General features: G+C 59.8%; 10 protein-coding genes across 19 annotated transcripts in view; 5 read left to right on the top strand and 5 right to left on the bottom strand.

Annotated features, from left to right (window-relative positions):
- Positions 1-13,672: 13,672 nt before the first annotated feature.
- On the bottom strand, positions 13,673-21,000 carry LOC111160416 (solute carrier family 25 member 10). Its single transcript, XM_022523518.1, has 11 exons — positions 20,860-21,000; positions 17,923-18,042; positions 17,529-17,643; positions 17,395-17,443; positions 17,123-17,164; positions 16,441-16,484; positions 16,247-16,317; positions 15,861-15,953; positions 15,467-15,544; positions 14,707-14,763; positions 13,673-14,601 (listed from the first exon to the last, which is right to left on the bottom strand). The coding sequence occupies exons 1-11, from the start codon at positions 20,950-20,952 to the stop codon at positions 14,500-14,502; spliced, it is 864 nt and encodes a 287-aa protein (XP_022379226.1). The 5' UTR covers positions 20,953-21,000; the 3' UTR covers positions 13,673-14,499.
- A 2,979-nt stretch (positions 21,001-23,979) lies between these two features.
- LOC111160321 (mitochondrial ribosomal protein L12) lies at positions 23,980-27,453 on the bottom strand. Its single transcript, XM_022523335.1, has 5 exons — positions 27,297-27,453; positions 26,536-26,722; positions 26,288-26,374; positions 24,514-24,648; positions 23,980-24,364 (listed from the first exon to the last, which is right to left on the bottom strand). The coding sequence occupies exons 1-5, from the start codon at positions 27,368-27,370 to the stop codon at positions 24,248-24,250; spliced, it is 600 nt and encodes a 199-aa protein (XP_022379043.1). The 5' UTR covers positions 27,371-27,453; the 3' UTR covers positions 23,980-24,247.
- A 2,116-nt stretch (positions 27,454-29,569) lies between these two features.
- On the bottom strand, positions 29,570-43,380 carry LOC111160349 (hepatocyte growth factor-regulated tyrosine kinase substrate). 2 transcript variants are annotated; one of them, XM_022523400.1, is made up of 22 exons: positions 43,281-43,380; positions 41,796-41,880; positions 41,391-41,466; positions 40,903-40,995; positions 39,172-39,295; positions 37,845-37,897; positions 37,263-37,331; positions 36,465-36,589; positions 35,594-35,672; positions 35,428-35,526; positions 35,200-35,301; positions 34,612-34,650; positions 34,393-34,536; positions 34,234-34,293; positions 33,518-33,731; positions 32,961-33,133; positions 32,749-32,889; positions 32,447-32,624; positions 30,673-30,806; positions 30,479-30,598; positions 30,204-30,293; positions 29,570-29,812 (listed from the first exon to the last, which is right to left on the bottom strand). In XM_022523400.1, the coding sequence occupies exons 1-22, from the start codon at positions 43,315-43,317 to the stop codon at positions 29,702-29,704; spliced, it is 2,346 nt and encodes a 781-aa protein (XP_022379108.1). In that variant the 5' UTR covers positions 43,318-43,380; the 3' UTR covers positions 29,570-29,701. The 2 variants fall into 2 exon arrangements, with proteins under 2 accessions (XP_022379108.1, XP_022379109.1); XM_022523401.1 differs by having other exon boundaries at positions 33,518-33,728.
- A 236-nt stretch (positions 43,381-43,616) lies between these two features.
- Positions 43,617-51,974, top strand: LOC111160253 (ADP ribosylation factor like GTPase 16). 2 transcript variants are annotated; one of them, XM_022523179.1, is made up of 6 exons: positions 43,617-43,677; positions 43,817-43,875; positions 44,324-44,437; positions 44,974-45,089; positions 45,247-45,913; positions 51,230-51,974. In XM_022523179.1, exons 1-5 carry the CDS (start codon positions 43,617-43,619, stop codon positions 45,416-45,418), a joined length of 522 nt encoding a protein of 173 aa, XP_022378887.1. In that variant the 3' UTR covers positions 45,419-45,913; positions 51,230-51,974. The 2 variants fall into 2 exon arrangements, with proteins under 2 accessions (XP_022378887.1, XP_022378888.1); XM_022523180.1 differs by lacking the exon at positions 51,230-51,974 and having other exon boundaries at positions 43,617-43,672; positions 43,812-43,875; positions 45,247-46,083.
- LOC111160251 (coiled-coil domain containing 137) lies at positions 47,529-52,845 on the bottom strand. Its single transcript, XM_022523177.1, has 7 exons — positions 52,561-52,845; positions 52,094-52,227; positions 50,615-50,837; positions 49,192-49,274; positions 49,013-49,092; positions 48,623-48,847; positions 47,529-48,323 (listed from the first exon to the last, which is right to left on the bottom strand). Exons 1-7 carry the CDS (start codon positions 52,758-52,760, stop codon positions 48,318-48,320), a joined length of 951 nt encoding a protein of 316 aa, XP_022378885.1. The 5' UTR covers positions 52,761-52,845; the 3' UTR covers positions 47,529-48,317.
- A 29-nt stretch (positions 52,846-52,874) lies between these two features.
- LOC111160252 (oxidoreductase like domain containing 1) lies at positions 52,875-54,298 on the top strand. Its single transcript, XM_022523178.1, has 2 exons — positions 52,875-52,971; positions 53,711-54,298. The coding sequence occupies exons 1-2, from the start codon at positions 52,912-52,914 to the stop codon at positions 54,128-54,130; spliced, it is 480 nt and encodes a 159-aa protein (XP_022378886.1). The 5' UTR covers positions 52,875-52,911; the 3' UTR covers positions 54,131-54,298.
- A 1,169-nt stretch (positions 54,299-55,467) lies between these two features.
- Positions 55,468-59,764, top strand: LOC111160255 (phosphodiesterase 6G). Its single transcript, XM_022523181.1, has 4 exons — positions 55,468-56,683; positions 58,051-58,344; positions 58,701-58,741; positions 59,175-59,764. Exons 2-4 carry the CDS (start codon positions 58,199-58,201, stop codon positions 59,249-59,251), a joined length of 264 nt encoding a protein of 87 aa, XP_022378889.1. The 5' UTR covers positions 55,468-56,683; positions 58,051-58,198; the 3' UTR covers positions 59,252-59,764.
- A 792-nt stretch (positions 59,765-60,556) lies between these two features.
- Positions 60,557-64,963, bottom strand: LOC111160454 (tetraspanin 10). 2 transcript variants are annotated; one of them, XM_022523595.1, is made up of 4 exons: positions 64,840-64,963; positions 62,573-63,159; positions 62,336-62,407; positions 61,391-61,449 (listed from the first exon to the last, which is right to left on the bottom strand). In XM_022523595.1, exons 1-3 carry the CDS (start codon positions 64,873-64,875, stop codon positions 62,359-62,361), a joined length of 672 nt encoding a protein of 223 aa, XP_022379303.1. In that variant the 5' UTR covers positions 64,876-64,963; the 3' UTR covers positions 61,391-61,449; positions 62,336-62,358. The 2 variants fall into 2 exon arrangements, with proteins under 2 accessions (XP_022379302.1, XP_022379303.1); XM_022523594.1 differs by lacking the exon at positions 62,336-62,407 and having other exon boundaries at positions 60,557-61,449.
- A 4,816-nt stretch (positions 64,964-69,779) lies between these two features.
- Positions 69,780-129,202, top strand: LOC111160312 (NPL4 homolog, ubiquitin recognition factor). Its single transcript, XM_022523306.1, has 17 exons — positions 69,780-69,850; positions 73,779-73,859; positions 83,226-83,338; positions 87,552-87,728; positions 90,195-90,243; positions 90,989-91,083; positions 92,764-92,887; positions 93,720-93,899; positions 97,084-97,170; positions 99,353-99,424; positions 100,014-100,140; positions 105,472-105,632; positions 119,384-119,455; positions 122,134-122,229; positions 123,655-123,771; positions 125,164-125,266; positions 126,910-129,202. The coding sequence occupies exons 1-17, from the start codon at positions 69,836-69,838 to the stop codon at positions 127,065-127,067; spliced, it is 1,827 nt and encodes a 608-aa protein (XP_022379014.1). The 5' UTR covers positions 69,780-69,835; the 3' UTR covers positions 127,068-129,202.
- A 2,349-nt stretch (positions 129,203-131,551) lies between these two features.
- Positions 131,552-132,812, top strand: part of LOC111160399 (Fanconi anemia core complex associated protein 100) — an 11,256-nt gene continuing 9,995 nt past the window's right edge. For all 7 annotated transcript variants that reach the window (XM_022523493.1, XM_022523497.1, XM_022523496.1 and 4 more), the window contains exons 1-2: positions 131,552-131,732; positions 131,897-132,015. In XM_022523493.1, coding sequence (XP_022379201.1) covers positions 131,568-131,732; positions 131,897-132,015 — 284 coding nt within the window. In that variant the 5' untranslated portion in view covers positions 131,552-131,567. The remainder of the gene's footprint in view (positions 131,733-131,896; positions 132,016-132,812) is intronic.

The raw sequence follows: 132,812 nt of genomic DNA, 5'->3' as shown, positions 1-132,812 counted from the left end.
AGGTGGCTCGCAGACTGGCTCCGGTCACCCTCTCTTGTCTCAGAAAGGGGAATCAGTAGAGCCCCAGGACGGGGAAGCTGGGGGCTCTCTGCCACTCCCGTCCCTCCCTCGTGGGCTGCCGACGGCAGGGTGGGGACAGCTGATCATGCGTCGGACTGGCGTGGGCCGCAGGTGGGCAGGGACACACGGGCCACAGCTCTCTGGCTGTGGGGGCTGGGGGGCACGACGGTAATTTTGAGGACGCGAGCCACAGGAAGCCCTGCAGTCACTGAGCGGGAATTCGGGGCAGCAAGACCCAGAGGTGCCCTGTCAGGCCAGCTGAGCCCCCCCAAGTTTGTGCCTTGAAGTCTCAACCTCCAGCACTTCAGGGCGTGACTGTAATGAAGGTAATTAAAGCAAACTGAGGTCACAGGGTGGGCCCTGACCCAGTGAGACCAGGTCCTTCTAGAAAGGGATTAGAACATGGACTCCTGCAGAGGGAGAAGCCCCAGAAGACACCCCACCCTTTACCCTTCTACACCACACCCCCGCCTCCCCTGCCCCGAGCAGAGGCCTGGAGGGAGGAGCCCGGCTCGGCTCCCAGAAGCTGGTGTGGAGGGCCGGGTCCTGCCCGTCCTGCCCCGGGTGGGGACGGGTTATCGCAGGAGTAGCCGCCAGCCGGGGAGCCCACAGGAGAACTGGAAGGGAGTGTGGAGGACGCCGGAGAAGCTGGAGGGACTGGGCGGGCGCGGAGGAGTTTATGCACAGCAGGCGCCTTCCGGACCCGACAGGGCGGGCGGGCGAGGATGTGTTCACAGGCTGCGGGGCGCCGCCCCCGGAAGCCGGTGGTGGCAGGGTGAGCTGCGTGGAGGCTGCGGGAGCTGCCTTGGGAAGAACCGGGGAAGGGCGAGGAGACAGAGGGCGGGAGGGCCGGCCGGGCTCCTTCTGCACGAACAGAGCACCTGCGCCTGCCGAGGTCCCCGGGGAGCCCTCAGGGCAGACGAGCGGCCGCACCAGGCTCTGGGGATGTCGGCAAGTTCTGGATCCTCATTAGGCCAGGGCCAGTGGGGGGGCCCACCAGAGCTGGGGTCCCCATCGTTCCCGTGGGATGCCCGGTCCCCTGATGGCCCAGCAGGCAGCAAGGTGGGTTGGCTCCCAGGGAGCTGTGACCCACGGGAGCCTCGGACACGGTGTCCTAGCAGAGTGCATTAGCTACCGCCTGCTGCGTAACAAATTATCCCAAATCCGGCCACTTACAGCAGCAAACGTGCACCGCCTCACACTTTCTGGGCGTCAGGAATCTTCAGGTCCTCACAGGCTGCCGGCCAGGGACAGCCGTTCCTTCCTCTGTGGACTCTCAGGAGCAAGGAAGACGGCAGCCGGCTCCCTGAGGCGTGCGGGCAGCGAGGGCGGGACCAAAACCTGTCTTTTTGTAACTAATCTCGGAGGGGACATCCTGTCCCCTCGTGTCCACTCGTGTCACCTTCTGTTGGCCGAGACAAGCCAGCGAGTCCAGTCCACGCTCCAAGGGATAGATGGGGACCGCTTGGCCTCTGCACCCCAAAGCCAAGAGTGCATGACCCCCTCAGTATTTCAGACCTGAGCCCGGGGTGTGGCAGCCACTTGGGCCTTTCGAGGATGGTCAGTAAGGGTCTGTGCCGGTCCTGAGGCAGGACACCCGAGGAACCATGGGGCCTCCCTGCGGGGAGGGGGATTGCCGACGCGGAGACTGGTGTCCACCTCGAAGACATAAGGCAGGCCCTTCCAAAAGGCAGCATGGAGTGCCTTGTGGGTGTCCCCAGAAGACGTGAGAGCAGGGGCTTGGACATCCACAGCGGGACGCCTCACGATCGCCAGCAGCTGGAGCAGCCCATGTCCACTGGTGCGTGAACAGATGTAGCAGGTCCGTCCGCACGATGGAATATTAGTCGGTCTTAAAAAGGACATTCTGGCACCCAGTTGCACATGGACGGACCTACAGGACACGCTCGGTGACCTCAGCCCATCACAGAGGAGCAAATACTGCGCCATTCCAGTTACGTGAGCCCCCCCAGAGGACTCGCAGTCGTAGAGACAGAAGGACTGGGGGTGCCAGGGGCTGGGAGGTCAATGTTTATGGGGACAGAGCTCCAGCGTGGGAAGATGAGAAAGCTCTGGAGGTGGATGGCAGTGGCGGTGGCGGCCCAAGAACGTGGACGTGCTCAGCGGCACTGAGCCGTCTGCATGAACACGGCACATTTCGTGGTACGTGTCGTTTACCACGCTGACTTGTTAGGCGATGCAGGGGACTGATACCCGTCAGGCCTGAGCCGGACGCCAGCTGGATCCCAGATCCTGTCCTGGAAGCCTGGGCACAGCCTCTGGTCTCAGGGGTGGACTCGGGGTATGCGCCTCTGTCCTCGTCGCGAGGCAAGATGCCGTGCTCGCTGCAGCAGGACTGCCCTTCAGAAGTACTGCCCGGCCGGCAGGCGGCTCCCACCGTCGCAAGCTAGTCTAGTATTTGGAAATGTGCCACACGACTGAAGGTATTTCTGGTTTTAAGTCATTGAAAACGCAAACTGACTGGAAGAGTAAATGGATCACACCGAATGACAGAGGGGCCGGCTTCAGGAGAAGCTTGCTCAGGGCTGCAGTTCTGTCCCTCGGGGACTGTCTGCTCTGCCCGCCCTCTGTGCTGGCTTCATCCTCAGGCTGCCGCACCGGTCTTGCCATCTGATGCACATGCCTCAGACACACACAGAAAGTGTGGGCACCTTGGTGGAGACCAAGCTGCTCTTCTGGTGCCTGGTCCCACGTGGCCTCAGCTCTGACTCACCCGGGGAAAGGAACAAGCTGAGCTGCCTGGCCAGGGCCCAGATCACCCCGGAACCACTCTTCACCCAGAAGAGCGGAGCTACACCCTGCCGGCACGGGGAGCTCTGAGCCTTCCAGGGGCAGACGGTGGGCCCTGGAGTCCTGTCTGACCCTGACCCCCCAGGCAGGAGTGGCCCACAGAGCCCGCAGAGGCCAGGACTCCAGGGAACACAGGGGTCAGGGGCCAAGCCTGGGCACTGGGACCTGTCATGGGAAGTGGGGCCCCATCGGGCTCCAGGGTCCCCAAGAACGAATTACCTGCCTTGTGTCTACTGCCAGGTGTGGCCCCTCCAGTGTCCTTTGAGGGCAAAGCCATAGTGGCTGGTGCTCCAAGTCCCCTCATGGGAGGGCCTTGGTGTATCGTGCTGGGGGGAGAGCGAGCCCCATGGTGGTCCTAGTCTTTCTGGCGAGGCTCACTGGGAAAAGGAAGCTGCACTCACTTCCCCGAGGGTTGCCCACAGGGTAGGAGGGGTGGTGGAGTGACCCCGGGCCATGCTGGAAACAGGAGGCCCCTCTCTGTGCCCCTGCACTGTACCTGCCCCCAAGGCCTGGGGTTATGTGGTCCTCCGCCCCCTCTCCCCACGGCCCTGCATCCCAATGGAACCCATGACTGCACTCCCCAAACCATTCCCCCAAGGCAGCCAGAGCCTTCCTTCCACACTCTGCCCCAAACTCGGGGATCTCCCTCCTGCTGCAAACTGCCCACTGTCTCCAGCTGGAGTCTGGAGGGAGGGCAGACACACTCCTGGCTGGACAGACCAGCTGCGTGGTCTAGCATGTCCCCCTACCTTCTTCCTCCAGGTGGGCGCAGGACCCTCAAATGTCCTTGGCCGGCCTGCCCGCTTCTCAGGCGGCCCCTCTGTGGTCCGGTGCCGGCAGCTGTGTGGGACCCACAGAGAGGCCCGGGGTCCTGCCCCAGTGCGGGACGCACGTCCCCCTGGGCCCCGCCACCCCTCGGAAGTCCTGGTGGCTCGAACCACCTCTGAGCCCCGGACTTGGTGGGCTTGTATTTCCCAGGTCAGTGTTGTTCCCAGGCGAACCCGGAAATAATTTCTGCCAATTCTTCCTTTGCTGCTCGTCCCCTGGGAGGCGGTGTCCTCAGCAGCTGGTCAGGCACGAGGAACCCCGGCCCAGCCCCGCAGGGCAGCACCCTTCTGGGTCACTACCCACCCCCACCACCCCGACCGCCCTGACCTGCTCCCGCTACGGGTTCTTCCTGGCCACGGGCGCCCCGTGACTGCCACCCAGTGGCCACCCTGGGGATGACAGGCTTTCCCCTAGGCGGCGGCCTGCTGCGTGGTGGACCTGCTCACCCCCAGCTCCTTCTCCCAGCCACTAACACGTCCACCCAGCAAATGACAGTGCGCTCTGCTCAGCCGGCCCCGGTGGGCCGCCTGCCTGGGGGGCACAGCCAGAGGAAGCCCTCGGCCCTACTGCTGGGGGGACCCCGTTCTAGCAGGACATGGACCCGCTGCCTAAAGGAACACCACCGGGCAGCCGGCAGGTGGGTGCAGGGACGGGTTCTACTGCTGCTCTGCCCCGGGCCCATGTTCTCCTCCCTCCGGTGGGGGTGGTGGGCTCCCCAGAGGGGCGGGAAGGGGGTCAGAGCCACAGGGGGATGCAGCTCTCCTCCGGGGGCTCCCGGGCCAGCTGGACCTCTGTCCTTCTCGCAGCCACCTGTGGTGTCCTTCCGCTCTTTTACTTTTTTTCTTTTTTTTGTCCTATATGGCATTTTAAAATCTTTTTTTATTTTTTAAAATATTTTTATTTATTTATTTATTAGAGAGAGAGCGAGAGAGAGAGCATGAGAGGAGAGAAGGTCAGAGAGAGAAGCAGGCTCCCCGCGAAGCTGGGAGCCCGATGCCGGGCTCGATCCTGGGACCCTGAGATCATGACCTGAGCTGAAGGCAGAGGCTTAACCCACTGAGCCCCCCAGACGCCCCTTCTGCCCATTTCTTGCCTGGATTATTTGCTCTTTGGGTGTTGAGTGTCAGAAGTTCTTTATAGATTTTGGATACTAGCACTTTATCTGATAAGAAATATGCGAATTTATCTCCTCCCATTCTGCTAGTTGTCTTTTGGTTTCGTCGACTGCTTCCTTTGCTGGGCAGACGCTTTTTTTTTTTTTTAAGATTTTATTTCTATTTATTCGACAGACAGATCACACGAAGGCCGAGAGGCAGGCAGAGAGAGAGGGGGAAGCAGGCTGCCCACTGAGCAGAGAGCCCGATGCGGGGCTCGATCCCAGGACCCTGCGATCATGACCTGAGCGGAAGACAGAGGGTTTAACCCACTGAGCCCCCAGGCGCCCCTGGGCAGAAGCTTTTTATCTTGATGAAGTCCCAATTGTTCACTTTTTTTTAACAGTTTTATCGGCATGCCATCCCGTCCACGCGTGTGAAGCGCACGGTCGGTGGGTTCAGGACAGCGCTGGGAACGTGCAGCCGCCACACGGTCACGTTCAGAGCCCACCTGCCCGGGCCTGTAGCCCCATCCCTCTTCCCAGCCTCACGTGGCTGCACACGTTCCTTCCCGGACCCCTGTCAGAGGGTGCTGGGTTTGCCCTCCTGCGTCTGACTCTGCTTCCCCAGGCGCGGGGGGATGTCTTCCCTGTCCACCCCTCCTGTCGTGTGTGTCAGGATGTCCTTCCACTGGACAGACAGCCACGTGTGGGTATCCATCTGTCCTCTCAGGGGCCCACGGCACCTGGCCCCGGGGCCCCAGAGCCCCAGCCCTGCCAGCCAGCCCGCCACCTGCCTCAGGGCTCTGCCGGACTCTCCCACTTCCCTTTGCTCCCCCTCGGCCCTGGTCCAGGCCCTCCGAGCTCCTGCCCGAGCCTTTGTGCAACCTGTTGGTTAGTGTCGGGCTGGAGGCATCAGGAGCACGATCGCTCTTTTTGTTGTTGTTTATTTGTGAGAGAGAGGGAGACCGGGTGAGCAGGGGTGGAGGGAGGGGCAGAGGGAGAAGCAGACCCCCCACTGCCTGCGGAGCCTGAGATTCGGACCTCGGCCGAAATCACACGTCCAACCCTTGATCGACAGAGCGCCCCGGTGTCCCCCGATCCCCGCTCTGTGTCCTGAAGCACATCACGGCTGCTCCGCGAGCTCTGTGGGAGAACACATTCTCTGAGGACAGGATCCCGAGCTGTTTTAATTTCTCTCTCTCTCTTTTTTTAAGATTTTACTTATTTATTTGACAGAGATCTCAAGTAGGCAGAGAGGCAGGCGGGGGCGGGGGACGATGCGGGGCTCGATCCCAGGACCCTGAGATCATGACCTGAACCGAAGGCAGAGGCTTAACCCACTGAGCCACCCAGACACCCATTTCTTTTTTTCTTTCTTTTTGTAGTTTCAAGTTTGTTTGTTTGTTTAATCTGGTTATTTAAGTCGGGGTAAGAGCAGTCTGGCGGGTAAGAGGCAGTGACTCAGCACTTCCAGACATGAGCCAGCCGCCGCGGACAAGGATCCTCTGAGTCCCCGTCACCTGCCCCCCCCCGAAACATCAGGGAGCTCTCCAGAGAGAGGAGTCTGTTTCCCCGCTTGTCTTTTTTCCCTTTGCATGTTTGTGTCTTAAACTGCACACTCAAGTGAAAGCGTACGGTGTTTGTCTTTCGCGGACTGACTCCTTTCTCTTGGCGTGACACCCTCCAGCTGCGCGCCCACGTCCAGCAGCGACAGGACCGCATTCTGGGCGGAGGAGTGACACGCCCGTGCTCTTTTGATTTCTAGGTAGGGTTGCGAGGGGCAGAACTTTCGTCTGCGGGACATCGGCCAGTCTTTCTATACTTTTCTGTGAACAGCAGCTTGTTTTCCCTTTGGGGACCCTCTCCCCACTCTTGGGCTACAGGGCCTGGACGCTCAAGCTTGGCTGCTCGGCCAGTCCTGGGACACTGAGTTTGGGGTTGACGCTGGTGGGGTCCAGGAGAGTTCATCTGGATCTGTGCTCTCCCTTCTCCGTGGGGGATCTGAACTGCTGGAATGTGGTCCCCTTTTGAGGAGAGGCTGCCTGACAATGAAGTCATGCAGAGGAAAGCTGGACTGAGGCAGAGGAGGAATGGGTGAAGCACCTGGATCGAGCCATGCCTGAAAGCTAACACCCAGGCTTTTCAGTTATGTAAGCCGAAACATTTTCTTTTGTACGAGTCATTTTGAACCTTGTTTCTATACCATATGATCAGAAGACTCCCAGTTAATGCAAGGTGTATGGCCCACAAAAGATTAACAATCTTAGCCTATTTTTCTCTCAGGTTTCTTAGTATAGTGATTTGTAGGAGCAATTAGTATATTAGGAAGCTTTTATCACATACTTTGCATATGTTGTCTCTGGTTTGTAATTTGTGTGTGTGTGTGTTTGTATATTTTGTTTATGAAATTTTTATCATGCATAATTTAGAAATTGTTAAATAATTGAAGGTTTATCCTTCTAAATTTGTATTTTAATTTTTCTCTATATTTTTAAGGAAATGCCCTTTATCAGATCAAGGAAATGTTTTCTACTCCTGTGTTACTAAGAGATTCTCTCTTTTTTTTAGATTTTATTTATTTATTTGACAGACAGAGACCACAGTAGGCAGAGAGGCAGGCAGAGAGAGGGGGAAGCAGGCAGGGCTTGATCCCGGGACCCTGGGATCGTGACCTGAGCTGAAGGCAGAGGCTTTAAGCCATTGAGCCACCCAGGCGCCCCTTCAGCTTTCCTTTTTCTTTTTTTTCCAGTTTTCCTTGAGATGTCCTCTGCATCCGGAGACGGTTTCCAAGTGTGCAGTAGTTTGCAGGCGTTTGGGGACTTTCTTGTCATCTTTCTGTCATTGACGTCTAGCTTGATCTCATTGCGGCTGTAATTTGTATGGTTTCAAGTCCTTTAAATTTGTTGGGGTTTGTTTCCAGGCTCAGGATATGGTCCACCGTGGTCTCCCTGGGCTCTGCGGCTGTGGGTGGAACACCCCACGGGTGTCGGCCAGGCCCTGTCGGTCGGTGCCGAGGAGTCTTCCGCATCCCCGTGATTTTCTATCCACTTGTGCTGTCATCGAGGGCGGGTGGTCCAGTCTCCAACTATAATAACGGATTTGTCTATTTTTCTAAATAACTCTGTAGTAAAAGAGGAGATCACAAATTTGAAACGATCAGGGTGCCTGGCCAGCTCCGTCGCAAGGCGTGCAACCCTTGATCTGAGGGTCATGAGTTCGAGCCCCACACTGGGTGCGGAGCTCATTTAAAAAAACAGAAGAGTACATGTTATATGGTTTTATTTACATAAAATTACAGAAATCTGCAGTGGGAAAGTAGATCAGTGGTTTCCCAGGATGGGAGGGACAGGAGGAAACCTCTGGGGTGTTGGATGTACCCACCGTCTTGCCTGGGGTGATGGTTTCATGAGTGTATGGACGCGTCCAAACTTGTGAGACCGTGTCCTGCGGAAGTGCGAGCTTCCTCGCGCGTCACACCTCTGTAAGACTGCTCGTGGACCCAAGCGGGGGACGCCGGCCGGCTCGGTCAGAATGGTGAGCGACTCTTGGTCTCGGGCTCATGACCTGGAGCCCCATGTTAGGTGTAGAGATTACTAAAAAAGAAATAAATAAATAAACTTAAAAAAGCAACCTCAAGTGGTCTTCTGGAACACTGGCTTTGGGGATGGTCCCTCTTGGAACCCGGTAGCTGTGTCGTGATAAACCCGAGTCCCAGGAGGCCACTTGCAGGCACTCTGGTCAACAGCTCCAGGGCCTCCCAACCCTCAGAGGCCCATCCGTGGGAGCCACGGTCACAACTGTCACCACTGGCCCAGGTCCAGCGGCGGGAGCACCTTGGCCAGCACTGACGGGTGTGGAAGGGCGGGGAGGCCTCTGCCCTGGGCAGTGGATGTCTAGCTGTCCTCTGTGGAGTGGGGAGGAGCCCAGCAGCTCCCAGCCCTGGGGCACAACCCCAGGACCGGTCACAGAGCAACACCTCCCCACTCCTTATCCACCCTCTCCAGAGAGCTAGGTCCAGAGCGCTGGAGGGAGCACGGCAAGGGCTGGACGGCATGCCCACTTGGAGGGCTGCTCCCTGCTCTGGGCCTCAATGTTGCCCAGAGGGCATCTCACTGGAGAAGGAGGGAGGGAAAGCCCCAGAAAACCAGGGGCAGCCTGCAGGGACAGAGCTGGGGTAGGCACTAAGGGCATTCAAAGGGAATGAGAGAGAATTGCTCCATGGACCCCCTGCTGTCCAAAAGCAGGGGACAAAGCTGTCCAGGATGGGGAGAGAGAGGACAGCCTGTGCAGAGCAGGGAGCCCTTCTGAAGTAGACCACTCACAGCGGGACAGCCCAGGGTGGCCTGGAACCGACAGGGAAGGTGCGGTCGGTCACCCTGGGGACAAGGAAAGACAGCCTCAAGCTGGGAACAGTGGCAGGAGTGGGGCACTGAGACCAGGCAGAGAAGACGCTTCGGAGGGAAGCCCTTTCACCGAGGCACAAGGTGCTCTGGACGGGCTTGCAGCAGAAGGCAAGCTTGGGCCACGGAGCTGCTTGTGCACAGACCCGCCGAGTCTTGCTCCAGGATTTGCGCCAGGAAAGCTGCCAGGCAAGGGACCCTGAGACGGTCGTCTTGTTACTGACATTGGGGTTGAAGGATCATTAGACCTGGAGTCAGAAGAAGCCAGTCTCCCCTCAGGAGGGTCAGGAATGGGATCAGCATTTACAAAGAGGAGGAGGGTGACCCAGCTGTGGTTTGTGCAAAAGGCAAAGAGCAGACCGTCTTGGGCTGAACGACCCCTAGCCGTCCAGCCCCCACCCCTGCCTTTCTCTGAGACACTCCAGCAATGAAACTCCGGCAGGCAGGCGTCCTCCTGGGGGTCCTGGGGCAGAAAGCAGAGCGGGGTCTTCAAAGGCCCGGGGACACCTCCTACCGATGGCCCCCCACTCCCCGGGGCCGCCCCCTGGAGCAGCCCCCCGGGGGCCCCCTGGGAGGCAGCGGATGAGGACCCTGGAGATCCAGGCAGGGTCAAGATGGAGCCCAGCAGGGGCAGCTGGGGAGCCAGGAGCACCCCCTTTGAGGGCAGCACAGGATGGGCAAGGAGAGGGCACCCCCACCCCCACAAAGGGCCTGTCTCATAGTATGGACCTTAGCAGGGGCAGATCCCTCCAGCTTATAGCACAGCAGAATAAGCAGACCCCTGAAGCAAGGTGGTTGGGTGGTCGCGGGTTGGGGGCAGGAGGGGGAGGACAGGGAGGGGAGGGAAGAAGGGGGAGGAGAGGAGGGAGGAAGGAATGGGAAGAAGGGCAGTGGAGGGAGGAGAGGAGAGGAGGAGGGAGGGGGGAGGGAAAGGGAGGGGGAGGAAGAGGGCGAGTGGAGGGGGAGGAGGAGGGGGGAGGGGAGCCCGAGCAGAAAAGATAGGGGAGTGGGGAAGGGAGGAGAAAAAGCCCATGACTCCGCTTTCCCGTTTGCCATCATCTTTCGGGAACTCAAGCTCTTAAGCTAAGTCCTGCGCTGACGAGCAGTTTCCCCACCGCGTCCCCGGGCGCAGTCCAGGGGGAGTACCTGGGTCTGGTGGGCCGGGCTGTCTCCGGGGGAGGGTCTGTTTGGAGGGAGGCACGCTGTTCCCGAGAAGCCTTCCCTACCCTGCGAGTTTGAGTTTGTGCTGTGGTCTGTGGGTTACTTAAAAACAAAACCAAACCAAACCCCAGCTATTTATAAAGAGATGAACTCATCCCATCCTGGCTGGATGGAGTGGGGCGGGGACTGGCGATGACCCAGGGCCAGGAGGTCACTGGCGGGCCCACCGCTCTCCTTGTCCCCAGCAGCCCCAGAGGACCCCAGCCTCTTCAAGGATCCAGAATTCTCACACCACAGGCTACCCTGCCCACGCCCCCTCCCGCCCCCAGCTCCCCCATCCCTCAACATGATCCTGGAATCGGATCCTGCAGGGGTGCCGGCTGGCTTAGGGGAGCGAGCACCCCTCGATCTCGGGGCTGTGGGTTCAAGCCCCGTGTTTGGTGTAGAGAGGACTTAAAATCTTTAAAACAGGGGCACCTGGGTGGCTCAGTGGGTTAAGCCGCTGCCTTCGGCTCAGGTCATGGTCTCAGGGTCCTGGGATCGAGCCCCGCATCGGGCTCTCTGCTCAGCGGGGAGCCTGCTTCCCCCCCTCTCTGCCTGCCTCTCTGCCTACTTGTGATCTCTGTCAAATAAATAAATAAAATCTTTAAAAAAAAATCTTTAAAACAAAATTCTCTTTTCAAAGTTCAACAGAATGATCTCCCTTCTAAGCAAAATATGAAACGGACACTATTTAATGTTTCTCTATACCATTAGGGACGATCGCGTATTGTGGTCCCCTCATAACAAACGACCTCCTTCCCTGGCCAACGGCGGCACCAGCGGCGAAGAGGCCGCGGATCCCTGTGCTGCCGTGGCGGTTTGAGGGGGGCTGGCGGGTGTGGGGTCGGGGGGAGCGAGACCTTGCCGCTCCTCAGATGTGGGGAGCACACCTGCTGCCTTCCAGCCGTCCACTCCTTTCCATGGCTGAGGAATCCCGTGTCGGTAGACAGGCCGCGTGCTGGTGGCCCGGTCGGCGGGTAGTGGACTTGGGGTCATCCCTGCCCAGGTGTCATGGGGACACGCTTCTCACCTGCTGTCACACTCGGCCCAGGTTCAGTCAGTAAAGGCTGCTTCTGTCCTCTGGGGCCCAGCTTCCCCCGCAGGAGCAGCCGGGGACGCCCGCACCGGCCCCACCGCGTCCTGGGCTCTACCTGCCAGGCCTTCCAGTCTCTGCTGAGGAGCCGAGTCCGTGGGGGCGTGAGGGTCCGGCGGCCCAGCACATCCTGTTGCTAGAATGTCCTTTCTCCCGTGAGTGCTCTGGGCCCCCTTGTTGAAATTTGTCCACAAATACCGGGCATGTAGCTTTTTGTCAAGTGTGAAGTGTTTCTTTAAGAAAAAAAGGCCGGGGCAGACTGGTGAGGAGCTCTCCTGTCCCTGTCCCCGTGGGCCAGTAATCGGCTTGGGGCCCCAGGGACTGCAGGAGCAGGCAGTGGTCCCAGGGGGGCTGCTGGCTTTCAGCGTCGCGGAGGGGCAACGTGAGCAACGTGCGGCCCCTGGACCGGCCGGACCTTCCCGCTGCCCTTCCACGCTGAGCGCGGGCCCCGGGAAGTGGGAAACGGTGGCCTGTGGAGGCTCTGCCTGCCGCTCGTCTCCACACCACCTAGGTGCTGGCCGGGCTGTCCCTGCCAAACCAGTCGGGGCACTTTCTCCCCTTGGTCCTGGGAGGGACAGGTTTGGATGCAGGGTAAGAGGACTCCTTGCTCCAAACCGAAGCAGCTCCAAGAAGAGAGGACACGGCACCCCCGCCCCCACACCAGGCTCAAATGGTGCCTTCATAACCTGTCTGGGGCCTGAGCGAAGCAGCGGCCTTTCCCAGGCCCTACCCCCGTTGTACTGCTGGGCTGTGGTTCTAGTCCTCCCAGTGGGGCTTCTGACGCGGAGTCGTATGCAAGTCCCAAACTGGCAGACTTGGGCCTGGCCCTGGGCGCTCTTTGGACGCACCCAGCCGGGCCCTGGTCTGCCGGCCCCACCTGCCGCCCCCACCCCCCGTGCCGTGCCCCACAGGCCCCACCCTTGGCCAGCAACCTGTCATCCCCCCACCCAAGACCACTCTCCCGGAAACCTTATATTGCCTTCTACAACCCCAGGTGCATGGCTGCTTTGTGCCAAGCCCCTAACCTGGCCAGACCCCAAGACCCTTAGCATGGACACAGGAACCACACCCCACACCAGGTCCTTTGCTCAGAAATGGGACCCGGATCCAGATTATTGCCAGTTTTAGGAAACTCAGGGACGAGGGTGCTGAGTTCCAGGACAGGCTGCAGGACTGAGGACAGGCAGAGAAGGGACAGGAGGGACACACGCAGGCCTGGACTGATTTCCAGGAAACCAGCTCTTTCAAAGTGTAACAGGAGATTTGAGGATAAAGACTGACGTTCCTGTTCCTACATGAGTAGGAAGACGGTTACTGGAGTAACGGTCGCATTTTTTGAAACTATTTCTAAGGACTTATTTGAGATGGATTCCCAAGCTGATGCTGTGCCGAGCAGAGCCTGACATGGGGCTCAATCCCACGACCCTGAGATCATGGCCTGAGCCGAGACCAAAAGTCAATTAACCCAAGGAGCCAGGCAGGTGCCCCAAAAGACCATTTTTAGATACAGGCACTGAAGCTTTTATCTATAAATGACTCCGAGTCCAGAATTTGCTTCCAAATAATGCGGGGGGCGCAGGGCCGGTGCGCGCTCCTGCTGCAGCTGGGGGGACGCGGGGCTAGGGGGATGCAGGGCAGGGGCCCTGCCACCACAGTAGCTCTACGGAGATTCCCGCTGACACCGGACGCGCACCCACAGCGCTCCAGAACCAGGAGTCCAAGGTCCCATGTCCCAAGGTTCCGCCAAGGGTGGCATCCGCCTGTCTGCAACTTTGGAAGGCCTCTGGGTGGCCCCCACACCCACTCTGCCCCCCCCCCCCCCCCGGTCTGTCCAAGGGTGTGCCCAGCCTCTGGGGCTCCTCACACAGCCCAGAGCAGGGCTCCCAGGGCAGCTGGCCAGACCCAACGGGGAGCAGGGGGTGTCTTGTAGCACCCAGGTGCTTGCTGAGGAGGCCCGGGGGGTCCGTGGGAACTTGGATCCAACTGAACCCCCAGAGTGCATACCCTGCCCGTCCCCATCCCCCCCAGTTCCTCCACCCACAGCCCTCCCCGATGTACGCGGTCAGGCTGGGGCCTCTTTCTCCCTCTGGGCCCTCAGCCTTGCCCCCCAGAACCGGATAGCCTCTTTGGAGGGGGCAGAACGGGTCTCGCAGGCCAGAGCCCGCACACAGACACGGGGTGTGGAGCACTGCGCGGTCCTTTATTGACACCCTGCAGAGAACCCCTTGCGGGGTGTGGGGACAGGCTGCCTGGTGCCAGAACTCAGGCTGGGGGGTGCTCTGTGGGCAGCCGCTGGCCGCACAGAGTGGGCCCCTGCATGGGGAGCTGGGGGAGGCGCGGACAGCGTGTGGGGCGCTGCCTGCTCCCTGAAGGCGGCAGCAGGCTCCCGGCGCTGAGAGGTTTCCGTGAAATTACTCGTTAAAGCAACCTGGTGCCCATGGGCCATGCGCCCACCCTCCCTCCTGGACTTGGTGGTTCTGCCCAGTGCCGTCTGCCCAGGGGCCCCGGTGCTGGGGGGCACAGCTGCCTTTGAGAATGTCAGAAGAGCTACGGTCCCTCTCCAGAAATAAAAGTGCCTGTGCGCACCCCGAGTCTGCTGAGCTGTGCTGGGGGGTCGGTACCCCCTCCATCGCCACCCATCCCTGGATGGAAGCTGCTGCTGAAGGCCTCAGACTGGAGAACAGCCCACCTCCAGGGTGAGCCGGCTACTGGGGGAGGAGAGAACCAAACCCAGGGCCTGGACACCTCCCCTCTGGGTCATTACTGTGCCTGGGGGAGGACATGGGGGTCCCCCGGAATGCCAGGTAGGGAGAGCCTGGGGAGGGCAGGCAGAAAGTGGAGGGGACGGAGGATTCTGGAAGGATCTCCGGCCCAGGTAGGCTGGGTGCGGCCGGAGCCCATGGGGGAAGGCCAGGGTGGGGGGCCCGGGAGGACGGAGGCCTGGGCACACGGGCAGCGCTCAGCCCACCAACCCTCCTGGGTGCGGGGTCGCCCCTTCCCCCCCCCCATCAGGAAAGCACTTTGATGCCGAAGTGCTTGCGGAGCTGCTCCAGGAACACAAACGTCAGCACTGTGTGCGGCATGAGGCGGATGCCGGCAGGCAGGAGGCCCTGGGGACCAGGAAGCAGGAAGTGAGGGGAACCCCAGGGCCCGCCCCGCCCCGCAGCCCCGCCCCGCAGCCCCGCCCCGCAGCCCCGCCCCCACCAACGGCCCACCTTGTAAAAGGCCAGCGGCCCCAGCTTTGCTGTCTCTACTGCGCAGTGGAGAACACCCTGCAGAAAACACAGAATTAAGCAATAAAAAGAGCTGTTTTTCTCAAGGCGCACATGACAGCCCCTCCCCCAGCACCGGCCAGGGGCCCTGCGCAGTGAGCGGCCGGGCCTCAAAGATCATGACAGCAGGCAGGCAAGGTCACTGCCACCAGCCCCGCTGACACAGCAGAACCGGGCACAGGTGACGCTCTGGGCACCCACAGTGCATGGCGGCCCCACACGGTGGGGGGGCATCTGGCAAGAGGCATAGGGCCCAGTAAGGACACTGATGAGGTCATGCAGGGGCCCCGGGGTCTGGCCGGCCCGCTTGATCGTGGCACCCCACCGACTTTCACTGACTTCAGTGAACCCGCCAGCTCGTGACACAGCAAGGAATCAGATTTAAACACACACAGGGGCCACCCTCCCGGCTGCTGGTACAGCACGCAGCTCTTGATCTCAGGGCCGTGAGTTCAAGCCCCACACTGGACGGGAGCCTACTTAAAAAAATAAAATCTTTAAAAACACACAGGGCCAAGGGCTGCTGCACGGCTGGCTGGAACAGCAGCGGGAGAGAAAGCCTCAGCCACATGCCAGGATGGGGACACAGGTGCACCCAGCCACGGAGGCCGAGGGTGGCAGTGTGGGGACCCCTCCCGGGTCCCCCGTCCCCACCCCCACACCTGTACTGTCGAGGGGAATGGTGCCTGCAGCCGCCACTCACCTGATACTCGCCCTTGGCATTCATGAGACGCGTCTTCAGGACGTCCAGGGGCTGGCACAGGATCGTGGCACACCCACCCTACGGGGGGAGCTTAGCACCAATGGGCCTGCTGGGCGGAGTGTGCCGGCACCCCTCGTCCTCCCCTCAGAAGCCCCGGCCCGGACCCCCGGAGGTACCCTCAGAGCTGCAGGACCCCGGGACACTGGGAGTCACTCAGAGCCATCTCGGCTGGGGCTCCGGAGCCTGGGCGCCCACCGACACATGCGGCCCGAGAGGGACCTCCGCCACGCCTGCCCATAGCCTCCTGCCTCCCGAGCCCCGGCCTCGTCCCAGGCACCCTCAGCTCCCGAGGCTGGTCGGCCCCAGGCCCCCGACGGCCAGGCCCAGCACTCACCGCGATGAAGCTGGCGACAAGGTGAGTGAGGACGCCATCAGGCAGGTGCCCGGTGCTGAGCACCAGCTGCTTGGCCTGATCGTAGCAGGACAGCTGCAGGGGTGGAGCGGTGAGCAGGGCCCGTGGGATGGCTCCCAGCTCCAGGGAGAGCAGACAGGGGCCCACAGGGACGTCACCGGGACTGACCAGGCGCCTGCTCCGCAGCACGTCTCCACGGTCACTGTGACCAGGCAGATGGGGGAGGCCGGACCGGGAGGGGCCTACCCACCTCCCCAGCCCCCGTGTGTGGTCCGAGCCCACGGCCTTCCTCCACCACCTCTCCAGGGGCTGAGGGCGGGTCCCCCAGATGCCGCCCCGAGAGCCCCCCCCACCAGCAGGAGCCCCACCTGGCCCACGGTGACTAGCATCCCTCGACTGGATGCCATGCTGGCGCCCGAGAACAGCTTCTTCAGACCCTCTGCCGGAGAACGAAGGTCAGGCGCCCAGCCCAGTGCCCCCCGGCCTCCCCCAGGTCCTGCACGACACTCCCAGGCCCTTCTGCCTCCTGGGACCCCCCAAACACAGGGCCTGCTCCTCTTACCTTCCCGGGCCACACGGTACAAGCCGTCCACAGCGTGGGCGTAGCTGCCAAGGACAGACCATGGGCCCGTGTGAGGCTTTCCCTGCCCACTGGCCCCCACGGGAGGGCCCTCCATGGGGAGAGCCACGCAGCTCCCACGGGGGCAGGGGACGACCGTGCCTGAAGACCCCCCGAGGCTGGGCCTGGCTGTGGGCTGTTCCTTAGGGTGAGAGGGTGGGGGGGCCAGCCTGGAGCCCCATTTTGCCCCTGGACTGAAGCCCATGCCTACTCTAGCTGGGGTGTCAGTCCGTAACAGCCTTGGAATCAACAGGATCTCAGACTTTATGAAAAATATTTTTACCGTTAAAAAACAAAAAACAAAAAACCCCAGCTCCCAACCTTTTTAAAGGCCCAAAGTCACTTAAATTTGTAAACGGTCCTTCCTGTGAACAAGTACAAGATACCAGAAAGGCAGGGGAATGTAGCCAGCCTCCACCCCAGCGCCCCGGAAAGGAACAGAAGCCCTCCTGACTCAGGGCAGATGTGCGCCGGGTCAGCCGTCTCTGCCGCTCCCAGGGACGCCACACGCAGCAGGGCCTGCTGGGACTCCCAGCTGGGGCCCGGCAGAGCTGCTCAGGTCTCCCTGCCCCGTGCCCCCAGCAGCCCCCCACAAACCAGAGTAGAGCCCGGCCCGGCTACTCACTTGCGACGCTGACTCAGGGGCAGCTTCATGTCGTTCTGCATCCTGAAACCACCACACCGGCTCAGGGGCGGCAGGGGCGAGGCACGCCCCACACAGAGGCCAGCGAGCTGCGGGGCTCGCCCCGCCCCCTGCTCCCACCCCTGGGTCCAGGACCCCAAGGTCCAAGCGCTTGTTCCAAGCTGAACCCACCGCGGACACCAGAGAGTAAGCCCCCCGCCCCGTCAGGAGTCAGGAAAGACCCTGACCTTGGCGGGGGCGGGGCACACACTGACCTGACATTGACCATATCCGCGGGCGTCCCCACGAAGCCGCCAATGCAACCTGGGACGACAGAGCCCAGAGCCCACATGGGACGCTGGGTGATGCCCACGTGCGCCCCCACCCCCCGGCCCGGCTGGCAGCTCACCGCTGATGGCACCCAGCAAAACCTTCTTGTAGAAGGGCAGGGGCCCCTCGCTGCTCTTGCTCACGTGGTCCCGCACGGTCTCATAGATGGCGAACCGGGTCAGGGAGTAGGTCATCTGGGGGAACAGGGTGCTCAGAGGGCACAGGAGGCGCAGCCCGTCCGCCCCCCCGCCCCCCATCATGGGCCACGGGGCAGGGAAGGACCCTCCCAAGGCCCCACGGTCAGCAAGCGACTGGGTCGGCGCGTGACTGAGCGGATGCGCAAACCCGGGCCGGCCGCATCAGGGTTTCCCTCCCCGGGCTCAGTCTCCCCATCTCTCAGGGGAGGTCGTGAGCCAGCTCTGAGAGCCGGGCGCCCTGCCCACCCAGCGTCCCGGGAGGGGAGCCCGAGGCACCTGTCGGCACAGGGAGGCGCTGAGGCCATTGTAGAGCGCCAGCACGCCGTCGGAGCGCACCACCCGCAGCGCCATGCCCGTCATGCGCAGCTTCACCCGCTGCTGCGTCTGCAGGTGCACCTGCGGGGACAGCTGCTCGCCGCCGGCTCCGCGCCCGGCCCTCTCCCGCCACCCACCGCTCTTACAGCCACACGAAGACGCAGTTTAGAGACGGGAAACCGAGGCAAAGAGAGACACAGAGGTCTCCTACGGGTGCCCAGCTGGGACTCCACGCCCACACTGGGCACCAACCTGCATTCCACCCTATGCCGCCTTATGAGTGACAACACCGGGGAGCCCGCCAGGCCTGCGAGAAACAGTCCGCACACGCGTCTGGGTCCTCACGACGCACGGCAGGAGCGGGGTCCTCAGTCCCATGCTGACAAGGACACTGAGGCAGGATGCAGACCCCGGCTAGGGGACTCCAGAGCCCCGTGTCTTTTTCTTTTCAAAATTTATTTATTTATTTATTTATTTGACAGACAGAGACCACAGGCTGGCAGAGAGGCAGGCGGGGGTGGGGGAGAAGCAGGCTCCCTGCTGGGCAGAGAGCCCGATGCGATGCGCGGGGCTCCGTCCTAGGACGCTGAGATCATGACCCGAGCTGAAGGCAGAGGTTTAACCCACTGAGCCACCCAGGCGCCCCTCCAGAGCCCCATTTCTTAGCCATGCCACTTCTCAAGAGGGATCAAAAATTATGGGGACAGGGTGTCTAGGGGGGCTCAGCTGTTAAGCGGCTGCCTTTGGCTCAGGTCGTGATCCCGAGGTCCTGGGATCGAGCCCTTCATCGGGCTCCCGGCTGGGTGGGGAGCCGGGTTCTCCCTCTCCCACTCCCCCTGCTTGTGTTCCCTCTCTCACAGTCTCTCTGTCAAATAAATAAATATAATCGTAAAAAAAAAAGTTAGGCTGAAGAAACATGATGGGCTTGGAAGAGATGCTGGGAGTCCAGTGGGGGAGACAGGAAGGGACGCTCCTGGGAGGGCCAGGGCACGGCCACCCCGGAGTCTGTCCTCGTACGCCCCACTCTGTCCGGCCCCAGTCATGTTCTGGCTGGGCCTGCTCGGGGAGGTTACGGACCCTCCTGCCTCAGTTTCCCTCAGTGTGCTATGAGGATTAAGTAGCTGGTGGGTGTACCTTTCCCTTCCTTCTTCCCTTCCCTTCCCAGGGCCTTGGGTGTGGGCCCCATTTTACCCCTGGACTGGAGCCAATGCCTGCTCTAGCTGGTGGGGCAGCGAAGGTGGGGAGGGATGGCGAGTGCTTTGTGCTCCGCTCAGCCGCAACGGCTAGTTGGACAGGACAGAGGACACTGGGCCTGGGGGCAAGGCGTCCACTCGGAAAGCAGCCCTTGTCCAGGCGAGAAGCAGCTGTGAGACTGAGCCAGGGCATGGGGCAAAGGGATAGTTCAAAGAGCTGTAAAGTCATTTCTCCAGTGGCCTCCAAGGCTGCCACACTGCCTGCTGCCCGCCCCTCCCCCGCAGAGGGCTGCGTCCTCCCCCGGCCAGCAGCAGTCAGAGTCCTGTGGCTGCCTGCCTCCCTTGACCTCCCTCCTGGGGGCATTCTGCAGCAAAACAGCACCAGGGGGCAGGGCATGGGGCAGCGAAGCCCCAAGGAGCCTCGGACAGTGGACAGGGCCCTTGGAAGCTGCGTCCCCCACAGTCAGACACAGAGCCGAACCCTGGGGCGGCGCAGGCCTGCGTGGGCAACGGGAAAGCAAAGCAAAACAGACATGAGGAGGTTTCTCCTTTCTCAAACCAAAAAGCAGTTTTCTGTTCACTGTCACCTCCTCTCTCAGTGATCACTGCATCCCCCGGGGCCTCTCAGGCCTCTCGCAGGACAAGCCAGGTGTCAGGTGCGCCAGTGGGGCCACCACCTCCAGCCCCCATGTCGGCTAGTCCTGCCCTGACTGGTGGTTTGGTTTGTGTTTTCACTGGGGAAGTCCATCCCCTCCATTTAGAACAATGGCTGCTGGAAGAAACAGGTCCTCAGGTGGAGGAGGGCCGCGGCGGGGGCCTGGCAGGAGGCTGAGGTCTGGGTGAACCGGGCCACAGGCGCCAGTCCCTCCCAGGGAGTGAGTATGGGGGTCAGGCTGCTGTGCAGGGGGTGGGGAGGGAATGAGGTGGCCGGGGAGCTGCCCCCTGGCCCCAGGGTCCCCAGGGCAGGGCCTCCTGGGCAGACCAGGCTTTGCATCATTGGCCCTTTCTTCTTTGTAGTGAAAAAGGGACAGAAAACAAACCCCCCTTGGCTGGCCCTGGGAGACAAGAGCAGCTCTGTCTCATACTGCCCCACAAGCACTTTTCCTAAAAAAAGTAAAATGAGTGTGAATGCTTCCTGCCGGCCCCGAGAGCAGGACCTGCGTGGGCAGAGTCTGCGGCTTCCAGGTGCCCTCCCAGCTCAGGAGGAAGCAGCCCGAGGCAGGGACCTGCAGGGACGGGTCCCATCCCGTCATTGTGCGCTGGGTACCCACCGGGCGGGGAGGCCACCTGGCCCATGCGCCGGGTGTGCTAGAGCCACCAAGCGCGCACCCCACAGAACCAACCCCTCCACTCCAAACCCGGGGGACTCCTGTCCTTAGAGCTGCGGGATGGAAACGGACTCAGAAAGGCCAAGCGGACAGCCCAAGGTCACACAGGTGGTATGGGGCACGACCGACACTGGACGCGACCCGCGGTCCCCGACAAGGGGCACCTCCGCCGCGGAGTGGGCAGGGTCTCCGGCGGGGGCAGAGAACCGCAAGGCGGCCCCAGGTCTCAGGCCCTCCTGGGCCGATGCGGGGCTAGACGGGTCAGTGCCCAGGGGCGGGCGGCCCCCCGCGCCTCGCCGCCGCCCCCCGCAGCCCCTCCCGCCCGCCCCCCGCCCCCGCCCCCGCCCCCGCCCCCGCGCGGCCCGCGCCGGCCTCACCTTGAGCAGGTCTAACGGGTGCGTGCAGCAGGCGGCCCCGCAGGAGGCCAGTCCCCCGAAGTACCAGCGCGACACGCGCGCCTCCGCCGCCATGGCCCGCGCCGCGGGCGCCCGGGAGCGCCGGCGGCCCGCTCGCGGCTACTGCTGCCCGCAGCCCGGCCCCGGCCTCCGCCCAGCCGCGACCGGACCCCAACTCCCGCCCCGGACCCCGGCCCGCACCGCCGCCCGCGCCGAGTTCAAAGCGCTACCAGCCACCCGCGCCCCGCGCAGCCAATGCGCCCGCGCGGCCCTGGGGGCGGGGCCAGGGGCGGGGCCGGCGAGACCCCACCTCGGGCCGGGGGCGGGGCGGACCGCCCGCGTCTTAAAGCGGCCGCGTCCCGGCAGCCGAGTCGACTGGGCACCGCAGAGCCGCCTGCAGCTGTGCCGAGGGGGTTGGGCATGGCCAGGCCCCCCCCGCCCCTGCACCAACTCCTGGGAGCCTGCTGGGTGGGCCTGCTCCACTGCCCCCGGGAACCCGGCGTCCCCCCCCGCCCCCGCCTCCGCCCCTGCAGGGTCACCCCCACGCCTAGGGCAGGTCTCCAAAGGTCAACGCGGAGGAGCGGCCTCGGCGCCCGGCCAGTCCCTGACACACCCGAAGGCCGGCCTCCTGCAAACAGCCCGCACCAGCTGCGGCCCTGACCTTGCACCCAGCGTCCCAGCCCCACCACGCAGGCCCTAGGGGTCAGCCCTGGGACACGTGCATGCGGGGGTGGGGGTGGCAAAAAACCTTCCCGGAGCCAGTCTGCGGATTACAGGGAAACTAGGGGCAAAGGACAGTTCGGGAACACTAGCCGACCTCCGGTGCTCCCTGCCAAGTGCAGCCTCAGGTGTGCTCTGACCAGACGCCCCAGGCAGCCGTCCTGGAGGGGGACGAGGAGACGGGAAGTTCTGAGCCATGGCGGGTGCCGGCTTCTGGGAGGTGGCATTGGGAGTCTGCGTGCCCCCAGGTCCCCACTCTCATTCCACCAGCCAGCAAATAGGAGGCGCGAGTGTGCTCTAGGCCAAAGACGCACCTGCTGGGCAAGGTGGGAATCTGCACCCCGGGGTCCCCTTCCAGCCGGGCACAAGGACCCAGAGACCACCAAGCCGGAGACCCCTCCCACAGGAAGGTGCGGGTCAGGGCAGGGGTGGGCACAGTGGGGGAGGGTCACAGCAATTTCCCGGAAGCCAGAGAGGAGGCACCTGGCTGGCTCCGTTCCAAGAGCATGTGACTTTTGTTCTTGGGGTTCTGAGTTCAAGCCCCACATTGGGCATACAGCTTACTTAAAAAAAAAAATTCAATTGTATTTCTACATATCAGCAATAAACAAACTGAAATTACTTTAGGAAAAGCAATTCCATTAAAAAAGCGCAAAACAAAAACAGAAGGTGCGAGACACACAGCGAAAGCTATGCGACAAAAGTGAGCAATGCGTCATCCACGAGGCGGCTTCCACACCTACGGCTTTTGTTCTTAGAGACAGGTCACACGCCAGATCAGTGGGCTGCAGGGAGCGGCCTGAAAAGACCCGAACGCTGAAAATGCCAAGAACAGCAGCCCAGCACATCGCAACCTGGAACTCCCTTGAGGCCTGGCAAGGCTTGGGGAGAGCAGTCCAGGGGTGGAGGAATGCTGGGAAATGGAAAATGCACCAAATATGGGGAACCTTTTTAAGAAAAAGGTGGCACTTTGCAAGCTGTACGTCAGCGAAGTCAAGGGTCCCCAGGTGAATTCTCAAATGGATTCTAATGACTTGTTCATGAACCCAAAGTCTTAGATGGGCAGGTCAGGTGAGGTCTTGAAAACAAGGCTGCCCGGCCAGGCCTCTCAGGTGGGGCCCGTCTCCACTGCTGCATTCCCTCGTCCTCAGGCTGCTTAGGGAGGACCGATGGGGCCACGTGGGGGGGCCAGGCAGACACCAGAGTCCCTGGAATGGGCAAAAGCTCCAGATCTCCCTCTTCCAGGTTTCACTAACCTGCACTGCCACCAGGATCTGACGGACCTGTAAGGTTTTGTGTGGGTGCTGTCACCGCGACTCAGGACGCACAGCAGACCCACCCCTCTGCTGAGCCCAGGGGCCAAGGTCACGTGACCTCCCAGGGATTCAGGGCACACCCCATCTATTGCCAAGTCGGAGACACAACTTTATTGGCCAACTGCAGACCAGAGCAGGAGGGATGGGGGTAGGACCAGAGGTCAGGCAGACTGCCCCAAGCGAAGAACACGTGAGCACCGCCCGAGCCCAGTGTTGGGCAGGCAGAATGGGGCTGGCCTGAGAGCCTCACCGCCCTGGGGTTCAGCATCACCTGCTCTTCCGAGCAGCCATCCCCAGTCCAGCCAGCATGGAGCAGGAGTAGGGACTCCCCATCACCCCAACTCCCCTGCAAAAGCAAGGGGGCTCAGAGAACACGCAGACTCCGCATGCGACCTGCCAAGGCCGGCTGAGGACTGAGTTCAGACCACTCCCTTCCCCCAGAAGATGCAGCTGGGTCGGCAGGGTGCAGGGCCAGCCATACCTGTTCCAAGTGGCCTAGTAGGCACCGGTTGAGGGATGGGCCCACCAGATCTGCTGATGGTGAATCATTAACTCTCCAGGCCGGCTGGGGCCACAGACTGGGCCAGTGGGGTTCTCGGAGTCAGGGAGCAGCCTTCTTATAGAGCTCAGCAGGAAGCATGTTCTCTGTGTGCTGGGGTGCTGGGCACACATCCCCTAGAAGCACAGCAGCTCCCCACGCCTGTCCTGAGGGGTTCTCTCCCAATGCGATGTCCCCTTCCAGTCCCACAGCCCTGTCCTTGCAGATCATTCTTCCAGCGTGGCCAGGAAGGGGATACAGAGGTCTGCCATTCTCGGTCTGCTAAAGACCACCACAGGTGCCCCATGCCCACTTCCTGGGGGATGATCTGCTATCAGCCACATGCCAGCTGCCACCCCCCAGGCAGGACGGGCATTGCCCACACCCCACGGTGTGCTCCTGCCAGCCCTGGGAGGTCAGGGCCCTGCACACAAAGGACCCAAAGACCGCCGGTGACCCCCACATGTCCTGCTGGGCAATGAGGGGGCCACCTTAGCCGGCTCAGCATGGCACACCCAAACACCACTCTGCACACACCGCGCCCAAACAATGTATTTTTCTCAGTGGCCACCAGGGGGTGTGCGTTGACCGCAGTATGTTCTAGAGTCCATCTCCCTGGTGCTCGCTCACACAGGAGCCGCGCCTCCAGGCTCAGCAGGTCCATCCGCCTGACGGAGTTGGCCCATGGGCACCAGTGCCGTCATTCTGTCCGGAGGCCGCTCCCACCAGCGGGGCCCAGATGCTGGGGCCTCACCCAGGTCTCAGGCACCCCTGTCCACCGGTCCTCAGAGCTGGCCTACTCCAGAACCACGGTGCCGCCCACCGCCTCCAGGGCCGCCTTCATCTTCTCCGCCTCGGCCTTGGAGACATTGGCTTTGATTTCCTGGGGCAGGGATTCCACCAGCTTCTTTGCCTGCCACAGAGCAAAGTCAGAAATGGGTCCTGGGGGACTGCAACTGACCTGCCCCAGAAGGAGCCAGTCCCGGTGCCATTCACACGTTAGGGACAGCTAGGGGGGCCCGTGCAGCGCTGAGGGGGGCCCGTGCAGCACGTGGGGCTCACCTGAACGAGGTTTATGCCCTGGATGTAGTTCTTGATCTCCTTGATCAGCTTCACTTTGTCCACAGGCTTTGCCTCTGTCAGGCGGACGGTGAAATGCGTCTGTTCTTTCCGTGTGGGGACGTCGTCTTCTGCCACCTCGGGGAGGGAGCGAGCGAGCACTGGGTAAAGCAGGCACATCTGCTCCTGGGCAGCCCTGTCCTGTAACCCCAGGCCCCAAAGCCAGGCCAGCAAGGCCTGCCGTTCCCGCAGGAAGCGAACCACCCAGAGCCTTCCCTCCCTCACACACCCCCCAGCTGAGACCCGGCTCCCTCGCTGGGAAGGCTGCCGTCTCCCAGAGGCTGTTCTGACTCTGCCTCCCTCCTTGCCACCGGCTCAAGTTCCCTCATCCCGCCAAAGCTGGAATGTGGGGGACAGGCAGGGGGCCACCAACAGCTCTTGTCCAGCAGCGTGTCAGGGAAACAGCAGTGTTCCCGTCCTCAGCCAAACCCCAATCACTTGTGGGTGACAAAGTGACAGGCAGCTGCACTCCACCTTCACCAAGTGACCCGCAAGGGGAGGGTGGGAGGAGCCCCTGCTGTCACAGGCGCAGTGGCAGCACTGCCACGGAGCAGGGCGCGTGGCCCAGCAGCCTGGGGCAGTCCTGGTTTGGATTTGCCCCCAGGTTGTTAACAGTGTCCTTTCATTCTCAGAAGCGTTTCAGTTCAGACCAGAAATTCCACAGTAATTCTGTCTCTCCTTTTGCCCCAAATGCTCAGCCTGATTCCTGTCACCCTGTAAAGCCACCAGTTCACAGCAGGTGGGGGCGGGGCGGATGCCACTGGAACCCTCAGACACGTCTGGGACGTGGGACCCTCTACTGGACCCCTGACCTAGGGGATGCCCACGGAAAGCAGACTGAGGACAGGAGCCAGACTTCACAGACCCAGGGACCAGATGCGACCCACAGACCGTACTTAGACTGGGGTAGACCATGCTACGGACTCTGGGACCATCAGCTGATCTGGATATCTGAGCTAGAAAATCACCATTAATGACGTTTGTTGCACACACGGCTCGTGGCTTTATTAAGAAAACACCTCGGTTTTAGAGATACGGACTGGAGCACACAGAGAAAAGACAAACCAGACATGTGCCTTAAGCACCAAGGGAAAAGCGAAGTAAATATGGTGAAACCTTATTGCTATTGGGGCTGGATGATAAGTATACGGATTGTTCTTTGTACCGGTTGATAACTTTGGAATTTCCCCCCCAAGGAAACAAAAACCACAACAAAAGCGCGTGACTTCAGAGCTGCTGGTTTCTTCGTGGAGAACCAAACCTGCCCACCGCCCAACCCCCCAATCTGTGGTTCAGCCATGACTGTGCCCCACGGCTCTCGTGGACGCTGGCCCTCTGCTGGGAACTCTGCTCTCTTCCCATATGCCTCAAATCTCCCCCACGGGGTCACCTCCTTCTTGTAGCCTTCCTTGAAGCTGTAACCCTCCCCTTGATCTTCCCTACCTTTTCCCCTGCACTTATGATGTTTTGCTGTGCAACAAAATTTTTCTTTTTCCTCTTGTTTCATTCAACAAGAAGCACGGTCTCCGTGTGGGCAGGGACCTGCATGTCCTTGGCAGGGAAGGAGTCCCAAGCAGGCTGCAGGGGGCCCACAGGGAGAACACACAACTTTGTGGGATGTGTCGGCGGATGCAGGCCCAAGATGAGGGACAATGAGAGAAATGTGGCCACGTGACGTGGTGGCACCCTTCTGTGGGGGCCCCTGGCCTGTGCTCACCTCGGGGGTTGCTGAGGCAGCAGGAGCAGCTCCAGGCACCGTGCCGCCCATCGGCATGAGTCCGACATCCTGGATCTTCAGCGTTTTCTGCAGGGAGAAGGGAGAGCAATCTCAGCGGCTGCCCGCCACGTTCAAACACACCCACACCACAAGCCCGGCGCGGCCCTCGCACTTGGGGAGCGCGCTTCGGACAGTCTGATGCTCCCCACATAGAGCGGAAACAGGGCAGGGGCCCCGGGGTGTGATACCTTCAGAAGCTCGTTGAGATCGGAGATCTCCAGGAGCGTCAGGCTGGCGATGTCCCGGACCAGCTGCTGGATCTTGGGGGGGTACTCCTTGGGTGCGTTATCCAGGGGGGCACCGGCGAGGGCCTCCCCCCTTCGACGGCTGCTGCATCTCATCAGCCGCACAGTGCAGACGCGCGGCACCTGTTGCCTAGCCCCCCACCAACACGGCCGTCAGCCGGTGGCCCGGACGGCGGGGGGCGCAGCAGCTCAGGTCTGGCTCCTTGGTCCCAGCCCAGGGTTCTCGGATGCGGGGTTCAGGCGGACCAGGGGGCTCCCGGCCTCCTTAAGTTCTTCCCCGAGTCTCAGAAACCCACGCACGGACTTGCAGGTGCGTTAGTTTCCGGGTGGACGCGCTACCTGCCCGCGGGAGCAGGACGGGGACCTGAATGCGTCCGGTCACAGGAAGGCCGCTTCGACGCGTGGGCCCTCGGGCGGCTCGACGCCTACCCGCCGACGGAAGCCCTACCACGGCCTTGGGGCTGCGCGGGAAACCGAGCCCCGTGGAGGGGCAGGGACTTTGGGCACGGTCATCTGGAGCCACCCCGAGCACGTTCAGCCGCCCGCGAAGGCAGGGAGTGGGCGGAGGGGGGCCCTCGCGACCCCGCACCGCCGCCGGGACCCGCGAGTCGGGGTGGCCTCCCGCCCGCCGTCGCCCCCAACCTGCACCCTCAGTTGCCGGCCGAGGCCCCCGACCTTGCCACCCCGCCAGCCCTCGGAGATACCTGGCGAGACGGAGCGCAGCGCCCTGAAGCCTGAGACACGGCCCCCAAATGGGGCGAGCGGCTGCGGGCAGCATCGGTCCGCGGGCGGGAAGGTCACACGCGGCTCCCCGGGAGGAGGACGCTCTAGCCGCCGGGGCCGCGGAGCATTCGAGGTGCGTGAGGACGCTCTAGCCGCTGGGGCCGCCGAGCATTCGAGGTGAGTGAGGACGCTCTAGCCGCTGGGGCCGCCGAGCATTCGAGCTGCGTGAGGACGCTCTTGCCCACGAGGCCGCCGGGGAAACGGAAAAAAAAGCTAGAGAGGACGCTCTAGCCGCACCTCGTGCCGGCTTCCGCTCGCTCTCTGTGGTTACCCGCAGGGCGACGAGCCGCGCAGGCGCGGAGGCTCGTTGGTTGCGGCTGGGATTTGGGGTCGGGGTCCTGGGTCGGGACGCTGAGTAGCTGGGGCCCTCTCCTCGCAAGGTGGACGAAGGCCGAGACGGCCGAGGCTCGGGGAGGCATTCCCGGCCCCGGAGCAGTCCGGCCAGGGAGGACAGTGCTGTGACCCCTACTCCCCGACACCCGCCGGACCCTCGCGCCGGTCGACCCCGGGTTTCGGTTCCGCTGCGGGGCGGACGTGAGGGTCCCAAGTGACCTTTCTCGGCAGGCCCCGAGGTGGGGGCCACGCCCGCCCTGGCCGCCCGCAGCCGGGGTCACCTAGCGCCGGGAGCTCCGCTGCCCTCTGGGCAGCCCTCGGCGTCCTCCTCCCCCTAGAGGGCGGCCCTTGGCGCCAGCGCGGGAGTTAAGTTTTCTCGGGTCACGCTGCCCCGGAGCCACCGAGCGAGGCCGCGTCCTGGGCCCGCGTGTCTGGGCGGTTGAACTCGGGGTTCTCTGCTGACAACGACCCTAAGGGTTGTGATGGAGCCTGGAAGGGTCGGGGGTTGGGGTCGTGGGCGAGAGGGCTGGCGGTTCACCTGGGAGAAGGGAACGCGTACGCCCTGACTGCGCATCCAGCCGCCCGAACTCCCGCCGTCCTTCCTTTGCGGCTCCCAAACACTCCGCACGGGTGGGGCGCGGGGCCTTCAGCCCAGCCCCTCGCCTGCCCTGCTGGTCAGTCTCCTCTCCCAGCCGCTGTTCTGCGAGCCGGCGCGGAGCAGCACTTAACAAATCAGGAAGGCAGAGCTCTCGCGGCCCTGCCTCTGGTCCGAGCTCCGACGGCCTATTAGTCCACTTCTCCATGGAAGAGCAAATGCTGGGTCACCTAAGAGGTGTTTACGGTGTGGGACACGGTCCGAACTCTGGTTACCAGGGGCTGGGTCTACAGTATCTTAAGGCTTTTTCTTTAAGATTTTATTTATTTGACAGACCACAAGTAGGCAAAGAGGTGGTTGCGTGGGGGGGGCGGGGGTGGTAAGCAGGCTCCCTGCTGAGCAGAGCGCCCTATGCGGGGCTCCGTCCCAGGACCCTGAGATCACGACCTGAGCCGAAGGCAGAGGCTTTAACCCACTGAGCCCCCCAGGCGCCCCTATCTTAAGGCATTTTCTTCCAGACTACAGCTCTGGTGTGCGAGTCACACTCCATCCTTGGGCTCTGCAAGTCTTCAAGGAGTCAGGGCAGAGGAGTCATGGGGAGGACTGCTGCTGGGCTCCCCAAGGGCACAGCTGGGGGGGGGGCTGTCTCAGGGAGGGAGCAGGTCTGCAGCTCCTGCCAGAGCAGTGCCCACCCCTGGAGACTGCCCTGGGGGCCAGGCCTGGCTGGAGCCAGGCCAGCCCTAGACATGTGCCTACTTGCCCCTGTAGAGCTGGACCAGCTGCCCGCCAACTTCCTCCTGAACAGACACTCTGATACTTGTTGAAAGACATTTTATTATCAGTGTTCCATTCCGTCTACTCGGGGCACTGGATGAGATGGCAGCTCAGAAGCAGAGAAGCTGGAGACAGCCCCCACCCTCCCATGAAGGCCAAGGAGTGCCCGCGGACCGCAGGGAGCCACGCCGGAGGGCTCTGGGGAGCACACACGCTAGTCGGACCACAGGCTGTGGCGTCCCGTGTGCAGATGGGAGGTCCGGGCTGCACAGGGAGAGGAACCCCACTCTGGCCGGCCCTCATGGGACCTGCCTGACGCACTGGGCTGAAGGCTCCCTCGGAGAAGGTCCTTCCCTCCCACCCTCTGAGGCCCAGCCCTGGGGAAAGAAACCCAAGACCAACTTGGGGAGGTGGGGAGGAGCATGGGGCCCGGGGGCATGAGGAGTCAGCGGGGGGGGGGGGGGCAGGGGGGGGGGGGGGGGGGGGGGGGACAGGGGGGGGGGGTGCAGGGTCAGGGCACAGCGGGAAGAGGAAAGCGAGGCAAGAGGACGAGGCTAGTTAGAGACGGAGGCGTTGGTTCAGAGAACCGTAGTGTTGTTCTGGACGGCGCGCTCCCAGCTGCGGTCAGTCGAACGAGATGAGCTGGGCTTCACTGCCCTGTGCTGCAGGGCCCTGTGCGGGTGGCGGCTGGGCCACTGGGGGTGGCTGTTGGGGCGGTCCCCCAGAAGGCGCCATCTGGGGGGAGGGCACAGGAACCATTCATCCTCCCTCCCCAGACCCCGGCCTTCCCCCCCACTGGCCCCCAGTCGAGCAGCTTTTCTCTAAAACGTTCCACCCTCATCTCAGCCCGGGTGCTCGGTCCCAGCAAAGCCCAGTCATGCCAGGCCTGCCTCCTCCCAGCTTGTCGTGGGTTCCCCTTGTCGTCCTGCTCTTGCAGAGACCGCGGGGGTTCCCGACCAGTGTCCACAGGGTTGAGTACGTGCATGGACACTGCGCTGCTGTGTGTGCACATGCGGGCTGTGTTTCTGTCCTCACTCTGCTGGGCAGCAGTCCACACCATCTCCTCCTGGGACGGCCCTGCCCTCTTCCGCAAGCCAGGCTGGGGGCAGCCTGGGGAGGGGCTCACCTGCTGGTACAGGGGCTGCTGCCCCGCAATGTAGGGCTGCTGTGGGGGCGGCAGAGGCGCGTCCTGGCTGGGGAGGGTGTTCATGAGACTCTGAAAAGGAAGCGAACCCCACGTGAAGGCAGCCTATAGGCCTGTAAAGGTGTTTCTGACTTGAAAATCAAACACCCACCAGCTAGGAGCCTAAAGGCGGGGAAGGGAGTGGTGGGCAGGAGGGCAGGGCCTGCCCAGTGCTCCCCAGCCCCTTTTCCATGCGGATGCCCCCCACGGGCTCTCACCTGCATGCCATAAGGCTGGTAACCGATAGACACTGACTGACTCCCCATGTAGCCCAGGGCGCCAGATTGCGGAGGCTGGGACATGGCTGGGAGGCTCTGGGGGGCCTGGGAGGCCACAGTCTGTGGAGGGAAGAGTGTGATAGGAGAAGGGCCGCGGGCCCTCGCCGGGAAGGGGAGCAGCCCTGCCCGCCTACCTGATAACCCTGTGTCGGCGTGGGCTGGTAGGACGAGTAGGCTGGGCTGGCGGTGGGCCCGGTGGGGCCCTGGGGGGCTGCCTGTGCACTGGTGGCCCCTGCTGGGTACATGTAGGCGCCCACCATGCCGGGATCTGTGGAGGGAGAGGAGTGAGCTCAGTTCCCTGCAGGGGACTTCTGGAGCCAAGTTCACGTTTCACATTGTCACAAAAGGAAACAAAATCAGCAAGGGCAGGAAAGGAGCTCTGGTGCTGAACGTAGTCAGAAGAAACGAACCCAACAGTACGGGTGGGGCGTACCGGCGGCCTGGGAAGGGTGGGGAAATGAACTCCTCCACGAAGACGACAGACCTAGTGAGCCTGGTCAGGTGGGCCTCTGCCCAGGGGCTCGGGCCGGTCCTGCGGAAAGCACTTTCTGTGCGGCCAGGAACGAACGGAGCAAGGAGCGGGGGGAGCCCCACGCCGCATCTGTAAACCCAGGTCTGCCGAGCGGGCCTGGCGCGCTGAGCACACCCCTTGCCAGGGCCGGGGCTGCCTCCAGGCTGAGCAGCAGCAACGTGAACACGGAACGTGCGGAGACAGCCCAGGAGCCGCACCCGGCACCGTCTGAGCGACGAGACCGGCTGTGAACTTTGAGTAAGACGGATCCGCATGGATGGGAGTGACCAAGACAAAAGAGAAGCGCCTCCTCACGGCGGAAAGACAACCGACCGGCAGGAGGGGACCGAGATGAGGAGATCACTGGCTGACAAACGTTACAACAGCCTTGGACACGACGGAGACACTAAAACTAGCAGGGACAACTTCGGAGGAACAAGGATGCAAGCCCCATCTCCACTGAGCTGCTAATTGCCACAGGACGGCCGGGCCCCGGCGGGGAGGAGCCCGGACAGGCTGCCCGCACACCTCACAGCCAGCGCCAGCTGCACCTTCCTGCTCAGCACTCCAGAGCCCAGAACGCCAGCCAAACCCCGGCCACGAGACCAGACACAACCCACCGCAGGGTGGTCTGCAAGACAGCAGACCAGTGCTCTTGGAGAAGTCAGTGTCATGAACACAGAGACAGAATAAGAACATTCTAGATCAGAGATGAAAAGCAGCCAAACCGTTAAAGGCAACAGCCACGGGGTTTCCTATCAGCACAAGGGGCGTTCCCCGGACGGTGTGGGAGAGCAGAACCCGACCCTGGATGAGCTCGCACACCGCCTCCGCGGCTCTCGACCTGGCCTCTGTGCCCAGGCCACAACGGAGCGTCCCGCGTTTAGGAAATGCACGCTGACAGCGCTGGCAGCAAAGGGCGTCGAGTCCACCACCCAGTCTAAAAAGGTTCAGGAGGGGGCGCCTGGGTGGCTCATCGGCTCAGGTCATGATCTCAGGGTCCTGGGATCGAGCCCCGCATCGGGCTCTCTGCTCCGCAGGGAGCCTGCTTCCTCCTCCTCCTCTGCCTGCCTCTCTGCCTACTTGTGATCTCTCTCGCTCTCTGTCAAATAAAATCTTACAAAAAAAAAAAAAAAAGTCCTGATTTAAAAAAAAAATAAAAATAAAAATAAAATAAAAAGGTTCAGGAGAGAAGTCCACGTGTGCCTATACACGTGTGCACGTAGGAAGACACAGAGCAACGTAACACAACGTTAAGGTCTGGGAAATCTAGAAAACCCTTTGTACCATTTAACTTTTCTGGAAAACTGAAACCAGAGCAAATCAAGAACAAAGGGGGAAACGGTAGCGGTCTGGCACGCATCTTGGCCGGTGGGCACCTGCCCCAGCCCCATTACCTGCAGCGGCTCCGGGCATGCTGGGGTAGGGGGTGGTGGCGGCGGCGGCCGGCTGGCTCATGTACACTGTGTGCATGGGGGAGCCCTCCACAGAGCCCGCGGGGCTGAAGGTGCCCGGGAAGCTTGTCGGACCCGAGGGCTGGTACAGCACACCTCCGGCCGCGGGCATGGCCTGGAGCTGGGGACAGAGAGAGAGGCGGTCAGAGCGGCCCCGGGCAGCGGCAGGAGCCCCCAGCTAGGGGCAGGGCAGCAGGTGTCTGGGGGCCGTGAGGGGGCGAAGTGGGCGGGGGGGTGCCGCGTGCCTGGGCGTAGGGCAGGGAGAAGGCGGGCATCTGGGCGCGCATCTGGACGGTCTGCTTCTGCTGCTCTAGGCGCAGCTGCCGCTCCTGCTCCTGCTCCCGCAGCCGCTGCACGGCCAGCTGCCGCTGCACCTCCAGGTACTCCTGTGGGCCACGGGGCAGCCGTCAGCGCGGTCCCTGAGCTTGCCCCTCCCCAGCGGGACTGGACACCCCACCTGCTTTTTCTGCCGCATGATCTCCAGCTTCTGGGCCAGCTGGATCTGGCGCTGGCGCTCGGCCTCCTCGGCTGCCCGGCGAAGCTTCTCCCGATGCTCGTCCCGCAGGGCGCTCAGCGCCCCCCGGGCATCACGGATCTGCGCCAGCTTGTCCTGCAGCCCCTCGTAGTAGACTGCGGGGAGAGGGCCGCGCCACGAGTGTGTGGGCGGGAGGGGAGTGCCCACAACCCAGCACCAGGCTGTGGCCACCAGGCCAAGCACCTCACCCTCGCCCGGCCAAGCGCCCATGCGCGGGGCACCACTGGCCTCTGGGGTCCCAAGGTCAGAGCCTGGCTGGGATTCTTCCTGGAGTGGACGGTGCTACGCTCGCCGGGCCACCTCCCACCGCTGGGATCACCTCCCGCATTGCCCACGGCCCAGAGACCCGCTCTCAAGAAGCTGCTGTTGCAGAGGGTTCCCACCCAAGGACCCGTCCCCACGGCCACTGCGAGCGGCCGGTACGGAGCGCTCCAGTGACACCACGCCGAGGGGGCCCCCCAGGAGGTGGTGACACCTACGCCGGCGCTCGTCCAGCTGGTTGAGCAGCTCCAGCAGCTGGGGGTGCATGCCGTTGATGGACTGGAAGAGGGACAGCACAGCCGAGTCGTTGGTGATGCTGCGGCCCCGCACGTGGTTGCTCTTCATGCGGTTGACGAAGGTGGTGACGGCGTTCTGCAGGGCCTTCAGGAACTGTGCGTGGCTCTCCTCCGACTCCCCGTTCTGGTACTGCTGCTGGGGACACATGGCGGGCTCTCGCGGAGCTGCCTCCCAACCCCAGGTACAGGGGCCCCATCCCCCCAGGGGTGCTGCGAGAGGACCCCGTTAGCACACACACCCTTTGACAAACGCAAACACTGAGACCCAAGGAGGCTCAGCTCGTGCACTGGGGCGTGGCGCCGGCCGGGACAGAGCTGGCTGGAGCTCCCGCGGCCTGGCTTGGAGCCCCTCTGCCCCTGCCCCGAGAGGGTCCTGCCTCTCTCTCGAAGAGAACCCGGTCTCTTCATCCAGGGACCAACAAAGCCCAGAAGCTCCAGGACAGAGCAAGGACTCAGCTGGGTAGTTCCGGGCTGCCCTAGAATATTCTGATCCCTTCCAGGCAGTAAGTGGCCACGTTCTGGGTTCCATCGAGAGCTCTGGGTTGGAATGGCTTGCCCCTGAGAGATCACTGTGGGCAAGACTCAGCCCTGTCAGGAGAGGGTGCCCATGGGCAGCCTGTGAGGGAGCCACAGCTTACCTCGCCAAAGGGGCCGCTGGACGGAGCTACGGGTTGAGCATCTGTCTCCGGGAGGGGAGTCTGGAAGAAGGCAGAGGGGGTGAGGGGTCCGTTGGCCTGTCGCAGGGCACCCCCCACCCAGCCCAGGACTGTGGGCCCGGAGCGCTGAGCGCCTCCCACCTCCAGCGCGCTGGCAGGGACGGTGTGGCCCTCGGCAGGCGGGGCGGCCGGCTCCGTCAGGGGCGCGGGCGCGGATGGGGTCGGGCTCTTGCGGGCCTCCTCCTGCTTCTTCTCCCAGTAGTTCCGGTTGAGGTACCGGGCGAGCTGTGCACACAAAGAGTGTCACCCCCAAGGGCCGGGGGCAGCAGGGGAGGGCACTGCATGTGGGGGCGCCCTCACCTCAGGGTCGATGTCCTCAGCCAGCGGCGCCGACGAGGTCTGGGGGGAGACAGGCCAGAGCAGCCATGACCCACGGGCTCCAACACATTCCCAGCTCCTCCCAGGCTGTCACGTGGGAGGCTGGGATGCCACCACGGTGACAGCAGACCCCAGGCACCGGCTGGTCAGTCCAAGGGGCCCCCAGGGGCTCTGTGACTGCACAAGGCGGGGGCAGTAACCTCCCCAGCCTTCCCAGCAGCGACAGCGCTGTTTGTGCGCCCTCTCACCTGGCCCCACCCAGAGCCCCACAGAGCTTGCCCAGACTTCCTGAACCTTCTATCCCACCTGCCACCCACCCCCTATTCAAAGAGGGTGGCGAGGCCAGAAAAAGGCCACCTTCGACCCCAGGGTTTGCCGCCTCCTCTCACTCTGGGGAGGTCCTCAGTCTTCCCAGTGTCCTCCTCCCCCACAGGGAACCCCCGACCAGGCGCGCAGGGCTGGTGAGGGCCAGGCTGGACCTCGACCCTCCCTGGCTTGATCAGACCATCCTCTCTGGGGCGGCCGTCCCACCGTCTCGCACGGAAGCGCGGCCCAGCGTGCGGCGCTCACCACGGGCGAAGAGTACAGGCTGCTGGCAGGGGGCGCCGACGAGGCCACCGGCGCGGGCTCTGCCTTAGGGTACGTGGCAGCGGCGTAAGCCGACTTCTGTCTCTGTGGGAGAGACAGGAAGGGTCCCGGTGCATGTGGGCCAACCCCATTCTCCTCTGCCTTCCCCAAACACCCAGGGGCACCCCTCCCCCGGCGTCCCCGCACCAGGAGAGCCCCGCTGCGGCTCACCATCCTCTCCTTCTCCTCGGCCTCTGACTGCGACAGAGCCAGGGCCAGCTGCAGCTCCTCCTCCTCCTGCAGCGCCGTCTCGTCCCGCTTGGGGGGCAGCTGGGGACACACAGGCTGGTGAGCGGGGCCCAGGAGTGAGGCACCCCCAGGGACCCGCGGCCAGTACCTGGGACTGCTGGGACAGGGGGCTGGTCAGGTACTCCGGAGGCAGCTCCGTCGTGGACGAGGCCTTTCCTTCCGCTTTCCTGGAGGAGAGACGACACTGGGTGGCTGAGCACCACTCCCCGGCCCCCAGCAAGCCCACAGAACGACAGCAGGGCCACGGGCAATGCTCTGGAGAAAAACTGCTGTGTCAAACCAACTGTGTCGCCTCTGGGACACGGGACCCCGGCCTAAGCCCCAGGCCCCTTTCCTGGAAATGAGGTTCACACACAGGAAAAGAACTTTCCAAGAGAACAGCCTGCCTGCAGGCACCAGCTAACCAAGGAAGGAGATCCCATCGCTGATGCTGGGAGACGGACAGCACGTGCCCCCAGGACGGCTGCATGGAGAGCAACAGCCTCATTCTGGGATCACACAGGGAGTGCACAACCTGACTCCAACCACGAGACCCCAGACCCAAACCAAGGGGGCACCACACCAGCCCAGGCCCTTGAGAGACGCACATGTCAGCACAAAGAGGCTGCGAGCAGACCTGCGTCACAGAAGCGGAGCCGCCGCGACGGCCACCTGCATGGGCTGGGGGCCCGGGTGGGCCTGACGGGGACAAAACTGGCACAGGACCTGACTGGGACCGGTCACTCTCAGAGCTTCCGAATGGACACGACACGTGGGAACACCCGAGCAGATGGGGAAAGGAGACCGCGCCGTCAACCGAGGAACCTGGGAGGAGCCCATGCCCCGTGGGGTCGGCTTCCCGTGCCCGTATCTTGTCCCTGTTTGACGTCCAAGCTACTAAGCCACAAAGCAGACCAACTGACAGACAAACCCAAGTCAGGACAAGCAGCCCGGCCCCCGGGCGCCCGGCAAGGACTCACTTGTTCAGCTGCTCGTAGCAGGGCTCGCACACGCGCACCTCCTTCTCGATGCCGAACTTAGGGATGGTGGAGTACTTAGACGAGCACTTGCCGCAGAAGATCTGGCCGCACGCCCGGCAGTGGTGCTGTGACATAGGGCAGGTCAGGGTGCGGCCTGGGGCTGGGCCGCTGACCCCTGGCACCCACCCCAGCCACTGCTGCCCGCCACACGGGGTGTCAGGCCGGGCCTGCCAGGGTGGGCAGAGGACAGAGACCACCCAGACCCTAGAGAAATGGCACGTTTCCAGGCTCTCAACTGCAGCCACCGTTTGGGGGAAAAGAAGTCAAGTTAAAAAGAAAAGTTCGTAAGAATCATGCACAAGTTAGGCCGGGAGAGAAGAGGCTTTGCTGACGGTGGCCCAGGGAGTCTGCTCAGATGCCCCTGCCTCAGCCTTCACCATCACGGTCGGTGCCTCAAAAGGGAGAAGAACGGCGGCTCGAGGCCCAGAGCACACAGGTGGTGAGCCGCAGGAGGCCGGAAGGGGCCACGGGCCCAAGAAACACACGCCCGAGCCTCCCGCAGCCCCAAGCCTGCGGCACTCCTGTCCCCTGGGGGACACAGCCGTGTCCAAGCTTCGTTGGGCAGCACAGACCATCGGACTCGGGGCCCCTGGTGGCCCTGCTCACCACAGAGCTAGGGGCTGGATCTGCTCCACGCCCCACAGGGTCACAGCCAAGAGGAAAAGGACCCCAAGTAGCTCCAGTGGCCCCGCGGGGACAGCGAGGGCCGTGGGGTCAGCCCGGGGCGGGCACACTCACCTTGCGGGTCACCACCCCGAACTGTACTCTACAGCGGTGGCACTCCTCGGCGTCCACCCAGTCAGGGGCCTGGCGGGGGCGGGGGGGGACAGACGGACTCAGGATCGCACGGGCCCCCGTCCTGGCCAAGACCCCACCGTGGGCTCAGGGGCTGAGGGCCCAGTCTGCGAGGCCGGAACCCACCCCAGAGGGTGCTCCTCTGTACAGGCGTGAGCGCGGACTCCCCGCGGCTGGGGGGCAGTATCCGCACGACCCACAAGAGCCCGCCCGCCGAGCTGCGATCCAAACGGAGCCCCCGGAGGCGCGGCTGCCCGGCCCACGCGTGTTGTTTCTGAGACAAAACGGCAGCTCACCCACTGACGTTCCCCCCCCCCAACAAGCCGGGACCCCGGGACCTCACTTCTGCTTCCTCAAAGCAGCCGGACTCCTGGGACGCCCGGCTGGCTTAGTTGGAAGAGCGCGGGGCTCTCGAGCTCAGAGTCACGAGTTTGAGCCCACATTGGGTGCAGGGATTACTTAGATAAAAAAAGAGAGAGAGAGAGAGACAGCCAATTCCTAGATACCCAGCACCCCGGAACTCACTCTCTCTGCAGCAAACATAGCATCACTCTCCTTGAACTCTGGGAAGACGTGTCCTGGAGAAAGGAGACCGTGGTCACCGCCAGTGCCACCCTGGCATGTGAGGCCCTGACAGCCTCAGTTGGCCTTGCCCGGTCTGCCCCAAGACCTTCAGGAGCCATGTCCTAGCTCCGGGCACCCACCTCCCCAAGCAGACCTACAAGAGGAGGCCCAGAGCCCCTGGGCAGCAAGTGCAGTGACCCAGCCCCAGGCGAGGGCGCCTGGCTGTGTGAGGCCACCCCGTCCCAGGGCTTGGGGCCTGGCCTTACTCACAGCACATCGAGGCCTCACAGATCCTCCCTGAACCTCCTGTCCATCTCCCGGCCCCACACTCCAGCTCCCTGTACCTCTCAGGTCTCTTAAAATAGACGCCCAAGCTTTTTCTGGAGCCACAGACCCCTCAAGGATGCCATAAAGTTTTGGGCTGTCTCTCCAGAAAAGTGAACGCAAGCATTCCCCCACCACCCCGTGCCCGGGATTCAGGGCCTGAGACCAGCTCACAGACGCAGACAGGACCCTCATCACAGTCTCCACAGAATCCTACTCGCTCGTAGCCACCAAACGCTACCCCTGCTCCATGCCTTACTTCAAGGCCTCCGCATAGGTGGGGGCCGCCCTAGTCCCAACTCACTGCCCAGTGTGAGCACTATCCACGGCCCTCCTTGCCAAGCCCCAGCAGACCTGCATGGCCGCTGCAGCAGCTGGGAGGAGCGCAGACGAGGCCCTGAGAAGGTCCCCCGCTGTCACAGCCCCGCAGCAGCCCTCCCAGGACTTCCCGCCCTTCTCAGGGCACCCCGGCTCCTGCCTGAGCCACTCGTGTGGGCTGACCCCTCCTGCACCTTGTCCCCTGGCTGCGAGGGCCCCGGGGCCTGGGAAGCGAGTACTCCACGGGATGCTGGCTTGTTTACACGTTCAGGTCTGGCACGCCAGGGGCCTGCTCTCCAGGACTTCTCCCACCCCTCGTGCTAAGTCAGCCTCCAAAGACCAGGGCCCCCGGCTCCGCTTCCTTCCTAGGACCCAACGCTCAGGAAGTAGCTCCTTGGCTCAATCTACTCACTTGGCTGTGGTCCACCACATGCCCCTGCCCTGCCCCAACCGGGCGTGAGATCAGGAAACGTAGGGGCTCCAGAGCCCAGAGCCCACCGCCACCGGTCACACACTGTGGTGCTGTCCCTCTGCCCTGGACGGGGCACACACAGCCTTCCTTGGCTCTGCCTGGGGCAGAGCAGCCCCTCCGCTCATCAGAGGTGGCGTGCCGAGCCTGGGACCCGACAGACCTCGCCCCACACACCTTCCACCTTCATGATCTGGTACGTGTCCTGGACCACCTTGTACTTGGGCTCGTTCCGGAAGGCGTGCGCCCAGGCCTGGATCAGACACAGAATCTTGTTTCGGACGTTTACTTCCACCTGCCTCTGCGCAGAAAAGAAGAAGAAGGACAGTGCGAATGGTGGCAGGAGACATGAGCCCCAGCGACGCCTGTGTGAGAAGTGGCAGGAAGACTGCGCCACTCTGAGTGTGCAGGGAGGCAGAGGCGGGGACGGTGCCATGCCCTGCATGGGACACTGGGGCCAGGTATGGACCCACTCCCTAGGCCCAGCCCTCCGCCATGAAGCCCCGTCCCCAAGGACAAACTCATCACAGCACTGTGCCCACTCAGGGCCTGACTCTTCCTTAATGCCCTGGGTAAAGCTGGGGAGTCCCCGAAGCCTGGCTCCCCAGGCCCACTACCCTATAACCACCTGTTTCTTCCTGTCCTGCCCCTAGGAGCTTGGCTGTTAGGGGCCCGAGTCTGAAAACCAGTGTGGCTCCCGGAAATGCCAGGCTCCACCAGGCAGTGCCCACCAGCCCCGCACTGAGGAAGCAGATGTGAAGCCGGCCGCCTCTCCTCTGCTCGCGGCCAGCCTGGGGGGTGGGGGACGGGCACCCCAGGAGCTGCCCCACGCGCAGAGCCACCACTTCCGCCAGCTGTGCACACCATCGGTCACGTTCCTAGAGCTCTCCAGGGTACGCTCAGGAACACAGCAGCAGAAAGCCGCTCCTGGGGATGCCAACCACATTCACCCACTAGGTTTCTAGTGATTCCTTGTAATCTGCACCTGTCAGTAGGTCCCTTTCCTACCGGGACCCTCCCTTTCTCCACGGGGGCACTAACGGGCTCAGACCAACCCTTCTGCTCTTTCAGCCACAGCAAGGACTGGCTGGGTCACTAGTTGGGGCCCAGCTCAGGTCCCAGATGGGCTCTCGGCCACGTGAGGCCATGGGCACCCATACGGGCCAGGAAGCAAGAGGCCCTGCCCACCAACGGTAGTAGAGACAGTGTCCAGGGTATGCTCTTTGGCCACTGCCCATCACCTCACCCCTGTGGGACACGTGCACCCCATACTGCCCCCTCTGCATCACACAACCCGCCACTGTCACCACCCACATCACAATCCCTGCAGGTGGGCAGCGGCGGCCTGTGCGCATTCTCTCTTGCGGCTCTGGAGACCCGTCCCTCCCCTACAAATGGAGGGTGTGAGACCCACTCCCAAAGTGTCTCTGCTGTGCCGCATCCCCTAACCTCCCAGTATAGACATGTCAGACACGCACACCTCCCTGCTTGGAATCTGGGTGGGACTCCCCCAGGTGCCATTTGGGGCTCCCCCCAGGCCTCTGCCCGCACACCGCGCTCACAGCCGCGCGTACACACACACACACACACACACACACACACACACAGCTCCTTCCCCTCCTCCTCCACCACCCAGCGAGGCTCCGAGCCCTGCCCCTGGGAAGACGCTCCTGATTCCCCCCAGGAAGAGCGGGGTCTCCCCTGCGTCCCCAGACACAGCGGCCACGTGCGCTTCCAGTAAAGCCCCAACGTCATCAAGCTGGGGTTCCCCTGGTGCGGGGACCACCAACGCTCGCCTTCCTGTCCCAGGTTCTGCCTGGCCCTGCCGCTGCCCCAGGTGCTGGCCAAGCCCCAGAGGCACGGGCGCGGCCTCGGGTAAGCGGGCGCCCCCACGCCGCCAGGGCCCACCTTCAGCAGCTCCTTCAGCTCCTCCATCGTCTGCTTGTTGGCCACCTCGTCATGGACCGTCTGGCCACAGTTCTTCACCACAGACTCCATGACCTGGGGGACCCGAGGGAGGGCAGGCTCGAGCCACCGCTTGGGCCAGGGACAGCTGCCTCGGACAGGCCCACCTCCCAAGGAGAAGACAGGCCCCTCGGGTGACTGAGCCCACCAGAAGAGTCCCCGTGGCAGCTCCAGGTCAGGCGGTAAGCGACGCTACACGTGCTCCTTCTGACTCAGTTTTGTACCCCCGGGGCAGAGATGAGAATCCACCTTAGCGCCCTATGTCTGCCAGCTTCAGCTGGGGTGGGCAAGGCACTGCCCTCCGTTAGGGCCGCTCCGACCTGCCCTCACACCCCAGGCAGACGGGTGAGGCCCCAGGGTCAAGCGGTTCCTGCCCTCTAGAGACTGGGGTGGCGACTCTGGAGGGGGCCAGCATGCGGGGGTCAAGTTACCTCCAGGGCGTACAAGGCCACGTGAGGATTCTTGTCGTTGACTTTCTTTTTGATGGAACTCACGGCATATTTGGCTCTGAAAGAGAGTGTTGGTAAAAGAGAAGAAAGAAAAGAAAAACCACTTAGAAGCTAAGTTGAAAAAACCTCCCATCCTTTGATCTTCAAAATCCCCAAGCAAATGTCAAGCACCTGCAGGCAGTACAGAGAAAACCCTTCCCTTGTCCCCAGATCCCCAAAACCCCAGCGTGGAGACCGCGCGATTCTCCACCTAAGGCCTGGCGTCCTCGACATCCACCACGGCAGGACGCGGCGGGATCGCTGAGCATCAGCGCGTACCAAGGGAGCCGGGAGCACCATGCTGCCGCCCCTCCTGCTTCTGAGCAGGAACAGACCCTCCTCACTTACTGTGTGTCCCCCTGGCGGATGAGGTCACAGATCTGGAGGATGGACTCCCAGTCGGTCTCCAGCAGAAGCTGGCTGGTGGCTTTGTCTACGGCAAAATCACACCGTCACCGGGGCTTATCCTCTGTGATTCCCTGGCCGGCCCCACCGCTCAGCAACAGAGAGAAAGAACCACCTGCTTCCCAATTAAAACATTTAGACGGAATGGAAAACCACATGAAAATCCTCTTGACGCCCGATAATCATGAGTGCTCTCCTTCCAAGGAACAAGGCAAACAGCTTAGGAAACGCTACCAGCACACCTGCTGCGCACCTGATGCAAACACTTCCGTGATCCCAGAGTTCCCACACCGCCTCCTGAGCACCGTCCTATCTCCGCTGTCTTTACCCACAAACACAAGGAAGCCAAGAACGGAGGTCACTGCCTGAAGTCACCCCGTTTGCCAGTCTGAGCCAGGCCTTCACACGACACTCCGCCGCCTCAAGCCCCAGTCCCCCGCTTCCCCACGTTGAACCTGCCCGATGAGATCGGAGCTGGGGCCAGGATGGAGCCAGGACTGGCCTCTGGGAAGTATTTTTCTGCTAACACCTGTACGCTCTGCCCATCACAGCTGCCTCACGCGCGCACATGCTCTGCTCCCCCTGCCCTGCTGCTCTCCTCCCTGGACACGGGGGGCGGGGCGGGGGGTGGCTAATAAGGTGCGTGCACACGCAGCTCTGATCCGATAGTGACTTCTGGACTGAGCTTTGGAGGAGAACCACCCCTCAGCCTGCATGTTCTCAGAACAAGAAAGGTGCCTCATCTGAGGTCTCCTCCAAGGCCACGTCCAAGGAAAAACGCAGGCTCTGGCCCACTGCCGAGCACCCAGGACACCCACCCCAACAGAGCCCACCCAGTTTCACGTGCCCCCAAACATCTATTTCCTTTGGCTAAAACTGATGACCTTCAAGATGCTCAGAGAGGATCGGCTGTCCACCCCTGACAGAGGCCTCCCGGGAGCCCGGCGGGGACAGACAGGGCTGGCCTGCCTCCCAGGGAAGCAGCGCTCTAAGAGCGCGGCGGGTCCCGGGAGGACACTACCGGCTCCACCCTTCGGAGCCCGATGTTTGGGGCACCCTCGGTTCCCCTGCAACCTAGGATCTGGGGGGAGGGGGTCTATCGGACTCGGTCGCCCGTTTCCATGACTCAGGACTCGTGGCCCGTTCAGTCAGATGCCCGAGGGCCCCGGGACCGATCATTTCCCCGGGGCCCTGACCGCCCCTGCCCAGGAGCGGAGCCCCGAGCACAGTCGCCGCGAACGAGGGCCCAGCCTCCTCCGCGGATCCTCACACACTCGGGTCGCAGCCCGCGCCCAGCGCCCTGGATGGCCGGGTCCCCGCACCGCCGGCGCGCCCACCCACACCCCGGGGGCCCGGGTCGCTCGGCGGCTGTCCCCGGGCTCCGCTCCCGGGATGCTCTCCAGCCTCGAGGAGCGGAGGCCGCGTTACCTAGGAGACGCTCGAAGGTGCCGCTGCCGCGCCCCATGGCGACCCTGGACCCCGACCCGACGCCGCTGCGCTCTCCGCTGCGAACCGGCGCGCCCCCGACTTCCGCTTCCGCCTTTTCCCTCGGGCGCGCGCACACGCGCGTCACCAGGGCGGGCCGCCGCGAGCCGCGAGCCGGGAGCCGCGAGGAGGCGGGCTTTTCTACTGGCCCCAGACGCAGTGCGCCGATTGAGCGCCGAGAACCAATGAACAGCTCGGACGTGAGGCTAGCCAATGAGAGCGGGGTGGAGGGCGGGACTTGTGCCGAGCTACGGCGGCCGGCTGGGGTCGGCGGCCGTGATGTGTCTGCTGCTGGGGCCCTCGGGCGTCGGGAAGACGCTGTTGGTGAAAAGGCTGCTGACTATCCTTCCGGGGCCGGCGGGCGCGGGGCCGGGCGGCTGGTGCGGGCGTCGGGTGCTCCCGGGGGCGCGGGGACGGGGCCCGGGGGGCGGCCGCCGCCCGCCTTCCCCTCCCAGCTCGGGATCCTTGACTGTCCGCACAGCTGAGCTCCGGGGATGGAAAGGGCGACCTGGGCGACCCGCCGCCGACGCGGCCCACGGTAGGCCTCCGCGCGGGGTACGCGCGGCAAAGCGCGTCGGGCGGGTTTCAGGGGAAGCTGGAGCCCGGCGGTCCGCGCGCTAACGCGGCTGTCGCGGAGTGGGGCGTCCTGCCTCCCGGGGCAGGGCTGCGGCGTACGTGGGTGGGCGCATGGCGGGGCCCCGAGCGCCCGCCCCGCGCCCCTGGTCGCACTGCTTTCCCTGCGCGCCCCAGAGGCGACCCGCACGGATGGGGGTCGGAGCTGTGGCCGCAGCCCGCTCTGGGGCTTCGGGCCTGGACCTCTGGAAGCCGCTTCGGCCTTGCTGGCTGGGGGCTGTGCTCCAGGGTCTCGGCTCTCGAGAACGGGCACCGTGGGGTTCGGATCCGCGTGGAGGGCGGCGCGCGCTCCTCCCCAGGAGTTCCCAGTGGGGAAGCGCTTGTGTCCGTCGTGCTCCGGGGTTTTTCCACAGGTGGGCACCGACCTGACGGACATCGTGGTGCCGAGAAGGATCACCGTTCGGGAGCTGGGGGGCTGCATGGGACCCATCTGGCCCAGCTACTACGGAAGTTGCCGTTGTCTCCTGGTAGGTCACGACCCCCAGAACTTGTTCAGCCACGGGCCGGTGCTGGACCGCACTCCCCACCCGCTGGAGTTTGGGTTCCCGGCAGTTGTGCTGGTCGCCGGCTTCCTTTTGGAAATCCAGCTGGACCCCTAGCGCCCTGTCCCAGAGGTGACCTGTCAGCCCACGTGGGGCTTGCCGGCAGCAGGGTTCCTTCTCTGCTGGGAACGAGCTTGCTCTCTGCACCGCTCCCCTGCCTGTGTTTTGTGTGCTTGATCTCTACATGCCCCGTCCCACCCTAGCAAGGCCTGTGCCCCAGATCCCTGGGCCCTGCCTGGGAGAACCGATGCCACATAAGTAGAGAGAGTCCCGTACGGGCGGAAACAAGTGGCCACGGGTCACTCTCGGGCAGCTCGTTTCTCTTTACCTCCACTGACCCCAGAGCCCTTTGTTTAAAGTCATTTTGGTTTTCTGAGCCAGATTATGACGCTCAAGGAAGAGATTCGGGAAGGACTGTCTCCCTCACGGGGTGGCCCCGGTCTGCATTTTTTCTTCCCTAGTTCGTGATGGATGCCGCTAACCCCACTCAGCTGTCTGCGTCCTGCGTGCAGCTCCTGGGTCTCCTTTCTGCAGAAGGACTCGCAGAAGCATCGGTCTTGATACTCTTCAATAAGATGTACGGGTCTGTCGTCCTGGAGAGCGTTGGGGTGCCCCCGTGAGGAGGTCCCTCGGAGCATGGCCAGGAGGGTGGCTCATGGAGGGGGCGTTTAATGCAGCGGGGGTTGGGATGGGCCTGGGTAGCTCACCTGGACAGGGCGCTTATTCTGCTCTAGTGATCTGCCCTGTTACATGACTGTGGAGGAGATGAAGTCCTTGATGAGGCTCCCAGACATCATTGCTTCCGCCAGGCAGAACGTCAGCACGGTGGAGATCAGCGCCCGCAGGGGCACTGGCTTGCCGGCAGTGCTGCGCTGGCTCCAGGACGCCCACCGAGCCGACGGCTGACCCGCTGCCAGGAGTAGCGCCACTGGCTGGCCCTGGGGAGGAGGCTGAGAACAGCTCTGCTTGGCCTCCCGCAATCTGTTCTTACAGGGACAGGATGGCCCCACAGAAGCCTAGGGGATGGACTTCTGGCCCGAGTTGCAGTGCTGTGTAAACGGAGGAACCCCGGTTCCAGAAACTCTAGACAGCTGGCCTCTGAAAGAGATCGTCCCCAGGGCTGGAAGGCGGACAGGGTGTCCTATGCCCGTGCTGGGCTGACGCTACTGGGGTGGATTCCCTTTCCCAGAGGTGTCTGGACTGCACAGCCCCACAAACACGGTCTCTTAATGTGGTACAGGCTGTACCTGCTGAGTCTGTGACAGGCTGACAACACGGCCCCACTGTACGAGGCAGTCGTCAGGAAGGTCTGAGCGCGGTCAGGATGAGAACGGTGTTTCACTGGTTCCTCTGCTCAGTGCACGGTCGGCCGTCGCGGAGGAGGGCGCAGTGGTCCTGCAGGTAGGCAAGGGTGGGGGGCAGCTCTGATAGGTCGTAGGAGGTCCTGGCAAGCTCGTCCTAATTCCCACCGAGGGGGCTTCAGGAAAACAAGGATGTATTCGTGTTGTGGGGCCTCCGTCACAAATTGCCACAAACTTGGTGGCTTAAAACCACCCAAATTTACACTCACAGTCCTGGAGGTCAGACACTGATCGCAGGTTGGTTCCTTCTGGAGGCTCTGAAGGAGAATGCGTTCCTCGCTTCTCCTCTGGCCTCCAGCAGCTGCCGGCCATTCTCCATATAACTCGGCTTGGGACTTGCAGAGCTGGAATCCCTGCCTCTGTCTTCATGTGCTCTTTTCTCCTTAGAGGGACACCGGTCACTGGATTTAGGGTTCAGTCTAAATCTAGGATGATCTTGAGATCCGTACTTACATCTGTAAAGACTTTTTTTGGAAACACTGTCGCGCCCCCTGCTGCCAGGGCTCCAGGGAGAGGTGCTGGGCCGCTGCGGTTGGTTGAGAAACCCTCTCCTCCTGGGTGTGGTGGTGCGTTTTCTACCAATGGCTTTCTCTGTCCCAGCTGACAGTGGAGGCCAGCTGGGCTGTGGAGGAGCCCCGTCGTGCAGAGCAGAGTGGTGGCCTGGGCCCCACCAGGGCGAGGGCGGTCTCTAGTCGACCGCGTTGCTGGGGGCAGGGGTGTTGTGTGCGGGGGCTGCAGACAATACCTCAGAGGAGCTCTGGCAGAGACCGCCGGGCTGCCAGTCCCCCTGCCACCGCGTGGAAGCACTCCTCTCGGGGAAGGTCTGCTACTGCTGCGCGCTCCTGTCACTGCCCTCCGAGTCACACCACACAGCCGCCGATGGCAGTGGCCTCCCCCACGCAGTCCTCGTGGATTTGTTTGGTACCCAGCCTAACTGGCCGTCTACCCCCCTTCAGACAACTTAAGCACAGCACATGCTCAGGAGACAAGCACCTGGCTCCACCTCCAGGGGTGACCCCAAGCTGGGGTCCATCTCTGACTTGGGCCTGGTGGCCATGATAAAGCCAGCCTGGGCAGAGTTGGTGAGTTCTTGGGACACCGACAGGCCCGAGGTGACTGCACCCTGTGGGTGAGCTGAACCTGGTTTTGAAAGGCAAACCTCCAGCCACAACCCATTTCCACCTTCTTGCTTTCATGCCACACTTGGCGATGGGTCCAGGAGCATGGGTGTCTCTCAGGGACCATGTTCACTCCTGGCCTTGCCACCCTGCCCACGTCCTGGGATCCTAGCACGGGAAGGGTGCCAGGCACTGAGGGAGCGGTCTCGCTGCCCGCCCCACTGCCACCCGTGACCTGCTGCCACAGTGGAGCCAGTGCTCCTGGGTACCCGATGTCGGGACGAGGCCCATGCCGCACGCAAACAGCCCTGAGACACTAGCCCTGCTCACAAACACCACTTCAACGCAGAAAGCTTTTGTTTTTTGTTTTTAAGATTTTGACAGAGATCCCAAGTAGGCAAAGAGGCAGGCAGAGAGACGGGAGGGTTAGAGAAGCAAGGATCCCCGCCGAGCAGAGAGCCTGATGCGGGGCTCGATCCCAGGATCCTGAGACCATGACCTGAGCCAAAGGTAGAAGTTTTAACCCACTGAGCCACCCAGGCACCCCAACTCAGAAGGTTTTAATTTGAAAAAACCCAGAAAACAACTACAAAACGTTATAAACGATGCAAACGGGGAAAAACAAAGGATCCTACAGAAGCACACTACCCCACATTCTGTAGGGCCACCCTGGCCAAGCCTGAGACGGGGCTGTTCCCGAGCTGTTCAAGCCCGAAGAAGGGGACCAGTGCTGTCCTCACAAGGACGTGGGCAGTAGGACTCCCCCTTTGCGTTCGACTGCCGAGAGGCCTCAGTGCCGTGCAGCTGAGCACGCTGACAACATCTGGGCATCCCCTCCTTAGGTTCTGGTGGAAGGTTCAAACCTTGCCAGGCCCTGCTGTTGGCAGGAATTCCCCCCATAGCCCTTTTAGCCATGGGAAGGTCCTAGGCCAGGGTCCTGTCCTTGCCCTCAAGCTGCTTCAGATCTGCTCTTCTTTCCCCAAAGACCTGGAGAACACAAACCCCCTGGCAAACACACCTTGCGTGGGGGCTGTCCTGTCTCCATACCCAGTGAGAGCCTGGGTGGACTCCACCTGCCTCTGCAGGGACAAGGCAGCAGGAGCACATCTACCTCTCCGTGGCCTAGACGCCGACCCCGCCCTCCCCACCCCCCCGCTCCGGCCTGCAGCCCGGCCTGTGCTCCCAGCTGTCCTATGCTGTTGAACCACACCGAGCTTTAATTACGGATTCAGCCGATCGAGTGTGCAGTGTCTCCCATGGACTGGCACTGAATGACGGACTGCGGCATCGTCCTCTCTCCTTAAAGCAGCCCTGGGGGAGCGGAGCCTAGACCTGTGCGTTCAGAACAAAGCTGCGATGAGTGACGCCACGTATGCCTGACTGGCTGCGTCCGTCCCAAATGGGTGCTGGCCACTCTATGGGCACTTGGGACAGATAATGTCCTGTGTGAGACAGCACGGCAGAGAGTCACTCACAAAAAAGCCATCTTAGGGAGAAAAAATGAAAGGCCAAAGGCCCGAAACCCTCTTCTGCACTGGAGAGCCAGCACCTGGGGGCGTGGGAGTGCCAGCGTGTGCTCCGGGCCATCCACCCGGCCTCCCTGAGCCCGGGTGTGGAGGCCCTGCTCTCACCATCACAGACTCGTCCTGCCTTCTTCCCGGAAGTGAGGTGCGGGGAGCGGGCTGGCTATGCTGACTGAGCCCCGGCCGCCGCTGCTGCTTCAGTGCCCGGTAGGCCTGCACGGCCCGCTCTCTCTCCTCCCTGATAATCCGCTGTCGGGCCAGCGACATGCTCAGCGGCTGGGACACGCCGCCAGGGCTCAGAAGCCTCCTAAGCATCAGCGATTTCTTCCCAGGCTGAAGAACAGAGACGGAGCCTGAGGCTCAGTTCGGGAAGGAGAAGGGTAACAAAGGGCCCACGTTGGTCCAACGGCTGGATGCCCGGTGAGAATGTGGGACTCCGTGTGTAGGCCCTGGACCAGGCGGCCCTGGGGGACCCCCAGGGCAGCTGCCCCCACTTACCTGGTCCCGGCCTGTGCTCGTCATGGGCTGGGCGGTCAGCTCTGGGGGCTGCAGAGCAACCTCGCCAAACTTCACTGTGTCTGGAGGGGCAGAGGGGCGAAACTGATGTCTCTGGCCATCACGGTCCCCACAGAGGCCCAGGTGCTCAGGGCCCACAGGACGGCTCCTGGAAGACCTACCTCGGAGCAGCTCCTGCTCCAGCCTCTCTGCTGCCTTCTCTTCCCTTCGCCGCCGGATTCTCTCCAGCCTCCGTTTCTGAAACCTGGGGAAGAAAGCACAACGCCCTTCAGATTCCGCAAGTCTCATCTCACAGAACTCAGAAGGCGGAGGTTACCCCTGCCCAGGAGGGTGCCCCACAGCAGAGGCTGGCAGGCTGCCACCAAGTCCCCAGTCTGGTGACCGCCTCCCCCCCAACCGTGCATGCAGAACCACAGGGCCCATTGGGTTCCAAGGCTGCGTTCTCGGGGGGCAATGGTGCCCCCCGAGCACCTCCGACAGTGTCTGGAGACACTCTGGGTTGTCACAACAGCCGTGGGGGTGGGTAGGAGTGCTCCTGGCATCTCGGATAGAGGCTAGAGGCCCAGCTGTCGTCCCACACCCTGTGCCACACGGAACGGCCCTGCCGCTGACAGTCACTGGCCCCACGTCGACTGGGCCGCTGCTTCTGAAGGGCCTCTCAGGGCAGCACTGTGTTTGAGAGACGGCTGTGGCTGTAGTGCGTGCTTCCACTTTTCTGTGACTTGCTTTTTGTCACTTGGCCTGACCACAAGCACAGAGCGCTCAGAGGCGGGCAGCACCGTGGGGCTGCTGACCAGCTCCCGCTGAAACTTCCGATGAAAACTGGGATCCGCTCATCTCAAACACTGCAGTTGCGGCAGAAATGTCTCGAAAAGCCCTTGTTTGTTGAAACCACCTCCCCGCCCCTGCCCACAGGCCCAGTGAGGTGGCACAGGGCTTCCTTCCCAGACTTCTCCAGGGCTGGGGGCAGGGGCGCTACAGCTGGCGGTGGGCTCCTTCCTGGTGCCGGATGCCACCCTCAGGACCCCTGCAAGGACCCCATTAGGCTCCGGCTGGAGATGCCAGTTTCCCCCCTTTACAGATGAGGCCCGGAGCTGAATGGTCGCAGGACTTGGGTGTGCGGCACAGCTGAAGGCCTCAAACTTCTTTCAGGGCAACGATCCCAGTCGAGGTCCTCGGAGAGATGGTGGCATCAGCCAGTCAGAAGCGGGGGCACCCCAGAGCTGCGTGGGATTTCCCCAGGGGCCAGCAAGCCCTCCTGAGGGACCACCAGCCTTGTCTTTTTCCCCCTTTCTGTTGCAACTAGCCAGGGTGGACAACAGGCCCTTGACCTCACCTGGCTCTTGGGTCCCCTTGATGCTTTCCCAGAGAAAGGGAAAGACGAAGCTAGGCCTTCAGAGTTCCGTGGGCTCAGAGACTCCCTGAACCCCCAGGGTTGAAAAGCTCTGATGTAGAGAAAAACACTCAGCAACGGACCAAGTTTTCACTTCCATGCTCCCCCTGAATCACGGGGTGGAGCTCCCCCAGCAAGGAAACACTATCACTGCAGAGAACGGTCACGGGCTGCTACCCCACCCCACTCACGCTTTCTTCCGCTCTGACTTCTCCTTCTTGGGAGCCGCCTGCGCCTCCGGCTGTCGCGCCACCTGGTTTTTGCTGAGAAAGAGCACATGCTGGGCCTCCTGCTCCATTCGCTGGATGTAGGCGCCGTCAGACTCCCACTTCTTCTGCTTGAATTTGGGGACAGCGATGTCTGGCTCCGCTCCCTTTGCTTCCTTCTCCAATGTCTTCCTGAAGGCCACCTGGGCTGAGGACAAAGGGAGAGGTCAGGGGTGTGGCGCCAGGTTGGCGGCTCAGTTCCCTGCCCAGGGCTATAGGGAAGGAAGACCAGACTCAAGTCAGGGCAGCCCAATGACAGCCGCTGAACGTTCACAATGCCCAGCCCAGGCACCCGTGTGGGTGGGAACCCCCCAGCCCACCGCTGCACATCACAGATGTCCACCATGCCTCGGCCAAGAAAGAAAATAGAGAAGAATCTAAATGTTATTTAATCACCCACGGAGGACTGCTGACTAACTACTCTACGTCCATGGGAAGATTTCACGGCACAAACCCAGGACATTAAGCACGGCACAGAAGGAACGTGTAGCGTTCTCATCGTAAGTATGTGAAAATGAACAGGATGTTCCTCTCGGGCAGGCACGGCAGAACACGAAGGCGGAAGAGGAGGATCCAGAGACAGGGAGAGAGGCTATACCGTACCTCACACCTTCCACCCGTTGGCTTCACCACGTATGTGAGTTTGTCTTAAACATCCAAAAGCAAGAGCCAGCCCAGTAATGCACAGTTCAAACCGGGGCCAGTGTGCACCCTCTCCTCTCACTTTCTCTGCCTCTTTCTGTCGCTATGTCTTCGGCGGTCATATAACCCCCAAAGAAAAGCATGAGGATTACAAAGAAATTATAAAACTTGTATTTGGGAAGACAAATGTATATACACGAAACACCAACATGCCGGACTCCCTTCCCCCAAATGACCCAACTGTTATCTCTGGCACAGGCTGACAGGTGGGCACCCAACCTGGCCTCTGGGTGAGGGGTTGGAAAGGTGAGCTGTTCCGGGGCAGGTGGGGGGGTGGTGTCTGATCAAGTCCCTCCTTAACCTCCAGAAAACATCCACTTCTCTCCCCCAGTTTCTGCACTCCCGTCCAAGAAACGGCCGTTTCTCACTTGCAAGACCTGACCTACCCTGTCCGCTCCCTCAAACCGTTACACAGGGATCTTTTCTCAAAGTCAGTCTGAACCCACCATCCTTTCTGATGGAGCTCCATGGCTTGGGAGGGGAACCAACAATGCTCACAGGAGGCCCTGAAACCACACTGCATCTGCCAACCCCTCGGTGGCCCCGGTGACACCAGGCTTGGTCAGCACTCCACAGCTCCCGCACCTTCAGATCACTGGGCGCGGGTGGATCGCTGCTGTCTAGAGGCCATTCAACACTTCGGCATCTCAGCGGACTGGGGCGCCCGGAGCTGCGCCGCCTCCCGGACGAGCCTGCGGTTACCTTGTCTCCTCCTCTCTCTGTTACTGACGCCACTTCCCATCTCCTGGCGGCTCCTCATGATCTCTCGCAGCCGGAAGGGGATTTCCTGCTCATCCTGGTTCTGGGGCTTGCAATTCACCTGCTTCTTTTCTTTGCTGGGAGCGAGAACAGGAGGGTGAGACGCGCCCCTGGCTCGGCCGAAGCAGAACCCGAGACACCGCAGCTGGGCCTGGAAAGCGAACCTGGGGGGCCGGCCTGGCTGCCGGGGCCAGGCGAGGGAGCATCCTCCCCGGAGACCGCCCGAGCTGGGCTCTCGCAGGACGGTGGGGTGAGGGGCGCTCCCGGAGCCGCAGGAGGGCAGGGACCGCACCCCGGAAGGGGGCCAGTGCCACGCCGGGGACCCTCGCGCCTCCGCTCACCCGGCGATCCTCCCACGCCGCCACGGCCAGACGGAGCGGGGGGCCAGGTAGGGACGGCGGGAGACCCACCTGCGCGGTCCGGGACACGGCGCTGAGCGCGGCGTCCCCCGCACCTGCTGCTGCCGCCCCCGCGGCCGCCCAGGACCCCCAAGCACCGCCGGCCCCACCGGCGCAGCCCCGCGGCGCCCGAGTCGCGCCATCCGCACGCCGGGTGCTCCCAGAGTAAGCCACTTCCGCCCTTCCGCGCAGTCCCGCCCCACGACCGCCATTTCCGCTTCCTGCGCTCAGCTCTGCGACCATTGGGGCGGTGCTGCTCTCGGACGAGCCGGGATTGGCCAGAGCGGCCGCTCCTCACGCGCTGGGGCGGGGGGGGGGGGGCTTGGGCTGCGGCGCGCGTGCGCCCAGGCCGGGCAGTGGGTGATGCTGCTCCGGAGATTGGTTGCGGGAGGCCGGACGGTGGCCGCCGCTGCCCGCGGTCCGGCAAGTACCGGCGAGGCGGGCGCCGGGGCGGGGCGCGTTCGGGGGGCGGGGGCCCGGTAGGGACAGAGACTCCGGGCCCGCGCCGCCTGCTGTCGTTCTGTCCCAGCCCCGGCTCCGCGGCCAGCGCCGCCCCGCGCGGGCCGGCCTGTGTCCAGTCCCTCGGGAGAGCCGCAGTGGACGAGGAGCTGGTGCTCCTCGCCGGAGTTGGAGTGAATAAGGAAGGCAGGGCGGGGGCAGTCAGTATGGAGCGCCCCGGACACCAGCGAGCAGGGGACCGGACGCTGGGGCCGGGGCTGGAGAAGGGGGGAGGCTGCCCTCGCGATCTTTGCGGGGTGAGCTGGAGGAGGACAGGGAAGGAGGGGCGGTGCGTCAGGCAGGATGGTCAGAGGCGAGGCGCGCGGCAGCAGGGGTCGGAGGGAGCCGCCGCTGTGTGACCTGTGTGACCGCAGCCCGCGAGCTTCCACCTGCCCCCACTTCTGCCCAAGGAGGAGGGGTGCCAGGGCGCCCCCCACCCCCCATCTGCGGGGAGTGCACGCCCAGTGCCTGTCCCTGAACCTAGCATTTCTCCAGGCCTGTGTCCACTTTGCAGAAGGGAACCCGAGTCTGCAGATGAAGTAACTCGTCCAAGATCTCCCGGCAGTGAGGAATGGGGGGGCGCCTGCAGCCCCCGCCAGCGACCCGGGCTGAAATTTCCCTGGAGCTGGGGGCGGGCAGGGCTCACCAGCGTGTGTCTTCTCAGGGGCCATGTCGATTCTCCAGCTGGGACCGGTGCCTAAGGCTTCCTGGAGGCGGCAGCGTTCTTAGCAGGCCGCGTGCCTGGGTCCACGCCTGTGAAGGCCACAGAAATTTCCAGAAGGACCCTGCAGAGGAGGGCTCTCAAGCAGGTGCTGAGGGCAGCAGGCCACCCAAGTCGTCCATGCCTGGCAGGGCCGCCCCTGAGCCCCTGTACCCCCCACCGCCTGACCTCCAGCCCCCCACAAACTGCTGCATGAGCGGCTGCCCCAGCTGCGTGTGGGTGGAGTACGCGGAAGCACTGCTGCGGCACTACCGGGATGGCGGGGAGCGCGCCCTGGCTGCCCTCGAGGAGCACGTGGCGGACGAGAACCTCAAGGCCTTCCTCAGGATGGAGATCCAGCTCCGAGTGAGGGGCGGAGGCTGAGCCCACTGGCCCAGCACCCACACCGGCTCCAGCCTCCTCCTCTGTCCTCCTCAGGAAGCATCACGGAGCTTGACCGGTGGCCCCTCGTGTCAGGCTGGACTAGGAGGAATTACCAATTGACTTGATCTGAGAATAAATAAGCCTTACCTGAGGTTGTCAAAGAAAGGGCGTGCGGCTTGCCTTTGAACTTTCATTGAGAGCCTGCAGGTTTGCCCAACTGTGAGTGCCAAGTAAGGTCCATGTCTTTGATGAGCCACGTGATGACCGCCCCCGGAGTCCCCTTCCATGTCCCAGCACCCAGAAGTCCTACCCCAAGGTCCGCTATGGTTATTCTCAGTGGCAGAGGGAGGACTGTCTGGGCCCATGAAGTTGCTGTTGGCAAAGCCCTTGGCCGGTGTGAACACCTGTCGGCAGCCTGGGAAGGCCCCGTTCTTCCAGCTGCTGGGCTCCCTGGGGAGATGCCCACTCACCAGCCAGCTAGAAGGCTGGTGATCAGCCCTCGGGGGTCTGAGCCTCCAGTCCTTCCAACCCACTTAGACATGATGACCCAGGCAACTGACCTAGGGCCTCCAGCACCAGCCCTAGAATCAGCCTCCCAGCGCTAGCCTCGTCCTCAGCTGCAGACCCGGCTTCGGGACCACTCCACCCAGACAGTCCTCCCTCTGCCACTGAGAATAACCACAGCGGACCTTGGGGCAGGACTTCTGGGTGCTGGGACATGGAAGGGGACTCCGGGGGCGGTCATCACATGGCTCAGGAAGAACTTTTTCTTAGCGCCCTCACTGCCAATCCCCGTCTCCTGCTCACCCGCATCATGGATGTTGTCCCAACTTACCTCCCTCCCCCAAAAATTCCAAGTGCCCATACCAGTAGCCTGGATGGGGAAGGAGTTGAAGGGACTTCGTGTTTTCTCTCTCCTCATTTAAAGAAAACACTAAGATTGCAGGGTGAACTCAGGAGGGGTTTGAGCTGATAAACAGGCTTCCCAGGTAGGGGCCTTTAACATAAAGCTGGCGTGTCACATAGAGATGTGTGGGCGAGAACGGAAGCAAAATGCAGGGCCTAGTTAGACACCCGTGGCTCAGGCCATCTTTGTGGATGACCGCGTGCCTTCCAGGAACAGGGTTTATGGCGCCCCACGCCTATTGGGCTGTATCTCACAGAGCATCTCTTTTTTTTTTTTTTTTTTTTTTTTAAGTTTTTATTTTTTTTTTTGACAGACAGAGATCACAAGTAGGCAGAGGCAGGCAGAGAGAGAGGAGGAAGCAGGCTCCCCGCCGAGCAGAGAGCCCGATGCTGGGCTCCATCCCAGGACCCTGGGATCATGACCTGAGCCGAAAGCAGAGGCTTTAACACACTGAGCCACCCAGGTGCCCCACAGAGCATCTCTTTTAACACGGCCTCATGTAGATTCAAAAAAGTCCCAGAAAGAGAAAGCTTTTCTCCAGGGACAACGGCAAAGCTTGGCAGGCTCTGAGGCTCCGTGAAGGTTGGCTTATCACAGAGATGTGGAGGTTTTCCATATTTTTCTCCAAAATGCAGATTTATAGGAGGTTTTCTGTGTGTACCTGGGTACACATACGCATACACATCTGAAGGATCCTACTGAGTTAGCGCTACTGCGGAATGACAGAGTCACAGCGAAGTCTCGTCCCAGCGCAGCCGCTGGCCTTGCTCCCCCCGGCAAGGCAGGCTCCTTCTCCGCGCGGCCCACGGCAGTCAGGGAAGCCCGCGCGGCACCAGCCCAGTCATGCGGCTGCGGGTCTTGGCTGCCCATTGGTTTGTTTCCTAGGCACTGGCCGGCCACCTGTGACATGTCCGGACCTGGGCCAGAAGCTGCAGTCCAGCAGAAGCTCTGCTGTGTTCCACTCCAACGTGGAAGACGGAGGTTAACATGAGCATTATCTGGACGCACAACTCTAGGAGCATGAACGAGTTCTAGCTGCCGTGAGGTCCTGTGAAAGGGCCATCCTGCTCTATCCTGGGGGGTTGCCCTGAGGAAATGACCCTGGGGCAGGGCTCTGAAGTCCTGGGAAGAGGGAGCAGAGCAAGCAAGGAGAGGTGTACCTCACGCCAACAGAGCAGTAGGTGCAAAGATTTTGGGGTGGAAGAAGGGGCCGGGAGCATGGAGAACGAGGCAGAGGGATGAAAGGTGAGGTCCAAGAGGTAGACAGTGGCCAGACTACATGGAACTTTGGGGGCCATGAAGGTGGATGCTTTAGAGGTCAGAGAACTGAAAGTGGGGAGACCCAGGACCTCAGCCAGGACAATTTTTTCATTTCTAAGACAAGCAGCTTGTCTACCCAGCAGTCCGTGATGGCACGTCCCATCCCTGTCCCGGTCCCATCCTCAGCCCTTCCCTCATCTCCCTGAGCCCTTAGGGGTGATGCCCTCCCACCACCCTCCCGAGTGGCCCTGCCAATCTCATTAGTGTCATGTTGGGGGTCATCCTAATCCGCTTACCCAGAGGCAGGATAAATGCCCAGCCGGCCCCCTGCTGGGGGATGCCTGGACACTCACACCCACGGCCTCCTGAGACCTGCCCAGAGCTTGGTGAGTCCTGACCTTCCTCAGCCGCTCTCTTGGCGGCCACTTACCCGGGGGGGGGGGGGGGGGGTCTGTGCAGACGGGGGGGAGTTGGTGGGCTTCTCACCGCCGTGCTGATGGCTGGAGCTGCAGGAGTCTGTCTGCTGTCCTAGTCGGAGGGGCTCCCCACCTGGTCACTCTCAGTTCCCCCATATCTAAGGTTGGTTGTAGGCAGTCCCCAAGGCCAGCAATGGTCTAGTGGACCTTGGGTCATGCACTCTCAGCCAACTTGAGTGGTCCTCAGCCGGAGACGGGACTGTGGCTGGGGCTGCTGGGAGAGCTTGGCTGTGGTTTCCACGAGGCTAGCGTCTGACAAGGAGTTCCGTCTGGGTCAGGGCTGTGCACACTGGGCCCATGACCTGGGACTGGGCAGCCTACACCATCTAAGCTGTGAGGGGTGGGCGTGATGGGGCCTGAACAGCCAGGACCACCAGGCCTGCCGCAGGTCAGCTTGGACCCCGTGTATGTCCTCCCGGGCTGGTGCAGTTTCTGGCAAGGGGCATGAATGTTAGGAAAGATCCGTGGTGGGGTGTGCCTGGTACTGGGCGCCCACCCCCACCACCCAGCCTGCTTCGCCTGCCCGTCGGTCTCAGCCATGAGGCTCTAGCCTGCAGCTGGTGGCAGCCCAAGGCTGGCCTCAGGCACTACAGCCCACAGGACCGGGGTGGCAAAGGGGGCCCACGGGGTGGTGTCGGGGTCTCCTGTCTGCATCCTGTGGTTTAACCCCAGAACCTTCTAGACTCACGGTGGCCCGGAGGGATTAGAGTCACCCTCTGGGGCTAATAGGCTTAGGGGAAGCTGGGTTGCCCTTGAGCAGGGTCAGTGGGGCTTAGGACATCTAGGGAGAAGCGGGGGGGGGGGGGGGGGGCCCCGGGGGGGGGGGGGGGGGGCTCGGGGGGGGGGGGGGGGGGGGGGGGGGGGGGGGGTCGCCCTGTGCAGTGGGTTCACGGACACCAGCAGGTAACACTGGTGCCCAGGGCAGCCTCTTAGCACAGTGAGTGGCTGGGTATTTACCAGCAGAGGGAAGAAACTGCGGGAGGTGGCGGTTGCTCAGCTCAGCTCGGGACTTCTGAGACAGGGCCCTTCCTGCCGGGCACCTTGCCCTCCATTTCTCTTGTCATCCTTCACTGGCACAGCTAGATGCCTGGCATGCTGCCAGGAGTGGGGCCGAGTGTCACTACCCCCAGGAATTGGGGTGGGGTGCGCAGAAGGGGAGACAGCTGAGCGGGGTGCACCTGGGGTCCTCCTGCCCGACCCCAGGTGGAGCCCCACGTGGAGATGGTGGGGGGCCACCATTGAGGTCGCGCTCAGGACCCCCGGGTTTCCTGTTTCAGGAATTTCTCTGTTCTACTGGATTGAGACCTGCAAGGGAGGCAGAAGCAAGGGGGCTGACCGGGACCCCCCCTCTTGGTGTGTCCCCAGCCCACGGCGTGAGGGAGTCTAGAAGGCAGAGTTTGCCGTGGGGTCTCTCCCAGCCTGGCCATGAACCTGGAGCCACCCAAGGCCGAGATCCGCTCGGCCACCAGGGTGACAGGGGGGCCCGTCACTCCCAGAAAAGGGCCCCCCAAATTTAAGCAGCGGCAAACCAGACAATTCAAGAGCAAGCCCCCCAAGAAAGGTGTCCAAGGGTAAGCAGAGCTGGTGGAGGGTGCCCCGCAGGCTACACAGGAAGTGGGGGGCTGACCTCCACACCAGGGGCCTGGGCCACCCTTTCTTAGCTGGGGGCCTGAGGGTCCCCCATTCCTCAGCACGGGCGGTGGGAGGGCTCAGGGACTCCTGTCACCCTCTACCTGTTGCTGCCAAATGGACCTGGAGACCACACCCACGGCCACTTAGGCCACAGCCACAGCCCTCGCGCCCTTGTGTGTCCCTGCACGCACACGCGTAGCCAGGGCACACTGGCAGACACTCAAGCACATGTGTGCTCCCACACACCCCCACTCCCCTCTTCCCGGCCACTGGCCCTGACCACCCTGTCCCGCAGGTTTGGGGACGACATCCCTGGAATGGAAGGTCTGGGAACAGGTATGTCGGCCGCCAGGTTCTTCCCGGGTCCCCCCCCAACTCTCCTGCCTGTCCGTGTGCCTGGGGCCCCATCCTCCCTCTGGTTTTTCCAGCCAGAGCTCACCTAGAGCACCACCCCAAGCCTGTCCTTCTTTCTCTGCCCCAACATCGAGCTTGGGGCCTCCCCGAGGTGGGGCTGTTCGCATTCAGTGGGTTTACTGGATACTTGGAGGGGCTGGAAAGTGACAAGGAGGCCTTGCTGACCCCTCTGTCTCCCTGGCGTGCTACACCCACCTTCTAACACTTGACACCCTCAAGCTGGCATGCCCTGCAGGGGAGGGCTCTCCACCCAGGACTTCCATTCTCGCCACTTTGGGTGCAAACGACAGGGTCTTGGGGGGTGGTAGCCCCTGGGGCCAGGAGCCTCCTGGTGTCAATGTTCCTTCTCCTGCAGACATCACGGTCATCTGCCCGTGGGAGGCATTCAACCACCTGGAGCTCCACGAACTGGCCCAGTACGGCATCATCTAGCACCAGGGCCTGACCCGGAGCCTCAGGGCCGTCTCCCCTGCTGCCCGCTGCGACCCCTGCTCAGGATTCCTGTGAGGAGCCCCTCCCCCACCAAGGGTGTCCAGATTGCCCGGTTTGTGTCTGGAGACCCCTGCAGGGTGGCAACCTCAGGCCCCCAGATGCCAGTTACCAGAAGTGCACCAGCTCCCTGCCAGACACCTCAGGGCCAGGCAGGCTCTGCTCAGCCTCCAGAAACACTGGCCCAGAGATCTTCTCTTAGGGCTGGAAAGCCAGAGCAGGGTCTCCCAGGAATGTTCGTCACAGGCCATTCCTGTCCTGGTGTCTGGTGATGAGAACAAGCTCCCCTCACTAGCCCTTCCCAGCTGCTGCCCTTGGGTTGGGGATGCCTGGGGGGAGTCCTGGCGGTGCCTGAATAACACGCCTCCAAACCCCTCACCGGCAGGAAACGTCCTACCCAACGTAGCCCGCGCATGCTGTCCTGGTTTCAGAATAAAATCCACATGCCGCCGTTCACTCGGCTGGAGTGGGGGGCGGACACGGTCCGAGGGCGAGGGTCTGGAGTGGGTGGTGGGTGGGGACATGGTCCGAGGGCATGGGTCTCCAGCAGGGGCGGAAGGACGAAGGTGCAGGGTGGTGGGGGCAGCAGGGGCCTGGCCAGGCTGAGAGGGAAAGAAACCCACTAGACACTGAGTCTGGGCCCGTGGAGGCTGGGGGTCCATGCAGCCCGGCCAGCCAGGCTGGGAGGCAGCTGCGTGCACAGCCAGCCCCCGGAGCAGGCCTCACCAAGGAGGCAGACGAGGCCCAGCAGCAGCTCACGCCAGAAGGGTGTGCTCGGCTCAGCCTCATGGGAGGAAATAGGTGCAGAGAGATCAGGGAATTCGCTTAGTGGCCCAGCCAGCCTGTCCTTAGCTGCCCACTACCGCTGGCCAGGAGCCCACTGGTGACCCAGCAGTTCCACGCTGGACGCCACACCCGGGGGGCCTGGTGAAACGGTCGCTAGCAGCAGTCGCTGTCTGGGATCCCGCCAAGGGTGTCCGCGGGGACCAGGTGCCTCTGTGGGGCCTGTTCACATGGCAGCGACCGGACAGATTCCCGGGTAGGGCCCTCTGGGATCCCATTCATGTGGAAGCCAGAAAAAGCCATGGTAACCCGAGGCAATGAAGGCCGCTCAGGGTGCCGTGGGCAGGGGGTAAAGCAGCCGTGGCCGGCTCCTTGCCTGGCCAGGGGTCCGTGTGGGTGCACAGAGGGAAGGCTTCCTCAGGCTGCCCACTGAGACAGGTGCCATTTGCCGTAAATGATACAGCTCACCAAAATTTATTCCCGTCAGGGCCTCGCCATCAGCCACCACAGTGGACGGAGAGGGCTGGGCAGCGGGAAGGGAGTGGGGCGGCGAGGGGCACTCAGAGGCTGGGTCAGGATGGGGTCGGAGGCAGGCAGCCTAGGTGTGCGGAGCCGGAGGTTGGAGGCGACGGTCAGGGGTGTGAGTTGGAGTTGGGGGCTCGACAGCAGGCTTGCATCCGGCCCCGAGAGCCCCATATGCTCTGGGCAGCCGTGGCATCCCCTGTAGGAGGCGGGCGCTGGCAGGGGCGGCTCACGCAGGCCACGCGGGGTTGGCAAGTGCTCCGTGGTCGAGAGCAAAAGTCTCCGAGAGAGTGAGGTCAGGTGGCGGAGCAGGGACTCGTTCTCGCAGGCCCCAACAGAACTGGGAAGGAGGTGGACATGCCCTACCCTCTGGGAAAGGGACTCCTGGAGGCGGGAGACCCAGCAGGGTGAGGAGGCCAGAGTGTCTGAGATGCAGGACGCTTGCTCGGACACCTTCCCTGGGGGTCCCACGGGGCTGTCAGCCCTGGGCCAGTTTGGCGGGGGGCCTTTTTGTCCCTGCGGTTCTGGGGCTCCCTGCCACCCCCTGGTGGACAGCCAGGGCCCTCGCCAGCCGGGCCGCCAACAGAAGCTCCAGGCCCTGGACGACCGCAGTGGCGACGGCCCAAGCCCCCGCAGCCTGGACGTTCCCACGCAGCCACCCTCGGAGTGCAAGGCCACAGCCCTCCAGGTGCACCCGCCTCTGAACGGCTTCATCCGGGCCCAGAGCTCCGAAGCCGCACGGGTCGTGGCCAGCTGCTCCGTCTCCCCCGGGGCGGACGCAGCAAGAGGCCGGGAGGCCGCAAGCCTGGGCCCCCGCGGAGCTGCAGTTAAAGGACCTGCAAGGGAACATGCGGCATCGGTCCCCAGGGCAGGGCCCATCATTCCGGGCCCCGGCGCTGAGGAAAGGTCTCTCACCGACCCTCCCAACGTCCACAGCCACACACACGTGCACACACAACAGCCAGCTTCCTGTGATCCAGGGGGAATCACCAGTCCAAAGTCACACTCAGCCCACAAACAAGAGCACCCATGTGGATGCTTCCAGAACGCTGGCATGTTTCAGTGACTACTGGGTGCGAGAGGCCGGTTTTCAAGTCTCTGTGTGACCATCTCTTGTGGTCGGTTGTCCTCCAGCAGAACGTAGACGATCCCTGCCCAGTGTCCCTAAATAGACAACACTTACACACCACACACACACAAGTGCACACACACACGCGGACACACACAGACACACTCAGAGACACACGCACACACACGGGGACACACGCGCGGACACGCACACGCACACACAGACACACATGTGGAGACACACGCACACAGACGGACACACCCGCAGGCACGTGCACAGACACGTGTGCACACGCATGCAGACACACTCGCGTGCAGACAGACACATAATGTGCACACGCGCACACACAAGCATGCACACGCACACACAGGCACACAGATACATTCACACACAGGCACGCACTGACACACACGAGAGCACACGTGCAGACACACGCAGACATGCAGGCGCACGCAGACAAGCGCACGCACACACGCACGCACACAGAATAGACACATAGACACACACGCACACACATGCACAAGCAAGCACACGCGTGTACACACAGATGCTTACACACACATGCTGTGGAGGGAGAACTGTGGAGTCCAGAACAATGTCCCCATTTAACTTAAGTGCATGTGACGTAGAGATGTGCAGTGTGACGACCTTACCCAAAACACTCCCCAAGGTGTCTCTAAGTCTGCCGGCTCAGCTTCTCCATGATGATCCCTGCCCACCTTTCCCTGGTTGGAGGGGGCAGAAACATGCGGGGGGCCCGCGTGTGTGCACGGGCATGTGTGCACACAGTTGTGTGCGTGTACAAATGAGCACGTGTGCGAGTATGTCCGTGCGGTCCGGTCGGCTGGCCGCCGGGGACGCCCCCCTGCCCCGTGGGCTCTGGGACTCACGGGTTCCGCGTCCAGTCCCGGTAGGAAGACACCCCGCAGCACTGCAGCCCCAGCTGGACCTGGTCAATGAGGAAGCGCAGGTCCGCGTCGTCCTGATAGTGGGTGATGGCCGCACGCAGCATGGGCTCCAGCCCGTCCTGCAGTGGGCCCCAGAGGGCCACCAGCAGGGACCCCACCACTGCCTCCAACGCCAGGAAGGCGATGAGACCCCCGGAGAAGCAGCGCAGCAGGCAAGCATTCTCGCAGAGGGCGCCCAGGCAGCCCGCCAGGCTCACAGCACTGACCGCCAGCCCCCCCAGCGCCAGTCCCAGCAAGGGGTCTTCGGGCAGGGCCGCTCCCCCACTCCCCCGCAGAGACCCCTTGACAGCCAAGCCCCAGAGCCCGAAGGCCAGAGCCAGTGCACCAAGCAGAGAGAAGAGGAAGTTGAACAGGAAGATAAGGTATTTCAGGCAGCTGCTTCCCAAGGGGAGAGAGGAGGCCAGGTCTCCCCCAAGGCCTGCCCTCCAGACCTGGTCCTCTTGGGGCGCCTGGCGGCTTGCAGTGAGTGGGCTGCTTGCGGGGAGGGGCTCCTCCTGGCCCAGGGCGCCCTGTGGAGGAAGAAGGAGCACACAGGGAGACCTCTGCGGCAGGATGGGATCATCAACAGGGAGGGTCACCTCTTCGAGGCTGGGGTCAGAGCCTGGCAGCGGGGAAGAGGCTGGACAGTGGACAGAGAAGGGAAGGCTCGCAGACCCGAGATGGCTGGGGACGGACACGGCGGCCTCCAGGCTTATCTCCCGGCTGGGCAGCCGGGGGATGGGAAGGCCTGTCTCCTGCAGAATGGAGGGCTGCACCCCGCTAGCTCGCGGTAGAGACTAAGTGAGGCAATCTTGGGAAGCAGGCGTTCCAGGAACACACGAGCGTCCGCGATCCCCTCTGTGTGAGGGAGGACGTGGGCCCCGCAGCTCAGGCACATGGCAGGCGGTCTGAACAGCATCTGCATGGGTTGGGCTGTCTATGCAGTCCAGAGAAGGGCCCCCCCACCAGGCCCAGGAGGTGGAGGCCCCCCTGGCAGAAGGGCTGGCCCCTGTCCTTCCTTCTTCCCCGACTCACACCAGCCCTAGCATCGCAGAACCCCACTCTCTGAGCACAGACTCAGGGCCAGGCCAGCCAGGCTCCCAGGGCAGACAGAAGGACGGCCAGGAGACCAGGGCTCTGTGGGAGTCAGGGCCTCCCTTGCCTTGCCCTCCAGCCGGACGCTCAGCCACGCCCTGGGCACTGGTCACACCAAGCGTGGGAAGTAAAGAAGTGCTGACCTAACCCCCCACTTCCCAGAGGAGTGGCTCATGGATCGGAGATTTGGAGAAGCTGCTGACTCTGCCCCACTTTGTCCCTTCACGGACAATCTCCATTTCAGATCTGCCTGCCCCCACCCCCCACCTTCTCCACCTGCAGGCAGATGTGGGATGCACTTCTGTTTGCTCTCTGCTGGAGGGAGAGTCTGCCCTTGAAATCTGGGAGGATTAGGAAGCTGTGGCCCCTGCTGAAAAGACAGTCCCCTGGGCCACACCTAGGCAGGGCCTCCCTTCCAAACCAGTGTACCAGGAAGAGGCTGCCCTCTGCTCCCCACATCTGATTCTGCCTTGAAACCTCATTCACTGTGAACTTGGAGGGGAGGAAAGGGGCACTGATCAGCCCCCCAGACCCCAACAGTCAGTGGGAGCAAAAGGACAGGCTGCTGGGCCAGGCTGGGGTGTGGGGGGCTGGGTCCGCCAGAGGCGGTGGGCAGGTGCCACAAGGTTATGGCACTGCCAGATGCCCAGAGGGGTGTCAGGATGGCCCCTCCCAAGCCCGAGCTCACTGTCTTGCTTCCAGACCGCAGGCTGCAGTGGGGAAGGGGCGAACCAGCAAGAAGGCAGAGAGGTCATGGGCGGAGGGGGAGGGCAGGAGAGGCGCTGAAGGCCCCGTGGGCACATCGCCTGGGTGTGTGCTTTTCTCAGAGTGAGCGTCCCCCACACCCCCTCACACACACGAGGGGAAGGAGTTGTGGCAAGGTGCTGGGTGAGGATAAAGCTCGGGATTAGTGAGACCCCCCTCCCGCCCTAATTTTACCTCCTTGGGGGGCGGGGGGGCACCGACCGGCCAGCCCAGCACAGGCCAAGGCTCAGGGTGGAGCTTGGGGCCAGGGTGGGTGAGAACCTGCCTGAGGTCCTCCCCAGGGCCTTCAGGGTGGAGACATTGCCAGTGGAGGGTGGGGGGCGGTGGAGGCCACCAGGGCACTGGCTTACCTGGGACAGCAGGGGGCGCCTTTCCCCCTCCTCCATTCTGCACCCGGACAGGTGTGCTGGTCCCCGGCCAGGCGTCTCTAGCTCGGACACTGGAGTGCCCTCAGCCGTCCCGCGAGCTCTGCAGCCCAGGGCCGGGTGAGCTGCGAGCCAAGCCAGGATGCCACAGTCATGACCAGGTCATGTGAGGCGTCACACTGTAGGGCTTAAGACAGCCCCTTCCTGTGGAGACCCAGAGCACCCCCCCGAGGGCAGAGTCACAGCCTCGCTGGGGGATTCCCTGGAGTTTTGGGCAGGCGTGACGTGGCGGGGCTGTCCTCCCCACCCCATGGCCACCACGACAGGGGTGCCCTGTGGGTCTCGGTCTGGTGGGCCTGGCGGCTGCTCCCCCAGCTCCCCCGGGACAGGAGAGCCCTGAGAACTAGCTCAGGGAAACGATCCTGGGAGACGGGCCAGACCTGTTGGGTCACCCCCAATTTAGTCTCTGTGAGAACGAGACAGTCTCCACTGGCCAGATCACATCTTCCTGGTTTTGAGGGAAGCGGGCTCTTTTGTCGTCATGAGCTTCTCCTGTCAGGGCTGGCCTCTGTCACAGTCAGCGTTGGGCCCAGAGCTTGGAAGGCCCCGGGCCACGCAGCTGCCCCGCACACTGGGGCGCCCGAGGCCCTCTGACCCTGTCCCGTCCTCTATCCTCGGCTTGCGTGGCGTGGGGAGGAAGGCTCAGAGCGGTTCCCCACCCACTGCCAAGGCTCTGGGGACACGGGCACATGGCTCTCCACGCCTCCCCTGTGCCTTTGTGACGCGGGAGGTCACAAAATGAATGTCCGTCTCTGGCTTGTGGGGACCTCTAGAGGCTGTGGGGGGCGCTCTGCACATGTGTTTGCACGGTAGGAGAAGGGGGGCCTCCTGGGCAAGGCCCCGTGCCCAGCCTGTCTTCACCGTCCTCTGCCCTGCTGCTCCCCGGCTGCTTCTGTTCGGTGTTGGGAGTGCAGCCGCCCTTCCTCAGTTTACCCACCCGGCCACACGGGTGCTTGCCGACGGCGAACGGCCCAGCACGCGTGTGGCCTCCGCCTGTGCTGCCCCCAAAATCTCCCTGGGTCTCGCTCTGGACCACGCCCCACCCCGCAGGCAGAGCCCCCCCTTCTTCCGGGACACTCTCCACTCCGTTTTGTAGTTGTTGGCCCCGTCCCCATTCCTGGCTTGCAGGACCAGGAGGATGGTAAACGGCTGTTGGGTGAAGCCACTGCGTTTCGGGAGAGTTCATTTCACAGCATCGTCGTGACAACAAATTTACAATAGAGACGCAGTTGGGCCACAGATAGCTGGGACAGCTGGCCACCGATCGAAGTCAGGGAGCGTCCTGCGTCCTGGGGATGCGGCAGCGGAAAAACCTGCAACGCCCTAGTGAGCACGCGCTCACCTCCGGTGGAGGCGACATCACAAAGCAAGGGGGTAAACAGGTGAACATATGTGATTTTTTTTTTTTTTTTTTTTTTTTTTTTTTTTTGACAGAGAGAGACACAGTGAGAGAGGGAACACAAGCAGGAGGAGTGGGGGAGGGAGAAGCTGGCTCCCCGCTGAGCAGGGAGCCCGAGGCAGGGCTCGATCCCCGGACTCCCGGATCATGACCTGAGCCCAAGGCAGAGGCTGGACGACTGAGCCCCCCAGGAGCCCCGAATATATGTGATTCTACACGGTCGTCAGAAGTATGAAGCCATGAAAGGAGGGTGAAGAGTCAGGGGGCTGTCTCTTATGTCAGTTGATCAGCGAGGGCCTCACTGAACCCCAAAGAACTGAAAACAGAGACTCACACAAATACACAGACACGCATATTCACGGCAGCGCTATCCACAGTTGCCGAAAGGTGGAAACAACCCGGACAGCAATCAACGAAGAGTGGATTATCAAAATGTGCTCCATGCACCCCGTGGACTACTACTCGGCCGTAAAGAGGGGTTCTGACACCTGCGACGACAGGGACGGAGCTGGAAAACGCTCAACGAAAGAAGCCAGACGCTCAAGTCCGCGTCCCTATCATTCCATTCACATGAAATATTCAGAATAGGTGAGTCTGTAGATGGGTGGTTGCCGGGGGCTGGGGGAGGGGAATGGGGGGCTGCTGCTGAACGGGGGTGCGGTTTCCTTCTGGGGGTGACGGAAATGCTTGGAAAGTAGATACAGGAGGTAGTCGCAGGTCTTGAGAGCACTAAATGCCACCGAACTGTTCACTGAGAAATGGTTGACTGCGTGCCGCGTGAATTTCATCTCAATTTAAAAAAAAGGGGAAGAGGAGAAACGTGTGGGAAGGGAGGGTTGGAGAGCCAGGTGGGTCCACTGGGGTGGGGTCCTCTCCGAGGGAGAGGGGGTGGGTGGAGCAGGATCAGGACCTGACCCCCGCTGAGAAGGGAGTGCTCAGGCTGCTGGGTGGGGGCCGCAGCCAGGGCCGAGAAGAAGGCTGCGGATTTGACCCGGCGCGGCCGAGCCTTCTCTCATCTTTTCTTCGAAGTGACAAACCAGGACCACCTCCAGCTGCATCCAGTTGCTTCATCCAGCTCCAAGGCCAGGCTCTCATCGTGACAATCACCTCTCCAGCTCTGTCTCCCTCCTGTCCTGACACTGGGCAATGCTAAGTGAAATTACAGTGACCATCACAGCGAGGGGCTGAATTGCGTTTCCCCCAAATCCATATGTTGGGGTCCCAACCCCCAGAACCTCAGAAGAGGACTTGGAGGGATGGCCCTTAAAGAGGTAATCAACTTAAAATGAGGCCAGTGTCTTCATACAGAGAGGAAATTGGGACACACAGAGACACCAGGGATGCCTGAGCACAGAGGAAAGATACAGAGGTCTGCCAGCCAAGGAGAGCGGCCTCAGAAGATCCCGACGGGCTGTCACCTTGATCTCCGACTTCCAGATTCTGGATCCAGGAGAAAATACATTTAAGTTATACAGTCTGTGGAATTTTGCTAAGGCAGTCCTTACAAAGTGATATGACTACTGGTAGAGCCTTTTTTTTTTAAAAGTTTTTATTTTATTTTTTAAAAAAGATTTTATTTATTTGACACAGAGAGAGATCACAAGTAGGCAGAGAGGCAGGCGGGGGGGGGGGGCGGCGGGGAGCAGACTCCCTGCTGAGCAGAGAGCCTGATGTGGGGCTTGATCCCAGGACCCTGAGACCATGACCTGAACCGAAGGCAGATGCTTAACCCACTGAGCCCCCTGGGCACCCCAATTTTTTTATTTTTAAAAAGATTTTATTTATTCATTTCATAGAGTGAGCACAAGCAGAGGGAAAAGTAGTCTCCCGCCGAGCAGGGAGCCCAATGTGGGGCTCCATCCCAGGACCTTGGGCTCATGATCTGAGCCGAAGGCAGTCACTGCACTGGCTGAGTCCCCCAGGCATCAGGAGAGGATGCCTTCTTTGCTCTCGTCCTTCAAAGGCTTTCTAACCGAACACACTTAAGAATAGAATCCGGGTGCCTGGGTCCTGGGATCCAGCCCTGCATCGGGCTCCCTGCTCAGTGGGGAGCCTGCTTCTCCCTCTCACAATCCCCTTGCTTGTGCTCCCTCTTTCACTTTGTCTCTCTCTGTTGGATAAATAAATAAAATATTTTTAAAAAGAATATAATCTAAAGGCCTTTCCATGTCTCACATGGTTCTTCCTGACCCAGCCCTCCTCTGTCCTCACTCAGGACCCCCATCCACGCCAGCCGCCTTGTTCCTGGAGCACCCAGCACTTCCCAGGTCCCAGGACCTTTGCACAGGCTTTCCTTGTTCACTCTTCCCTCAGATGCTTTATCTGGGACCTGATCACATGCCGTCTCCTCAGAGAGGTCTTTCTGGACCATCATATGTAAAATAGCTTCAATCACCCTCCATCCCTTCCCCCGCTGTGGCTGTGGCTGTCCGCTACTGGACACTGCGTCCCTGCATAGCTGATGTGTTTGCAAGCTGCCTCCTGCTGGTGGATCCCATCAGGGTGGGAATCTCTCCTGTTTCTGCTCTACTTCCAGCGTGGGCCCCGCCGCTGGCCGGGCAGAAGCCTCGTAGGTCCTTGCGGGGGGGGGGGGGTGGACCGGCAGGTGGACTAGCTGCTGAACCTGAGGTGTTGGAACCCGGGAAGCTGAGGGGTCGGAAGGGGGAGGAATCTCAGTCCAGGAGATACATAAATACAACCTGGAGTGGAGCCATGGGGTTAAAAAAACGGATTTTACACGTTTTGGTAACTTTCCCCCACAGTCACGGGCAAGGTCAGGTCCGCTACAGAATTTGCAGGGCCCGGTGCAGCACGAGGACGGGGAGCTCCCCGCTGGAAACCAGCAGGAATTGCGAGAGGCTGACCGCTGAGCCCTGCACCCAAGCCCTGCACCCCTGCAAACCCTGCACCCAGCCCTGCATCCAGGCCTCGGCGGGGGGCGGGCCTCGGGAGATGCAGTCTAAGTTCGGTTGTTTGCCTCGCGTTAGGTTCGCGGAGACGCTGCTTTCCTTTTCCTGCCAGGACGGTGTGACGTCACCGTCCTGACACGATCCGTCCACGCGCAGGCGACCCGCCGGACCCAGGGCTTCGAGGCCCCGCACTATGGCCCAGCACGACGATTTCGGGGCGACGGCGCACGCTCGCTTTTGCTTCTTCTCCGACCTTCCTGCCCTGACTGGGTTTGCAGAAAGGAGCGCGCGCCACGAGCAAAGTCGTCCTTCCGGGAGCTCAGGGCCCCGCGCGCGCCCCGCCCCCGGCCCGCGGCCGCCCCGCTTGCGCATGCGCATGCGCGGGCCGTTGGAGGGCCGGAACTCGGTTTCCGGGCTGCGCGGCCGGCGGAGCGCGTTGGACGAGGCGCCGGACGTCGCGCGGCGGTGGCGGCCGGCGGCGAAGCTGGAGCGGCGGTGGCGGCGGCGGCGGGAGGCCGGGGCTGAGGCCGGGGCCGAGGCTTCGAGGCCCGCGGGGCGGCAGGCGGCGGCGGCGGCGGCCCGGGGCTCGAGCCCGGAGACGGGAGCGGCCGCCATGGCCGAGAGCATCGTGAGTGGGGCGGGGGCGGAGCGGGGCGCCGGGATGAGGCAGCAGATTTACCGGCGCGGCCTGTGGGGCGGCGGCCAGCACCGGGCCGCTCCCGCCTCCCGGCCCGGGCTCGCGGCCTCCCGTCCCGCCGCTCCGCGACCGCCGACTCCGCGCGCTCCGCCCGGCCCGGTGCGGGGCCGTGTGCGGGGCGGCCGGGCCGGGTGCGGGGCCGAGTGCAGGGCGGCCGTCGGAAGCGGGGCGCGCCCCGGCCTGGGCTCGAGGCCCCGCGGGGAGGGCGCTGCGGCCGCGGGGGCTGCGAGGACGGGACCCCGGCGGCGGCTGCTGTCGGTCTGGGCGCGCTGGGACGCGGTGACAGCCACCTGTTGGGGAAGGAGGGCGCTTCCGTGCGGCCGGGAGTTGCCTGTGCCCTCGCCCCGTCGCCCTCGAAGTTAAGGAAGCCGGCGAAAGTGAGAAAAATAAACCTGGAGCCCAAACCGCCCTGGGTTTCCGGCCCCGGCTTCTCCCAAGGCGTGAGTCTGGGACGCGGTCCGCAGAGCCGGGCGGCGCGGCCTGGGTGAACGTTAAGGCATAGTGGGGCTCCCGGGGAAGGCAGAGCCGCACTGGGGAGCGGGTCACACTCACGCGTTCCCGGCCGGTGGCGTCTGCGTTTTGCCGGGCGCGGCCTCGGGCTCGGCTCTGGGCGGCCCGGGTCTGCGGCAGGAGCTGGAGGCGAAGGCTTCCCTCCTCCGCCTCCTGTCTTTCCGGGCCTGGGGACCAGCCGAGGGAGTAAGCGGCCCGAGGGCAACAAGATCGTGGCCTCCCCTCGAGTGGGACTGCCTGACGCGCTGCCCTCCAGAAAAGGAGCAGAGCGGGAACTCAGGGAGTCCGCTTGCGGGGGGCTCGCTCGGGTGCCGCGGGCGCGCGCGCCGTCTAGGAAAGGCCGCGCTCCAGCCGGTGTGTCGGTGGGCGGCGGCCCCGCTCGGCTTCTGGCCGGGCGCACCTGCCTCCGGTCTCGCCGGCTGCTCCACTCTCCCACGACGTGCTCCGGGCTCCTTCCGTACAGACGGTGAAAACGCGCGCAGCCAGGATGCTGGGTGTCTGCGACGCCGGGGCTGCCTCTTCTGGATCTCGCAGCCTGCGGCGGAGTCCAAGCGAGAACTTCCTCCGCTCACGGGCGCGAGTCTGCGGGAGTCCGAGCCCGGCTCCGCGGCGAGGCCGCTGCAGGTGGCCGGAGAGGACGGCTTGTCGAGATGCAGAGCCCTGCAGAGACGGGCCGGACCCTGAGCTGCTCAGCGCCTGCAGTGTCCTGCCCTCGTTCCCACGTGCACAGAGGGATGGTCACAGAGTCTCCCACAGAGAAACCAAGCTCTTAACGGGCCGCAGTGTGGGAGACAGATGTCGCGAAAGAAGGGCAGTAGCGGGCTGGTGCCGTGCTGCGTATTCTGAAGACGCGTTTCTAGGTGTTGAATAGAGCGACGTCGGAAGAGTTTGGATTGCAGTCCGCGCCGATGACCGAGAGAGGAGCAGAAAGATAGAAGATACTTTATGCCTCAACAGTGGGATTTCGGGGCGCTTGGGTGGCTTAGTCCTTAAGGGTCTGCCTTCAGCTCAGGGTGTGATTTCAGAGTCCTGAGATCTAGTCCCGAATCGAGCTCCCTGCTCAGCGGGAAGCCTGCTTCTCCCTCTCCCACTCCCCCTGCTTGTGTTCCCTCTCTCACTGTGTCTCTCTGTGTCAAATAAATAAAATCTTAAAAAAAAAAAAAAATGGGATTTCATAAGGATTATCCAAGACAATCTTGAAAATTGAGAACAGTATCAGGGTAAAGCCTTCTCAGTAAAGTGAAAATAGAAAATGAGAAAATCAAACTATTTTAGGGAAATCTAGATTAATCTTACTGTGTTTGATAAAAGTGGACAGTTGATCAAAGCCATTGTGGCATTTTCTCCTGTTTCAGTGAAATCTTTTTTTAAAATTTATTTTATCTTATTTTATTTAAAGATTTTATTTATTTATTTGACAGACAGCACAAGTAGGCAGAGAGGCAGGTGGGGGGGAGGGGGAAGCAGGCTCCCTGCCAAGCAGAGAGCCTGATGTGGGGATTGATCCCAGGACCCTGAGATCATGACCTGAGCCGAAGGCAGAGGCTTTAACCCACTGAGACACCCAGGTGCCCCAAATCTTTTTTTAATATTAAAACTTTTTTTTAAGATTTTATTTTTATGTCTTCTCTACATTCAACGTGGAGCTTGAACCCACAACACAAAATCAAGAGTTGCAGTCCTCCCTGACTGAGCCGCCCGGGCACCCCAGTGAAAATTTATTTATTTATTTATTTGACAGAGAGAGAGAGAGAGAGAGAGAGAGAGAGACACAGTGAGAGAGGGAACACAAGCAGGGGAAGCGGGAGAGGGAGAAACAGGCTTCCTGTGGAGCAGGGAGTCCGATGTGGGACTTGATCCCAGAACCTTGAGATCATGACCTGAGCTGAAGGTAGACACTTAACGACTAAGCCAGCCAGGTGCCCTGAAAATCTTTTTTTTTTTTTTTAAGACTTTATTTATTTATTTGACACAGATAGAGGGACCGCGAGAGAGGGAATACAAGCAGGGAAAGTGGGACAGGGAGAAGCAAACTTACCACTGAGCAGGGGGCCTAATGCAGGGCTCGATTTCAGGACCCCAGGATCACAACCTGAGCCGCAGGCAGACGCCCAACCGACTGAGCCACTCAGTTGCCCTGAAAAATCTTTTTTTTTTTTTTTTTTTTAAATATTTATTTATTTGACAGACAGAGATCACAAGTAGGCAGAGAGGCAGGCAGAGAGAGGGGGAAGCAGGCTCCCCGCTGAGCAGAGAGCCCGATGCGGGGCTCGATGCCAGGACCCTGGGATCATGACCTGAGCCGAAGGCAGAGGCTTTAACCCACTGAGCTGCCCAGGCGCCCCTGAAAATCTTTTAAAAAACAATGGCTTAGGACATTTTTCATATGTAAAGGGTATGTGGTTTTTTTTTTTAAGTGTTTGTTTTCCGTGCAGTAATGGCTGAACCGAGCTGCCCTGCGCACTTGGTGGTGTTCTGACTCTTTCTTCCCCTCAGGTGGTTGGAGCATCGTCTGCCCTGTTTGTGCCTTTCCACGCTCCCTGATGGGAGCAGGAACGTGTGCAGTTGGCCAGAGCGACTCACCCGCCTTCAGAAGGACTTTGATCTGTATAAAAATCGAGTCCTAGAAGGTGGTGCTCTGTGTGCAGTGTTCCAGGCCTGCCGGCCATTTCAGGGTTGCTGTAAAAGTATTTTTTTAAAACCCTGGTATGTTTACCATGAGGTTAGACACCTTTATTTCTTTCACTTTTTCTAGTAAAGGTAAATGACAAATTAGAAGATATCCTATGACTCTTTTAGATCATTCTGATCTTTGCATATAGATTTTAGAACAAAACTCACTTTGTTCTCTTTTCTCTTTTTATTTTTTAAATCAGATGTGTTTTAAATTTTTTACTTATTTTTTAACTCGTCTCTACACCCAATGTGGGACTCGAAGTCAAAACCCCAAGACCCAGAGTTGGATGCTTCACCGACTGAGCAAGCCAGGAGTCCCCAAAGAGATCTTTTTTAACGAACCCAGTCATTCATGATCCATGAAGGATTTTTTTTGTTTTTTTCTTGCTGTTGTATTGTTGTTTCCGTAAATCCAAAGAGAAATAATGGTTAAACATTTTTCTGAGTGAAATGACCAGAGTTGAGAGTCAGGGCCGCCCCGTCAGGAAGTCCTTGCATGGGTTGATGAATCTGCGTCTGCTGCTCTTCTCGAAGCACCTGGTGTTCCTCGGGGAAGGGAGAGGTTTGGCTCTAAGTTTCGGTGACCCAGATGCTGAAAGACGCAGGTGTTAGTCTCAGTCAGATCAGGAACTTACTAGTCTGTGCAGTAACCGCCTTGTTTCATTGGTGACAGATAATTCGTGTCCAGTCCCCGGACGGGGTGAAGCGGATCACAGCCACCAAGAGAGAAACAGCGGCAGCATTTTTGAAAAAGGTAAGCGGTGGCCTGGGTATTTGCACTTCCATCCTCCCCTGCTGCTCCCTCCCTATCTGTACCGGTCCCTGACTCTGCCCCCTCCCTGGTTCACAGCCTCTGACCGCCCCCCCCCCCCCCAGCTGGATTGCTCCAGGGCACATGCATCACTGACCATGGCTTACTGCCACGTGGCCGAAGAGTCCAAGGGTGCGTGGAAAAGTGTTTCACAAGACTAGTACTTAGGAGAGTGAAAAATTGGAAAGATTGGAGAGTGAAAGACTTGAATTGTCTGTTAAAGGAAAACTGTTAAAAACATGTACAGAATAATTCCCACTTTATTTTTTTTTTTAAATTTAAAGATTCTACCTATTCATTTGAGAGAGAGACAGACAGAGAGAGAGAAGGTGAGCAGGGGAGAGAGGCAGAGGGAGAAGCAGACTCTGCAGACTCCTCGCTGAGCTGAAGGCAGACACCTAACCATCTGAGCCACCCATGCGCCCCAGTCCCACTTTATTAGGAAATCAGAGGCACAGGGGGCACCTGGGTGCCTCAGTTAGTTACGTGTCTGACTCTTGATCTCAGCTCAGGTCATGATCTCAGGGTCCAGGCATCGAACCCCACTTCAGGCTCCCTGGTTCGCACAGAGCCTGCTTCTCTCCTTTTTCCTCTTTCTCTCTCTCAAATAAATAAATAAAAGAAAGTGAGAGCCATGTACATAGATCGGTTATGAGTTTATAGAATGCAAATGTGAAAGCACAGCCAGACTTCAAGAGGGTAACCCTGGGAGGAGAGGCCTGCAGTAAGGAGTGGCTTGTGGTTGATGCTTCACAGCAGGTGTGAGCAGACTGTGGCCCATGGGACGACCTCCTGTTCTCTTTCCCCTTGGTGTACAGATTTCCTCTCCCTGACTTCCTTTTTTTTTTTAAAGATTTTATTTATTTACTTAGTCACAGGAGCAGGGGGAGGGGCAGAGGGAGAGAGGGGGTAGAAAGAATCTCCAGCAGACTCTGAGCTAAGCGTAGAGCCCATGTGGGGCTCAGTCCCTTGACCCTGAGATCATGACCTCAGCTGAAACCAAGAGTTGGTTGCTTAACTAACTCAGCCACTCAGGTGCCCCTGTTTTTGTACATAAAGTTTTTTTTTTTAATTTTTAAATTTTTTTTATTTTTTTAAAGGTTTTATTTATTTATTTGACAGAGAGATCACAGGCAGGCAGAGAGAGAGGAGGAAGAAGGCTCCCTGCCGAGCAGAGAGCCCGATGCGGGGCTCGATCCCAGGACCCTGAGATCATGACCTGAGCCGAAGGCAGAGGCTTAACCCTCTGAGGCACCTGGGTGCCCCTGACAGGGAAATTTCTTAAACTTAAATTTGTAATAACCATGTAGGAATATGATTTTGTTTTTAACTTGAGGCGTTTGTGCTTGATACCAAATGTAGAGTTGTCAAACAGGTTAAATTCAGAAGGTTTCCGAGATAACAGCGTGACCTTGTAGTTCTCACTTCTATTTGCACCAGTAGTATTCCTAACATGCTTGTATTTCCTCCCGGACAGTTCATGGCTGCCTCGTCCAGGGAGACACAGAGTGACAGGCAGTCACTGGGAGGCTTGAGGTTGGGGGTTTAGTTTGTTTTGTTTTTAAAGATTTTATTTATTTACTTCTCAGGGCGAGAGAGGGCCCAAGCAAGGGTGCAGCAGGCAGAGGGAAAAGCAGGCTCCCCGTTGAGCAAGGACCCCTGGATCATGACCCTGAGCCTAAGGCAGACGCTTCACTGACTGAGGCCCCAGGCGCCCCTGTAGTTTGGTTTTGGCCAGTTGGTCTCTGGAGCCGTCACCACCGAAGTAACGAGTGCTTAGAGGAGGTGAATACTCACAAACGTGTATTACTCTGAAATAGTTTCCCCTCAAATGAAGATCCTTTCTTCTGATTATTGGGATAATATGCATTAATTCTGAAAGGCTGAAACAACTCAGAAAAGTATAAAAAGTAAGAATCATTTGAAATTTCACCACTCAGAAATAACTGTTAACATGGCATGTTTTGGGGTGTCTCGGTGGCTCAGTTGGTGAAGCGTCTGAGCCTTCAGCTCAGGTCCTGATCCCGTGGTCCTGGGATCGAGTTCCGCGTCGGGCTCCTTGCTCGGCCGGGAGCCTGCTTCTCCCACTGCCTGCCGCCTCCCCTGCTTCTGCCGTGCCCGCTCTCCGACAAATAAGTAAATAAACTCTTTAAAAAAAAACCCAAACCATAGCATGTCTTTAGTGCCCGCGTGTTCGTACACACATACTTACGTGTACAGACTTTTGCCAAAGTGGGATTGTGCTGTGCCGTGAACGTACTTCATCAAATCTAAGACGTTATTGAGTTTAAGAAGCCATGTTTATGTACGATTAGGAAAGAAAAAAATACTTTCACACCTGCTTTCCTTTGTCATTTAGATTTTATACTTACGTAAAGTTTTTTTAGACTCATTTAGAAATTTATTTTAATCATGTGTTATTCTTACGGGTACATGCGAAGCAAAGTCTAAGTGAAATCAGTTGGGTACCATCTCCTAAACGTGTCACCGTCAGAGTCTGGCCGCTCTGAGCCGGTTTTCGCCCCGGCTGGCGCTGTGCTTGTCCCCGCAGAGTCCTCGGTCAGGAGGCTCGGTGCCAGCTGCGGATGCCTGTTCTGGGTTTCTCTCTGGGTTACTGGCAGGGCATAACAGCCCTAAATCCTCCATTTTTTCCTGACTGGTCATTGAGTGGCTTGTTTGACAGAAATGTTGAGGGATGACAGTTGTCCAGCTGTGCTGTGCGGATGACAGGTTTCCAGGAGCCCAGGCAGTCACCTGTATGCCCTGCGGCCCCACAGGTGGGCACTGGGGCACGTATTTTTCCCAAGGTGCTGCTTTTCCAGGGGTGTTTGGATCATTTGTGGTCCTGGTGTTTTTTACTTGACGATAAATTAAGGAATGGTTTTATGTCAATAAATAGAGATTTGTATCATTTTAAAAATAACGCGTAACAGGGGAGCCTGGGTATCTTACCTGGTAAGCATCCTGCTCGCGACTCAGGCTCAGCTCGTGATCTCAGGCTTGTGAGTTTGAGCCCTGAGTTGGGGTCCAAGAGGGTGTGGAGTCAGCTTGAGATCTGTGCCTTTCCCTCTGCCGCCCCCCACCCCCACCCCACTCGCGCTCTCATCCGTGCACGTGCTCACTTGCTCTTTTTCCCAGAAGAAAGAAAGAACACATGACAGGGGTGCCAGGCTGGCTTAGTCGGTAGAGCGTGTGACTCTTGGTCTTGGGATGGTGTGTTTGAGCCCCACATTGGGTGTAGAGATTATTTAAAATTTAAAAAAAATGTATAACATAAAATTTATCATCGAAACCAATTTTTTTTTTCAAAGATTTTATTTATTTGAGAGAGAGCATGAGAGGGGAGAAGGTTGGAGGGAGAAACAGGCTCTCCGTGGAGCTGTGAGCCTGATGTGGGACTTGATCCCAGGACTCTGGGATCATGACCTGAGCCGAAGGCAGTTGCTTAACCCACTGAGCCACCCAGGCGCCCAGAAACCAATTTTTAAAGTAATGTCTGTGCCCACCGTGAGGCTTGAAGTCGTGACCCTGAGATCAAGAGTTGCGTGCTTCTCCACCTGAGCCAGCCGGGTGCCCTTGGCCTAAACCGTCTCTGCGCCCGCGGTTCCGTCGCGTGAAGTAATTCACGTGCAGTCGTTACGACCATCCATTGCCCGAACTTTTTCATCTTGCGGATCTGAAACTGTGTGTGTTAAACAGCAGCCCCCCCTTTCCCCCGCCCCAGACCGTGGTCTCTGCCATCCCGTTTTGTGTCTTCCGGTATCTTCCTACCCGGGTCGCGCTCTTCGTCGGAAGTTAGTAACTGGCTGTGGGTGCGCACGGGGCTCGCGGTGCCCCCATTCCCTCCGACAAGGCTGCGGACCGCTGCGGACGTGGCTGGCTCAGCTCGCTGTTCTGCACCGTGAGCGCCTCGATCCTGCTTTCCTGTGCGGCGTTCAGCACCCCGGGCGCTGCCGTTCGCAGGTGGGAGGCGGTGGAGGCTGCCGAGGCTGCCTCACAGGGTCCGAGAGTCGCTAGTTGTCTTGAGGCTGCCCAGCGCCGCTCCTGCCACGGCTCCTCAGACCGCGAGCCTCCCTGGACGGCTCCTCCGGGCTGTCTCGCTCAGCAGCAGCACCCCTGCCTCGGGTCGCTGTCGGGCTGCTGCTGTCCCTCCCCTGCTTGGGCTGGAGGATGGCTCTAGCCTGTCCTAATTGACCTCTGCCGTCTGTGACCTCCTTTCTCCTTGTTTTTTGTTTTTTTTTTTTTTTTGTTTTTTGTTTTTTGTTTTTTTTAAAGATTTTATTTATTTATTTGACAGACAGAGATCACAAGTAGACAGAGGCAGGCAGAGAGAGAGAGAGGGAAGCAGGCTCCCTGCCGAGCAGAGAGCCTGATGCGGAACTCGATCCCAGGACCCTGGGATCACGACCCGAGCCGAAGGCAGCGGCCTAACCCACTGAGCCACCCAGGCGCCCCCTTTTTTTTTTTTAAACCATGAAGTAAACTACATACTGAGAAACGCTTGGCAAATACGGACAAATGACTGATGGTGAAGGAGGGGTGTGGCCGGTGCTTCAGGGTTAGTGGCCTTCGCCGCTCCCTGACGCCTCCGGCGCTGATGGGGACGGCTCCCCCCTTTCCTGCCAAGTTGTGCCACTTCAGCGTGTGCTCCTAGATCCTAAACTGTAGTTCTGCTTGTTTTTGAATTTGACAAACGTGGGTCCTGCTGTGCGTTCCTTCTCGCCTCCTTCAGTTATGAGCGTGGTAATTTTACCCCGCACGCGCTTCTGGTTTTCTGGCATCAGTTTTACACACAGTTCACCTCAGGTGTGAATATAACATCTTTAAGATTTTAAAGATCTATTTATTTATTTGAGAGAGAGCGAGAGAGTGTGCTGCGGTGGGGGTGGGGGCGCGGAGGGAGAGAGTCTTAAACAGACTCTGCGGGGCTCAAGGTCATGACCCTGAGATCATGCCCTGAACTGACGTCAAGAGTCAGGCACTCAGCTGACTGTGCCACCCAAGCGCCCGTTGTTAAGATTTTAACGATGCTTTTATGAGACTCTGATAAACTTTTTTTTTTAAGTGGTTGGTCCCCTGTGTTAGATTTCTGTATCTTTAGATAAAGGACTCAAAAGTTCAGGAGCGCCTGTGGGGCTCAGTCATTAAGCATCTTCCTTCCACTCAGGTCATGATCTGGGGTCCTGGGATCGAGCCCTGTGTCGGGCTCCCTGCTCAGCGGGAAACCTGCTTCTCCCTCTCTCACTGTGTCTCTCTCTGTCGAATGAACAAATTATTTAAAAAGAAGAAAAAAACAAACTCAAAAGTTCACAGAAGCAGTTATGTTCATGGGAGTAGCATAACAGGCGATACATCTGTTTCTGTGTCTCAGAGGTGGGGCTCCACGTGGGTCGCACTACTGCTGCTGTCGTTGTTGAAAAGGCACTTGGAGGCGCCTGGGCGGTGCAGTGGGTCAAGTGGCTGACTCTGCTTTTGGCTCAGGTCACCATCTCCTGGTCGGGAGACTGAGCCCAGCATTGAGCTCTGCGTTCGGCGTGGAATCTGCTGGAGGTTCTCTCTCCCTCTGCCCCCCCGCCGTGCCCTCGCGTGCACTCTAAGATAAAAAAACAAATCTTAAAAAAAGACAGCTCTATCTCCGTCTTTATGGGGAGTATAAACGCTGGTCATGCGGTCCCAGGGGACTTAACTTTATACAGAGGGCTGGCTCCAGAACAGCCCCTGCCCCATTTTGGAAACTCCTTTCCATCCTGGGAGTAGCATGGTAGCTTTCAGGAAGCTCACACTCGTGGCGAAAGCTTTCTCATTTTGGAAATAGCTTGGAGGGTGTTGGGTACAGAGAAGCAGGATGGGTTTGCGGAACAGCTGCCACAGTTAATTTCAGTTTATATCTAAGCTCTTGCAGAGAAGAGTCAAAGTCATTATTTTTAGTCTTTTGTCTTAACTTTTATGGCAGTTGGGAATATAAATTTCATTGTCTTAATTTGCTGATGCTTTCTTTTTTAATTTTTAATTTAAATTTTTTTTTAATTTTTAAAAATTTTATTTATTTATTTGACAGGCAGAGAGGCAGGCAGAGAGAGAGAGAGAGCAAGCGGGGGAAGCAGGCTCCCCACTGAGCAGAGAGCCCGATGTGGGGCTCGATCCCAGGACCCTGAGACCATGACCTGAGCCAAGGCCAGGGGTTTACCCCCCGGGGCTCCCCAGGCGCCCCTTTTTTTTTTTTTTTTTTTTTTTTAAATATTTTATTTATTTATTTGACAGAGACCACAAGCAGGCAAAGAGGCAGGCAGGGGGCAAGGGGAAGCAGGCTTCCTGCTGAGCAGAGAGCCTGATGTGGGGCTCCATCCCAGGACCCTGAGACCATGACCTGAGCCGAAGGCAGAGGCTTAACCCACCGATCCACCCAGGTGCCCCCCCCCTTTTTTGATTAAAAAAAAAATTTATTTGACACAGAGAGGTACAGCAGGAGGGAACACAGGCAGGGGAATGGGAGAGGGAGAAGCAGGCTTCCTGCTGAGGAGGGAGATAGACGCGGGGCTCGATCCCAGGACTCCACGATCATGACCTGAGCCAAAGGCAGATGCCTAATGACTGACCCCTCCCCGCCAGGTGCCCCTTAAGGACCATTTCTTATTATCACTTTGAGAATTTCAGAATGACAAGATGGAGTTACTTGTAATTCATGTATTTAAAATCTGTAGGAAATGAGGTTAGTATGTAAAGCTAATCGTTGAATGAAGTCTTTTTTCTCATAGTGAGTAAGTAGTAGGTTTTACCAATAATTCCATGTCAAAGGAGAAATTGGCTGAAAAGGAGCAGGTCGGACTAGGCAGAAATGGTATTTCGCTGACTCGGGGAAATACGCAGAGCTCCTCTCTGGTCTCGTCCCTGACCTGCACTGTCTCCGTCAAAATTCTCGTGGCAGCCCCCCTTAATTTGTTTCTCTATTAATTATTCAAACGTAGTTGACTGCGGTTCTCTTTTGAAAACCAATCACAGGACATTCAATGTGATGGTTTCAGATTGTGTAGTCGAGAGCTCTCGTCCTAGTCTCTGTCTTACGTGTCCTTCCGGTATTTTCTCTGGGTCTGACCCGATCTGGTGTCCCACTCTTCAGCCCGGAGTTCCTAGCGAGGGGGCCTGCTGCTGACATGCCCTCAGGTTTTGCTGGCCCGACAGCATTTTCATTTCGCTTTCGTATGCAGAGGGTGTTTTTGCCAGATACAGAAATCTGAGCTGACAGATTTTTATTCCCTCTCAGCACTTTGAAGGTGTCATTCTATTGTCCTCTGGTCTCCATTGATCTCCGGCTGTCAACGGTATGACCCTGACGCAGGCACTGAGCGACCGTTTTTTATGGGCCCTGCTCGGGGGTTGCTGAACTTTCTGGATTTGTTACTCTGCTTGTCATCACCTTCGAGGTTTTCAGCCATTCGTTCTTCAAATACTTTTCAGTCCTTTCCTTATTTTATTGTCCTTAGGATCGTTTGATGTCGTCCTAGGAGTTCATAAGGTTCTCGTCATTTTTATTTAAAATCTCCGTCTTCAGACTGTGCAGATTCTTGAAGTTTGTCTGCAGGCTGATGGCCTCCTCCTGCTGCGTCTCCCGTCTGCTGACCGGCCCGTCCAGCGTTTCCCGTTTCAGTTGCTGTTTTCTGTTCTACATCTTCCATTTCATTCCACTTGATTATTTGATTCTCTGCTGAGACTCCTGGTCTCTTCGCGCGTTGCCTCTGCTCTGTTGAGCCCTGAGCGTTGAGGTACAACTTGGACTGCTCTCCTGGCCCCAGACTCCAGTGCTGACGGGCTGCTGATGCCTTGCCGGGCACCCCCTCAGTCTCGGCGTTAAAGGGAAGACCTGTCTTTTCCTTCAGTCTTCCTTCTCCTTCACCCTCTCCGTGCCTCCTTGCCGGTGTGGTCTTCCTCCCGTCCCCCCAGTTCTCAAGCCAGAAGTCTGAACACCGCGCTGACGCCCTTCCTTTTCCTCACTCCGTTCTGCCCCATTCCCACATGAGCACGGGCTGTTGATTGTGATAGGTGGAAGGTGTGCTTCTCCCTCCATCTCCGTTGTCCTGGCCTTGACTGAGCCCGGCTCCCTGGCCCGGGCAGCCGGCTCTCCTGTTCCTCTTCCCACCTCCAGCAGAGTATCCCTGAGAAGTAAGCCTCACGGCTTGGCCACCCCTGCTCTCAGCTCCTGCGGCTTCCACGGCTCCTGAGCTGGAGTACAGACTCCTCCAAGCCCACGTGGTCCCATCTACCTTGCCATGCTCGTCTCTTACCGCTTCGTTCTTGCCTGCCGGGCTCTGGCCCGACTGGCCTCTCTTCCCCACCTCTCAGCCCTCGTGCTTCTCCTCTTGCCCGCACTGTTCCTTCTCAGCTCTGTGAGTACAGCCGTAGTCCCTTCCCCTGGGGTTCTGCTCAGACGTGTTCCTCAGAGGCCTTCTCTGTCCTGCTGCCTGGGGTGGCCTCCCCTCTGCTGCCCTTTCTTCCTTTCTTACCTGCGGCTAGTCCGCACCCGTGGTTCTCATCTCTTAGCTTTCTCCCCGCTTTGATGCCGAGGTCCTCGATGGCAGGAATCTGGTCTGTATTCATTCATTGTTGTGTTCTGAGCATCCAGAATGGAGCTGGCCCTTGGGACTGCTTCCTGTTTGGGAAGTCAGGGAGCGAGTGTTCGCAGCCCCTGGCGCGAGGCCTGGTGTGGGAGCTCATGGTCAGCACTGACTGGGAGGCGCCATTCTTCACCTCTGTTTTTCTTCTTTTAGGTTTCAAAATTGGAATTTTTTTTCTTTTTTCCTTTTTTTTTTTTTAGATTTATTTATTTGAAAGAGAGAACATGGGCAGGAGAATGGGTAGAGGGAGAAGCAGGCTCCCCGTTGAGCAGGGAGCCCACCACAGGACTCGATCCCAGGACCCAGAGATCATGACCTGAGCCGAAGGCAGACGCTTCACTGACTGAGCCCCGAAGGCACCCCTGGAACTGGGTTTTTACAATTGATTTCAAAAGTAGAAGTTAAACTTGCCGGGTGCAGCCGTGACTTTTGCTTGCCTCAGACTCTTACATGTGTCCTGTAGCCTTCTCATTTTCACAGAGCTTTGCTTCTGTTTGGCCACTTTTCTCATTTTACTTGACATCCGTGTGGGCAGTACGAATTTCCTCACAAGAGACCAAAATCACAAGAGGAATTTGGTTCCCGAGGACCAGGTCTAAATTTAGTGAGCCTTGTTCTAGTATCATCTGGTGCATGTGTGGCCAGAGTAGTGATACTCAAATATTTGTTTCAACATGTGTTTTTTGGGGCTTTGTTTTAGGTCGCAAAGGAGTTTGGTTTCCAAAATAACGGCTTCTCAGTTTACATCAATAGAAACAAGACTGGAGAGATAACAGCCTCGTCGACCAAATCCCTCAGTCTGCTCAAAATCCAGTAAGTGCTGTGAGGGGACGACGGGGTGGGAGGGGACGACCGCAGGGCCCACCGCGGCTGCTCGGCTCTGCCTGGCTTCCCCTCGATGCCACCATGTTTCTTGGGGGATCGTCTGCTGTCATGCTGAACCTGCGGCTCCTTTCGTGCCAGCCCATGCACTTGCAGCTTGGACGTGTGTCCCTGAGAGGAGAGGGTTCCGGGTTCCAGGGGCGGGCGCGCGCCGCTGCTGCACACTCCACTCCTCCTCTGCGGGGGGACCTTGAACGGAGCTGCGTGCGGTTCTACCCTGGGACTGCTGGCTGGCCGGGAGGGGCCGGTGCCCACACGACGTTTCTTGGTGGCGGGGCCCCCCGAGCTCCTCCGAGGCAGTCGGTCACCCTAGTGGCGTTTCCAGGAGGTCAAGCCGTCTGCCCGCAGCCACTGCCCGCTCTCGTAGTCTCGCTGGTGTGCGGCCGCGTTGCTCAGATGCGCGCTCCTGCCTCCAGCGTGGGGCCGAGCGATTGTGGCCCAGACGGCATGGCCTGCAGAGCCGGGAAAGTTTACTGCTGGGCTCTTTACAGAAGAAGCTTCCTGACTCCCGTCTGACCTGTCTGGGCACAGCTGCTTGTGCATCCATGATTCCGGGCCCCAGTAGCGAGCCGGGAGCACTCCTGTCGGGGCTGAGGCAGCGTGGCTGCTGTGGCCGCTGTGGGCTGATTGGGCTGCGCTTGCTGGCGGCTGGCCTTGTGCCTGTTGACCTGTCTTGACCATCGCTGTGATCATTTTTAGGTTCACAGATTAGTACATACAGGAAAAAATATGCAGTGTTAGCGTTTATTCATTTGCTTCTCAGCAAATACTTGTTGGGTACCTTGCCTGTCTCTGTAATTAGCCAAAGCTTTTTGTTGTCGTCCATGTCGTCTGCTTTCCATGTGGCTGAGGTATATCCGTCCTTTCCTTGTAAAGAGCTTTTGTATCTTTTTTTTTTTTTTTTAAGATTTTATTTAACAGAGATCACAAGCAGGCAGAGAGGCAGGCAGAGAGAGAGGAGGAAGCAGGCTCCCCGCTGAGCAGAGAGCCCGATGTGGGACTCGATCCCAGGACCCTGGGATCATGACCTGAGCCGAAGGCAGAGGCTTTAACCCACTGAGCCACCCAGGTGTCCCCAGAGCTTTTGTATCTTGAGAGTTATTTCTCCCAAATGTTACGTGGCTCACGGTCGTAGCTGAGCACTCGGCGCGGCGTGCCTGCACGAGTTGCTGACCCTCACTGGGGCTCGCCAGCCACGTCTGCAGGCGGGTGGCAGTGCCGCCTGGGTGTGGTTGCTGGGTGCCTGCACGTGCGAGCTTGCGGACTAGAGCGATCGCGTGCACAAGCAGAGGCGGCCACAGACAACTCTGCGAGAACGCCGTGCAGCGTTCGCATCGTGCCAGTGCCGACCTGGAGGGGTGGGACCGCAGAGGGGCAGGACGGCTCAGCCATCCGAGGTACACCCTTGAGCGCACCTTTCCAGTGCTCGTCGTCATACTTCTTGACCAGCTTGGGTCTGCACTTGAGAGCACGTGTCTGAAGCAGAGAGCGATGTTCCTCTCTTCAAGCTCGGGCTTGATTTCTGTCCACTTCCGGCTTCTCCGGTTGCGGCTCGTAAGTGATCTTTTTCCCCTCTGGCTGCTTTTAAGATTTTCTGTTTCTTTTGGGGACTTACAGCTTCTTTCTGACTTTTCCAGGTGTGTGTTCCTGGTTTGTTTAATCCTACATGATGGATATGGTATTTTCTGTTCCTGCAGATCAGGTCCGGAAAATTTGTGGCCATTATCTCTTTAAATATCACTTCTCTCCAGGTCTGTTGTTGTTTCAGGGATTATATTTTTCAGTTTTAAAATATCTGACTTGATTTCTTTTCAAACCCAGCCGTTAGCTCCGTGTGTTCATGGGGGCTGTGTTGCTGTCATACTGGCCCTCCGGGCTTCCATTGAGGACCACTGGGCTCCTTGGGGCTCTGCCTTGGCCCGTCACACACCTCAGGGTGTCTGAGGTGGTCATTCTCCCCAGGGTGGCATCAGAGCTGTCTGTGGATTGTCTGGCCTGATCGTATGAGGGGGATTCAGGAAGATTTACCCAAATCTGTGGCCCCTGCCATGCTGCTTCCCAGAGGTCCCTGTCCTTTCAGGCGGCCTCTCGCTTCTTGTGCTTTTTCCAGCCCGTTTCCATTGAACATGCTGTAGACGTTGATATTCCGTGTCTTGCAGCTCCAAATCTGGAATCCCGGGCTGTCCAGTTCTGTTCCTGTGGCGTGTGCCCTCTCTTGAGCGTGGTGTCTGGCTTCTCTTGTGCATTTGAGAGCTTGTAATTGACCAGACCTGGTGGTGGGGAGGCCCTGGCAGGCCAGAGGGTTTTCTGCCGGGGAAGCTTGCGCTTGCTTCTGTTGGCCCGAGGGACTCTGTGGACCTGCCACTCCCTCCAGTTAATTTTTGTCTTTGGGCTTCTGGAGCCGAGTAGCATCCCTGATTCTAGCCTGGAGGCCGGCAGAGCCGGCCTGTGGTCGCAGACTCTCCGAGGTGGCTGTTCTCTCTACTGCAGAGTGGGGGCAGGAGGACAGGACTCCTCCTCGGTTCCTGTTTTCGGCTGGTGGTTCTTCCCAGCGTCTGAGACTGGCTTCACGTGGTGTTTCAGGCTCAGCGGCTGCTTCAGCTTAGGCAGGCTCACGGCCTCACCGCCTGTCGCCCGGAGGAGGACCGTGGAAGCCAAGCTCAGGGCTCCTGTAGGGCATTGTTCTCTGGCCCTTCTTGTGGGCGCTCCTCTGAGTTGTGTGGGCCCGTGGGGCGCTCCTTCCTTCGTTAGAGCTTCGCGGTGCCTGTTAGAGCACATCCGCTCGACCTGGTGCAGCCCCCGAGCCGAGTATTGTGTAGCTGGAGGGTGTTCAGGAATGTCTGGTCCCTGGTGAGAAACAGGAGGTACAGTCTGGCAGTTTTATCTTCCTAAATTACGGAAGGAAAACGAGGAGAGAACAGGCCTAGTGAAGAGCTACAGCCACGCCTCTCCGTGTCCCGTGTCCATGGTGTTCGCTCTCCAGGCCCGCTGCCTGCCGCCTTCGGTCGGTTGGGCCAGGGCCGCAGCAGGCCCCTCCGTGCGTGTCTCGCTGGCGGCAGTAAGTGCTAACGCGTGGCGGTGCTGCAGCTTCTCCTCCGGCCTGAGGTTGAATTTGGTGTTGTAGACCCTCTCCCCAGGCGCGGAGCCCACGTCGCTTCTGTCCAGCGCATGGAGGTGGGAGCATCTCACGCCTTTGGGTCTCGTTGGTCTGGGTGCGCGAAGCGGGCCCTGCAGTGAGTCAGCCGTGTGAGTGAGCAGGAGAGAGCGTGACTTCCTGGAAATGGTAGAAAATCCAGCGCTGCTGCTCGAACTGTGCATCGTGCAGCCTGTTTGGGAAGCAGCACATTGGCGACATCACAAACAAAACCTTCCGCCTAGCAGGGCCACTCCTGGAAATGCGCCCTGTAGAAGGAAAACCCACAGCCGCCTGTCCTCGGGCCTTTCCTTGAGTGCCGTGCTTGGTGGCAGAAGCCCGTGGGTAGCACGCGTGGCCGTCAGCGTGGGAACGCGGGTGTGAGTGACGAGTCGGGCTTGTTGGCAGCGTGGTGCCACCATCAGAAGCAGTGATGAGACCCAGACCCCGTGTTGGGGGGGATCGGAGCGAGGCATTGTTGAAAGAGAAAAGCAGGTGCAAACTCTGTGTCTACGACAGTCTCATGCTTGTCAAGCAGTGTCACACGACGTCTGCGTACTCGTGTGGGGGTGCATGTGAGCGCAGGGGAGAGGCGGAGGCTGTGTACCAGGTAGAGCGCGCGTCAGGGCCTTGAATGGTGACGGTAAGGGGTGAGCATGAAGCGGGAGCAAGTCCCGGAATGAGGAGCAGGAAGAAGGCCGCTCCCAGGTCGAGTGTGTTTGTTGTGGCTCCACTTCATCCGTGCGGAGTGCAGTGGGCACACGGGTGGTTGACAGTCGCCGAGGACAGTGTGTCACAGGTGCAGAGAACCTGCTTTGACCTTTAGAACATTCGGGAGCGTAGGAGAGATGCAAAGGGAGAATTCTGGCCTTTTACAATTCGAGGTCTCACCCGAGACGTTGGCGTTTGCGTCTCAGCTGTCAGAGGCCCTCCCGTGAGGGTGAGCAGCCCTTCCGTGCAGCCCAGGCTGTGGAGGATAGAAGGCTCTGCCCTGTGTTTGTCGTCTGGCAGGCACGGAGACCTGCTGTTCCTGTTTCCCTCCGGCCTCGCTGGGCCCTCCTCGGAGATGGAGACGTCGGCCCCGCTGGGGCTGAAGGCCTGCGGTGCTCCCAGCGTGGTGGAGGACGAGATCGACCAGTACCTCAGCAAGCAGGACGGGAAGATTTACAGAAGCCGCGACCCGCAGCTGTAAGTGTCTGTGGGGCCCCGTCCCAGCTGTGCTGCCTTAGAGGCTCAGGAGGTGAGATGTGTGTAGCGCGCCGTATCTGCTGAAGGAGCACAAGTTCTCAGTTTGATCACCTCCTTTCAGATAAAATTTCACTTCATGTTATTTTTCAAGCCTTTTCTTGTTGCATGAAGCTCCGTGTTTGTGCCACGCGTCCTTTCCGAAGCTCTCAGGTGTTCGGAGCTAAGATTTGAAAGAAGGGAACTGAAACCAGACCTTGCCCTCGCTGCAGTCCTGATGCACCCCCCACCGCGCAGCGTGCTGGGCCTCAGCGCGTGTGCGGGCCCGGGAGTAGGGAAGCAGGGAAGCGGGGGGACGCTGGGCACCGACCAGCGCAGGGTATAGCTCGGGCCGTCGTGCTGGATACAGTCGGGAAACGTCAGCGTCGTGCACACAGCGCCTCCTTCCCATTCTTTCCAGTGGACGCTTCGTGCACAACATGCTGGTCCTCCTTGAGTGTTTACCCTCCGCCTAGACTTTGTGGAACGGTTATGCTCAGCTCCGTTTATGTACTGGTGGTGGTCTTTTGTTGTTCTCTTTATTTTTTAAAAAAGTTTTAGGGACACCTGGGGGGCTCAGTTGGTTAAACATCTGCCTTTGGGTCAGGTCATGATCCCAGAGTCCTGGGATCGAGCCCCACGTCGGGCTTCCTGCTCTGCAGGAAGCCTGCTTCTCCCTCTCTCTGCCACTCCCCTACTTGTACTCTGTCTCTCTAAAAAATAAGAAAAATCTTTTTAAAAATGTTAAATTATTTATTTTTTTGTTTGTTTGTTTTAAAGATTTTATTTATTTATTTGACAGAGAGAGATCACAAGGAGGCAGAGAGGCAGGCAGAGAGAGAGGAGGAAGCAGGCTCCCCGCTGAGCAGAGAGCCCGATGTGGGGCTCGATCCCAGGACCCTGGGATCAGGACCTGAGATGAAGGCAGAGGCTTTAACCCACTGAGCCACCCAGGCGCCCCCAAAATTTTAAATTTTTTAAAGATTTCTTTGTCTTAGAGGGCACACACGGTACATGTTGAGGGGAGGGGCAGAGGGAGAGAGAATCTGGAGCAGACCCCCCACTGACCGTGGAGTGGGGTGCAGGGCTTGATCCCGTGACCTGAGGTCATGCGCTGAGCTGAAATCGAGAGTCAGATGCTTCACCGACTGAGGCACCCCGGCGCGCCTGCGATTCTTCTTGAAGAAACTGGTTGGAAACTCCAGAGTTTACACTCAGTGACGTGAAATGCCTGAGTGGAGGTGGTTTGTGTCTGCGGTAGGGCCTCGTAGCCACATCGCTCCATAAACCCAGCGGGGCGCTGACACTGAGAGATCGGGGTTCTGAGTGCTGCGCTAGCAACTTGTACGTCTTAGTTTAAAGAGCCCCAGATGGCGCTGTGCTGTGGCTGGCGCCCCCCCGGCCCCCCGCGATCGGTGTCTTTGAGGCTTTGTTAGGAATATTTCAAGGTGTGCACGCGTGTGCACGTTCCGGCCGCCGTCAGTGAGAGCCTGGCTGTTCGGAGACTCTGAGTGTCGGACGCACACGTGTCCGAGCACTGTGACCCCATTTAGAAAAGGGTCCTGTCCAGCCCAGAGGGACGGCCGCTCGGCTTTCCCACCAGGGTCACCGCCCTCATCAGAGCACGTCGTGCTGCCCCCTCGTACGTGTGGCACCCCTGCGGCTTCTCTTCTGAAGTCACCAGTCTTGGTGACCCGTAGAGCCTGCCACCTTCATGCTTTTCCCCAAATGTGCGCAAAGTGGGTGTTTTCCCAACTGGAGTTACTTCTGTCCCACCGGCAGGTTTTTTGCCGTGTCCGCATCCCAACCTCCTTAGTGTTGACTTAACATGCATTCAAACCCGTTTTTAAGTCCATTCGCTTCTCCCTTTATTCAGTGTCAAGTGACGCGGCTGCTGTCTGTAGCACCACAGGTGTGACGTGCTGGGCGGTTTTCTCATGCAAGTCAAAATCGTTAATAAACTATATGTATATATTTTTTAAGATTTTATTTATTTATTTGACAGATCACAGGCAGAGAGGCAGGGGGGAGGGGGGCGGAAGCAGACTCCCTGCTGGGCAGAGAGCCGGATGCGGGGCTGGATCCCAGGACCCTGAGATCATGACCTGAGCGGAAGGCAGAGCCTTAACCCACTGAGCCACCCAGGTGCCCCAGATATTAAACAATATTAAAATAAAAAATGCTCACATACCATCGAAAATAATTCCACACGGGGCACCTGGCAGGCTGTCACAGAGCATGGACTCCTGATTTGGGCTTGTGAGGTCAAGCCCCATGTTGGGCGTTGAGTTTACTTAAAAATGGGTGCAGTGGCCCCACACAGGCAGGGCAGTACTCGAGTGCGGCGTACGTGCTCTGTGCCGGAGCGCCGGGCGGCGGCGGGAGAGCGGGCGCGCTAATTGCTGTGTTTCTCTTGCCCTGTGCTCTCAGGTGCCGACACGGCCCCTTGGGGAAATGCGTGCACTGTGTTCCGCTAGAGGTGAGAGTCCGTGCAGCGTAAGTTCTGGGCGGGCGCGAGGGGCTGCTCCCCAGGGCACGAAGGCACGTGCCCTGCACCCGTGCGCCGGGTCGGGAGTGGGGAAAAGAACCTCCTTGTTTGTCGCCCTGGGCCTCGCGTGCCCACTGGTGCAAAGCTGCTTGAAGAGGACGGGCCTTTGTTTATGGGAGTGACCTTCCGGGTGGGTGCCGATCGGCTGAAGCGTTGGTTTTGCCATGACGGAGGGCAGCGCTTGCAGTCCCTGTAAACCTGACACAGAGCTGGGGCTGCCGGTTTCTGTGCTCGTCATTGCTCTGATTTACTTTCCCCGAGTCACGTCCTCCTCCTGACGGGTCGTGGTGAGACGGACAGTTACCGTAATGACGCTGACGGGTCCCGGGTCGGTGCGGGGTTCACGGCAGCGCGGCCGACCCGATGTTCTTCATGAGCCTCCTCTTCGTCTTACAGGCTGCTCCCCCCCCCCCCAGAATGTTCCTAGTGTTTATTTGACCTAGAGCATGTTGTGTCTAATAGAGATTCATTTTAATCCTGGGAAGATAAGTGTTGCCCAAAGAAGCCTTCGGTTCCGACCTAGAATGATGCGTGAGAACCGAGCGCCCGCCCTCCCTCCTTGCCCTCACGGGTCCTGGCTTGGTCTCTGCCCGTGTGCGGCAGAAGCGTGGCTGCCCGCCTCTCCGAGCCTCGAGGCGCCGGCCGGTGCGTGACCGTTCTGTGTGTGTTTTGACAGCCGTTTGACGAGGACTACCTGAACCATCTCGAACCTCCTGTGAAGCACATGTCCTTCCACGCCTACATCCGCAAGCTGACCGGGGGGGCCGACAAGTAAGCAAGGGAGTGCCGTCGGGCTGTGCCGAGTGGCTCTGGCGTACCCAAGTCCTCTTGTGTGTCTGGAAGGTGTTGCTTAAAGCCTGTGGGCTCGGGAATGAGAAGAGCAAAGGTCGGGGTCTGGGCACAGAGCATTTGAGTTCATGACTTTGGCCCCGATTCTAGAGAAGAAAGGGGTGGAGACTGACGCCCTTTTGTCATCCACATGCCCAGGGCATTGGGCGGTGCCAGGCTGGCAGCGGCCGCTGTGGAGGCCCCGGGGAGCATTCCCGGCCTTCCCGCAGCGATGTGGTGCTCTGGCAGCTTAGCTGTGTGTGGCGGGGGAGGTCAGGTGGGATGGTGGTCAGAGCTCGTGCCCGCGGTTAGCTCCGCCCACCTGTCCCACAGCCCCCTTGAGCCGTTTGCCCTGGAGCCTGCCTCTTTATCGGGTGGTTTCACAGCCAGCCACACCCTGCGTGGGGCCTGAAGCCGCGGCACCACCCACGCGGGGGGCTCGGGTGCCCCAGCCGGACGGTCGCAGGCCTGGCCCAGCGGCCAGTGGGGCAGCCGTCTCTCGGCTCCCCGCGTGCGAGTTGCGACAGTGTCTGGAGGGGGTGACTGCGAGCATTTCATTTCTTTGAACCCACGTCAGGTACTTCCCTGCGTGACCCCTTTCTGTTGCCTGTATGACTGCATGTCCACCTGCCCAGAAAGCAGTGGACTTCATTCCACGGTTTTAGGATTCCCGTCAGTGCACCCGGGAGGTGGCGGCTGAACCCGCGTCCGCAGCATTTGTGCAGAATGTCATGTTGGCCTGATTATAGTTTTTCTCTGACAACCTGCTGACATCCCGAAACGGCTTTTTTAAAATTAGACCATGAGAAAAAAATCCTACCAGAAACCCATTCTTGCCTGTCAGTGGGGTACACCATGGAGCTTTCTGGACTAGGGAACGAGTAGAGATTCGTTGTGCTGAAACCCGTCAGCCTTCCACCAGCCTGGGTCTAGCTGCAGTAGCCCACGGGGCCACATGGGCAGCTCTTGGTCCCATGTGGGCTGGTGGCCGTCACTGCTTGCCAGGGGCCCGCAGGCCAGCGTGCTGTTGGCCTGTGAAGACAGGATCGAGTTCCTGGACTGTCGTTTGAGTGGGAAACTGGCAGAAGGTGAAGGCGCCTGTACCCACCCACTCCACATTGGTGGCCCCCGGCTTCCTTGCTGACGGACTGAATTTCAGCCAGAAGCCGGGAAAGATGCCTTTGTGCGGTGACCTCCTCAGGCTTTCTCCCTTGATTCAGAGTTTTTTTGCAGACAGGTAAGTACTGGACTCGCGATGCAGGTGTTGCTGATAAGTTAATGAAACTTAACAAGATTTTGTTTCCTGTCAGTGGCTCAGGTGAGATTCATAGCGTTTAATAGTATCCTTGAAAATTTTCATGGGTGTTAGCGACAGACATCGAAAATGGAGACTTCTTATAGGGAAGCAGTTGGGTATCTCTGCACAGTCTCCGCGTGCAGGACAGAAGCTGGGACTCCGTGACAGCAGTTCTCAGCACGTCCCCCCGCCGCTGTCTGCCGCGCGCTTAGCTTCTCAGAGCTCTGTTCTGGAGGTAGAAGACGTTTCACATGCGATTTCCAGTCTCCTGCTGAAGTTTTCACTGTTGGAATGTTGAATTAATTAACCTGCCTCTTCTTATTCAGGGGGAAATTTGTCGCCCTGGAGAACATCAGTTGCAAGATTAAATCAGGGTGCGAGGGTCACCTTCCATGGCCTAATGGCATCTGCACCAAGTGCCAGCCGAGTGCCATCACACTGAACAGACAGGTGAGACGTTCGCTGTGGCCATCCAGACCGCGGGGAGCCGTAGACTTGGCTCATGGCTCAGAAATGAACATCTGCAGACAAGGCCCTCCTTGGAGGGCGCCGCCGCTGGCCGAGTGCCCTGGGTGGGTGCGTCCGAGTGTGTTTCCAGGTCGTGTGCTGGAGACGCTGCTGCTGAGATCACTAGGTGTTGCCCGTGTGGAGGGGGGGGTCTTTTGTTTTCACTTTTGTTGGTTCTGTGGAGGCAGGACTTTCTTGGTGACTGTTTAAAATGCTCCGGGGTTGCACTTCTCCTTCTAAGTGGCCCTGGAAGCTGGCAGCCACAGTGACCTGGAGCCCCTCGGAGCACCTGTCCAGGCCAGGTAGAGAAGGAAGCTGGGCTCTGCAAGGAGGCGGAGACCAGGGGAAGGCGCGTGCAGTACTCTGGCCTCTTCCCCTCTGCCCTCTGTGCCCTTGAGGGTCCCTCCGCTCGCCTCCTCTGGCCCGCCGGCCCGCGCTGGCTCTGTAGGCCGCTCTCCGCCCCCTTGGGACTGCTTGGGAACTGCTCCCGTTCTCTTCTCTTCCCTGCTCTTTCTTTTTGAGATCTAATTTTTGTGCCACAGATTGTGAAAACCTGCATTTTATGTGAAGTCCTATAAGATTAATTTGAATTAATGTATTGAGGAATCCCACCGCCACTCGCCCCCAGAATCTGACACGGTCTTAAGGGCAGAACACATTTTAAAATGAGTGTGTGAGTGTGCGAAGAGCTAGGTGGAGACTAACGAGTGGCTTATACTAGAGAAGCGCGTTATTTCCAACAGAGCAAATTCACCAGCCGTTGCTTGCTCTACAGAAATACAGACACGTGGACAATATCATGTTTGAGAACCACACGGTTGCCGATCGCTTCCTTGACTTCTGGAGGAAGACAGGGAGCCAGCATGTCGGGTTCCTGTACGGGCGGTACACCGAGCACAAGGACATCCCTCTCGGCATCCGGGCCGAGGTAGCCGCCATCTACGAGCCTCCGCAGGTAGGCGAGCGCCGGCCTCACGGGTCACGGGCCTTTGTGTTGCCAGCGCTGAAGGCCGTGTGGGCCTCTGCTTTCAGACTTTGCTTCACTTCCTCTGCTCTGTCATTTGCCGTGTCTGTCTGTCTCTGTCCACACGGGCGCACACGCACATTCTTGGAGGGTAAGCTCACGGCCCCTGCGCATTTCCGTTCGCATCTCCAGAGCAGGAGGACGCTGCCTTACCTGCCAGCAAGGACCCCGTCAGTGCCAGTAAATTGAACACTGGTGGAGTATCTCAGTCTGAGTATCTCAGTGCTGTCAGCTGCCCAGAGTGCCACAGGGACGGCACCCTCCCTTGTAGTCTGTCTCCTTCACCCACATCTGTGGTCAGCCGGCCCAGAAATAATGAAGCCAGAGGGTCACAGGGTCGCTCGTGTCCTTTACCCCGTGCCACACACACAACCGTCTTAGAATGGCCACCAGTAAGGAGGAGGATCCTTGGGCTGTGTCTGATGAGTGACCAGCAGCCATACTGTGAGAGTCACTGGGAAGGTGCTCTTCTGAGGACTGTGCTACTACTTAGGTAACATGTTTATATTTCATTTTCGGCATTTAAGGATTTTTTTTTTTAAGATTTTATTTATTTACTTGATACAGAGGGAGAGAGATCGCGTGCACAAGCAGGGGGAGTTGCAGGCAGGGGAGAAGCAGCCTCTCCACTGAGCAAGGAGTCCCCGCACAGACTCGGACCCAGGAGCCTGGGATCATAACCTGAGCCGGAGGCAGACTCCCTAGCTGACTGAGCCCTCACGTGTCCCAGGCTTGATTTTCTTTTCTTTTCTTTTTTTTTAAAAATATTTAATTTATTTACTTGACAGAGATGACAAGTAGGCAGAGAGGCAGGCAGAAAGAGAGCGGGGGAAGCAGCTCCCCGCTGAGCAGAGAGCCCGACGTGGGGCTCAATCCCAGGACCCTGGGATCATGACCTGAGCTGAAGGCAGAGGTTTAACCCCCTGAGCCACCCAGGTGCTCCCAGGTTTGATTTTCTATATGGATTTTTGTTGTATGATTCTATGAAATATTTATACAGTATGATTTGTATATGTGTGTATATCTCACATGTATACCTATATATTTTCATTACAAGAGTGGAAACCATGAGCATTGAATTCTTTTTCTTTTTTTAAGATTTTATTTATTTGACAGCAAGGGAGGGAACACAAGCAGGGGGAGCAGCAGAGGGAGAGGGAGAAGCAGGCTCCCCGCTGAGCAGGGAGCCGGCTGCGGGGCTCGATTCCAGCACCCTGGGATCATGACCTGAGCCGAAGGCAGGCGCTTAATGACTGAGCCCCCCCGGGTATCCCCATAAGCACCGATTTCTGGTCTGTGATGTGGTGGTGACGTACCCGGGAGGGGTGCTCGGGTGTGCAGTTCACTGTGACAGACAACAGAGAACCAAGAGGGCGTGAGGTGATGGGAGGGGCAGAGAGAGTTGAGCAGTCAGTGTTTGTGGCTGAAACTGGGTAGCAGGTATGTGGGTCCTCACCGTGAAATTCTTTAAACTTTGCTGTGTTTGAAATTTGTAGTTAAAATGTTGGAAAAGAAAAAAGAATTGGCATGCTTCCAAAGTCAGATCTACGAATAAGGTGCCTCCTTTCTCCTCTCCCTCTTTCCGGAATGTTTGGGTAGACGTCAAAAGTTTGAGCTTTCAAAGTGTAAGCAAACGCACAGGTAGTCACACCACTCCCCTTCTTGCTTTGGCTGTGTGTCCTGCCCACTGCCCGTGGCGACTCAGCCCCTGGCAGCCGCCTTCTTAGGAAAGCCAGGGTCTGCCGGCCCGTGGCTCTCACGCATGCCGCGGTCTCTGGCCGCCTTCGTGCGGACTCTGAGCGCAGCGTGTGGCCCTCTGCCAGTTTCCGTATTGCCCGAGAGCTGCGGAGGAGGTGTCTGCGGGGCGGGGGCCTCCTGTGTGGTTCATTTAAACGGAGACACCAGGTGTTGATGGAGACCCCGTGAGCTGGGGTCGCCTAACTGCCGGGGTGCCGGGTCCGCTCCGTACCCGGGGGCGGCTCTTGGACCCCGCGCAGTGTGTTCGGATTCAGTTTTGGAGAGGGGGTCTTTCATGAGGGGCTTCAGCGGTCGTGTCAGGAGGAGGATCGAATGAAACACAGAGGCAGGAACCTCCGGCGTCCAGACCGCAGACAGCATCACCGGAGCGCCTGACACGGGACTCCTGAAGGTTGCAACCACTGACCTCAGGAACCCGCAGGTCATTCGGAGTCGAGGCTCCTGCGCTGCCGGTCCTGAAAGCAGACCCTGAGACTGGTCCCCCGTGCGCGATGCCACCCGAGCGCTGCCCATCTGCGTCGCGCCACCACCCCGCAGCAGAAAGTTCTCAGGTTGTTTTGCCAGAATTTGACTCATTTGTGAGGATATACCCAATTAGGATAGCTTGGTTTGGGATTCCCTTCGTCTTCCTGTCCCTGCGGCCGGGGTTTCTGCCAGGGGGGTTCTGTCAGTGACCCTCGAGCTGCGTTTCGGGGCAGGTGAAGGACTCCAGCCCACTCCGTCCGCTGCGGGGAGTCAGGGCCCTGGGGCCGGTGTAGGCCGCAGACGAGCCAGAGTCCAAGCCCACCTGCCGCCCCGAGCACCGTGCTCTGCCCCCCACCGCCTGCAGGAGGCTGACCGCAGGGGCCTTTTCCGTTCCTCTGCCCTCCCCCACTCAGTGCCTCCCCTGGGAAGCCCGGCGCTCTCCCCGCAGGAGCCGCACGCGCTCCGATAGCCTGTTTCCCGGAGACAGGGGTCACTTCGCCCCTGGACTCTTGCCTCACGTACCCGAACCTCTTTGGAAGGAAACTGTTTACCCGAAGGTGTTTTGAAACTGACTTTCCCCAGCGAAGGAACCCACCAAAAAAATTGTGTGAACGGCCTTCCTCAGGCCTGAGGGCCACCGTACACTTGACGAGAGACTGTGTGATGTGCGACAGCCTGAGTGTCACCGTCTTCTCGTCCTCTGAGTCTCGATGGGGAAGCACGGGGCAGCCTGGGGAGGGGCAGAGCTTGCAGGGCTCAGCTGCGTTTATCTGGATGTCAGCCTTTCTCTGCTGCCACAAGTCTCCTTTTTAGCAAGGGGCGGGGCCGTGCCAGAGTCGGGGTGGCCTGGCTCTGGGCTCCTCTGAGTCTTCTTCCTTTACCGCCCTGACAGATCGGCACGCACAACAGCCTGGAGCTGCTGGAGGACCCGAAAGCTGACGTGGTGGATGAAATCGCCGCCAAGCTTGGCCTGAGGAAGGTACTGGGGGGGCCGGGCTCGCCCTCGGGAATCCAGGTGGGGGCACGGCCTCCAGCTGCTCGAGGTCAGGCGCCGGCCCAGCACACTGCAGAGCCTGCTCGGGTTTTCCGGATGCCGTAGCTCTTCCGTTCCTCGGGTTTGAACTAGAATATTTCTCTGATCCAAGTGAAATGAGAACAAATGACTGCCGTGCCGGGCTGTCCTGTCGAGGTCTGCGGGCGCGCTTCCCGGCGGTGGCTTCAGAGGGTGGAAGGAAGAGGCAGCGGAGCCGGACCCCTTCGTCCTGCCGGGAAGGGGCCCTGCTGCTGGGTTGTGGGTCCTGCCCACAGGACCAGGCCCAGCCTCTTAGTGAGAGCCTCCCTTCATGTGTCCTTGTGTCCTTGCCTCCCCGTCGTTTTTTAGCCTCAGGCGCTTGGGACCTCTGGCGCTCCCTCTTCCTCCGTCACGTCTGGGTTTCCTGTTGCTAATATAGGTGTCTGAGCCTGGGAGGTTTCCTAGTTTTACTGAGCAGTTAGAAGACAGGGAAGACCTTTTGTTTTGAGTCTGTTGATCTGGTTTGTGTCATGTCCTTGGTGGAGCTCCCAGGAACTTCACAGAAGGGTTGCTACAGGTAAATATGGAATGTGAATTTGTTCTTTTTGTTTTGTTTTGTTTTAAGATTTTATTTATTTATTTGACAAATAGATCACAAGCAGAGAGGCAGGCATGGTGGGGGGAAGCAGGCTCCCCGCTGAGCAGAGAGCCCCACGTGGGGCTCGATTCCAGGACCCTGAGATCATGACCTGAGCCGAAGGCAGAGGCTTAACCCACTGAGCCACCCAGGCGCCCCCTGAGTTTTATCCTTTATTTATTAATCGGCTTAGTGAGAAATGAACTCCCTGCAGATAAACACGGAAAATAGGGAATGTGTTTGTAAGCCTAGGGGCTTGCAGAGCAAAGTCATTTCAACAAAAGGTTTAAGAAACACAGTCCTATTGTTTCTAGTAAGGAATCAGCATCTTTTTTTTTTTCAGTAGGTGCCACACCCAGTGTGGAGCTCGAGGCGGAGCCCGTCGTGGGGGTTGGACTCACACTCCCTGAGGTCATGACCTGAGCTGAGGTCAGGGGTTGTAGACTTAACCGACTGAGCCACCAAGTGCCCCAGGAGTCAGGGTCTTGATTTAGGGTCATACTTTCGTTTAAGTTTTTGACGTTTCTCTCGTTCGAAAGGGAAGTTAGTGTAACTTTTGGACCTTTGTTTTAGACGTGCGGTTTATGACCGCTGTAGTTGTAATAGATCTCCAAGGACAGAGGCCTGGCTCTGCTCTGCTCGCTGCTTCGGCCTGTTCACACCGCAGGTCTCTGTTTCTTCGCTGCATCCTCCACGGGCTTTTTGTTTGCTTGGGTATTTTTGAAGAAAATGAAGTTCTCCATGTTGGCGTGGTCTTGTGTGCCGGAGATGGATTTGAAGACTTTTGTATCAAGGTTCTGCCAGACAGGTCATGGGCACCACGTCGCTTCTCCAAAGGATGTGTCCCTGGGGTCCGGCCCCACTCATAAACCTCGCAGCCCGGTCCTGGTTCAGGAGGGCTAGGGCCCGCACAGCACCAGACAGGCAGCTGCCCGGGACTGGCATTAATTAAGGGTGCCGTAGCGATGGGCTTTCAGCTCCTTGTGCCCTTGCCTGCTCTCCTCAGTCCTGTAGCGGAACGCAGAAGAGCCACTGGGTGAGGACTCTGTGGCGGTCGTCCTTAGATTCCGTGTCTTCTAGGGAGTCCGTTTTCTTACCTCATGGGTAAATAAAGCCTTAGCGTCTGAAATAGCATTGTCTCTCTTGGCTTGCTCGTTGTCTGTCTTTCTCTTTGGGGTGTAGGGATTCTGTTAATCTTGTTCGCCCTGGCGTTCCCCCTGAACCCAGGACACTGCTGGGTACAGAATTGCTGCCATGGGGCTTCTAACAACGTGGTGAGCTCCGCTCGTGCACCATCGCCTGCGGTCCAGCAGCGCAAGAGGCCGGTGGCCGTTTTCAGCTGGGTGGACTTTGAAAGCCCTGGTGGCTTAGCAGAGGATCGGACTCGCCTACAAAGAATTGGGTCACAGGAGTCTCTTACAGAAATGCTCTTAAGGTCTCTGAGCAGAGGCCAGAAAACGTTCATCACCTGCTTCAGAGAGAGGCTCAGAGGATCCTTTCCTTTTCCTGCAGGTTGGCTGGATATTTACAGACCTTGTCTCAGAAGACACCCGGAAGGGCACCGTCAGATACAGCCGCAACAAGGTGAGATCGGACGGAGTGCCCAGTGCCCATGGAGCTCAGCCTGCAGCTTGGTTCTAAAGCCCATCTTGGCTTTTTTTTTTTTTTTTTTAAGATTTTATTTATTTATTTGACACGGAGGGAGAGAGAGCGCGCGTGCACGCACAAGTAAGGGGAGCAGCAGAGGGAGCCCAGTGCGGGGCTCGATCCCAGGACCCTGGGATCATGACCTAAGCCGAAGGCAGACGCTTAACGACTGAGCCACCCGGGTGTCCCTCATCCTGGCTTTTAGATGAAATTATTTTCAACACTGTGTTCTTGTTAAATTAAGGGTGGGTCTGTTGATTGTGACTCGTAGAGCAGCACCCCCACCCCCTGGCCTTCACCCGCTGGTGTTTTTTGGAGGTCAACCCGTGGGGATGAATGCTGGATGGTTCTGGTCTTGTTATTTGTGGTGGGAGAGGAGGGGCCCGTGACAGCTAGGGACCGCAGGTGTCTGTTTCGTGCAATGTTGACAAGCCACTGTTCCGTCCTTGGTGTTTTCTAAAGAAGAAATAGGAGTATATCTCCGTGTGATGCTGTAAAACTGGACAGGCCGGCTCTCTTTTCCTAGGACACCTATTTCCTGAGTTCGGAAGAATGTATCACTGCAGGAGACTTCCAGAATAAGCACCCTAACATATGTCGACTCTCTCCAGATGGACATTTCGGCTCCAAGTTCGTCACTGCGGTGGCTACAGGTATGTGCTCTGTTCCTCTTTTGGTAGAGTTTCATTCTGAACTTAGCTACTAGAGATTTTCTTAATGTGCCCTGGGACACGGATTCCTCTTTCTGTTTTATGGTAAAAATCCTGAACTCGCTGCATCGCCCGCAGAACCACTAGAATCGAGCTCAGTATAGCCCTTCTCTCACCCACTCACGTTCTAAGTCGAAGTCAGCTTGATTCTGGATCTTAGCTTGGGGCTGTCTTCGCCCTTTCCAGTAACTGAAGACGACTCTGGTTCTGTAGGAGGAAAGGATTTACTGTTTGTTCCTTCTTTTTGACATTATGAGTGGGAGTCCTTTTAAGACCATTTCTGAGTGTGTGGGGGGGGAGAGAGGACATGTGTGTTGGATTCCACGTCATGTACGTTATAAATACATCGTAAAAAATCGTGGCCTGTAAGAAGGTGCCATCAAATCTTTCATAATACGCTTGGCCTGTTATCTTAGAAAAACACTGGTCGTAGGACTGTACAATTTAAAAAGAAGAGGAATTTTCAACTCGGAGAACCAACTTGTGAAATCATCGTCTGTTTGCTAATTTTTTAAAGTAAACACTAACTTGGGTCCTGTGAGGACCTGGTTTCTGCTCCCGCTGAGCCGGTGACCCAGTCTGTTCACGGTCACCGTCCTTCCGCAGGTCTGTAGAAAGCTCCCCCAGTTTAACAAACACCAGTCCGCAGGGAGCCCAGACATGTTGGTAAGTGACTGGATCCCCTCTTAATGCCATCGAGGGGACTGTCGTGAGAACCATGAAGAGAAACACTGCCTGAATTCATATGATCCATTTGGACGGACAGTCCCTTTCTTTTTGAAACACGCGCGCTTCTGAGGCAGGAGAGGCAGCGGCAGCATCTCTCTCGGGCCCGTGTGAATCCGTTGCGTGGGTTGGTTTTCCTGGCACCGCTGTCGGGCCCGGTACTTAGGGGAGTGGATTGGAGTGTTGACCAGGGTTACGGGAAAGCAGTTCCTCGGCGTGGGGTGGTTCTGTGAGGACAGCTGGGGAGAGCAGCTCGGGCCGGACGTCGGGGAGGGCACAGGGAGGAGCGCTTGTCGCGGCCTTCGGAATTCGCTGCGCCTGCTCTGCACCTGACCAAGGGCAGAAACGCGCTCCCTTTTTACTTCCCGCGGCGCCGGTGGCACGCGTTCTGGGTACGGTTGTCTAGACTGGCGGTTCTCAAACCCGTCAGACACCCCCTTCGGAAACCCCCTCATTCGGGACGTACCCTTTACTGTCTGGAGAGGGAAACTCACAGATGACACACCTCCCTGCTCGTGTGAATGTAGCAGAGGAACAGAGGGGCCACCCGGCCGTAGCGCAGAGGAGCCTGTTTCCGCTCACCAGGGCCTGGGGACTGATGCCCGCTGGGACAGACAGCACAGCGACTGACCCAGAGCGGCTACCTGCGTGCTGGCCTCCCTGGTGCCAGTGCCGGGCTGTCCTGAGACGCTCATCGAGCCTCCGGGAATCTCTGAGCTCAACATGCCCCCTTCCTTCCGCCAGCTCGGTCTCACTCTCCTAGAGAATTCACCGCGGATTCAAACTGCATTGGTGTTTGTGCTCACGTAGAAAAACGGCTGATTCTTCTTCTTTGTTGTAAAGATTTTATTTATTGGCACTCATGAGGGAGAGGGAGAAGCAGCCTCCCCGCTGACACAGGACTCGATCCCAGGACCCTGGGATCACAATCCTTTTTTGTTTTGTTTTGTTTTTTTTAAAGATTTTATTTATTTATTTGACAGACAGATCACAAGTAGGCAGAGAGAGAGGAGGAAGCAGGCTCCCCGCCGAGCAGAGAGCCCGATGCGGGGCTCGATCCCAGGACCCTGCGATCATGACCTGAGCCGAAGGCAGAGGCTTTAACCCACTGAGCCACCCAGGAGCCCCTTGTTTTTTGTTTTCAAGATTTTATTTATTCGTTTGAGAGAGAGAGAGAGAGAGCCTAGGTAGGGGGAGCGGCAGGCAGAGGGAGAAGGACAAACAGGCTGTACACTGAGCAGGGAGCCTGATGTGGGGCTCAGTCCCAGGACCCTGGGATTATGACCTGAGCCGAAGGTAGACGCTTAGCTGAGCCACCCAGGTGTCCCTAAAATACAGTTGATTCTAATCTGAGTTCATAAATGGGGGGTTTTGCCTATAAGAGCATGCAGGTACATTCAAGGTTGTGTGGGACATGGAATGTCCTTTGTTGTATGGGACTCCCCCAAACACAGTGTAGTCTGACCTCTTGCACTCCGGCTGGCAGCTCCCCTCCCACACCCCTGGCCCAGGGCCCCATCATTGAGGGCAATCAAAAATTACTTCCACGGATTCCAGAACTGCTGTCCTGGGTTTCATGGGCTCCCATGGTAATCTAGACCTTTTAAGTACTTTGTCTGTGGGGAGTTACTCAGTGGGCCAAAGGAACTGGCACGTTTTTAGAATTATAAATAGTTTCTGCTTGGGGCTGCCTGTACCTTCAGTCACTGATTCATACCTCTTGCTGGGAGGTTGGAGAGTGTAGATCATCTGTGAAGTTTTTCCTTCAGCATCGCCACTTCACTGAAAGGCTTCAGAACCGTAGATAGTAAATAATTTACAGTAAGATGTGCCGTTGGGGTCCCTGCATTTCTCTGCTGACGTCCCCCCTCATTGAGCCCTGTGATGAGCTCAGGCTCGCAGTTCTCCCGGGCTCCCAGGGGCGGCCAGAGGAGGGGCGGCCATCCACAGTGTCGCACATCTTGGACCTCCAGACAAAGTGTGCTGTCCCCCTGTGTCAGTGGTTCTTGACCAGGAACGTGCCCCTGCCCCATGGAGCTGTTTGAACTGTGCTCGCCGTGCCCCGTCCCTGAATCCCTGACGGGCTGGGAGGGAGCAGGCCTGCGTGTGTGTGGCCCGCTCCCAGGAGACCGACTGCTTCCTCCGGGGTTTATGGTACTTCTGCATGTACTGTACTCACAGCTCCCTGAGCTGCTGCGCAAGCCGCAGGTGCCCTTCCCCCCCCCCCCCCCCAGCCAAGAACAGCTCTAGCCTGAGATCTGTGGAGGAGGAGCAGCACGATCCTGTGAGAGCTCGAAGGGTCGGGGGGAGGGGAGTGCACAATGGAGCCTGCGTTTAAACTCCCTGCCCTGGAGCTGGCCTCTCTGTGTCTCGGCGGGCTGGCCATCCCCATCTCTGGGCCGTGAGCATCCCCTCCCGAGGCGGCGTCCCAGGCACCGCGTGCCTCTGCCACAGGCCCTTTCCTCCCACATGCAGCTTTCCTCCGCAGACTGGTGACTTGAGAAGGGAACAGTCCTATTGTTAGCTTGTCTCACTGCCTCGACAGCCCGGCCAGTGTGGGGTTTCTGAAAAGGATAAAGAAACCCAGGAGGGCTTGCTGTCCTGCTTCTCCACACGGGAAAGGGCGTAAAAAATTATTTGAGAGAGAGAGTGAGAGAGCATGTGTGGGGAGGGGCAGAGGGGAAGAGAGCGAAATTCCAGCAGATTCCATGACCCTGCGATCATGACCTGAGCTGAAACCAAGAGTCAGACACTTACCTGACTGAGCCACTCAGGTGTTTTAAACCAGCTGGTTTTTTAAACCAGCCTTCAATTTTACAACTACTGTTTTCTGTTTTTCTCTGTTTTTCAAAGGCCGAGTGTTTTTCTCTTATGACCCATCACACTTTATTTTTTTTTTTAAAGATTTTATTTATTTATTTGACAGAGAGAGATCACAAGTAGATGGAGAGGCAGGCGGAGAGAGAGAGAGGGAAGCAGGATCTCCGCCGAGCAGAGAACCCGATGCAGGACTCAATCCCAGGACCCCGAGATCATGACCTGAGCCGAAGGCAGTGGCTTAACCCACTGAGCCACCCAGGCACCCTGACCCATCACACTTTAATGCTAAATCTAAAAGCCAGGGCAGGGGTGCCTGGGGGGCTCAGTTGTTAAGCCTCTGCCTTCGGCTCAGGTCATGATCCCGGGGTCCTGGGATGGAGCCCCGCATCGGGCTCCCTGCTTGGCAGGAGGCCTGCTTCTCCCTCTCCCACTTCCCCTGCTGTGTTCCCTCTCTCACAGTGTCTCTGTCAACTGAATAAATAAAATCTTTAAAAAAAAAAATAAAAACTGGTGCAAATTTACAACACCTGAAGTCAAACAAGAGCCAGATGTACACTTGGGAGGGGTGGGCGGCCCCACAGGACTCCTTCCCCCCCTTCCCCACTGCTCCTTCGCACCCAGTGTGCTCGTCTGTGGTACGTGACACGTCCCTAACCCCGAGCGCAGCAGAGAGAGGCCCCCTGCGTCCACAGCCTCACCGTCAGACAGTGGTCGTGGCCAGCTCCCCTGAGCATGTGCATGAGGGCAGAGGCCCTGAGCTTGCTTGTCCGGTGGGTCTCTGGGGCCCGCTTGCGCTTTCGGAAGCCAGACAGAGAGCAGGTCCCTGGCTTGTTCCCTCGGAGGCTCTTCTGCCCTCGCCTTTCACATTCTCTGTTTGGCCACCAGGTCTGGTTTCTGGTACGTGTTTGAAAGCCAGAAGAAATTTCTATTCCCGGATCCGTATTTTGGTTTTGTCAAAGAAACTGAAGTCGAGATGTGGGGTTTTCTTAATTCTCTCAAGGCGGAGATGATAGCAGACGTTAGTGTCGTCAGAGCCTCACCCGTCGGCGCAGGTGGCGGAGGAGGTCCGCCGCCCGCACCATGTGGTCTTCCCTCTTCCAGAGGCTAGGGGCCCACCATCCCCAGGGTGCCGTCCTCCTCAGGGTCCCATCCCAGCCAGGTGCCTGCTCCGTTGGACTTACTGGTTGGTTCCCTCTCAGCAGCTTTTGCACTGTCTGTGTCCCTAATCTGAAGTCCCATTGGAGGTTTTGTGGTGGGACGACAGAGCTTGGGCTGAAAGCCACACTGGGCAGTGCCCGGGTCGGTGCTGTAAGACGGTGGGGCGGCGGTGTGGGTGGCTGCGGGGTAGAGACCCCGGTGCAAATGCTGGCCTCATTTTCGCCATTTGTCCCGTCCATCGCCATCGCCCTGCTCCGTCCGCTCCAGGACAGGAGGTTGTTGGGACTCGGGGCTCTGCCTGCCCTTCCGCCCTGGTGCTCCGCCGCTCGGCGCACCGGCAGGACTGGTGTTAGGCGCTGGCGGGGCCGCAGGCGCGTCCCCCTGCCCCATCTCCCCGGCCGCGTGCTCAGGCCACTCGTCAGGTGGCCGTCAGATGCCTTCGAACTCTTAACCCAGGACAGACTCCTGTGAGCTCATTTGTTCTGTGGGTCCGAGGGGACGAGTAACAGACACAGATTTGACTCGAACCTCCTCTGGCGGCCTCCTCCCATGAAGGTCTCTCTCTCGCAGGTGGCCCCGACAACCAGGTCCACTTCGAAGGGTACCAGGTGTCCAACCAGTGCATGGCGCTGGTCCGTGACGAGTGCCTGCTGCCCTGCAAGGACGCCCCCGAGCTCGGCTACGCCAAGGAGTCCAGCAGCGAGCAGTACGTGCCCGACGTGTTCTATAAGGTGAGAACGCCGCGGGCCGAGAGAGTCACGGCCGGAGAATGGTATGAGCGCTGACCAGGGTGTGACTCTGGTGGCTCCAGGCACGCCTCATGGGCGAGGTCCTTCCAGAGCGTGTGCGGCTTCTCTCCCGCAGCCGGACGCGGGGCTGGGGCTGGGGCCGGGGCACCGGCTCCGCCGTTGCGGCACAGACGCCATTTCCGTGTCTGAACATAAGGGCCGCATGAGTTCCCGTCTTACCCACGGTCCCAGGGAGGAGGCCGGGAGATGTTCCAGGACCGTGTTTCGAATTCTGAGGGTGCCGGGTGTCCAGTGTCTTCTCAGTGTTTGGTTTCGGTGGGTTTGTCGTCGTCCTCCTCCTCCGGGGACTCTGTGTGTTTGGCTGCTTGGAGCCGTCCTGCAGCTCGCTGATGGTCCGTCCACTTGGTTTCAGTCTGTGTGTGTTGTTGTTGTGTTTAGGATTTTACGTATGTATTTGAGAGGAAAGAGAGAGCAAGACAGAGCAGGAGCAGGGGGAGCGGCAGAGGGAGAGGGGAAGCAGGCTCCCCGCTGAGCAGGGGACCCGACGCAGGGCCCCATCCCAGGACCCTGGGCATGACCTGAGCCCAAGGCAGACGCTTCACTGATGGAGCTGCCTGGCTTCTTGCCGTTTGCTTTTCTTTCTGCGCTTCCTTCTGAGTAGCCTGCGCCGCGGGGTTTGCGGCCTGTGCGTCCTGGCCCTGGCCCTTGTGGCCCAGGCGCTGAGGCTGTCGCTGCCGCGCTCGCACCTGCGGCTCATGTGTCTGCACTCGACCGCGAGCACATGTGTGGGGCAGTTAAGATGAACGTCCCAGTGTCCTCATCTGTAGGTCGGTCTGTCATTTCTGGGTCAGTTTTGATGGGCTCATTTGTTCCCGTCTGATGATGGGCTGTGCTCCTGGTGTTCCGAGACCCTGTGTCCAGCATGTGGATCATCTGTGGGTTTGCAGCTATTGCCTGTTTTTCCTTTGTGGCGTCTGTCTTTTCTGCAGGGGTTTGGGAAGTTTTTGGTGTGCGCTGGTCATGGCATATTAAAAAGCCACAGGCCGGGAGGACCTTGCCAGAGGGGCCGCCCCTTCCTCCGGTGGGGCCACGGTTGATGGGCCTTCCGCTGCATCGGCGGGGTACTTAGCTGGGTCAGGTCCGACTCGCGTCTGTGCGGGTCTCCGTCTGCTGCTAACTCTTGCCTTTCCCTAGAGTGTAGCCTCCAGACTTTGCGCTTTTGTCTCCTTGTCCCTGCAAGGCTGGGAGATTCATTGTTTGTCCTTAAGAAGTCTCCAGCTCCGCTGCCGCCTCGTGCAATTTAAACGCATGGACGTCCCGCCCCGTGTACCACAGGAATTGTGCATCCTGCGACAGGGAGAGTGGCTGTGTGCTTGAAGCCCCAGCCCTGTGCAGAGGGGTCTGCGTCTGCAGCAGTGGCCCACCATCAGGGAGGGACCTGGTGCTCGCAGCCCCCCGTGCTCTCCACAGCACGCAGAGCCTCAGTGTCACTCGGCACTCTGTCTGGGTTTTCGCGCCCAGCTCTGCGGTTTCCAGGCCCTTCTGCCCACACTGCTTTGTGCCCGAGGTGCGGGCAGGCTCTAGAAATGCCGCAGGCTCACTTCCAGACCGCCACGGTGCGGATACGGCAATGCGGCGGGTCAGGTGCGCTTGTTTCGTTTCCCAGCGCAGGCAAAAGCGAAGTGTGCAGTAGGAGGATGTCTGAAAAGCCACGTGCACGCCTTAACTTAAAAATACTTCATTGCTGAGAAGCGCTAAGCGTCATCTGAGCTGTTGGGATGTCCGCTTTTTGGCCTCGCTGTGGGTGACTGCTGACTGAGCGGGGTGGCTCCCGCCGAAGGCTGGCGTGGCCATGGCAGGTTCTTAAACTGTGACGGTAGTGACGATTGCTGCATCGCCTGTTCTTTCGCGACCGAGTCCTCTGTAGCATGAGGCACTGAGCGCGGTTCACCCACTGGAGAGCTGCTTCCAGAATCCGTCCTCTCCAGCCCTGCTGCTCCCTCGTCGGCCAGTTTACGGAACATCAGAGATCACCGCTCACAGGCCACCCAACAAGGGTAGTAACAAGGTGGAAATGATGCAGGAATCCCCAGCATGTGGCCCAGAGACGCGAACCCCATGTAAGCACGCGCTGTTGGGAAAGTGGCACCGACGTCGCCGTCCTCCCCTGGGCCGCACGAGCCTGCCGCCTGACGACGCACGTGCTCGTGACGCCCCAGCAAGGTGGCACAGCGAGGGGCGCCTGCTCCGAGAGACGGCAGGGCCTCTGCATGCCCGGCGCTGTGTCGGGCAGCCCAGCGCACGCCCACGAGCAAGGATCCGCCCGCGCCCTCCCACGGTGGCTCTGCTCCGCGGCGGGTGCCCGAAGGCAGCCCCTGGGGATCCGACGCTGCAGCCTTGCCACCCTTACGCCCTCAGTTCTCCAGCGGCTTTTGTTTGCTTTATTTATTTTAAAGATTTTATTTATGTATTTGACAGAGATCACCAGCAGGCAGAGAGGCAGGCAGAGGGGGAGGGGAGCAGGCTCCCCGCTGAGCAGAGAGCCCGATGTGCGGCTCCATCCCAGGACCCTGCGATCATGACCTGAGCCGAAGGCAGAGGCTCAACCCACTGAGCCACCCAGGTGCCCCATATATTTTTTTATTTTATTTACTTACTTGATAAAGACGGGGAGAGAGAGAGCGTGAGCAGAGGAGAGGGGGGGGGGGGGGGGGGGGGGAAGCAGGCTCCTCACTGAGCAGAGAGCCCGATGCGGGGCTCGACCCCAGGACTCTGGGATCATGACCTAAGGTGAAAACAGACGCTTCGTGGACTGAGCCACCCAGGCGCCCCTCTAACAGCTTTTAAAATGCAGCTGGTAGGGTGCCTGGGTGGCTCAGGTGAGGATCCCAGGGTCCTGGGGTTGAGCCCTGAGTCCGAGTCTGGCTTCCCTGTAGTAGGGGGCCTGTTTGTCCGTCTCCTTCAGCCCCTCCCCATGCTAGTGCACGTGCGTGTGCGCGCGCTGTCTCTCAAATAAATAAAATCCTACAAAAGAAAAAAAGAGGCAATTATCAGTGCTATAGGAGTCCTAGGGAGCCCCCTCTGACAGGCTCATCATTCTTGGGTTTTTCTCACTCGTACCGCTTGTGTGTGTCCTCGTGTCCCCGTGTCGGCGTGTTGCAGTGGGGCCGGCGGGGTGTGGTTTGCCGTTTGGCCGCCCCTCATGGTCCCGCGCCGCGCCCCCGGCCGTGCAGAGTCCGAGCGCGTTTGTTTCCACCGATGGGAAGCTGCGCTCCTTGCTGGGGCCACCGGTGGTCTGCAGGGTTTTGCTTCTGCGAGTCGCTCAGCTGTCAAGCTCTGGTCCCCGAATCCTGGTGTGCGTGTGTGTGTGCGTGTGCGAACACCTTTGGGTCCTGGAGGCCGGACAGGCGCCAAGGCGTGGAAGTGGGAGGCGGTAGGACCTGGAGGTTTCTTCCCACCAGATGCCAGCAGCCAGCGAGTGTCCGCGTTCCCACGCCCTCACCGGGTGTGGTCACGTGGTACCTTTTTCGTGTACTTCTTCAATCAATAATCAGGCTAAATATTTTTTAAAGGTTCATTTATTTGAGGGAGGGAGGAAGCAGAGGGAGGGACTGGAGGCAGTGGGAGAGGAAGAGAGAATCCCAAGCAGACTCTGCCCCCCAAGTTCGGAACCCCATGCGGGGCTTGATCTCATGGCCCTGAGACCGTGACCTGAGCTGGATGCTCAGCCAGCTCTGCCACCCGGTGCCCCTCCAGTCAGGTGTTTCAGTGGCGTTTCTGAGGTGTGACTCACGTCTAGCACGATTCACCCATATTCACGGCCCACGTCTGATTTTAGAACACTTTTGTCCCCCAAACGGAGACCCCACGCTCTTAGCCGCCCATCCCGGGACTCCTGGCGGTCATGCATCCGCTTTCTGTCTGTGCGAGTGCCTGACGCGATCGTGCCACGTGGGCTCGGCCGTGACGAGCCTGTTCGCCACTTTCCTGAGGTCTTTGGTTCTAGCCACGTCTGTGGCCGTGTCTTCAGTCTGTCTTCTGGACATCATGTGGTGCCGAGGTGCTGGACTCCCGGGGTGGGCTGGATGCCCAGAAGGCGGGAGGCTTTGGGCTTCACCCTGAAGAGGAACTTTTGAAGCTGGGGATGACCCCCTCGTAACAAAGGATTCACTTCCTCACCCGTCAGGAAAAGTAGAGGCCGGGTGGCGGCGCTGAATTGCATCGTCTGTGTTGATGGCTGACGGACAGGGGCCACATGGGGGTGGGACGGGACGGGGCAGCGAACAGGGACCGCCCAGCCGCGCCCAAGTGCTGCCTCCTGGCCCCTGCTCGGCTCTGCCCCTTCTGACTGTGGCTCAGCACCGCGGCTGCGGCTGAAGGTGCTGCAGGGTCCGCGGGAGTCCCGGGGCGGCCGGCAGACGCGTGGGTCCCAAGGCATGAGGTGTGCTCACATCCACTGCTCTCTGCAAAGGCCTGCGGTGCGCAGGACATTGGCTCTGCTGCTCCGGCCCCTTCCAGGATGCCCCTTCCAGACTGCCATGGCTGAGCAACTGCACACTGGGCTGCCTCTCAGGTCCGGGCCTAAGAGAACTTGTGGGGAGGGCGCCCCTTACCAGGGGACAGGAGCAAGAGGCTCCTAGCCCCTTGTGTAGGGCTTCCTCTCTTCTTCCTCCCCCGTCCCGTATGGTGTTTATTTATTTATTTATTTTTTAAAAGATTTTATTTATTTGACACAGAGAGAGAGACAGCGAGAGGGAACATAAGCAGGGGGGAGTGGGAGAGGGAGAAGCAGGCTCCCCACCGAGCAGGGAGCCCTGTGCGGTGAGCCCAGGACCCTGAGATCATGACCTGAGCCGAAGGCAAACGCTTAACGACTGAGCCCCCCAGGCACCCTGTCCCATGGTGGTTAGTAAACCGTCGGCCTTGACGGCACAGACCTCGCCCTTGGCTCCTGTTTGTGGAGCAGGTCCTTCAGTTTTAAACCGTATTTAAATGTTCGCACGAGACCGCACCGCGCTGGGGTCCCATATGGAGAATCGGAGCGTTCGTTATGGCCCCGCGTTAAAGTTCGTACTGTACAAAGATGCATTTGTGCTGCGATGTTTTATGATGAAGAATCGGTGTTTTGACTCATTTTTAGGACTGAGGCTGCCGTTTTGAGCATTTGGACAGTAATTTCATTTAGCCCTTTTTAGGAAAGCTGGTGGGCCTGTGGGTGACAGCAGCACCTGCTGTCCTCATTGAAGAGCTCGGTGTGTCCTGCATCGGAGCTTCCTCACCCAGGCTCTCTGCGCCTCTAGCGACGGTGCCGACCCCTGGCCCCGCCCCCGCACAAGCACCGGAAACCCTTACGTGCATGAGATGATCGAATATGTCCCTGTAGATTACTGTTTCTCTTTTTTGAAGTTCTTGAAATTAAATATCAGATAGGAAAGATTATTTATAAAATGTGTTTAAGAAATAAAACATCACGTAATACCAAGTTTCCAACCTAGTTTAAGGACCAGAGCATTCCTGGGGCCCTTCTCCTCTTTCTCTAAAGGGGACCACTGTGGTGTTGAGCTAAGACTTCCTGCTTCTCTCCCTAGCTGTTCCCCTGTGTTTGTTTTCCTAAACCAGGCGCCTTGTGTGCCGTTGCGGTTGGCAGAGACTTGCTGCCCCCCCAGGATGGCCCCCCACTGCGTGCAGGTGTCAGCCGCCCCTCGGACTTCACGTGCGCCGTCGTTGTGTTGCAAGGATTTCATTGCCTCTTTTTCTGCGCTGAGTTCCCCTGCGAATGTGGGGGTGCCGCACCTGTTCCGTGTTCCCCGGTGTCTCTCGGGTTAGGGTCGTCTGCATGGGGGTCCTGTCATTCATTCGCCTGTCGGGTTGTTCCCAGGTCCTTTATTATCTCTGTGTAACATAAATAGTGTCTTTCTAAAATGACGTTTTCGGGGCACCTGGGTGGCTCAGTGGGTTAAGCCTCTGCCTTCGGCTCAGGTCATGATCTCGGGGTCTTGGGATCGAGCCCCGTTATCGGGCTCTCTGCTCAGTGGGGAGCCTGCTTCCCCCTCTCTCTCTGCCTGCCTCTCTGCCTACTTGTGATCTGTCTCTCTCCGTCAAATAAATAAAATCTTAAAAAAAAATTTAGAAAAATTTAAAATGACGTTTTCAAACTATTGTTTGGCAGCTTTGCTATCTGTTATTTACACTTGTGTTCTTCTGGGTTTTCGCGCACGTGAGCGCATCGCGCAGGGACGGCAGCTGTCTCCCTCCCTGCTCACCTCGGCTCCCGTGGGTAGGCCTTCCCGAACCATGTCATTGACCAGCGCTGTCCCTTATTTTTAGCTATAAAGGACGAGCTTTCAGGATTTCATCATGCGCTACGCGTGTGCTAGGGTGTGTCTGGTAGTCCCCTTCAGCATGTTGGAAATTTGCTTCTTCCATGTCTGTCAATTTCTTGCACTTAAGAAGTGAGCTCCCTTTTTTTTTTTAAGATTTTATTTATTTGCCAGGGAGAGCGTACAAGAGGGGAAGAGGGGTAGAGAGAGTTTCAGCAAACTCCCTGCTGAGCAAGGAGCCCAGCGCAGGATTTGACCCCAGGACCCTGAGATGACAGCTTGAGCTGAAGCCAGACACTTAGCCAACTGAGCCGCCCACCGTTTTGTCACGGAGCTTGTGCTCTTGTGCTAGGCGTGCTGTGGTCTTCTGGGACTGCTCACTCGCCTGTTAGAGCAGGCTAGCAGTGCTTCCTGTAATTTTTTATAGCCTTGTGGGATTCGAGACAATCATTTCTCATACGTTTTAGGAAAACCAGTTTGAGCAGAGACCTCTGAAGGCAAACGTGGAAGTAATCCTCCTGGTCCTCCTGTGGGCTGTGGCTAGGTTGAGAGTCAGCCTTGCAAATGGGACGCTCCCCGAGGTTCACCGAAGACCACCCGGCGTGTCGCCTGTGAAAGCAAGACTGGGAAGCTTTCTCAAAGTTCAGTGATGGGGCACCAAGTTAGAACATATCTCTGGGGTAGAATATTACGTGGTCACTGAAGTTGTGTGCCTGAAAATTACTCAGAGATCTGGGATACAAAGATACAAACATAGTGATCTGAAGTGGCTCCTGCACCCCAGGATTTATAGCAGCGAAGCCCCCTGTAGCCAGATGTCCATCGGCAGATGAAAGGATAGAGAAGATGTGTTATCTGTACGGTGGAATACGACGCAGCCATCAAAACAGACGAAATCTTGCCATTTGCAGAGACACAGATGGAACTAGAGGGTGTTATGCTGAGCGAAGTCAATCATTCAGAGAAAGACAGTTATATAATCTTACTGATACGAAGAATTTGAGAAAGAAGACAGCAGCAAAGGGGAAGGGAAGGAAAAACAAAACAAGACGAAATCGGGGGAGACAAACTGTAAGAGACCCTTACCCATTGGAAATAGACCGAGGGTGGCTGGAGGGCCGGGGCTAGGGGGCCGGGGGCACTGGGTGACATGCACTAAGGAGGACACGGGATGTGATGAGCACCGGGTGTTGTGAGCAACCGACGTGTCACTGACTTCTGTCCCTGAAACTAATAGTTCACTCTGTGTAAATTAATTGAATTTAAGTTAAAAAAGGTCTGGGATAAAACTCATAATGTAAAAGCATACATACACCTGCATATGCAGCGCAGAGATATGCGTGTGGCTGTGCATGTGCACACTCCTGTGTGCGCGTGTACGGAGGACGGGCCTGCACGTGCACACTCCTGTGTGTGTGTATGGAGGACAGGCCTGCAGAGCTTGGGGGTCCTTGGGAGGGTGCTTGTCCACAGCTCTGCTGTATGTGTCCTTTTGGGTCCTGTGCAGCCAGAAAAGCGTGGCAGGAGAGAGAGGGGTGAGATGTCGCCTAGAGACGCCGTGACACTAGAGAAGGAACGGACAGGAGGGCTGCAGTGCCCGCCGGGCCTGTTGTTTGTAAAGGCAGGTGCTTTCCTGAGTCCGTGTTTGGCATGGGTAATCTTGGGGGAATGCAGAGGGGAGGGGAGTGTGGCTTCTCCTTTCTCTCTGTGCTGCTTTGCTCTACACGTGGGTTCCTTTTATAATTTAGAGCTAGAGTTTTCCGTGTTCGTGGTCGCACACTTGATCCCCGCAGAAAGATGCGAGGAAGGCCTGGTGAGCGTAAGCCCTGCTTGTGTCCGACACTCCTTCCCACTTCTTTCCCGTTGTTTCCTGCAGTCGTGTAAACGGCGGTTGTGGAGATAATGGAGTACGCTGCTGAAGATGCGGCTGAACCGTAGCGTGTTTGACGACTGACAGCCACTGCGGCTGTCTGTCCCTGGGTTTGGGGAGGCTCCTGGCACGCGTCGGCGCCCCCACGCTTGGGGGTGGACGAGTGCGTAGCTGGGAGAGTGGGTGTGCAGGGGTGGTGTGTGGTGTTCGGGGCTGTGGCCTGGATGCAGTCATTGGGGCATAAAGTGGAGATGAGCGTCCAGGGCCAGAAGGGCCTTCAGCGCGGACAGGTGGGCCGCGGCAGACTGACTGAGCCCTCAGGGTGCCGGGCGGCACCTGGAAGCCAAGCAGAGAAAGGGTTTCCTTGTCACGTGGTGCTGATAAGTCGAGAATGGGGTGCTCCCAGCACCACGTGACTGTCAGGGCCCCGAGCAGCTAGTGGAGAGAACGTGGGGCTGGTCAGCGTGGGTTTACAGAAGAGACCAGGGATGAGCGAGTCTGCTGGGCAGGGGGACGGGGCAGTGGATGGTGCTGGTGTGGGAAGTCGGGTCAAGGTGCTTGCGTGTTTGGGGGTTTTTTAAATATGAGAGAAATAACCCGTATGTGTGTGCTACTGGCATTGGTCCCGTGGCAAGGGTGACTGGTGGTGGGCGAGCTCTGGGGCTTAGAGAGACGGGGTGGGGGTGCAGGTGGGGGCGTCTGTGGACACTGAGCTGGCGGGCGGCTGCTGGAAGGCTGGGATGGGCGGTCTTGGAGGACCGGTTTGCTCACGGGAAGCCAGTCATCAGCTGAGAGAGGGACAGAAACAGGCAGAGCTGCGGGGAGCCTGGAAGTGTGTCTAGACAGCGGCTGAAGGGACGGCTGAGGACGGGCAGCAGGGCCTCGAGGGGCTGTGTCGGAGCTCAGTGTCCTGTGGATCCCGAGTGCAGGTCTGTCTCTAAGTTAACGTCCGGGACATTTTACCTGTATGAAATCAAACGTTTGTTTATTGTGGAAAATCAGAGAGTTTTGGTTGTAGGAAACAGGCACCAGGCACCATTTCTCACCTGCCCTTCCAGGCCCGCCGTGTGCACATGGATGCGCCGTCAGCGGGTCTGTGGCCTCCGCACGCGGTCCAGGCCTAGAGACCGTGCCAGGTGTCACCGCTGGGTCCCGGGACGGTAGTGGTGGGCAGGTCACTCTGGGGTCTTCCTGCGGGCTGTCTGTGGGCCGACTGGGGGGCGCCCCAGTGTGGTGCGGTGGGCGCTACGGAACCCAGACTGTGAGAGCCAGGTGGGGAGGAGCCTGTCCGGAGCGCACACGTCTGGGAGCGGAGGCTCGGTGGTAACTCCGGGGTGCTGAGATAGTGAGGCGGGTGGTAGGAGGACATGGCCAGAGGCATGGAAGGTAGTTCTGGGACGTCCCTGCTGGACGGGATGCGGAGGTGGGAGGGTTTCACAGCACAAGCCTCATGCCGGGAGCCGGGCCGGGGCGGGGGGGTGGGGGGCAGCAGGAGGGAGGTGGGAGGCGGGCCTGAAATCAGGATGAGGTGTGGTAGGAAAGCGCTGGAAAGCAGGTTGCGTGCGGGAGGCCAGTGTTGCTGAAGATCATTTCAGGGGAGTTGGGGAACCCAGTGAGAAGGCTTGTGCTGTAGTTCAGGGGCATATGTCTTCTCCCTGTGGCCTTTGGGCTCCGGGATGGCAGGGAGGAATCCAGGCTGAATCCAGAACCTGCGGTGAATAGCATACTGAGAGCCAGGGGCCAGTGTTCGGTGTTTGAGGTCTGGCCTGGTGGGACAGGAGCAAAGCCCAGCAAGCCGTTTGTGGCATTACTTGCGTTGGAAACCCTGGAGGAGGTGAGAGGACAGGGAGGTGGTGGGGCAGGAAGGTGGGGTCCCACAGGTCATGAGGAGGAGGGCACATAGCCGGTGGGGGGGGTGTCCCTCCTTCAGGGAGCCTGCCTAGTGCCGGGTGCTCTCCGTGGTGCTTCCTGGGTCATCCCATAGCTCACTCTGGGCATGTGCAGTGTGTCCCTTGTGGAGGGAGAGCTGTTTAGGGGTGTGCTGCGTTCTCCCAGATCCCCAGGAAGAGGGGGGCGCAGTTCATCCGTGTGGGCTGGGCCGCAGACCTTCCTGCCCTTGGCCATGCGCGGGCGCAGTGCTGCTCGCCAGATCCTGCTCGGTGCCCGCCTTGTCCCCGGGTCTTCTGAACCCGTTGTGACTTGCCTTGGGGGGGCACGGGGGCGTTTGGGAGGCAGCTCGTTGTTTCTGCATTGTCTGTCGGGTGCTTGTGTGTTTACACGTGCTGTGCTGTGTGTCGTCATGTGTTGCAGACACGTGCCAGGCGGCCCTTTTCTTTATGTTTTTCCTACAAAAGGTGAAGTAGTTTCCGATTTCAAAGATCCTTTTTTGGGGCACCTGGGTGGCTCAGTCAGTGAAGCGTTTGCCTTCTGCTCAGGTCATGATCTCGGGGCCCTGAGGTCGAGCCCCGCGTTGGGCTCTCTGCTCGGCGGGGAGCCTGCTTCTCTCTCTCTCTCCCGCTGCCTGCGCTCCCCCTGTTTATACTCTCACAATCTCTCGCTCTTGCTCTCTCTTGAAAATAAATAAAATCTTAAAAAAAGAAAGAAAGAAAGATGAAGAAATTGCAAGAGAAGCGATTCTGAACGACGTATTGGCATAACATCCACTCTAGGAGAAAGGACTTTGTGGAACCTGTGGTGCCCGTTCTCTTCTTTGCGTTAGAGGTTGAGTGTTGCTCAGCACGGCCGCAGTCAGGACTGGGGTCTGTGGCCACAGCCCCCTCCCCCAGGGGGAGGAGTGGTGTTGGGATGTGTGACCTCCTGGTACCAGCGCCATGTGGAGGACAGTGTGCCCGGTTCTGATGCTGAGCTCCTGAGCTGAGATGTGGACAGACCCGGTCTCTAATCCCCTCTGTCCCTACCAGGCTCTCGATCTCAGGCACATGACTCACCCGGTAGCACTTGGTGTCTCCATGTGCTGGGACCCTGTGGTTGTATACATGTGGTGTCTAGCCTGGACTGTGCACCATGAGCACCTAATACATGCCAGCTACTGGTTCTGTTGGCATTAACAGACGCTCTGGAGGTGCTTATCGACAGGGCTCTTTCCTAGACTGTGATTCTTGGAGAAACTTTGCTCTGAGAACTTTGATTTTTTTTCTCTGTCCCATGAAGTCAGATCAAGCTGCTGGCGTCACCTGTTACCCTTCTTGCCGGTTCTTTCAAGAGAAGAGTCACACAGTAGGGATTCCATGCGCCTTTTTTTTTTCTTTTTTAAAGGTTTTTAAAAATTTATTTGACACAGAGAGAGGGAGGGAGGGAGAGGTAGGCAGAGCAGGCAGAAGGTGAAGCAGACTCCCTACTGAGCAGGGAGCCCAGTGCGGGGCTCGATCCCAGGACCCTGAGATCATGACCTGAGCCGAAGGCAGCCGCTCAACCAACTGAGCCACCCAGGCGCCCCTCATTTGCCTTTTCCAAGCAAGATGGCGCCCTGGTCAGTGACGCTTGCCCTTGTCCTGGCACGAGCACGGAGCTCCCTGGACTGCTCCGCGGTAACATGGCGGTGGAGCCATGGTCTGCAGACACGGCCGAGGCAGGGGCCGGGGCACCAGGGACCTCAGCCCCTGCCTCTCCCAGAGGCGTGCTCCCTGTGGAAATGAAACCGCTGACACTCCGTCAGCTGCCAACCTGGGGATTAGGAGGCCCTCCTCTCCCGGCCCGACATCTGCTGACGCCCGTGAAAAGTAAGTGCTTTTGAGATGCTGCATAGGGCTGGGGACTGGCTGGCAGAGACTTCGGTGTGGAGGCGTGGGGGAGAGAGAGAAGTCACCTGTTTTCCCCCTGGGGAACAGAGAGGGATACAACACCTTTATTTTCTTGGGGAGCAGAAAGGTACAATTGGGCAGTTAAATTTGAAAGAGAATAGCATGACACAGAAAAGAGAGAGGGGCATTTAACAAGAAAATTCCCTAGAGGGGAAGATAAAAGCGAACAGGTGCTGGAAGAATGTTTCTGCATATTAGAGCGTAATTAGGTTGGAAGATGAATTCCAGATGGGATAATTATGCGTGAGTTGTTGCACAATGTTTCTGGTAGGGGCAAGCTTGTGATTTAGTTGGATTGGATTTGACTCCCGCCTCCTACCACATCTCCTCCACTGGGCAACTGCCGCTTCCGGGGCCCCAGGATCCACTCGGGGCTGCCCCCGTCCCAGCCGGTAGAGCCTGAGAAAGCTGGGCCCAGCCTGATGGCCACAGAAAGCAAAGCAAGGCAGCCGGCCATCTGTCACATGGGCTGGAAAGTAACCGCAACGTCAAAGGAAGGCGACAGACAAAGCAGTGTGTCGCCTCCAGGAACGCGCCCTTTGATGGGTGCTGATGGTGCCTGTGCGGCTCGCTGGTTAGACAGATCGGACCGCTTTCCGGGAGAGCAGAGGAGCAGGTTCTGGTTGGCAGCTCCCTTACGTTGTGAATCAAGGAGAAGGTCCGGAAGGCAGGGGTCAGCAGATGGATTGCAGACCAGGAACCTGAATTTCTAAACAAAAGAATCTGGGCCAAATAGGACCTCTGGACTTGCCGCCAGGATGATGGACTTGCTTCAACTCAGGAACGCCTGTGAAGGTTGTTTCGGAAGACGGCGTGCGTCCCTGCGGTCCCCGGAAGGGTGGGATGTGCCGGGGTGGCCCGGCGGTGGCCTGTGCCCCTCAGGGGGGTCCGCTGGGCATCCATTGGGTCTGGGGGCTTTAATCAATGTAAACTTTTATGGAAGGCCCCATAATTGGAAGTTATGGATGTACCATTTATATATGACTCAGTGAATGATTTATATGATGTTAAGTGATGATTTAGATAGAAAATATGACCCCCTCTCACAGAATCTTTAATGAAAAGTGTGGGTTCTTAGGAATTTATTTCTAGAGCTCTGTTTGAACTCAGCATGTTTGACATAATCAGATATAATTGTCATTTTATGATTAATGAGCACCTGCTGGCCGTTTTTCCCCATAACTAAACTTTATGTTCTGTGCATCTGACAAAGCGAAACGAGTTCAGACTTTGACAGATTGGTGGGGGGTTTCCCCGCCTGCGCGTTTGTGTGTGTGCTCATTTGCGTATTCCTTGTTTTCCTGACGTTTGTTCGGGATTAAGTCAGGCTTCAGGGGTGCGAGTGGGGTCACTCGGCTCAGACCCGAGACCGAGGGCCGCGCGGGTGGGAAGCAGCGAGGCGGGTGTAGTGGGCGGCAGGCAGGAGGGAGCCCTGGGCCAGTGAGTGTGCTGGGTCAGGGGCTGTGACGCAGGCTCCCAGTGGAGACGCTCCATTAGCCCAGAGCACGGCCGCTTTTCATGGTGTGGCCGCCGCGCCGAGCTCTGGGAAGCGACGGCAGGTGGCTTTGTGGCAAAAACACGCACAGCTCCTCTCTGCTTCTCCTGCACTTCAGCGAGACCTAGAATCGTTGAGAAGGTAGGACGACGAGCGTGCGAAAGACAAAGCGCGTCTCTGGTCGGCACACCTTCCCTCACCCCGCTCACTTCTGTTTCCCGTTTCAGGACATAGACAAGTTTGGCAATGAGATCACCCAGCTGGCCCGGCCCCTGCCCGTGGAGTATCTGATCATAGACGTAAGTGTGCGGCACACACCACCACCCTGGGCGGCCAGATGCAGGCCGGGTGCGGGCGGCGGTGGCTTGGACAGTTGCCCCTCTGCTTGGCCCAGGACGGGCACCCTGGAAGTAGATGCATCATTGAGCTCCTGTCATCCCTGAAGAGTGGGCGATTCTAAGGGCTTTTCCTTCTAGTTTCAGTTCATTTCCTTAAAAACAACTTAGGGTTTACCTTCTTCCAAACTAAGTGCAGGTCCACCAACCTGGTCAGGCAGCCTCTGGAGGTCAGCATGTGCAGGTCCGACCCTGGTCACAGCTCATCTGCCAGAGCCGGGCTCGCGGTGGGCCAGCCGCGACTGTCCTTGAGTGACGTGCTTGTGTGCTCGCTTCTGGGGAGCTGCAGGAGCCCAGTGGGCAGCTGGCTACGAGGCCCCGTCCCAGTCTCGCCTCCTTTCTGGGAGCGTGCTCTGCTCGTGGAGGTGTGGCCCCAGGCCAGAGGGTGGCAGCGGGCTCCAATGTGAACGCGGCACATTCGCAGAAGTCAGCTCTGTCCCACGGGGACGGGCGGCTACTCACTTCCTAACTGCGACCTGCCAGGTTCTCTCCGGGCCACGTTTGGGCTCAGGAAGGGCACGTGATTCAGGCTGTAAAATATCTTCGCGTTTGGAGCAACGGGTCCCCGGGAGCCAAGCCCATCGGTGCGCCATTCCAGTTGGCAGCTCCTGAGAACACATTTATTACCTCGGCCGTGAAGGCGTCTGTGTTTTAGAGCACCCGGGGTGTCATTAAGATGGAAACAGATGGACGGAACGCGCACTTAGGAGGAGTCGGCGTGATTTAAAGGCAGCTTTCTGAGGTCTTCTCTCCCCGTGGCCTCCCCACCCCTTTCTTTTTTACAAAAGAGCCGAGTTCTTGCTTCAGTGTGCTGTGTCAGTAGAGTTTGGTCGTGAAGGAACATTCCGCCTCGTGACGGCCACGCTCTCTGTTGCGGAACGAGGTTGGAGCAGGCCCTTGAGAGCAGGTGTCCAGGCCAGTGTGCTCGGCCCCTCGTCGAGCCCCGTGAGCAGGCTCAGGCAAGAGAGGGCGTGAGCCACCGTCCCCAGGCTGCTGTGCTGGTGAGGTTCGGGGTGTCTGGGCATCGGCTACATGACCTGAGACAGGCTTGGGGGCTGTGGTTTTGGTGCCGGGCGCCCTGCTCCCCTCTGTGGGGTCTGCGGCAGTCACAGACTGCCTGGTGAACTCTCGCTGTCCTGCGCGAAGGGGAGGCTACCAGCCGGGCAGAGACGTCTCTTAGCTCCACACCGACTGCGTGGTGGGCGTCTGCTGCTGCCGGCCCCCCACTGAGTCTGCCTTCCCGGAGTGGAGGTGCTGTGCTGTCCACAGGCCTTCGTTTCCCCCACGCGGGTCGCTCTCCCGCCCTCTGTGGAACCGTGGCGGCCGCTGGCCTGGGTAAGGGCGTGTGCGTCTGAACCTCGGTGGATGCCGGCTCCCGGGGGCGGCTCTGGCTCTAAAGGAGAGGCCGAGGCTTAGGCTCCGTGGCTGACAGAGGCCACGCGGCCGTGCGCGGCACGGTGGCCGGAGTCTGCGGGCTACACGGTCTCGTCAGTAAAACACCAGCGGGAGCGGCGCCTGGCTACGGTCTCGGTTGCTGGAGTGTGTGACTCGACCTCGGGGTTGCGAGTTCAAGCCCCACATTGGGTGCAGACAGGACTAAAAGTAACACCTTTAGAAGAGCAGCGGGGTCAGGTCTCCGACGTCGCTGCCCGCTCAGCCGCCCCCCAGCGCGCTGGTGCAGTCGCCCGGATCCCGGCTAGCCAGCCCGAAGCGGCCCGTGGCCGTCGCTGATGCAGAGAACAGACCGGAACAGCGCGTCTTCGCTCTTACCGATAGTCCCAGAGGAACCAGAATAGCTCTGCTGAGTGTGGACGAGGTGTGATCTGCTGGCGCTAGTGTCCTGTTGGAGAGGAAAGGCTGTGTCAACCCAAGGGTGTTTGACGGTCACACTTGGGTGCCTCCGTGGGGAGGCGCGTCTGCCGGGGAGGCGCGTCTGCCGGGGAGCGCGGACCTGTGTCCGCATGGGTTCTTGCGCACTTGCCGCTGCCCCTGCGGTTTCTGTCGATGCAGCGTTCGACGTGAAACGCCCTCTCTGGTTCCTAAAGCGCGTCTGCGCCAGACGAAGGGCTTGGGTGCCGTTTTGGACACGAGCTCTTGACCGCAGCCCGTCTGCGGGGAGAGCAGGCGTGCCCTGTGCCGCACGTCAGAAGCGTGGCTTCTCTTGCCGAATCCACATGGTGCGGCCCGACGTCCCGAGGGGCCTCAGCAGGCTCTCTGGAGGTCGCTGCGTCTCCCAGACCGTCCCAGCTGACCTGAGAGTTCTGGCCTCATCTGTCGTGTCCCCACGGCTCACCCTCCGGCTCCTCCCCGGGCGAGGGCCTCTCTGTGAGCGGCTAGGCCGACGGAAGCCCGCACACACGGACGGCCCGCGGATGGCCCCGTCCTTGAGCGTGTGAACAGTGATCCTTACGTTGGCTTCCGGGACCAGTGTCAGGGCTTTCGTTTCGGGTGTCATTAACGGGGGACCATGGTGTCCAGTGGGGAACAGGACTCAGGCCGGAGCTCGGGAGGGTGCCGCACTCGGGCCGCCCTCACCTCTGCTTACAGCACGGTTTAGTGAGGCTTGTGTGTTTGTTCGCTAGATCACAACAACCTTCCCCAAGGACCCAGTTCATACTTTCTCCATTTCACAAAGTCCGTTTCCTATTGAAAACCGGGACGTCCTGGGTGAGACACAGGTAAGCTCGTCTTTACAGACATGATTTAACGTGACGCCTGCTTGTTTACCTAGTGTCAGTGATGTTTCTCCAGAAAGTACCAAGCTTCCACACTCTCCCCATTGATTCTTGTGACAAAGCCCAGCTAGGACATTTTCTGAGACTCAGTTGGTCACGTGACATCCTCTCCGGGGCTGGGGCTGACAGATAACCGCTGTGGCAAATCCCCGTAAGGCCCCGGGGCTGTGGATCTGCCAACGGGCCGTTCTCAGTTGACTTCTTCTTCCTCAAATGTGTTTGACACTTGTGTCCTCTGCCAACAACTTCTTTAGTGTCTGTTCATTAACAAGCATCATCTCCTTGTGGAGACGTGGCACCTCGATGTTTGCTTTGGCTTCCCTGTCACCTTCTGCGGTTTTTTGTTTTGTTTTGTTTTGTTTTTAGGGCTTTATGTGTTTATTTGACAGAGAGAAACACAGCGAGAGAGGGAACAGGAGCAGGGGGAGAGAGGGAGGGAGAAGCAGGCTCCCAGCTTGGCAGGGCACCCGATGCGGGGCTTGATCCCAGGACCCTGGGACCATGACCTGAGCCGAAGGCAGACGCTTCACAACTAAGCCCCCCAGGCACCCACTTGCTGCTGCGTTTCTCATGCGTGGTCTGGGCCGTGTGGGCCTCATGTGGTCTGGCTACCTGGGCTTTCCAGCACGTAGTGCGGATCCCACGCAACACGTCCTGTGTGCTGGGCCCTGCCCTTGGCTGCCCACTTGCCTCCTGCTGCTACACGGGCCGTCTGGGACACGCATTTCATCTTAGGTCCTAGTTGTTACAGGCGTCGCAGGAAAGAGTATAGAGTCCTTGGGAAGTGTGGTGCACTCTGACGCTTTGCTCTTCTCATGGCCCCTCTGTGCGGGGACTCGGGGTGCTTGTAGAGGTGCAGAGCCACTCACTTACTGGGCGGTGCTCTTGACCTCCTGGGTTAGTTTTGCTGAAGGTGGGTGTGTCGTATCTTGCCCCCAGCACACACGCGCACACACAGATCAGCAGCGCAGCTGGACAGCGAGTGCACACAGGTTTTCTAGCCGCAGAGTGAGCCCTCCTCGTAGCCCACTCTCCTCCTGGAGCGGTGGGGGCACTTTTGGGCTCCCTGAGTGTGTCAGCAGCCGGCCCAGCTTTACATACACTCTCTCTCTCTCTCACGCACACACACGTCCATGAGTCACACGTGTGGAGAGCACCTTCCTGGAAGACAGGCCAGAGCGCGTGTCGTAGCTGCGTGTCCCTCTGGCCCGGGTTCCCATTGGTGCTTGAGAACCAGCTGGAGAGAGATGTGTGTCCGCACTCTGCACCCAGCCGGGACTCAGGAGGGGCAGATCGCTCTCTGGGCTCAGCACGGGGGCTGTCCTGGGATGCTCGTGCTCACGTGCTTCCTTCTGCCTCGCCCTGTAGGACTTCCACAGTTTGGCCACCTACCTGTCCCAGAATACCTCATCCGTGTTCCTGGACACCATCTCGGATTTCCACCTCCTGCTGTTTCTGGTCACCAATGAGGTCATGCCTCTGCAGGTACAGGACTGAGTGTGTGGCCGCTGCGCCCCTGGCTTTGGTGGGCCCCGGGTGGGGGTTGCCTGCAGAGAGATTCAGGGTCAGAGCAGGGCTGCGGAGCCGGGTCGAAGTCCTTCCTAAGTCCTGTGGGCAGTGGCTCTTCCCAAGAGGCTTACCGATAGGAGATGGAGTTTGCACTGAAACCGCTTCCTTCAGTGTCTGGCCCCAGGATCAGGACAGTTGCATTTGTTTCAGTTCCGTAGGGAGCTCAGAGCCCTCCGGCGCGGGGCGTCCGCGATCCCGCGACGCACAGAGCTGCCTGCGGGCTGCGCGCCACGGCCTCTGCTGCTTTCCCATCTCTTCCCTCCTGAGTCCGCCTGCGTTTTACCGCCGTAGCGCAGCAGGCTGGCTGCCGTGCAGGCCCGGAGCGCTCGTCTGCAGAGTTGGCGTTTTGAAGACGCGCCGCTGGGGAGAAGAGGCAGGTGTCGCTGACGGCAGCTGCCCCCGAGCCGCGGGGCCGCTGGTCCAGCCAGGGCTCTTACTTGGTGCCTTTTTCTTCCTGCTGAGACCCAAGGAGGCAGCAGAGAGAGGGGAACGACTTCCTTCTGAGCCTCTGGCTCGACACGTTCCTTGAAGGTGACCGAATCGAGGGGAGAGGCCCCTCCGTCCCCACTGCGGCCCCGCGCCGGCGGCCTGTGCCGGTGCTTGCGCACCGCTGGGTTTAGCTGCTGTCTGTGTTTCGTCCCCAGACCACCCGCTTCTGGCATCTGACGTCAGGCACCCTGAGCCTTCCGTCTGGCTTCACCTGCCTTGTTAAGCCCAGAGGGCGGCCCCTCGGCCCCAGCGCAGCCGCTGCCCGTCCAGTGGGACAGGCGGCTGGCACCTGGGCCCTTCACACTAGGCCTCCTCACCGGTGGCTGCGTACGGTTTGACAGTCACCTGGTAGAAAACATGTTCTGGGGAGCCCCTGACAGCCCCCGAAGGCTTAGTTTCTCATTAGATAGACTCTTTTAATTCCCCGCACTTTGACCGTGGAGGCCTGGCACCTAGAGACGTGGTGGAGAAGATGGAGAGCCTGCAGGGAGAGCGTGAGGGCGGAGGATGGACCCCAGGAGCGCAGGCCCTGTCCGTGCACCCAACCCTCAGGATAAGGGACGTGAGCTCTAGCGCTTGGTGGTTGAGCACACAGGTCTGCTCGCGACAGAGAGCCGCACGGACGGCTATCTGGAAAGAACTTAAGTTCAGCTCTAAAATATAGCACTTGGCTTTGTAGACCTAAGTGTGTGGCGTTTGTTGTTTCATGGGGACGGTCCGTGAGGTTCTTCACTTGCTTGTGAAGCGTGTGTGCTGCGGGGCAGGGGAGACTCCGTCCCGGGCGTGCGGCGCGCGGCGCTCACGTTTGGCCTCTTGCAGGACAGCATCAGCTTGCTGCTGGAGGCCGTGCGGACTGGGAACGAGGAGCTCGCCCAGACGTGGAAGAAGTCTGAGCAGTGGGCCACCATCGAGCAGCTGTGCAGTAAGTGTCCTCCCCTTCCTCGGCCCTGAGGGTTCCGCTCTCGCACCCCCACCGCCGGAGCGCAGGGAGCCAGACGCGTGCTCTGCAGAGCCTCTCGGACCCCAGACGCGTTCTGGTGGTGTTGCGGGAGGCCCGTCGGGGACACAGACTTTCTCACCGCTGCGCCAGGTGTGCTCTCGAGGCCACACAGATCTGTGGGCACAGCTCCGCAGCTTCGTGGATGTGGAGGGTACGCCAGTCCTCCGGTGTCATAGGGGCAATTTGAACGTCCTTGTTTTAGGGAAACACAAACCTTACGTTCGCCGCAGCGCCAAAAGGTCAGAAACCTTTGGTCTCCTCAGGCTTTTCTTTGTCCCTTCTTTGTACTGGTCCTCAGAGCTTCCGTGAAGGGTAGGGAGGACAAACCGTACAGAATAGACCGTCCAGGACCCCGAGTCCCCTCGCTGCCCACACGGAGCCTTTGTCTTCAGTCCCAGGAGCTCCGGGTGGCAGGCTGCTGGTGCGGCCCCTTTCCCTGTGGCTTTGAGAAATACTGGAATGCTGTCTTCAGACAGCTTTGAAAGTACATATAAAAAGTGTTTACACACCATTTTCTCAAACTAGTGAGTTAGATAGATACTAGAGCCAAAATTAGCCAAGGAAAACCTCGATGCAGCCTAAGCCACGAGGGAGCTGAGGGGACACGTTGTTCTCTTGTGGGGGTGCCAGTCCCCCGGGGCCTGTGGTCTGAAGCGCCTCGGTGTTGGTTGCGCTTTGGGTCACATTCTCCTTTCTGCACGGCTGCCGGCGGAGCGGTCATGGGGCTGGCCGACGTGCCGCGTGCTCTTGCCCCTAAGTTCTACGGGGCTGTCCGTTCTAACGCAGCGGCCCGGTCGTGGCCGCCCAGTTGCCTAAGAGGAAGACCCACAACCTTGCGTCCTCGGGTGGCCAGGGGTGCAGTGCGCCCCGTGCCGCAGCCTCCCTGCAGGGACGCCAGCTGCAGCGGTGCAGGCTCAGGCCACTGGGCCCCGGCCAGGACTGACAGGTCCCTGTGCTGGACCCCAGAATTAAGCATCCTGTGTCAGTTGCACGTGGATTAAAAAAGAACCTGGTGACTTAGACCGCTGACACAGAGAGAGCAGCGTCCGTGAGCAGGGGCGTGGAATGTACCCTCGGTGAGAGCCCCGCACACCTCGTCCCCTCGCACGCACTGCTGGCCACATGAGAGCTGCCGGCGGCCTTGTAGAAACAGCCACTTCCTCTCGGGTCCAGGAAGCCGGCTCCGGGGCTTTTCCCCGAGACGTGAAAACAGGCCCACGCGGAGATGTGTGCAGGCATGTGGGTCGCAGCTGTGCCGCTGACGGCTCCGAACCGCCAGCCACCCTGATGGGCAGCCGGAGGTGGTGCTCTCGCCGGGCACCCACGCTCCTCCCGGCACGCCCGAGGACAGCGCTGGGGTTGAGTGGCTCACGCTGGGACCCCAGCTCTGTGCCGCAGGCTTGTGTGCGCGTGCGGGGGCCCCCTCGTGGCCCGAGAGCCCCGTTTGTCCGTGCCTGTGGCTGCTTGTCTTCGGGCCGCCTTGTCCTCGGCCGCACAGTAAGGTAGAGCTCTCGCGGGTTAGGAGCCGCGAACGGCAACCAACAGCCTCTCTTCCCGTCCCGCAGGCACCGTCGGAGTGCAGCTTCCGGGCCTCCACGAGTACGGGGCCGTCGGGGGCGCCACGCACGCTGCCACAGCGGCCATGTGGGCCTGTCAGCACTGCACCTTCATGAACCAGCCGGGCACCGGCCACTGCGAGATGTGTAGCCTCCCAAGGACCTAGGGGCCCGCCCAGCCCTCCCTGAAACCGGGGTCATTGTCACCACGGCCCCATGGTGGGCAGCCCTGGAGGGCGGGGCAGGGTGGCTGCTCTCGGGTCACTGGCCCACAAAGCTTCTCAGCACCAGGCTAACCTGGAGGGAGAGCCAGGCTGGTGCTCTGCGGGCGCACATCAGCCTCCTAAATGGGGTGGCACGACGGTCCCCCCGCACGCCCGGGGCCAGCCTCCGAGGTGGTGGAAGGACCTGGGCACCCCAGAACCATCACCCGGGGTTGGGGGGCAGAGAGGGCTGACTGCCGCCATCCCGCTTTCTCTTCCCTTCCTCTTGGCTCTTGTTCTTCCCCTTCCCGTGGCTGTGGGTGGGAGCGTTGGCGTCCCTGTTGCTCTGGGCAGACCCTGCCTGTGAGGGCCACTTTTTCCCCTGCCGGTGGCCATTATCTGGCGGAATCACAGTGGGCCCAGGGTTGCTGGCCTCCCTTCTGCTTGACCTGCAGGTTCATTTGCTGCCCGCCCTCCTCCTTGCTCTCACCCGACATCCAGGTGGGATTTTTAAAGTCTGCGTTGGTTGTAATAACAGTTATCAGTAACTTCTGCCCAGGAGACTTTTATTTATTTCTTTGTAAGGTAAAAACTACATACAAGGGGGACTGAGAGACACTAGTTCCCACTTCCTTCCCTCCCCTAGTGAGTCCCTGGAGTGGCTGCAGGGTGGACACAGGGTGGGCGAAGGTGGACAGGGACCCACAGTCAGTTCTTCTTGCAAGTCAACCTCAGTGCCTGAGACCTTCCTGCCACACAACTGCCACAGCGGCACACTCGGTCCGGTAGGAGGGCAGCGGTCGCTCCTGGCAAGCATCGGACCCTGCGAATGGGCCAGGCCGGCCTGTGGTGAGCTGGGTTGCCTGGGACCCGAAGCTCTGGCCCCTTGTGCCCTGTCCACTGTTCTCCCCATTGCTCTGCCCAGCCCCAGGCCTCCTGCATGGTGACCGAGCCATTGCAACAGACCTGCAGGAGAGAGTAGGGGCTTGGCCAGTTGTGAGGGTCACTGGGACTGCTGCGGGGGTCCCAGGACAGAGGTCGTGTCAGGCCTTGCGCGTGTGCTCTGGGGTCCCCGGGGGGTTGTGGGCGGCACCCTGATGCCTCTTTGCCTTAATGAGGGTCATGTCTCTGAGCTGCAGTGCACCCACGGGAGAGGCTGGCCCAGATGTGGACTGTGTTGGGTACTTCGTGTCTCTGCCCTGGGGGTAGAGGGAGGCCTGCGTGGCCCGCCCTTACCTGTGGCACTATGGACAGAGAACTCTGTTTTCTGTGTCTTAGGCTGTGCCTGGCAGCTGCAGGTTCACCCAGTATCTTGTCTGCTCTGGGGGCCGGGGGCCAATCAGGTTGGGTCTGGCTTCAGCAGAGCCACTGGTTGTTGGGGGAGGGTGGGCCCCGCCAGTTTGTGGCAGCGGTCGCAGCTCAGCTTGGCTCCCTGCCACCTGCTGAGGGGCTGTCCATGCCTCGTGGACCCCGTGTCGTGTGGTCCCTGCGATCCAGTGTGAGGCTGCGGAGGGGCGTGGTGGCCCCGGGCCCTGAGCTCGGCCTCTGTGTCCCCCAGGCCCCCGCTCCCCCAGTCCTTCTCCTTGTGTCACCTTCACCCCCCAAGCTGGTTCCCGTCTCTCTTCAGCCAGCATTGTGACTCGAAGATCCGGCAGATGTGTAATTCGTTTCCTCTCGTCTTATAGCTGAAGGAAAAGCGCTGGGACTTCTCTGCTCCCGAGTCCCTCTGTTCAGTGACGCACTCTGTTGTCCAGATGAACAGACTTGGAGCTCAGCGTGAGGGTGTGAGGGGCACCCTGCCAGAGGCCTTGGCCATGGGCAGCTCAGCCGCCACCTCCTGCACAGGGAAGGGAGGGAGGGGTCCCCCAGCCCCACCTGCAGCCTACTTGCCCTTGCGTGGACACACCCTCTCACCCCGGGCAAGGGGTGACTGCGTGCTCAGCTGCCCGGGTGCACACAGCTGGCTGCCTGGGCCTCCTGACAGCCCCTGGTGCTGCTGCTCCAGCCCGCTCGGGGCTGCAGGGCTGCGTCTGCTGGGTTTGCATTAGCGTTACTTGGACTCGGGTCCCACCGTGAAGCCAATAAAGCCCTGAAGCGACTGCCGAGCTCCCGAGTGTCTTTCCTGGGCCCAGAGACCTTCCCTGTGCGCCGTGTGTGTCTGCATCCCAGTCTGCTTTGTGTCCTGTGGCTTGACTTCGCTCCACACGTCACTGTCCTCGCTGACGTATCCGGACCGCTGAAGGATAGAGACCCCAGCGTGTCCTCAGGGTGGAAGGAGAGCGTAGCCTCCCTCGGGTGCTCTCCCGTCAGCCGTGTGGCTGCTTCTGGGCCTGGCGGGGGCGTGGGGGAGGCAGGTGCTGCGGCAGATGAGGGACGCAGTCTGGCCCCAGACTGGACAGGTGTGGGGGTGTAAGGCCTGGAGGGGACACGCTGCCTGTCCCAGATTACCTTGTCGATGGCAGCCAGAGGCATTCGCTCTTGGTGTTTGGGTACTGCCCTGTCCTTTGGCCTCAGGATGCATTGCTCCCTGGACAGGTACGCAGAATACAGCATCTGCCGATGTCGGGGGTCCCTGGGTGCCTCTCACTGTGCCCCCAGGCCTGGCTGCTCCCAGCAACGGTGCGGTGCCGTGCACACTACTAACCACAGTCCCCAAGTTGGGGTGACTGCCACACCCGGCCCTTGGCACATCTCAGACCGCTGGACTTGCTGGATCTCCGAAGTGAGCGGCCCCGACCTCAGGAAACCACGGGAAGGGGGTGCGCTGCCATGAGGAGCCACCAGCAAGGCCGGCAGCTGCCCCGCACACACCACGGCTTCTCTCCCAGCTGGTGGTGTCGTGGGGCTGCAGGAAGATCACGTTGCCCACACAGCTGTGTAAAGAGCACTGACAGAGGAGTACACACCTCGCACACCCATGCGGGCGGCCGCCTTACTCTGCATCACCCCTCCGCTGTCCGCGCCAGCCTTCAGCCCTTGGTGTGTGTGTCAGCCAGGGATCGGCACTCCGGGGCCCTCTGTCCAGATCGACCGTTGGTCGTAAATCTTACGTCACAGCAAAGGGAGTAGGGACCCAACCTACCAGTGTCTGCAGGGGCATCCTGGCCAGCCAGGGGCTAAACTGGTGTGGCGGAGGCCCGCCCGGCTCAACCCACCTCTTTCCAGATCCACTTCCCCATGTGCTCGTTTTCCGCAGGACCCTCGTCCTGGGAGGGCTAAGCTGGGAGTTAGTGTGAGCGGGCAGTTCACAAGGCAGGGCGGTCTGACTGGCCCAGAAGGCCTGCACGCTCTCCTAGCAGAGGAGCCTGCCCCCACTCCCCAGTCACGAAGGCCTGGTGGGAGTCCGCCGTCCTCCTTATGCCTGTCCCCCCGCATCCTGGATGGTGTTCCCAGCCCAGACTCGATCTGGGAGCAGGAAGGGCAAACAACAGACTGCCAGTGCCACGTTCACATGCACTCAACCCAGAAACGAGCCGTGGCTGCCCACGGCCCTGGGGGCTGAGTGCCCACCTCAACCGCCACAAGAGGGGCCAGCTTCAATCCAAGCCTAGGGCACGTCTTGCAGCGCGCTGTGCTCGGTCACTCCCCACGGGAGCCTCTTTGGCTCACAGGTGTCCAGCCTCGGAGGTTCTCCCATGGCTTAAAGGAGTGAGGTGTGCTTGACCTCTCCTTCCACAGACACCCTTCAGGGACACTCTCCAGAAGAGAGCACCTGGCCCCTCCCTGGGGAAAATGAGGGGGGCCGCCAGGGAGACCGGTGTCTCGCTCCCCCCTCATCCCCAGACTGAGTGCCGGTGACCCATCGTCCAGCCAAACCAACACACCCACGGACAGCTTGTGTCCAGGCGTGGAGGGAGGAGTGGGCGTCGGAGACTCAGCTGCTGAGGGAGGTGACCCATCCCCCATGCAATCTAGCCGCCCCCCGAAAACCCACAAAATCGCTTTCGGAGCGGGCCGCCTGCCCCCGAGGAGGTGGCGTTCCGCTGACCCCCGGCTCCGGGCTCCGACCCGAGGGAGCCCTCGTCCCGGCAGGTCCCGGACTCGGCCCTGATCCGGGGCGCACAAGGGAGACGCGACGCGACTTCGGTCCCAACCATCCGGGCCCGAGGCCCCGCACCGGCGTGGGAGGGGCTGCAGGCCGCGGAGTCCCCTACCCCGGCTGGCGCCTGGGGCGGCGCGCAGGACTGACGAGGGCCACGAGCGCAGGCCGGGGGGGGCGGTGTCCCGCGTTTGGCTTCAAACACGTTGGCCCTTTGGCAAACCGCCGTGTCCGCCGGCCTCCCCGCAGCGGCGCGCCCCCGCCCACCCGCCGGAGCGCGGGCCGGGACCCCACCCCCGAGCCGCGGAGCCCGCGCGCCGACCCGGCCCCGCCCCCCCGCCGGGCCGCTTTACGGCGGAGGTCGCGCCGCGACGTGGGCGGCCGTAAAGCGCCCGCGGTCCCGGACGGAGCTCCCGGCCCACGCCATGGCCGGCCTCGAGCCGCGGGTCGAGTACCTCGAGAGCTTCCGCTGCCCGCTCGGGGGCCTGGCGGCGGGCCCGCCGCGCGTGCTGTGCCACGGGGCCGCGCTCTTCGTGTCCGCCGGGAGCGAGCGGGTCTCCGTCTACGAGCAGGAGGGGAGGCTGCTGACCGTGAGCGCGGGGCCGCACGGGGGAGGAGACTGCGGGGGGGAGGCGGGGGTCGGGCCGCCGGGGGCGCGGAGACCCGAGGGGGCTGCCGGTTCGGAGGCCGGGTGCTGGGCCGCGCCTCCCCTCGCCCTCCGGCCGGCCCGACGCCGCCCTCTCCCCGCGCGCAGGCCGTGTACAGCTTCCCCGCGCAGGTGTGGCACCTGGAGCTCTCGGCCGTCCCCAGGCTGCTCTACGTCCTGTGCGCCCAGAAGGGCATCTACTGCTTGTCGCCGGACCCGGAGAGCAGGTGATGGGGAACAGTGGGCGGCACAGGTGGCGGAGACCGGCTCGGCCTCGGGGACTCCTCCTCGTCTCTGGTCCTGGCCTCCTTACCCTGGCCACTGTGACCTGTTCGCCCTGCGTGGTCTAGATCGGGGTCACAGCACACACCAGCCGTCCCCTGTGGGGCCGGAGGACGCAGGGCCAGCTCTGAAGTCTGGGCTGCCCCCGGCCCCCAGCCCGGGCATCCTCCAGTAGGCTCGTCTCGAGGAGAATCCTTAGTAAATGGGGTTCAGGCTGCACAGTGTGCAGCCCCAGGCAGGATGCTGTCCCCTCCGGCCTTCGGTGGGTCTCTGTAGTTAGCGGTCTCCGCCAGCGCACCCTGAACGGGAGGCTAGAGGGGGCCGGTCCTGAGGAGCTCGGCCTCTCCTGTGCGCCAGTGCAGGTCTAGACGCGGGCCCATGCTCGCTGCTGTCTCAGGACCTAAAAATGCGGGGTGGGGCGGTTCAGAGACTAGACCTCGGTGGGGGTGGGGTGGGGTCTCACGGTTCTGCTCGGACGAGAAGTTTCCTCCTGAACCCGTTTCTGGAAGCCTGGGTGCCTCCTGTTGTGTGTCCCAGGGTGACGGGTGCTCACCACAGCTGTCCTCGGGCAGGCGGGAGGTCGTGTGGCAGGCCAGCTGCTCCCAGGTGGGCCTTCCCCACAGTGCTGAGGGGCCGTAATGGGCACCGACGTCACTGCCTGGGAAGACTGCAGGCCCAGTGTGTTCAGTGGTGGTTTGTTGGGAAGCAGCTTAGTTGTGTTCTCACAGTTCCCTGCTTCTTG

Source organism: Enhydra lutris, unplaced genomic scaffold (assembly GCF_002288905.1).
Source record: "Enhydra lutris kenyoni isolate GAN:26980312 unplaced genomic scaffold, ASM228890v2 scaffoldscaffold75, whole genome shotgun sequence".
Lineage (NCBI taxonomy): Eukaryota > Metazoa > Chordata > Mammalia > Carnivora > Mustelidae > Enhydra > Enhydra lutris.
The sequence above is the reverse complement of the archived record's forward strand: the minus strand, read 5'-3'. Positions and strand labels throughout refer to the sequence as shown.

What these genes read in the sequence shown, in the direction of transcription:
- LOC111160321 (XM_022523335.1), bottom strand. Translation starts at nt 27,370, where the DNA reads ATGCTGCCCGCAGCCGCTCGCCCCATTTGGGGGCCGTGTCTCAGGCTT. An exon ending in ATCTCAACGAGCTTCTGAAG is followed by an intron (nt 26,375 to 26,535) that starts GTATCACACCCC and finishes TTCTCCCTGCAG; the next exon opens with AAAACGCTGAAGATCCAGGA. An exon ending in CTGCCTCAGCAACCCCCGAG is followed by an intron (nt 24,649 to 26,287) that starts GTGAGCACAGGC and finishes TCCCTCCCCGAG; the next exon opens with GTGGCAGAAGACGACGTCCC.
- LOC111160349 (XM_022523400.1), bottom strand. Translation starts at nt 43,317, where the DNA reads ATGGGGCGCGGCAGCGGCACCTTCGAGCGTCTCCTAG. An exon ending in ATCCGCCAGGGGGACACACA is followed by an intron (nt 41,467 to 41,795) that starts GTAAGTGAGGAG and finishes ACTCTCTTTCAG; the next exon opens with AGCCAAATATGCCGTGAGTT. An exon ending in CGCCGACACAGGGTTATCAG is followed by an intron (nt 30,599 to 30,672) that starts GTAGGCGGGCAG and finishes TTCCCTCCACAG; the next exon opens with ACTGTGGCCTCCCAGGCCCC.
- LOC111160253 (XM_022523179.1), top strand. Translation starts at nt 43,617, where the DNA reads ATGTGTCTGCTGCTGGGGCCCTCGGGCGTCGGGAAGACGCTGTTGGTG. An exon ending in CGCCGCCGACGCGGCCCACG is followed by an intron (nt 43,876 to 44,323) that starts GTAGGCCTCCGC and finishes GTTTTTCCACAG; the next exon opens with GTGGGCACCGACCTGACGGA. An exon ending in GAAGTTGCCGTTGTCTCCTG is followed by an intron (nt 44,438 to 44,973) that starts GTAGGTCACGAC and finishes TTTCTTCCCTAG; the next exon opens with TTCGTGATGGATGCCGCTAA.
- LOC111160312 (XM_022523306.1), top strand. An exon ending in TGCACTGTGTTCCGCTAGAG is followed by an intron (nt 90,244 to 90,988) that starts GTGAGAGTCCGT and finishes GTGTTTTGACAG; the next exon opens with CCGTTTGACGAGGACTACCT. An exon ending in ATGAGGTCATGCCTCTGCAG is followed by an intron (nt 123,772 to 125,163) that starts GTACAGGACTGA and finishes GGCCTCTTGCAG; the next exon opens with GACAGCATCAGCTTGCTGCT.
- LOC111160454 (XM_022523594.1), bottom strand. Translation starts at nt 64,875, where the DNA reads ATGGAGGAGGGGGAAAGGCGCCCCCTGCTGTCCCAG. An exon ending in GGCGCCCCCTGCTGTCCCAG is followed by an intron (nt 63,160 to 64,839) that starts GTAAGCCAGTGC and finishes CTTCCTCCACAG; the next exon opens with GGCGCCCTGGGCCAGGAGGA. An exon ending in CGGGACTGGACGCGGAACCC is followed by an intron (nt 61,450 to 62,572) that starts GTGAGTCCCAGA and finishes GTTCCCTTGCAG; the next exon opens with GTCCTTTAACTGCAGCTCCG.
- LOC111160255 (XM_022523181.1), top strand. Translation starts at nt 58,199, where the DNA reads ATGAACCTGGAGCCACCCAAGGCCGAGATCCGCTCGGCCACCAGGGTG. An exon ending in CCCAAGAAAGGTGTCCAAGG is followed by an intron (nt 58,345 to 58,700) that starts GTAAGCAGAGCT and finishes CCTGTCCCGCAG; the next exon opens with GTTTGGGGACGACATCCCTG. An exon ending in AATGGAAGGTCTGGGAACAG is followed by an intron (nt 58,742 to 59,174) that starts GTATGTCGGCCG and finishes CTTCTCCTGCAG; the next exon opens with ACATCACGGTCATCTGCCCG.
- LOC111160252 (XM_022523178.1), top strand. Translation starts at nt 52,912, where the DNA reads ATGCTGCTCCGGAGATTGGTTGCGGGAGGCCGGACGGTGGCCGCCGCT. An exon ending in CCGCCGCTGCCCGCGGTCCG is followed by an intron (nt 52,972 to 53,710) that starts GCAAGTACCGGC and finishes GTGTCTTCTCAG; the next exon opens with GGGCCATGTCGATTCTCCAG.
- LOC111160251 (XM_022523177.1), bottom strand. Translation starts at nt 52,760, where the DNA reads ATGGCGGTCGTGGGGCGGGACTGCGCGGAAGGGCGGAAGTGGCTTACT. An exon ending in AAGTCAGAGCGGAAGAAAGC is followed by an intron (nt 49,275 to 50,614) that starts GTGAGTGGGGTG and finishes TTTCTTCCCCAG; the next exon opens with GTTTCAGAAACGGAGGCTGG. An exon ending in CGAGCACAGGCCGGGACCAG is followed by an intron (nt 48,848 to 49,012) that starts GTAAGTGGGGGC and finishes TCTGTTCTTCAG; the next exon opens with CCTGGGAAGAAATCGCTGAT.
- LOC111160416 (XM_022523518.1), bottom strand. Translation starts at nt 20,952, where the DNA reads ATGGCGGCGGAGGCGCGCGTGTCGCGCTGGTACTTCGGGGGACTGGCC. An exon ending in ATGCCAAGGGCGAGTATCAG is followed by an intron (nt 14,764 to 15,466) that starts GTGAGTGGCGGC and finishes TGTTTTCTGCAG; the next exon opens with GGTGTTCTCCACTGCGCAGT. An exon ending in GGCCGCTGGCCTTTTACAAG is followed by an intron (nt 14,602 to 14,706) that starts GTGGGCCGTTGG and finishes CCTGGTCCCCAG; the next exon opens with GGCCTCCTGCCTGCCGGCAT.